The sequence below is a fragment of the Triturus cristatus genome, chromosome 2_1 (genome assembly GCF_964204655.1).
Source record: "Triturus cristatus chromosome 2_1, aTriCri1.1, whole genome shotgun sequence".
NCBI classification, from domain to species: Eukaryota; Metazoa; Chordata; class Amphibia; order Caudata; family Salamandridae; genus Triturus; species Triturus cristatus.
The window spans coordinates 779,707,662-779,851,840 of NC_140581.1; the positions used below are offsets into that span (position 1 = coordinate 779,707,662).

At 44.5% G+C, this 144,179-nt stretch overlaps 1 protein-coding gene across 1 annotated transcript; it reads right to left on the reverse strand.

The window, feature by feature from the left end:
• Positions 1-19,350: 19,350 nt before the first annotated feature.
• Positions 19,351-107,464, reverse strand: LOC146865868 (adenosine 5'-monophosphoramidase HINT1-like). The gene is made up of 3 exons (XM_085640778.1): positions 107,354-107,464; positions 87,970-88,074; positions 19,351-19,764 (listed from the first exon to the last, which is right to left on the reverse strand). The coding sequence occupies exons 1-3, from the start codon at positions 107,462-107,464 to the stop codon at positions 19,600-19,602; spliced, it is 381 nt and encodes a 126-aa protein (XP_085496904.1). The 3' UTR covers positions 19,351-19,599.
• Between the last annotated feature and the right edge of the window lie 36,715 nt (positions 107,465-144,179).

The window sequence follows — 144,179 nt, forward strand, 5'->3', positions numbered from 1 at the left end:
GGGCCAAGACGGGTGTCGCTACACTAATGCAGGGCTGATCCCCCCCCCCTTGCTTCATTGGCTCTCCGTTTCACTAACCCAAGGGCCGTTCTGACAACATGTCCCGATACTGAAGGATTCACTTTCTTGGCCTCAGATGATATCGCCTTCCTCCAGGAGCCGCGTGGTCCGGAAAGAGCTCCTCAGCGTCGTTCGATTCCACAGCATGGCCTTTCTCTGTGGTCAGAATCTCTCGTTGATCGGTCAATACAGCAGGCTCCACCAATCCGGGCGGTACTTTGCGGCAGTGCAGGGAATGGATCCAATTCTTTCTGTTGGAAACTCGCACAGCCGTCCTCGTTGCCAGTAAGACTTGCTCAGGGCCAACCCACCTCGGCTCCAGGCTGTTCGTCCTGTCAAAGATTTTCAGCATGACATAGCCTCCAGGCCGGAGACTATGTCCTTCGCCGGTGGACCGATCAGGGAGCGCCTCCTGGACCTGTTGATGAATGGAAACCAAGTTATCCGTTAACTGTGCCAGATAATCATTCATCATTACACAAGGTACATCATACACAGTCTCAGGTTTTGGTGGACCCCAAATATTCATTGGACGTCCAAAGACAATCTCGTACGGTGTAAGACCGATTCGAGAGTGCGGTACCGACCTAATTGACAACAACGCCAGCGGTAAAGCATCTGGCCAAGTCAAAGACGTCGAAGCTTGAATTTTAGCGATCTTGAGCTTCAGTGTACCATTATATTTCTCGACTAGTCCTGCAGATTGAGGGTGGAATACTGCGTGGAACTTCTGGGTGATGCCTAGACCCTTCAAAACATACTTTATAACATCCGCTATAAAGTGGGGTCCGTTATCACTCCACAGAAGTCTACAAACGCCATATCGAGGGAAGAACTCCTTCAACAGCATCTTAGCGGTAGTCATTGCAGTATTGTCCTTCGTAGGGTATGCCTCAACCCATTTGCTAAAGGCACACACCACTACTAGAACATACTTCAAATTGTTACAACGCTCAAGCTGGATGTAATCCATCTGCAAAACCTCAAAGGGTGCAGTAGGTGTTACAAACCCTCCTGCTGGGGTTCGAGTACCCTTTCCTGGGTTGTACCTCAGGCAAATCATACAGGTCTGCACCACCCTCTTTGCCGTGCTAGCAATCTCTGGATGCTCCCAGACTTTGGTAAGCAATTTTACAATTGCGGAAGCTCCAACATGTGCTAGCCCATGTGCCATCTGAACCATAGGTTGTACAAAAGCCGTGGGTAATTTCCATCTATCCATCTGCTTATTTCTCCAGCAGCCCTCATCATCCAATTCTCCCTCACTGGACCATTGCTCCCGTTCTTTGTTAGAAGCGGTCCTCTGTATTTCTCGCACTTCTTCCTTCGCATCATGCCATCTTTCTACTTGCGACTTCACTACATACATGGCAGTAGCACCGGGCTGCATCGCAGTCTCCCGCGCCACCCGGTCTGCTAACGCATTCCCTTCTCCAACTTTATCGACTACTTTCCTATGGGCGCTACATTTAACGATGGCAATTTTCTTCGGATATGTCAATGCAGTTAAAAGATTATGAACTAACTCCCCATGCATTATTTGTACTCCATGTGACGTTAAGAACCCTCTTTCCTTCCAGAGCAGGCCGAAATCGTGCGCTACTCCGAAGGCATAGCGGCTATCTGTATAAACATTCACACACAATCCTGTACTGAGCTCACATGCTCGTGTTAATGCTATCAGTTTCGCTGCTTGAGCTGATTTCTGTGGTATGCGTGCTGTCTCCACTATTGTTTGCAATGTGGTAATCGCATACGCTGCTGAAGTCGTACCATCTGGTAGCTTCAGGCATGACCCGTCCACCCACAGTTCTCCATCTACATCTGAAAAGGGCGTATCCTGGAGATCAATACGACCCTTTGTTTGTTCCTCGGTCACAAGGATACAATCATGTGCTTTTCGTGCCTCAGACCGAGTCTCGGGGTATGGCAACAATGTGGCAGGATTTAACGTCACGCACCTCTTTAACGTAATATGAGGAGCCAAAAGCGTCAGCTCATATCCCGTTAAACGGGCACTGGTCAAATGCTGCGTTTTTGTCTGATTAAGCAGGGCATCAACAGCATGGGGGACTAATACCAACAGCTTATGAGATAACACAATTCCCTCGCTTTGGCGTATTGACACAGCTGTTGCCGCAACCGAGCGAAAACAACCAGGCAATGCTCGGGCAACAGGATCAAGTACAGCCGAAAAATATGCACAAGGGCGCTGCTTGTCGCCGTGCATCTGCACTAAAACTGATAATGCACGTCCATCTTTCTCATGCACATACAGCGAAAAAGGCTTGGTATAATCAGGAGTCCCTAACACTGGTGCTGAACAGAGGGCCTGTCGCAGTTTCTGAAAGGCAGTGTCACACTCATTCGTCCAAGGAAGCGGGATAGGTGTGTCTTTTGTCAAAAGGGCTAACAATGGCTTGGCTATGTGCGAAAACCCTAATATCCACTGCCTACAAAAAGAAACAAGACCCAAAAATGCGCGCACGTCCTTCTGCGTGGACGGCGTCGGCGTGTCTAGAATTACTTGGACACGATCTGGTGTGAGTGCACGTCCCTCCTTAGACAAAAGGTGACCCAGATAAGTCACCTTTGGTCTACAGAATTGCAACTTTTTCCGAGAGACTTTGTGATTGTGGGATGCCAAAAAGGAAAGCAAAGACAACGTACTCGTTTCACACAACTCCGGAGTGTCGGCCGCCAGCAAGATATCATCGACATATTGAATGAGGGCGACACCCTCGGGCAGAACAAAGGAGTCCAATTGTCTTTTCAAGGCTTAACTGTAAATGCTAGGGCTTTCTGTGTAGCCCTGAGGGATTCTACAAAATCGGTAAGACCTATTATTTAGAGTGAAACCAAAAAGGTATCGACTATCGGGATGAATGGGAATTGAAAAGAAGGCATTTTTCAAATCAATAACTGAAAACGTGGTCGCCGTAGGCGGGACCAAAGTAAGCAACATCGTGATATCAGAAACCACTGGGTACTGAGGTATCACGATCTTGTTTACTTCTCTCAAATCAATGATAAACCGATAGACTTTGGCATCCGTATCCTTTTTCAGAATGGGTAGAATCGGGCTATTACAAACGTTATAGGGAACTTCTTCCACTACTCCCACCTTAATCAAATCCTGCACAATCTGTATAAGAGCCTCTTCCCCCTCCTGCGAAATACGATACTGTGGAAGGCGTGGTAACACCGCCCCTTCCTGGACACTAATGTGAACAGGCGGAATCACCATCTGTCCCACATCAGTATCCGAGGTGGCCCATAGAGCACGAGGGAGGGTAGCTAACACAGCATCTTCTGTAACCACACACATCCGTTCAGACAGGGGGTAATTGTCATTCAATATCACCCGCACTCCAGCAGGGGAACAGCGGATCGTAGCTCTGAAGTGCTTCAGCATATCAAGGCCCATAATATTGTCCGGCGTGTTCGGGGCAAGCAAAAACGGACAGGGTGCAGAAAAGGAATCAACCTGAAATGTGAGGGGCTGCGAAAGAGGGCTTCGGGAGAGTGTACCATCAAACCCTACCGATGTAACCATTAAGCCAGATGGGGGAGCCCTCGGAACCAATTGTTTAGACAGCGCACTACGAGTCGCTCCTGTATCCACTAGGAACTGATCAGTAGAACCCAAAACCTCAGCTGATACGTAAGGACCCTTCTGATCAACCGGCACCTCAACTGATTCTAACCCCCATCCAACGCATTCCTATGCATGCTGAGAATCATGGTACCCAGAACGGTCAATCCCCGACACTTGATACTGGTTTTGTCGATCGAAAACATTAGACCTATCTCGTTGCTGCCCGGCAGGGTCAAAACGAGCGTGATCATTAGAATTCCCTCTAAAATTCGAGAAACCCCCTCTACCTCTCGGGCCACCCTGATTGTGTCCCTGACGCGAAGCATGCAACGCTGGGCAATCTCTGGCCCAGTGTCCCGATTGCTTACAATACGCACATTGATTCCTATTCAGATCAGATCGGCCCGAGGGAGGACCATAAAATCCTCCCCTACCTCTATTTACACCCCGTCGGGGCGGACCATATACTTGTGCTAACATCACCTTTGTTTTTAAATCCTTCGATTTCTTCTCCTCCTGCCCCTTCGCTTCTTGCTCCTGGCGCTCATAGTACTGAGCTATAGTCAGGAGGGCTGTCGGGGTCGCAGTGGACCAAGAACTTTCACTCGCTTTTAGGCGGGCTGCAATCGCCGGTAATAAATTCGCCACATATTTATCAGCAAAAAGGTGCCGACCCGTATCATCCGTAAGGGACTGACCACTAAAATCATGAAACGTCTCCTCAAAGCGCGTAAAGAAATCTGCAACTGATTCATCGACTTTCTGCTTGCACGAGGCTAGCATATTCCAGTCAATCTTTTTAGGGGGAATGATTGTCTTCAACTTAGTCAGAATAGCAGCAGGGATATCTAAGATAATCTGAGGTGGTTTCTGCGCGGGCTTTCTCTCCCTATCCCCATCCTCAAGCTCAGACCATCGAGCCTTAAAAGTGGCAGCATCGTCCACCTTCCGCACAGATCGCCACATATCTGGTGGTAGAATAAGCCCAAAGAACAAATCTATATCTGCTAGGGTCATAATACAAGAATTCAGGGCCTCCTCGACTTCTTCGTAAAAGGCCGCTGGATTCTTGCGGGGATCAGGCAATGCATTCTTTAATGCCATGACGTCAGCCCTGTGCCAGAGAGTATAAACCCAATTATACACAAAATATCCCTTAGCATCGGCGGAGGTAATATCCGAGCTAGTCCCCGTTCCTTTAGGAGGAACATACAAAGGCGCCGCCTCGCGCATTGGTTTAGCATGCACTAGATCGCTCTTATCTGATTGAGAGGTGGATGAATGGCCGCCTCCGGTACGCGAGTCCGACCGCTTTTCCTCCTCAAGTTGTTGGCGCGCTTTCTCTTTAAGATCTTTCGCCGCATCCCGCAACGCAAACAGTCGCCGAACCGCCTCAGGCGCCTTAGAGGGAGAGAAAACACCATTACGCAATGCTTTAGCATCTAATACCACATCGTCAGGTTCAAAGACACTGGAATATTTCCGAAAGGCAGCAATCACTTCATCAGAAAAGTGTCCCAAGAAATACAACCTTTCTCTATCCTGCCACGACTCCCAAGAATCCAACAACTCAGCAAGGGATAACTTGCCCTTACATGCACGATAGGAAAACTGCCGAAGCTCACCCATTCGCTCAGCCGATAACATGGACCGCGTGTCTACCTTACTCGAACCCGATCCAGAATCTTGTGGCTTCGGGGCAGACGCGCCGACATAAGGAGGCGGAGAACGATCTAATAAATAAAAATCATCGTCATGATTATTAAGGACAGGATAGAGTGGCTGACGAACAGCATATTGACCCGAGACTTGTAACCTGCGTTCTTTCTCTTGCTTCTCCGTCTGTTCTCTTTCCTCCCGACGCTTTGCTTCCTGCGCTCTCACATGATCATTCTTTCGTTGCTCTTTATCAAACAGCGCTTTCTCACGTTTCTCTCGCTCACGCACTTCCTTCACCCATAATCGCACACATTCAAACATGTCTTGACGAGCACGCCGTTTACACATACACTGTTCCACATACTCAATCTTACGTATATCAAACGACCCATACAACGGCCACCGTAACTCAGGATCCTGTTTGGTATATTTCCTCCATACTGTGCTGTACATTATGGAGGAAAGACCATGCTTCACATACATATCCCTATTAGGAGTCCCCTCTGGGGGAGCTGGAGCAGATTCCTCGAGGTTTAACCGGTTTCCAAAACAGCAGCACCACTTACGGAGTGCGCTAAAAGCAGGCATGCTCAAAAATAATGCAAAATATGCAGTATTATCAAAAAAAATGGCACTTATACGTTGTGCTGTTCAAAGTTACACAGTTCCGGAGAAATATCTCCACATTACCTGCCTATATGTGTTGCAACGCATATATTCTCACAATAATCAATACAAGATATGACCGGTCATCCCAAATCAAACTCAAATAGCCAACCCAGGCTTCAAAAAAACTCGGAGCAAGTACCGTACAACGGTTCTTACCAATCAAGAGTCCAGATTCCAACTGCCAAGCTCCAAAATTCGCCCAAACGGCTGTCACGGCAGGACCGACAGAAGAGGTCTCAGTCGAGGACCGGCGCCACCCAGATGGTCAGGTCGGAAGGGAAGGAAGAAAAACCTCGGGATGCCAGGACTAAAATGCCTCTGGCAGTGATCACATCCCCGGCCAAATTCCTCACCTTCGTCGCGACCAATCCTTCGAGCATCCGAGTCGCCGATGAGCCCCACGTGACGGGCGCCAATTGATGAATACAGGCCCCAGCTAGGCCCGCAGGACACAAGGGTTCGCTCTCCTGTAAAGGAATCTATAAGGAAGTTGGCACGGAAACTGCAAAGTACAAAGACAGAGTTTATTAACCCCTAAGGGTGGTCCTACAATCCATACAATACCCTTCAGTATTGCATAGAGTAGCACACAGAACTTTCGTACATGGTCCCCTTTTATACACAACAGTGGGGCTCATAAGTGGGAGGATACAACATGAGGCGAAGAATGTTACCTTTTATGGACATTTTCAATACAAGATCAATATGTGGGCGGAGCTGACATACTCCTTAAGCCCGCGAAAACATGGTCAAGCAAGGACTAACTGATAACAGATGTGGTCAAGTCTGGGCATGCGCCAGGCGGACAAAGGAACTATTTATAGACTGTTACTAGGCAGATTACAAGAGCAACTAACACGAAGATAGGACTCTCCTCGTGTTGCGCACGTGGAGACATGACAATACAAAATGGAGTCCGAACTTCAGTCAACATAACGAAAGAGACATGTGTAAGGCAGGAGAATTCATGTCTTTAGTAAATGCTTAATCACATCGTAGTTGCAATTTACAACACGGTGGCCTCCCCGAAAGAGGTGGCCATACCGGCCCGCCTTCGCTTCGTCCAGCTCAAGATACTCCATAGGGTCTACGTCACGGGGCCAAGGCTATTGCGTATGGGCTATGCTGTGGACGGGCTGTGTAAGCGTGGGTGTGGTTCTCTGGGGACCTTTCTTCATATTTTGTGGGACTGCCCGGAGGTGGAGCGATTCTGGCGTGGTGTGCATGAGGTCCTGCGGGTGGTTACGCGTGTGTCGCTGCTGCCTGAAGCGAGGAGATGCCTTCTGAATGTGTGGGAACCAACCGACTACTCGGCGCCACAGACGTGGTGGGTGACTCTGGGATATATGGTGGCCAAACGCGACATTGCCCAGCTGTGGGGTTCCCAGAGGTCGCCGACCGTCTCGGCCTGGAAGGACAACATGGACTGGTGCATGTTTCGGGAAAAGGTGGTGTATGTTGCGAGAGGTAAGCCTGGGAAATGGGTGAAAGTATGGGGCCCCTGGAACGCCTACCGCGGGGGAATCTGTACCCCGCCGTTATTGCCCGATCCGTCTCCGGCCCCGTCCCCTTAGCCGGTTTATCGCCCCGGTACCGGGCACTGAGTCCACCTAGTCCCTGTCCTGACCTTTTCCCCCCCTTGATACTCCTATGGATTGGTAGGGTCCCCCTTCCAGGGGAGCACATGTTGCTGTTTCCGATTGTGGGTTGCCTTGTGGATTTGTTTCCTGTTGTTATTTATATCAAAAAGAAACCGTTATATGGGGTCCGGATGGTGTGGCTATCAACACTGCTAACTCCTGTGCATTTCCCTTTGCCGCAGCATGCGCGCTATTGTTTGTACCATATGCTCCTTCTGTCTGCTAGCGGCCGGCCTGAAGGTTGTAGGCCCATCTTTGTATATTTTTTTAATTTTGTAATAAACGGTTTCAACAAAAAAAAAAAAAAGAAAGGGTTTTCCTTGCGACATATTGCCCTCCATACTCCACCAAGAGAGATCCGCTGCAGTGTCTCTGGAGATCCTGACCATCTCCCTGAGATCTCTGTTGTGCTGAAACCACTTTCTGCAGACGCACCACTGGAGATCCCTCATGTACCAGCCTGCATGATTGACCAACAGTATGCAGGAAGCGAACAGACCGAGCAGGCGTAATACCTTCAGGACTGGAACAACTGCTTCATCGTGTAACAAAGGAATCATCTCCTGAATGTTGAGAATCCTCCGTATCCGGAGGGAAAGCTCGACACACAGTAGTGTTCAGTACTGCCCCTATGAACAGGTTGCCCTGTGAGAGCACCAGGTGAGATTTGGGTACATTTATCGAGAAACCCAAGTCAAACAACAGTCGTGCTGTTACTTGCAGATGATGCAGCAGCATCTCTGGCGACTTTGTTTTGAGCAGCCAGTCGTCCAAATAGGGAAAAACAGGAATCCCCAACTTTATGAGATGAGCTGTCACCCCTGCCATCACCTTTGTGAAAACTCGTGGTGCAGAAGTGAGACCGAACGGGAGGACGGCACACTGGTAGTGTTAAGACCCTACCATAAACCGGAGATACTTCCAATGCGACTTCAGGATGGGAATGTGAAAATACGCATCCTGTAAGTCGATCTACACCATCCAGTCTTCTTGCTGCAGCGCCAGAAGAACCTGAGCTAGGGTCAACATCTTGAATTTCTCCTGCCTGAGGTAAAAATTCAAGACCTTGAGGTCTAGGATCGGCCTAAATCTGCCATCCTTCTTGGGAATCAGGAAATACCGGGAGTAGTATCCCTGACCCCATTCCTGTTCGGAAACCACCTCTAACGCACCTTTCTGATGAAAAACATGAACCACTTGCTGTAGAAACAGCAAATGGTCCTCCGAGCAACAGCCCTGGCGAGGAGGGTATGGAGGAGAAAACTCCTGGAAGGGAATGGCGTACCCATTTTCCACAAGATTTAAAACCCAAAGGTTTGATGTGATAGATTTCCCATCTTGTACAAAATGGGACACCCGACCCCCTACAGGACCAGCATGCTCCAAGATGGGGGATCTAGAGCTGCTTTCCTGTGGTACCAGCGGTGGGAACAGGGGAGGTAGAAGAGGAGGAGGAGAGTTTCAGAGGTGCACCCCGCAAACTACCTCTGCCCTTCCCACTGTACGACTTGTCAAGACTTGCACAGAGGGTTCTGCTGCTGCTGTTGTTGAGGTTGCTGATGGCCCCGAAAGGAAGCCACCTTACCAAAACCACGGTACCTCCTATAACCAAAGCCCCTAGATTGGGACTGAAGACCCAAGGACTTTGCAGTGGCTCTACTGTCTTTGAACCTTTGCAGTGCAGAATCCGCTTTTTCACCAAAAAGCTTGGGTCCATCTGCTAGGAGATCAAGAAGAGTAGCCTGCACATCTGGAGAGAACCCCGAAGACCTGAGCCAGTAATGCCTCCTGGTAACAATAGAAGAAAACATCACCCTGGCCACCGAATCCGAAGTGTCCAGGTGAGACTGAATAACTTGACGGACTGCAACCCGCGTATCCGCCAAAACCTTTAAAAAGGAACCACGATCATTGTCCGGCAACTTGAGAGCCAACTGTTTGGCAGAGTCCATTAACGCATGTATATATCTCCTCAACAAACATGTTGCATTGGTAGACTTCAATACCATACTTGACGAAGAAAAAACCTTCTTGGCAGATTGCTCCAATTTCTTAGAGTCTTTGTATCCAGGAGTTTGAGGGAAAGACCCAGCCGACTGTTTAGAACAGGAAGGCTGCACTACCAAACTTTCCGGCGGGGATGGGAAGAAAGAAAGGCAGGATTGTTCGGAGCAGTCCTGTACCTCCTTGCTACAGTCCATGAAAGAGCAGGAGCCAATAAGGACTTCTGCCACACCTCCAGAATTAGCTCTGTCAAATCCTCATTAAAAGGCAAAAGAGGCTCAACCACAGAAGATGGAGAATGTAAAACCTCTGTGAGAATATTTGGCCTGAAGTCAGCTGTGGGTAACTGAAGGTCTAAAAGTTCAGCCGCTTTCCTGATGACAGCATGGTATGGTGCAACATCTGTTATACCAGAAGTACTCCCCAACAGCAACTCAAAATGAGATTGCGAGTTGTGTTTGAACAGACCTAGAGTTCCCAGACGTTGAGGTCCCTAAATGAAGACAGGATAAAACACCACTAATCAGTGGGGAAGGAGGCAACTCCTTTTGTTTTATATTCCCTCACACACCCTAGTGGTGTCATGCTTCATCATTGGGACACCTCGACGCCTACAAGTCGAGGTGGGCTCGACCATATCTCAGGGAGCTCTTAAGAAGATGTTTTTGGCCAGGGGGATAAAGATTAAAAACCCTCAGCAGTTCCCAGTATCCCTTTTATTCTTGGAACTGTCAGGGGTGATAATAAAATAAAGTTTAAGGGTCAATTGGGATATTATGGTCCTAAGACCCTATAGCCAACATGTTTCAGTCCTGCCAAGCCCCATGAAGGGTGCTGGACTTTCTTCAGGGCGGAAAAAATGCCCCCTGGATTGGGTAAGGCAGAAGATCCCCCAGCACTATCCGGGATAAGGGCAACTAACGCTCCTTATCAATTCACGTAGACTGATTAGTCTTGTATGTCACTCCATCTAGGTAGAGAAACAAGGAGACAAGAAAGAAAAAGAGAAACCACATATATTTATATATGGAGATCCAGGAATGTTCATGGTGCAACATCCTCAGAAGGGAAGGCCTTTGACGATGAAATCTCCCACTCAGGGGAAGTGTCTAGACCACTTGCCTCTCGAAGACCCTTAAACTCATCAACAGAGTCATTGATCTAACCTTCTTCAGCCTCATCCTGCTGATATTCTTCCTCCTCCAGCAGTCTTTGGGCTTCCCTCCATGACCCCAACTTTGGAAGTGGCGGCAGCGGTGCCAAACTTGGCACCGGAGACAGAGGTGCCGGCGATACAGGCGCCGGCATCAAGGGAAGACCTTCTGAAGTGGGCAACGGCGCCGATCAAAGCCGAGAGGAAGAAGGACCACCAGATGGGACCGGAGATTAAGAAACCGTCGCCGAAAACCTCAGAGATGGAAAGTTCCAGGAAGGGCCCAATGGCATAAAGGGCACGAAGGGTGCCTGGGCATATTGATGAGGGATGCCCAAATTGAAAGCAAGCAGACCCACGGGTCCCGACGGCGCACCGGTAGGGTAGGCTGCCCTGACAAACATGCCATACATCGATTAAGAATGCGAAGGATCCAACCCAGGCCCCGGAAAGGGTGGATAAGGAGCCGAGTCTGAATCCACTCAAGGCTGAAACGAAGGTTGAGGCTCTGGCGCCGGGGACGTCGGATCCCGAGCATGCGAGGGCACAGGAGAAGACTCTCTGGGCTCCAGAGAATCTCTTGGCACCGGAGATATCCTTGGCGCCGGAGAGCCCCTCGGCGTCAGTGAGTGAGTCGGAGTCACTTGAGGAAAAGGAGAAGGAGAGGGCAAGATGACATCTTTAGAGCGACATTGCGGAGCCGGAGAAGGCGACCTCGAAGCTCTACCCTTCAAAGAGTGGTGTCGAGAACCATGCCTTCTCTTCGACAAATTCGATTTTGACCTCTTCCGAACCCTCTTCTCCTATCTTGCTTTTGCCATAAAAAGCTTAGCCTCATGCTCCTTCAAAGCCTTCGGATTCATCTTCCGACAACTGGAACAGCCTCCGATGTCATGGTCTGACGAGAGAAACCAGAGAGTCATCATGGGGATCAGTGATGGACATATGTCCCCCACACTCTCTACAAGGCTTAAATCCAGACTTCTTTAAAGTAGCCATCACACTGCTACTCCAAGAGTGAATAAGAGAGAAAGTAATAACGAAACCAATTGGAGTGTCCCAGAAAAAACGTTACGCGTCGACTGCCAGAAAAAAGGGAACTGACGTCAGCACGCCGACGCGGTCTTCTTATGGCTCCGGTGACGTCATATGGAGTCTCAAGTGGAGCCGTGCCATTGTGACATTCTCGTCGACGTGGGAGAGCTAGAAAAAAGTTTCCATGGAATGCTGGCGCAGGGGTAATTCAAAAGGTGAGGAATCCACAGGCAGATGTATCCATCAGAAATAAATGTAACTTACCTCCGTGTGTGAGCAGCATGCTTGCTATTTGGGAAAACAATATTGGCATACAACACAAAAAATTATTAATTATTCTCACCGAGCCCCGCAACCTCAATGCCCAGCAGGTCCTGTTCCCTGTCAAGTATATCGGCCCTCCGGGGCACCAGCACTTGTTAGGTGGGCCGGATTCCAGAGCTGCGGCACACAGGCTGGAAAACCCTCTCCCATCGCTGCTGATGCTTCTGGAGGCCATACCCACTGCCAGGCCTTCCAACTGCTGCTACAGAAGTTTCCATCGGTAAATCAGGTGGGCAGACCAAGGGTTTATCAGGCCCAAAGCCTTCATGGAATTTATAAAGTTAACTCTGTTACCATCCTCCTCACTTTAGTGTCTAGATCTCCATACTTCAGCCACACAAATCCAGGCAATACCCTTCAACTGTCTGGGGAAGCTATTTTCATCCTCCATCTTGTACCATGGCAACCCAGGGACATCCAAACTAGAAACCATTGGTTTCAGTACACAGTCATATCCACATACACAGTCTTACTACTGCACATGTGCTACATTTGCACATGTACTCGACATGCTACATTTTCACATGTACTCGACATACATGGAATATGTCAATGCAAGGTTCTGGACATTCACGTAACAGTGGAACTTAATGTCACTAACTGAGGAAAGGTCTGGTCAAACTATCAGAGCTTGGTATACTGCCACTATGTCCAATACTGAGGACAGTGACAGTAGTCCTATGTTCATTATGAGGACGCATTTGGTGCACTCCTCCAGGTCATAGGACAAGTCCTGGCCCTACCATGGGATAGAACTAAGCTTCTGCACATTCGAGAAATGTTTGGCGAGTTTAAAATATAGTGTATTCTACACTTCAATGTGAAAAGAAATACACAACAAAATGGAGTCCCTTCTTAAATTTCACTTATGGGATGGTTTTTCTCTCATCCTGTTATTCACAGGGAAATAGCTGCAACAGCCTTTATGTAAACAAAACACCACCACTAGTCACTCATTTAATAAATACGAGCAATCTGCAAAATATCGTACATGGAGAAATTCAGCCATTTCAGTCATATTAGTGTGGCAATACTCATACATGGTCAAGAAATAGTTATGATTTAAAATAAACTCATTGCCATCGCTCCTACTTCGCATCCTTCTAGCCTGGTGCATAGCATGTGAATCTGGAATAAGGGGAATGTTGCAACATTGTTGGTACTTACCTGATGCTGTAACCATAATATAGACCCACGCAGCCTCTTGGTGAGGCTCACGGATAGTATCCAAATAATATTCTAGACTTACACCCACGTAATTCACAGCCATAGAAATGACCTAAATGCATGCAAATCCAACGGGGCTTTAGTTGTCGTGTTACAGTCACACTGTTGTTATAATCTAAAACCAAAAGGCGTAGTTTTAAAGTAAAAAAGTAATTGAACTTTTTGACTTTAGTCACTAGATGGCGGCATCTGCACAGAATGTTTGATCTTGAAGCTCACAACCACTGCTAGATATGAGTGGCATACTTTTATGGCCTACAATCGTGTTTTTGCTCATCTGCTGACAATTGTGGGTATTATGAACACCTAAATTAATATCTCAAGAACAATGATAGATGTTCGCCTTCTACGTTACTATAAAACAGTATGAAAATCTTTGTAATGGTTTTGACCAGAACTTTAAACTTCACAGAAGAGAATGTGTTTGCAACATGAAGAAAATCTTTTTACCACTTGGAAAAAGAAATCTACACAATGAATCTAAAAACAATAATTGTACCTAATAAATGTGGGGTGGGCTATTATAAATAGAAAGACATACTCTTTAAAATCACACCATCCTTGATAGCTATTGAGCATGTTCTGTTGTTATTTTAATAAAATAATGACTATTGTACAAAATATGCAAGAATTTCGCATGATTTTTGGAAACATATTTAAATCACTTTCATGATATATTGCGTACATTTAACATAAGCTGGAGCACGACAAAGAAGTATTCTTTAATCTTCACAATTTAACAAATTGAGTATCTAAGGGGAGGGTATTACCTCGGTTCTTCGTAATGTGACCCTCGAATAGTACATAATGGCAAGACAGTTTAAGTTGAACGAGTCCTCAATGGAAAGTTAATGGGAACCTGGGGAGTGCTCGCAAAAGGGATGGAGCGCAAAATGGAAAGAAAAAAAACAGACTTAAAGATCACAAGCAAAGAAGCGGCGCAGGACTACAGTGAAAAGCAAGCATTGACAAGCCAACGGGTCTTGCCTACAGAAAGTTCCTTCTTCACTGAATAGGTAGGAGAAGATGCTTTTGTATGTAGGGGAGGGGTATTGTGGACAGGCGAGCAGTAATTGCAAGAGTGAAAAGATGAGGGAGATAAAGCACTCATGGAGTGATTGAGAGTCTAACCTCACAAATCAGAGGTACTTTCATATATAAGCCAGCCCTAGTGACTTTGCCAGTGCTTGTGTACCTTAAATACTTGTACGTTTGCTATTACAAATTATTGACCATAAGAACCAGAAAGCAAAGAACAGCAGGATGAGGTGTGCTTTTCACATATGAGATCACAAAGCACATGCTATAAGGAGCTTTCTGTCACGCGCTCAGTCAGACGCCCCATAAGCACAAGTATGCTGTACTTCAACTACTGCTAATGATACAGCCCACCATATGGTGACTCTGACTCTACCAGTGGCGGCTGGCATCTATTGGGAGTGGGGCGCGCGCAAAATAAAATAAAAATAATAAAAACTTATCTGAATGTGAAGTCCTCCTCTCCGGTCTTTACTCACCAATGACACTGGAAGCAGCAACTCTCTTGACCAATCATAGTGCTGCTCTCTTTCAGCAGGAGAGCAGTGCCTTGATTGGAGAAAGTGGCCTCGCTCGGCGTTCTACATCGCTCTGGGAGCTTTGGCTTGCTCTCGGCCAGCTGTCTTGAGACAGCTGGGTTAGAGCTGTTTAAAGTGTGCATGTTTAGCTGGCCGTTACAAGACAGCTGGCCAAAAAGACATGCGCACTGTAAACAGTGGACAGCCAGCTCACCCAACTCCCTGCTGAGTGACATGCTGTCACTCAGCAGCTGCCCCACCCCCGTCCTGATGCTCTGTTCGAGACGGGAAAGAAAAATCGAATGGTAATACATTTTCTGCGGGTACCCCTCAGTTTGGAGAATGGCTCAGAAATTGTACCATTGATTTTGAGATGTGCAACACGAGTCTTATAGAGTAACATAATAAGGCTCTGACAGCCATTGGGAATTCCCAGCTTAGTTAATGTGGCATAGAGGAACAACCATTTAAGGGAGTCAACCGCTTTTTCAGCGTCCAGCAAGGCGACCGCAGCAGGAATAGTGGTGGAGATCTGATTGATTACCGCAAAAAGCGTACAGAGGTTAATTGAGGTGAAATGATGAGGGACAAACCTCCATTGCATTGGAGATATTACATGGTCCATTAATAGGGAAAGGCATTTGGCTATGACTTTGCCCAAGATTTTAGAGTCATTTAGCAGCGGTAAGGGTCTGTAGCAGGTGCATAGTTGGGGAGATTTGTGGGGCTTATGTAGCAGAATAATGACGTCTTCGTGCAGTTTGGGGGGGTTGTATCTTTGAGATATCGGCTCTTTTCTCAGCAGGACGTTACTCTCTTCTGAAGGTAGGTTCTGTACTTTCTCCCGATCTCTTCTCACATCTGGAGAATGTCGCGCTTCACCTAAATACTAAATAAGTCTGTAAGTGTCCACATTATATAACTGCTGCTTCGACAACAATTTCTGTGCTGTAGGATGAATCCGCTCAAGTAAAAAGTATTCTCACGACTAAAGAGGAAGCATAGTTCCATCCTGTTTCAATGACATTTAACTACATATGTATAATTTTCTTGCCGACAAAAGCATTATCGCAGTCTGTCAACTGCTCAACACTACCAGTGACAATATCATTAAACCCTGTGGAGGCCACTAGGCAGTAGAAAGTTCGGGGGCCCGCTCACAAATTATCTATCAGTCGTTCTTGTGTCATTGAAGTTCGATGACAATTTTTCCGTAGGGCCTGGAATTGGCAGGAACTTGTGGCACACTAACTCACAGAAAGTTTAGTTTCTAGAGGCTTATCTTGCGCGCGAGCGCGCTCTAGTGGGATAGCTTTGTACTAAATTATGTGCATATCGGCCACTAGATTACCATCTCTACTGTACATTACGCATACGTAGTTTGCTCTGGATTATTTTTACAAACTGACAGCTGCCAGAAGATGAGCTTTTAAGAGACATAACCGTTATGTGAATCTGATGTCTCTGGTTTATGTACTGTAAATTGTTAATGGGTACGTTAGATTAATACAGTATTTTCTCTATAGAGTCTTTAACGTAAATTTTTTGTTTCTTTGAGTTGATTCATTTTTTCTATCTTTAGAAAACAGTTTCAGAAAGATTGTAATTTTCTTTCAAGATCAAATCGATATTATTTTGATCCGTTTTTGCGGGGCCCCTAAAAGGAGTGGGGCCCATAGGCCGATGCCTACTTTGCCTATTTGGTAATCAGGAACTGAACAATACTCACATGGCAAAACTGTCACCTCCTTGGTACTTGCTACTTCTCTTAATACAGCAAAGACTAACTTTAGCAAAGTGGCTGCATCCGGACAACACACAGTGTGCAGCGTTTTCAGTAAATTGTGATCAGTTTGGCTAAAAACAAAACGAATTATTTGTTGCTGAACTCTACTAGTTATATGCAAGTGCAGCAAAACAAAGATTTCATGGTATACGCTGCAACCGCAACACTGCATATTTTCAGTGGTTTTGGGTATATTGCATGAATGATAATTGGCTCTATTGTAATTTATATGTCAATAACTGGAAGAGTAGTTTGGGCTTCTTTTTCGCCATCTAACTAGACTGTGTATTGGACCATCAAACTATGTGTTCCTGTGTTTAAATTGGTGATACTGAAATGAACCACCTACCTTGTGAACATTATCACCAGGCTACCACACTCCTCCCCAAGACCACTATCACCTCACCAAATGAGCTGCATTCCAAGGCATTAAACCTACTGCATAGCATTATAGAAACACTAACCAACCAATGACTCCAACAACTGTAGAACGAGGGAGGTAAGTATTTGTGAAATGAATTAGAGTACTTTTCTATTCTGTGACTGGTGTTGGTTTGTGCAAATTCTTGAGGCCATTTTCAATGTCAATATTTGTAGATTGCTGTGCATGCTTTCTGGCCCCTCTAAGTCACTGCCCACTTCCTTGTGAAAAGTGTCAATCTACTGGTATAAGTGCCTTGTGGGATATGTTAATGGGGCAATGCCTGTGATAGTTCTCAAGTCCAACTCACATCCAGCCCCCTTACACCCCGCACATTTGTACAAAGGGAATGTAGAGCATGAGACTATTACGTGGCTGAACTGCACCTCCATAGTGCAAGAAGTGGCTCACAGTAGACTGCACGTGTTCTGCAGGGCTCCTGAGTCTACTCCTCGCCACCACATTGGAAAGCAGTAAGCGTCCAGCCTTTAGCACTGGGCTGCTACTGATGGTGGGCCGGGCATGTAGTACTAGGAACAGGGCTTTATGTGGGATGGAAAAACTGGGGAGTCTCTCAAAGCGGCGTGGACAATGTTATTAAGGGCATGGCTTTAAGACATGCAATCTAACAATCTGTGCCTAGCATAGTGTGCCGCCCGACTGGTATTTTGCTGCTTCTGTCATTGCATCCAGATATATAATACAAGTAACTTTACACCTACAACAAGCCACGACTAATGGCTATGTCAATGGCTGCTAGTTGTGTAAGATAATCAAGCAACAACTATAGACTGGTTGTATATACTATTGAAAATGCATCCATTCTGAAATGATAAGTCTCTTTGAAGTTGCATCAAATAAATTGAAGGGTGGAACTGCTGCAGAGTTAAGATTTGTTTTCACCATGATGGTGAGGGCAAAAATGAAGAGCCCGATAGGGACCCATCTCGGCACTTGCCTTTTATAACTGCCAGTGCTGAGCACCGGCAGGACCCGGCCCAATTAAAGCCCTGACTAGGAACCTACATTTATGAAGAGCATAGGCTTTTCAAACATACCCATTGGTCTTCTCTGCTATCCCCAAAATTTCCCTAATTAAGCTGCATACAAGCTTGTGACAAAGAGTCAGAACTCTCTGTGTCTGAAGACAATTCCTTTACATTCCTTTAAAGACTTGTGTTATCCTGTGTATACCATGTTTAGAACACACCCCTGTAGCACGGCCAAATACAATCACATTTTTGCAAAATGTATTACCACACTTTGGCCAATCCCAATATGTACTGCCCACCCTTCCCATTTTGTTTTGGTAATAGGTTGATTAAGTTAGGTCTCTATGTAGCCATAGCAGTTGATTTTGCTTTCCAAATACTTTTCTACGGAAACTTTTGTAATCCATTGTTCTAATTTTCAACAAACATATTTACAGTGACATCAGCCACATATATGTTTTACCCATTTGCATGTGGTGCACTGGGTCTCTCAGTAGCGAGTAAATATGCCTCATATGTATTATGAAGAGCATGTGGGGACAGGCCTTTCCTCAGTCTGGCAGTGAAATTTAAATTTTAGCATCCAGACTGACAAGGCACCTGTCATCTGAAGACACTGTAAACATTGATGTGGAAAACATGTAATCAGCTGTATAGCGTATTTACTAAGGACTCTCTGACTCATTTGGAATTTAGATGCTACTGATATAAAAGATATTCGTAGGTACTGCACTAGAAAATTCATAATGCATAAAGACAAGCGTTGAGTAAAATTTAACTTCACTTTGTGCTGAAATTTTGCAAAGTTTTCAATGGTTTGTAGACTTTCCAAATATCACATGGAGAACAATTTTGGAAAAAGTTTTAAGAAGACTTTTTCTGAAAAAAACCTTTTGGTAAGAGAATTCTGAATAAAAGTGGGGCTTTTGCAAGTATTTTTATCCCAAAAGCCTACTGTTTAATCATACCGACCTTCATGCAGGTTGTGTAGTTTAAAAGAAAAGCAGAGTAAACATTTTAAACTTAACACAAACATTACTCTTTACAAGGCCAGTACTGAAAAAGGCTGGTAAATCACCATTTATACAGGTCCACACGGCGTACCTCCATTTATCATAGGCCACACGTGTGTAGTGAAAACATCTGGAAATTCCGATGGAGAAAACGATTTAAAATAACAGAAAGTTATGGACATTTTTCTTTCTCAAAAAGAGGGAGAAAATACTACTGGTCTTCAAATTTGTTTTTATTTAACATGTCAATCATTTCAGGTTAGATTTAAGAACCCCTGAGATATGAAGTAAGTTATCAAGTGAAAAGACATTGTTAAGTAATCTAAGTAAGGGTCAAAAAATCCTTGTTAGCATTTTAGGTGTATCTGTAGTTTTATTCCTGTAGCGAAACATAAATCACTTAACATGAAGCAAACTTTAGACTCTCAATTAGAGCTTTCAGGCATTGATAAGACACTCTTTTTAGCCTGGAGGCCAGCCCATCTGACGGCCACCAAGAAGATGGATATGAAGGTGATATACGGACTGTCCGCCATTAGGACCTTCATTCAACACCAGTCGGAAGCCATTGGTTACTCTCAATTTAGCAGCACATTTTGCAGCAACAATCATTAAATGTCCAAGAAGCTGAAAGGACAGAAGGGAGAAAAATGTTACAATTTTGCTTTTTCATATAAAGAAAACATATGCAGGTTGATTTGTTTGCTTATATTGATGCAAATGGACACAATCTATCAACACAAAAAGAAATTAAAGAATATTGAAAATTACTGAATTTGTATAAAAATCTATTCCTATAACTGTAGTTCAACACTAAATTTGTGAGTTTTAAAAAATTCAATGCAAAATGGCCCTAGATTATTTATAGGAAGGAACACAATAGATAAACATGTAAAGCACGAAAAAAGTGAGACAAGAACAGATCAATTATAGACATTCAAGGTTATAAATACAAACTAATATAAAAAGTCAACAACAATGGCCTCGTGAACGTGGCTGCAATATGTCTTGAGAGCAAGTCCCCACGAAGAAAACAATGCCATTTTAGCAGAGCTAATGATGAATTAGAGCCGAAACAAACCTGTAGCAAACTAAAAAAAAAAATGGGACATGGGTGGAGGGGGAGGGGCGGTGACTTAATGGACCCAGGGCCGGAGACCAAAGCTTCAGTGGTGTATATATACATGAGTACTGAGAATTACTTACAATGGTAGTCAGGATAGAAGTGTTACCACAAATTCTGTTGACCACCTGCCATACCACATAAGTAGCAACCTACCTTTAAGAAACTAGGAAGAGTTGATGGAAGATCTAAAAAGTATGGTCTAATGAGTGGATGGGAAAAATATAGGCAGCCAAGGAGTTATCTTTAGGGTACACTTCCAAATAACGGGAAAATCATGCACGTTCCAGACTGGGTTAAAGACTGGGGCTGGGACTTAGAAGGGACTGAAAAATCTTGCTTGTCAACTACATAACAGAGGAAAACCTGATCACCCGATATTTGACAGACTGAAAATTATTCTAAACAAGATCCTAAAACCAAAGCCTTAATACACCAAAGACGAATCTGTTCACAAAAAGGGCTATATCAAAGTATGCACGAATGACAGCTAAAAGAAAACAACAGCATGGCTACTGAAAACAAAAAATAATTAAAAGGAAGCTTGGCTGTGTGCCCTATCAAGGTCACAGTCAATAAACATGCATAGCAGAACTGTCTCTTCCATGAAAAATAGAGATCAGAAGAGAAGCAACGGGAAGCTATATAAAAACACCAATAGCAGAGTTTGGAAGAGAAGCAGTGGAATAGCTTGATAAAAAGCAAGTCCTTTACTAAATCTCCCGCCCCAAAACACTTATCAGATAGCCAAATTAAACAAAATTTCAAATCAACGCCCACACTGAGCATTGTTGGATAATATAAGAATCAGATTAAACAAGAGAAATTCTGGACAAAATGAGATCAATTAGAAAAAAACAGTGGTTCACTTAGTCTTAGGCCAATACGTCTCAAGCGTGTTTAAAAACACCTAGGGTCTTAGGGAATTTTTTTGAAGACCAAATAAAACGTAATACACAAAAAGCAAGTATAAAAGCAGGACACTGGTTAACGTTGAAATGCAATTGATATATTCATTGTTTGGTATTGAAACATTTGTCTGTGTATATCATGATCTAGTGCTTACAGATAAGTGAATGAAACGTGCAGTGGTAAGTTTAAAACATGCCGCAATTCAAAACAACAAGATGCTAGACTTTTAAGGATATTTTTAATTAATAAAGAGGGAGTCAAGTTGATCTGTGGTCAACGGTGTTTCGATCTCATAAAATTGAGATCATCATCAGGACAAGGTGTGTGAGCACCTAGTATCTACAAGGTAAAAAAAACAACAACAACAGAGTCAAGAGCTGGGGGACCTGAGGAAACCTGCATAATTCTTAATTATTCATCTTTTAACACTTGCCTAATGAGTAGATTATGCTGCATACAATTGCTTTGTACTGTTATGTTTCATATAGGTACCCTAATATAGGCCCGGGTAATATCTTACCCTTTCACCTACATCACCTCCCCTACACCACACAGTAACAGGCCTTTTAGGATTGAACCTTTACCTAGTTCTAGTCCTGGGTGCAAGAGGAGGGTTTCCTTGAACAATAGCATTCTATGACTTCATCTTTTAGACTGACATACTATGAATGAACATTCATAAGGGTTCTTGGAAACCAGGCAGGGGCTAAATCCACCTGCATAATATCTACGTACAAGGTTCATCCCATACGTCATCCTCATACCCAACAAGGGCTAATACAAGACACAAGGGACAAAGGAACCCTAGATACTTTTCTGTATAAATACAGCACCTCTTGCTAGTATTAGTTAGAGGGAACCAAAACTTCCAGGCCAACACATTGACCCGAGACGCTGAGGCTCCTGCATGCAGACGCTCCAGCTGACAGAGGTCTAACCATCCCTTGCGGGGTGTCCAACTCGAGACCAGGATGGGGTCCCACACTCTCTTGCTTCAGGTAATGGGGGTAGACTAAACCTAGAAGGATTCTTGGCTTCACACCTACTCACATGCTAGGTACACTTAGGTACATCTAAATAGGCATCGTAGGAGTATATGTGCACTTTCTTTTATAATGCATTTTATATCCATGTATGTGTTCATGACTATTGCAAAATTATATTCGCTGTTCTGCCGATCATATATCTCTGTTACTGTCTAACGGTTGTCGCAGCACATATATTTTACACTAGAAGAACAACTGTGCAATAAATACTTATCGTAACACGCCCAACTGTTTCTTCTGTGTAACTCTCTGAGATGAAGTAAGTGAGGACAAGTGATGACCGAAAGGTAGTACATTGTTTCCACGATCCTAAGGGATCAGAGTTGTCATGTTCTAAGGTTGCCAGAAACTATTCCATGATAAGAGGAGATTATAGTGGCACTGTGAGCTAGCTAATGCAAACAGGCTAACATACGCGGTGGGGGTGCTCAGAGTTAGTTTGCCACCAATCCTACAGTTTATGTTATCCAAACACACAGGTCCTGTATGGGTAGTATAGGAACCACACTACATGGCGCAACCAACATTGGTTGGGTACTTATTCAACAGTAGAATATGAGTAGTTCAGTTGTGCTATTCTCAGAGACCCTTCTCCCAAACACCAGAGACGTCTGGAGTGAGTAGGCACAAACTCCACCACAGCTGAGAAGGCATATTATCCTATTTATTGGCTGCTGGTTAATCAAGCTTGACAGTACGCAGTGTTCCTAAACAATTGTGCATAAAACCTTATCTTAGTTCCCTTGGAAAAAACTTCTTCATTTCAAAATGACTAAGACATGAGGTGACGTAGCGGTAGAGCTGCACCTATCAAACAGAGAAGAAGATGCGAACGCAATTCTAATTGCACCTAAATACAGACGTACAACCACCCTAAAACTATTAGAAAGTGGCTTACAAGTTAGGGGTGGCGTAGTAGCTTTTGTGATTGAGGCACATGATTTAAACAAAACAGAGGTATTCTACTAGTGGGTTACATTCCCAGCAGCAGATGCATAAACACAGACATTTCACTCGTACCCAGAGGGAGATGCACTAGATGAATATTATCAGTTTGAGGACATAGAGATTCCACTCACTTACCAGGAACACCAATACTGGTTTAAAGGCGCCATAACCCACTTAAAAGGAGGAGTAAGGCTTGGTCCGTTAGGAAGACCAGGGGCAACATGGCCAATATTAGCAGCCTACACACCTCATCCTGACATTGAAACAATGCCAAATCCAGACTTACTCACTCAACACAAAGAATTAATTAAAATCCACAGAAACATGGCACAATTCGTCATGAGGACTTTCGCAGTCCAACCAGCAGCAGTTGCAACAAATGGAACCCAATTTCAGGGTACAGCAACTAAAATCACTCCACAAACATTACACGCAGAGATGGGCAAAATGTCCACAAAACGTGAACAAATGCCATTCTGGGTTGTTCAGAAAATAACACAGCTTGAGGAAGTATTCCCGAATACTACCCTGTATGAAAAACACAGAATGTTAATGTTAGACCTGTCAGCCCTTTGGGTGGTCCCTCCTCATCATTATTTATTTTGTCCCACTTTTGCCTCAAACCCTGTTAGTATTTTTTCCTTTTTGGGAACCACCAGACTTTTTCGTATTGATGCAGATTCAGGGAGCCATTTTATCTACCCCTGGAACTTCTGTCTGAGGGCCTGGAGCACAAAATGGTGGCCACCTGTGACATCATCAGAACCCACTGGAACCTACTAGAACCTTCTGCAACATTCTGGAGCCCTGTGACAGTTGGAGGCGGTTTAGAATGTTGGGAAGCTAAGACAGAGAGTTGGCAGTTGGAGCTGGCAGTTGGCACCTGACTGGTGAGGAGTGAGCAGCAGAAACCTGAAGGAGGAAGGAGTGAGGCAGCAGGGGTGGAAACTTGTGCCTGGAGTGGGGTCCATAAACCCACCCTTGATACTAGTCCCTACTGACTGAGCCCAGCCTGGAGCCCTGTGTGGGAAGAAGCAAGAAAAACCATCTTAAGGACCTGGACAGCAGGAACAGGCCTTAGAATCCAAGAACAGCAAGATCCTGACCTGGATACTGGTTTCCCTGGAGTCCGACGTCGAGTAGCCTGGAGACCTGGAGCCCGAGGTGGAGAAGCGGCGCTGACTGGAAAAGCAGACGTCGTACCCGGAGCCACCAGAGGTCGAGAGAGGGCGCCGACGGAGGTCGTAGAAGTACCAGAGGTCGAGGAGGAAGTCACCCGAGGTCGAGTGAGCGGCGTCGACGGGGGAGTGAAGTCCGCCCTCCGGAGTCGCCAGAGACCGGGGTGAAGCGTGCCGGAGGTCGGGAGTGGAGATCGCACTCCGGAGTCGCCGGAACCTGAGGAGAGGAGCACCGGAGGTCGGGAGTGAGGTCGCACTCCGGAGTCGCCGGAACCTGAGGAGAGGAGCATCGGAGGTCGGGAGTGGGGATCGCACTCCGGAGCCGCCGGAAGTCGACATCGAGCCAAGGCCGGCCGACGTCATCGAACCTGAGGTCGCCATCGGACCAGAGCCGCCCGAAGTCGACATCGAGCCAAGACTGCCCGACGTCATCGAATCAGAGGTCGAGATCGAGCCGAGGCCGCCAACATCGAACCGGAACCGCCTACCGGCGTCGTCAAGAACTGACATTGCGCCGAGGCCGCCGACATCGAACCGGAACCGCCTCACGGCGTCGACACGACTCCAGCGGCGTCGGAGCTTCAGAAAAAGGGCAGTAAGTGGAATAGAGGGCGCCTAAGGCCCTGTGGAATCCTGAGAGACTACCCTAGGGGCTAGAGAGGTGCTGGAACCAGCTTGATTGTGCCAGGGGTGAGCTGAGACTAATTCAGAGGGGTTGTGTAGAGTGAGAGAGCCAGGTCTCTAGAATTCCCCCCCTTGATCTACCTCAGTTTAGGCCTCAGCCTTGTCCAAGCCAGGGAGTAGACACCCTCAAGCCATCCACCTAACCACAAGCTGTGACTGGGCCAAATCAGCCCATAGAAATCTAAATGTGATCTGATTCTATAAGTGTCACTGTCAGCTTTTAATTATTTATTGAGATCACTGTATTTATTGTATTTAACCTATTTATTGCTTCACTGTATTTATTGTTCCACAGTATTTATTGTCGCACAATATTTATTGGCTTGCAGTATTTATTGCCTCATAATATTTAATTGCCTGTATGTAATGCACTTATATTTATGCCTTAATTATTTATGATCTCCCCTATTTATTGAATCATTAAGACAGTATATATTTGACGAACCCTTCCACAGAAAAAGCCTTGTATATGGTGATTGTGTTATTATTTATTTAATCAGTAACTAAGAGAAAAAGAAGATAAACAGAGATATTTTCATAATTTTTACGGTGTAGAGTCGTTTTTGGAACGGATGCACGCATGGTTATTGTATGGGTATGACGTATGCTTAGCACGGTGCCTGATTCCTGACCACTCGAGCCAAGCTACCACTGTGTATGTCTGGAGAGACCCCGTTACCACCACCCTTTCCGGTGTGGGAGTGGAGTATTTTCCAACATAATTGGTGTTCAGTGGTGGGATTGAGCTGTGCCTACGTATACTCAACAATAACTGTGGGTAGTCCATAGGCCTACACCGGGAGTTTTCTCAAAGCGGCCTTCCTAATTGTGAGTTTTTGTTTTTCCAAATTTACTCTGGTGGTGGGAGGAGGTATTATATAAGGTACGCCCCTGCATAGTTACTGCAAATAACTGTCCTCTGACCTGAGTGGGCAAGATGGAGTTTGTACTGGAGAATTTAGAAACGTACACTGTGGCCCAACTCAGGGAGTTTTGTCAGCGGGAGGGGGTGTATTGTCCCCCAGGAGCAAAGAAGGGTGCACTCCAAACCAGCTTAAGGGCTTGGGGGGAGGCACGACGGGAAAGCAAGGCTGAGGAGGAGGACAGGGATAGAGAGCCCGACAGTGAGGGAGCTGGTTTGTACCAACCTGAGGTGGGGAACCTGTCAGCGGGGCCCAGGACACTTTCCAGGAAGGGCAGCAGTGCCTCTAGCGGTGGCTTGTCTGAAGTGGAGTTAATAGACCGGAGGGAGAAAAGACAGCTCACATGGGACTTAACAAGGCTGGAGAAGGAGAAGGAGGAACAGAGGATGGCTCATGAGATAAGGCTGAAAGAGATAGATCTTCAGATCCTGAGAATCGGGGCACACCCTGTACCTAACGGTGGCAGCGAAGAACGAGAGTACACCAGGGAACCCAAACCCTACCTGCCAAAGTACATAGTAGCTAGCTATGGGGTGGGTGACGATATCGCCAAGTGGCTAGCGGCCTATGAGGTCTCGTTAAGGGCCCATGGGGTTCCAGAGAAGTACTGGGGAGGGGGATTGTACAAGTACATGCCTCCAGCTGGTAGGGATGCATTATTGGCCCTCGAGGAGGATGAGCAGACCCACTACCCAACCATGAAACTGGCGCTCATAAGAAAGTTTGGACTAACACCCGAAAAGTACAGACAGAAGTTCAGGGGTAGTCACAAACTGGGCACACAGAATTGGGTGGACTTCCTGGACTATGCAAAGAAGGCACTAGAGGGTTGGATTCAGGGCAGTGAAGTGAGGAACTACGAGGGGTTGTTTGATCTAGTACTGAAGGAACACCTGCTCGAAAAATGTTTCCCTGAACTGCGTCAACACCTGGTGGATAGCAAGCTGACCAGTCCCCGTAAGCTTGCTGAGGAGGCGGACATTTGGGCTAGTACCCGGGTGTCCACAAGGGGGACTGGAGGGGATACTCAAAAGGCCGGACAGGGCGCCCCCCGGAAGAAAGAGGGAGGGGAAAAGAAAAAGGAGTTCTCCAAAGGCCCCCAAAAAACCTTCCAAGGGAAGGGAACAGGATTCACCCCTAGGGCTAACCCACCCAGAAACCCTAATCCTGGCCAGAGTCAGCAGCCAAGGGTTGTCCATTGCTACGAGTGCGGTGGCGTTGGACACTATAAAGGAGATCCGAAGTGCCTGAAACGACCACCCCCTCCCACTGGAGGAAAGGCCCCCGGAGTAGCTAGTGTAGTGCTCGGGGAGGAGATGCCTTTAATTAAGGGAAGGGAGTGGGCGGGTGTCACTTTAGTGTCCCTGGGAGAACGGGAGATGGTTCCTAAGATCCAGGTGCCCGCAAATACCGTAAAGTATGGGCAGTGGGTCACCATCAACGGCCAAAGAGGGGAGGCTCTGAGAGACACAGGAGCCAGTATGACTATGGTACATAGTCAACTGGTGTCTCCAGAGCAGGTAATTCCAGATGTACTCCACCCAGCCGCGATGGCTGACGGCAGAACAGGCCACTATCCAGTGGCCGAGGTTCCCTTTGAATGGGGGGGGGTTGCAGGTTCACTTCGAGTTGCCGTAAGCCCTGCCGTGCCAGTCGATTGTCTACTGGGGAATGACATGGAGCACAATGCTTGGAAGGAGGTGGAATACCGGACTCATACTGAGATGCTGGGTACACCTGACTGGGCCTGTGTGAGCACAAGGTCCGCGACTACCCGGAGAGGGAGTTCGTTTCGGCTGGAGCCTGGAACAAAGGCCCAGCCAGCTGCCAGTCAAGGGAAGAACCATGGACAGGAGGAGCCTGCCTCGGCGTCCACACCCCGTAGGACGGATAGGCCACCGGAGGTGGTGGACCAGGAGGCTGCGGTGGGGGATGTTACCGAACTGGAGGACCTACCCATCCCGGCCGAGTGGCACGTGGAGGGAGGCCCGTCCAGGGAGGAATTCTGCCAGGGCCAGAGGGAGTGCCCTACCCTTGAGGGGCTGAGGCGACAGGCCGCAGCCCAGGCAGCAGGGAACGTTGAAGGGAACTACAGTGTTTACTGGGAGGATGGCCTCCTCTACAGTGAACCCAAGGCACCCCTACATGGATCGTCACGAGCCTTGGTAGTCCCTCAACGTTATCGAGCCTTCCTACTGGAGTTGGCTCACGAGAATCCCAAGTTGTTGAGGTGGTCTATCTCCCTACAGGGAATGGACTTTCAGGTGGAACATCGGCCTGGAGTGGACCACGCCAATGCAGACGGTCTCTCAAGGTATTTCCGCCTTAGTGATGAGAACTCCCAAGGGGTTGGGTAGCTCTCCCCACTTTCAGCTGGGGGGGACGCGTGTTAGACCTGTCAGCCCTTTGGGTGGTCCCTCCTCATCATTATTTATTTTGTCCCACTTTTGCCTCAAACCCTGTTAGTATTTTTTCCTTTTTGGGAACCACCAGACTTTTTCGTATTGATGCAGATTCAGGGAGCCATTTTATCTACCCCTGGAACTTCTGTCTGAGGGCCTGGAGCACAAAATGGTGGCCACCTGTGACATCATCAGAACCCACTGGAACCTACTAGAACCGTCTGCAACATTCTGGAGCCCTGTGACAGTTGGAGGCGGTTTAGAATGTTGGGAAGCTAAGACAGAGAGTTGGCAGTTGGAGCTGGCAGTTGGCACCTGACTGGTGAGGAGTGAGCAGCAGAAACCTGAAGGAGGAAGGAGTGAGGCAGCAGGGGTGGAAACTTGTGCCTGGAGTGGGGTCCATAAACCCACCCTTGATACTAGTCCCTACTGACTGAGCCCAGCCTGGAGCCCTGTGTGGGAAGAAGCAAGAAAAACCATCTTAAGGACCTGGACAGCAGGAACAGGCCTTAGAATCCAAGAACAGCAAGATCCTGACCTGGATACTGGTTTCCCTGGAGTCCGACGTCGAGTAGCCTGGAGACCTGGAGCCCGAGGTGGAGAAGCGGCGCTGACTGGAAAAGCAGACGTCGTACCCGGAGCCGCCAGAGGTCGAGAGAGGGCGCCGACGGAGGTCGTAGAAGTACCAGAGGTCGAGGAGGAAGTCACCCGAGGTCGAGTGAGCGGCGTCGACGGGGGAGTGAAGTCCGCCCTCCGGAGTCGCCGGAGACCGGGGTGAAGCGTGCCGGAGGTCGGGAGTGGAGATCGCACTCTGGAGTCGCCGGAACCTGAGGAGAGGAGCACCGGAGGTCGGGAGTGAGGTCGCACTCCGGAGTCGCCGGAACCTGAGGAGAGGAGCATCGGAGGTCGGGAGTGGGGATCGCACTCCGGAGCCGCCGGAAGTCGACATCGAGCCAAGGCCGGCCGACATCATCGAACCTGAGGTCGCCATCGGACCGGAGCCGCCCGAAGTCGACATCGAGCCAAGACTGCCCGACGTCATCGAATCGGAGGTCGAGATCGAGCCGAGGCCGCTGACATCGAACCGGAACCGCCTACCGGCGTCGTCAAGAACTGACATTGCGCCGAGGCCGCCGACATCGAACCGGAACCGCCTCACGGCGTCGACACGACTCCAGCGGCATCGGAGCTTCAGAAAAAGGGCAGTAAGTGGAATAGAGGGCGCCTAAGGCCTTGTGGAATCCTGAGAGACTACCCTAGGGGCTAGAGAGGTGCTGGAACCAGCTTGATTGTGCCAGGGGTGAGCTGAGACTAATTCAGAGGGGTTGTGTAGAGTGAGAGAGCCAGGTCTCTAGAATTCCCCCCCTTGATCTACCTCAGTTTAGGCCTCAGCCTTGTCCAAGCCAGGGAGTAGACACCCTCAAGCCATCCACCTAACCACAAGCTGTGACTGGGCCAAATCAGCCCATAGAAATCTAAATGTGATCTGATTCTATAAGTGTCACTGTCAGCTTTTAATTATTTATTGAGAGCACTGTATTTATTGTATTTAACCTATTTATTGCTTCACTGTATTTATTGTTCCACAGTATTTATTGTCGCACAATATTTATTGGCTTGCAGTATTTATTGCCTCATAATATTTAATTGCCTGTATGTAATGCACTTATATTTATGCCTTAATTATATATGATCTCCCCTATTTATTGAATCATTAAGACAGTATATATTTGACGTACCCTTCCACAGAAAAAGCCTTGTATATGGTGATTGTGTTATTATTTATTTAATCAGTAACTAAGAGAAAAAGAAGATAAACAGAGATATTTTCATAATTTTTACGGTGTAGATTCGTTTTTGGAACGGATGCACGCATGGTTATTGTATGGGTATGACGTATGCTTAGCACGGTGCCTGATTCCTGACCACTCGAGCCAAGCTACCACTGTGTATGTCTGGAGAGACCCCGTTACCACCACCCTTTCCGGTGTGGGAGTGGAGTATTTTCCAACAGTTAACAATCTGCATGCCCATGGGGTTAACACCACAGTTAGAGGATTGTACCACTTGGGGTATAGTCTTTGCTGCCCTATATACCAGAACGTATGGTATTCCGTCATTAGCAGTGATACCAGATGTATTGAGGCAAATACAGAACAAGTACGGAGCGGAGCCTGCTCTGAACTTAGGGATGAAGTTGCTAGGTAACTGTGCCCTGGTATCAGCCATAATACTAGCTAATATTAAAGGGGAAGCAGCGTCAGTGACAATCCGCCAACGCCTAAGGGAGTTCAATCTGTTAGAACAACCACACGAACTAACCAAAAAAATTGAAAATGCATATGCAGAATTAGGCAGAGACAGTTTGGGTGGGAAAGCTTTAAAACCACAACTGATGGGCAGTCCTGAAAAGGACACTTCTACGCAGATAATAAAAAACAACGTTTTACAGAAAACAGATCTCAATCCCGAGGTAGATTTCCTCCACAGGAGCACTCTGAAAAGAGGTACAATTTTAGAAATAGGAATAATATCAGGAAACCTGACCGGTATTAGGATACTGATACACATTCCTCTCCTTCCTTTCAGGGCTCGATGAAAAACTCAGAGAGAGAACACAAAGAAGAGCGTACTAAGTCCAGAGACAAGCAACACGCTCAAGACTATACTTCCAAAAAAGAAGAAAAGCCAAAATCAAAACCTCAGTTTAAAAAGCAGACATGCCCAGAATTCTGAGGACACAACTTCTGAATGGGAAATGGGCTCAGACGATGCTTGACAGTGTGGCAGAGGTAACAATAGCTCGCCAGAACCTGAAGGAATTTCTGGTGACAGCAGACTTGAATGATTACATCACAGTGGAAACACCAGATAAAAGGGTGAGCGTCCCACATAAGTTACATGAAATAACACTCCGGATGGAGGGGGACAAGCCCAGAAAAATAAAAAGGTCTCTTTTGGAAGAACCTATCATCTGGTTATGACATCCTGTTAGCTGAACAAGATTTGCCGCAAGCATTTGTTATGGAGTGTTCTAGGGGAGAAGATATCATTTTTCCATCTCTCTCCAACCTCATTCCCATTCATCTTAAAACACATATGCACGGGAGTGGGCAGTAGCCCTGGCTCCAGCATTATACAAAAATCATGCCGGATGGGATGAGAATTCAACCCACCACGTGATTCCGTTAAAAGTTTCACCAAATGCTCAGAGGCAATATCCTATACAGCAAGAAGCTAAAAAACAGGTCAGGGAGACCTTAGATCAACTTCGATACCAAGGGGTCATTGAAATATGCACCTCACCAATGAACAATCCTTTGTTTCCCGTATCAAAACCGTACCACACATATCATCTAGTTTTAGATTACAGACTCTTGCACTAAGACATCCGCTGTCCAAAACACACACAGTGCCGCATTAATGAATAACATTGTGCGGAAAAAATACAAAACAACACTTGATATCTCAAATGGATTTTTCTGCCAAAATATAGCATCTGAAAGCAGGTATATGACCGCGTTCTCAGCGTTCGGGTCCCAGTGACAATTTTGTTGTCTCCCCCAGGGGTATAAGTACAGCCTTGGGATATTTTCAGCAATGGTTACTCAGAGAATTTGATGAAGAGGCATTGTCCTATGTGGATAATATTTATCTGACAGACGATGACTTAGAGAGGCACTTGACCAGGGTGAGTACCATTATTATGGGATTTGCCTCTGAGGGCTATAAATTTAACTTAAAAAAAATCAAAAATAGCGCTCCTCAGTGTCCTATTTTTGGGAAATTAGCTGTCAAGTGAAGGGAAAAGTCTGGCAGCAAATGTTTTAGAAAAGTGTGTGCTGCACCAACCTCCAAAAACATTTAAAAATCTACAATCAGTACTGGGATTCCTACATTTTGACAGAACATACATTTTGGATTACGCAGAAAGAGTAAAACCTTTCTACGATTTAATAAAACCTCACTTCTCAGTTAGACATAGGACACCGGAACATACAAACATCCTACGTTCACTACCAGAAGACATGATAGCTTCCAAACACTTCCAAACACGCGTAAATGTACGCCATTTGGTGATCCGTGTTATAGCAGGTCAATGCGGGTACACATACTTAACCTTTAACGTAGGCGAAACAGTACCAATTGCATATAGATCACACCTGTTCACAAATGCGGAGATGCGTTTCACTTCAACAGAGAAAACCCTGACAGCAGTTCACACCGCTGTAGCAAGAGAAAGAGCACTGGCTCAGGAGAAACGCATAATTGTCGTAACCCTGGTACCAGCTTTAGAAGCTGTTACAAAGGCTAGCATTGCAAATGCTATAGCCTTACATCCGAGATGGATACAATGGGCTAATTCTCATACTGCAACGGACGTTGAATAAAGATTAGTCTAAAAACACAAGCATTCCTGCAATACGAACAAGAATATCCTCCACCAAATGAAATCTTGCCTCTCGATCAGTATGAATATATCATTTACACTGACGGATCTGCTCAACCGGCCATAGGAAGTAAGCAACAATACAGCACAGCATGTGCTATCATTAAAGGACGCATGCAGGATGGAAAGTTCCATCCTAGTTGCACCAAAATGCAATCCCAAGGAGACTGCATGGCAGAGTTAAAAGCATTAATACTGGCACTTGTAAATACGAATCACAAATTCCCCACACTAATTGTGTGTTATTCCTTTTACTGCATACAGTGATACAAAGAATATATATATCACTGGGAACAAAACGGGTTCAAGGATGTAAAAGGTGGCACAACTAAGCATAAAATGTTATGGGAACAGGTAGTAGAGTTGAAAAACGAACTACCAAGGGCTCACGTGATACACAAACCGAGTCATCAGCGTGATGGCGTTCACGTTGAAGGGAATTCATTGGCTGATGAAGCCGCGAAGGGGGCTGTACGCACGGCTTCTGTAGCTGCAATCCCTCGTTCAAAAACAAGGATAGACGGTGAGATAATGGGTGCTGTCATTGCTTCACGCAAAGGCACCACAGCAGTACAAAAGAAATTTCCATTCAAATACTCCTACAAGTTAGATGCAAGCAACATTCCATATGCTCAGATTCCTGGAATGGGGGATAGAGTAATACCAAATATGGATCGCAGACAAGGTTTGATACAGCGACTATTTCTTTATTGAAGCAGCGCTCTTGGTGGCCAGGTCTAACAAAACAAACAAAAGACTATGTCTTGATTTGTAACATCTGTCAGCAGATGAAAGGTTCCACCGTAGCATGCCCGGCACAGACACCATTATTAAAATCAGACAAACCTATTGCATGTGTGTATCTGGACCACTGCGGCCCCTTACAATCTGATGGGGGTTACAAATATATCTTGGTGGCGGTGGATTAATGCTGCAGATTCCTATGGGTTTGGCCTCCGCGTTCGGCTGACGCTTGAACTGTTATAAAAGATTTGCGAGTCTTTATGGAGACATACGCAGTTGGCACGTTACATTCGGACCGTGGCACGGTGTTTAGCTCTCGGCTTACAAAGAGACCATGGAAAGTATGCGCGTGGCATTGCGGTACTCCTCTCCATACCCTCCTGAGGGAAATTCAGTTGTGGAGAGGAAGAACCGGGACCTAAAGCAGTCTTTAACAGCTAGGGTATTAGGCAAGGGCGGTAGTTTGGTCAATCACTTATATGGGGTTCAGAGAGCCCTCAACAACCAGCCAAGAAGTTCTCTAGGGGGTGTCACTCCTTATGAGGTCCTATTTGGGACAAGAATGTGGGTACCTGATCTTGATTGTGAAGGGGCAGTGGCGGATGAAAAACCATTTAATATCCATGATCGTTTGGCTGTTTTACAGGAATTAAATGTTAATGTTAGTTAAATTTGTAAAGCGCTGCTGCTACCCGAAGGTGTCCTGGTGCTAAGGTGAAGACCTACCGGAGATGCAGTGATTTGTGTATTTCAAGACCTAATTTGAGAACAGCCAAGTTTTTAAAGCCTTCCTAAAGACCATCAAATTGGTCATGCGTCTCATATGTACTGGAAGTGTGTCCCAAGCCTTGGCTGCGTTAGAGATGAAACTTCTGCAAATTAATCCAGGACACAACAAAGTAACGTCCACACAAACAGACCGCCACTGGGGAAGTCAAGGCAGTCACGGCAAGACCTGTCTGGATCCCAAAAGTCGGGGATCTGGTCAGAGGGAAAATAGCAGACAAAAAAGAATTTGAACCATCATACAGAAAGCCTGTACCAGTCCTAGCACTTCAAGGAACAAGAACTGTGCTTTTGCCGCCTCTTGCCGGGAAAAAGGAGAAAAGATTTGTCTCAATCGACTTAATCAAACCACACTATGTTGCCAATACTAAGCAGTAGGCCTCGTGGACTCCAAAGTAGCAAACGCCCTCCCGTAGCTACAATCCAAGACGTTCAAACTGAGCGACTCATCACGTTTGAAGAGCCGCCTGTACGGAATGAAGAACTAAGCAGCAATGCTATGGAACTCATTCCCCTTCAACAAAACATTAATCTTCAAAATGAAGCTCATAATAACCAGGTTGCAATTAGACCAAATATAGACGTCTACGTCAACATGCCTCGACGAGAGCAAAATACAATTTCAACAAATCCCGATGCAATTCCAACATATGATCAAACTGCTTCTGGTTACTTCATGAACTTTGATACATTTTCCTTGACGCCAGCCCAACAAACACGCAAGCAACAAATCTTCACTTTCTTAAAAAGACATACCTCGTATCGCCTTGGGTAGAACTCTGGGTAATTACTGGGATACTGTTCTTTATTTTCTGGCTAGGCTTAGTAATAAACTTTAGCATGCTTATTAATGGACGATTCCTCCAGCAAAGCTCTACAGCCCAAAAGGTCAACTTGATTCTGAGGCCACATCAGTCATCACATCGTGAACAAAGAGACTTGTCGTCAGTGAATGTTACAGCAGTTCCTGTACCGGATGGTAAGTTTGGGACAAGATTTTTTGTGACATATTCGGCCCGACCGAACTTTAAAAAATTTCTCATGTATTTAAAGTTTTATTAAGTGATATGATTACCTCCAGTACATTTTCTGATGATTGGGACACTGAAAATGTTAATAACAAGTTGTATGATTTAGAGCAAACTGTCCAAAACAAAAATGGAGAGAAAGGGATTCTCGCAATGGAAAACCATTGGAGGGGGTACTCCTGGTCACCTTATGAATACAATACCAAACAAAGCAAAGGAGTACTCCCAATAGACAGAAAACTGTCTTTGGGTATGGGAACGCAGAGCAAAGGAAAGAGATTATCTTTCTTAAGAAGACCCCTCACTCACCAACCTGGTTGGTGACATGCTTCATCATCGGGGTCCCACCTGGACAGCCGAATGCCATCCAGGTGTGCTGTGACACCTGACTACAGTGGAGCTGGTTTTTGTGTGAAGGTGAATAGAAAATTTAGGTTAAAAATTGGCCAGATTGAACCCAATTCAAATGATTTATTCTAGGGCAATTTGGACAATGTTAAAAAATGATATGGATACCGTGATAGGTTAAATTGACCTATAGTATCTTCTAATGAGTAAAAAGTGAAAAAAGGTCTACATGTTTCAACCATCCGTTGTTATTACCGGGTTTTCGTCAGGACCAGTGAACGTGACCCGGGCGTGTACACTCGCTAAGGTGTACCCTGCCCTTGGTCACTTAGAACCTAACCATCTACTTACGGTTAGGACTCACTTCTTTCAAATCGTCGAAAGGGAAAAAATCTGTGAAAATAAACACATAAACACAGAACAGACATATAATACATGTAATCATCATTCATTGTAGGATCAATTGCTCATTGTGGTTCCCCAATGAAGTTGTGAGCGTGAGACGATCATTCAACACTCAGTGGACCTCCTTGTTTGAGGGGTAGTGGACTCACACGATCTAACGCATCTAATTTTGGCGATCAGGAGTCACACACACAAAATACATCCCCACTCTTCATAATCAATTTGAGTGGGCGTCAGTATACTCTTGTCAAGAGTTAACATGTACCAGTGCACCAGTGTAACCGTAAGGCATTACGGGAAATATCCCGAAGTCCCTGGTTATAACAAACCCACATGCATCCAGATTTAGTGGTGGGTAATCACACAATCTCACTCAATACGGTGAGCGTGCCGCTTAAACGAAATCAGAATCCAAATCTCTAGCGAAATAGGGTTCGCAAATTCTGTACCAAAACAAAAGGTCAAGTATGAGGAGGAGAACAGAAACTGGGCGCTTACTGAAAACGCAGTATTTGCGTGCCTCATGAGAGTCGGGGTCGTACGATTTGTTACCTTCAAGATCTAGGTTGAAAAAAGTTGATATAGAATTAAGATAACCACATAGATATGAACATGAGTAGAGCACAAAGAAAAGGGGATTTCCCGTATATAGCCAAAGTACTCACTCAGAGGAGCAAATCAGTCCGTGGTGTACCTAGTAGCAAGACCGGCGTATCTCCCTGTAGAGTACGGGAGCCTGGGCAGCAGCGTCTTAGATACGCTGATGCTTCCGGGTCACGTGAGTATGAGGCGTGACATGGCGGTCACGTGACCAATGTGGGCACGTAATCAGCCGCTAGTGAAAACACGATACGTGTCTTAAGTGATAAAGTTAGATGGGAAAAAAAGGTTGCGTATAAGGAGTTATTGGTGCCTAGTGATGGTATTCATTATGGGCCAGCGGTGATGCAGTGAAATGAAGGGGGCAGTAGTATTAAATCCCTATGAATGGAATCGGTTTCTTTGAAGGTTGTTAACCTTCCCGATATAATACAAACGCGCTTAGTGTGGATTGTAGTAATCATCATTAACGAAAGTGAAGATAATTAGCAATCCAAATACAATGTAAGCGTGCTTGGTGCGAAGTGTGGTAGTCAATGATTAATTCAGTTAATAGTACTTTGATAACATAATCGTTATCATCAGCCTTTTTTCGCCTCTTAATTAGAAAAGAATAATGTGTTAAGGTTGTCATTAAAATAATGTGTCTCAATCTAGGAGAGTTTAATGACCTATGTACGAGATAACACTGTTAGGGGTCATTGAATACATGTATTAAACAACATGTCCCTGGAATTGAAAGAGTGAGGGATCTCATCAACAGACATCCGATCAACATTACTCAATGAATATCACACACATGTTCCCACTGGGTGTTTAGACCAATAGTGTATCTCTTTCTTAGGCGTCCTTCTCATTAAATGAAAAGAAAGACTTTAAGTACCAAAGTATCACAGTAAAGGGAGATATTATTTCGGCAATACAGAGTTCCAAGGAATATTCTCGTTAGGCCATTGATGTGGGTTGATAGCCTATACACCCACCTCTGTTCCTTTTCAAAAAGTCTTTGTTGCACATTGAAACCGGATTTAATTTGCTCAATTATAGTCCATTGTATATCATTGGTAGTATGTTTTTTTTCAAGGAAATGCTCAGTAAGCTTTGCCGTGACCCTTTTGCACCTGATGGTACTGGGGTGCTCACATATTCTCTTTTGGATCTTTCTGGTTGTCATTCCCACATATTGGAGATTACAAGGGCACTTGATAAGGTAGACCACGTTGGTACTGTTGCAATTTGTGTGGGTTCTTTGGGTCCATGTCTTTCCTTGTTCCAATGATAATGTCTTTGTGTTATTGGTCAAGTGGCAAACGCTACAATTGCCACAAGGATAGTGGCCTACAATATCCGGTAATCCCCAAGCATTTAGTATTGTAGATGGATTGGCCTTCCCTATTTCTTTAGGGCGGGTGTTGACCAAAGAGTCTTTTAGGGCTTTTCCCAATGTAGATTGCCAGTATTGATAATTGACCAATGTTTATTGATGGACTTCGTCATCAGATTAGATGCTGTGTTATATGACGTCACACAGGTGAGAGGTATTTCATTTCCCGGAAGATTTTTGTCCTCCAGTAGGGCTTCTCTTGGCTGATTCCATGCTTGCTTTTGACATTTGTGAAGGATTTGTTCAGGGTTGCCTCTATCAGTTAGTTTAGTAGTCAGATAGGATAGAAATAGGGATGGCTTGGCTGCGGTAATCAGTGATTTTGCTACAGTTTCTAAGCAATCACAAATATTGGCCATAAGGTAAGTTCTCCCTCAAGGGTCTGGGATGAAAGCTCTCAAATCTTAGGAGATTGTTCTTCGCACTCGGTTTATGATGGGTTTTGGTTTCTAGCAGGCCATTCTCTTTGGTGATTACCACATCAAGGAAGATCATCGTTTAAGGGTCCACACAAATTGCAACAGTACCAACGTTGTCTACCTGATCAAGTGCCCTTGTAATCTCCAATATGTGGGAATGACAACCAGAAAGATCAAACAGAGAATATGTGAGCACCGCAGTACCATCAGGTGCAAAAGGGTCACGACAAAGCTTACTAAGCATTTCCTTGAAAAAAACATACTACCAATGATATACGATGGACTATAATTGAGCAAATTAAATCCGGTTTCAGTGTGCAACACAGACTTTTTGAAAAGGAACAAAGGTGGGTGTATAGGCTATCAACCCACATCAATGGCCTTAACGAGAATATTCCTTGGAACTCTGTATTGCCGAAATAATATCTCACTTTACTGTGATACTTTGGTACTTAAAGTCTTTCTTTTCATTTAATGAGAAGGATGCCTAAGAAAGAGATACACTATTGGTCTAAACACCCAGTGGGAACATGTGTGTGATATTCATTGAGTAATGTTGATGGAATGTCTGTTGAGGAGATCCCTCACTCTTTCAATTCCAGGGACATGTTGTTTAATACATGTATTCAATGACCCCTAACAGTGTTATCTCGTACATAGGTCATAAAACTCTCCTAGATTGAGACACATTATTTTTTTTATTTTTTTTATTTTATATTTTTTATTGATTACACCATTGCACAGTTAGCACATATCTTCGCACAGTCTCCATTAATAAATTTAAATTCTCATAAACCAATACATATCATAGCGTTTCAAAAACATCCTGCATATATCAATACATTGTTACAACTCTGATAACTCAAATTCATCTCAACTTTCCTAATATTATCCTCTCAGGCCCAGGCCCTCTCTCCATTTTATGATGGGGTCCCATATCCTTACCCCCAGTTTTCTCCCTGTTTTGCCTTTCCGAGCATATATATTTTTTTCCAAATTGTATGTAGATAACAGGTTAGCGAGCCAACTTTGGATTCCTGGGGGATTTTTATCCAGCCATGCCCTGGCTATACAAAGTCTAAAAACTGCCATTGCGACAAAAATAAACTCTTTCTGGACAATGTTAGTATCTGTGACTATCCCTAACAATATTTCGGGAGGATTTAACCTAATCTGAATGTTCAGGGAGACATACAAGAACTTTTCTATATCTTTTAACACTGTAGCGATTTGCGGACAAACCGCAAATATATGAATTAGGTCTGCATCAGGGGAACTACATCTTGGGCAAGTAATCCCTGCCGTACCCCCCCATTTTGCTATCTTTACTGGGGTGTAATATAACGAGTAGAGGGTTTTATACTGCTGTGATTGCAATGGCGCTGAGCAGAGGAGTGTGCGCCCTAAATCCAGTGACTCTTTAAACCAACTAGCCTCACCTCTCAGCTTAAATGCCCACTTTTCACTAAACTTCTCCATATCATCTGGTTTCCCTGCTGTCAGGTTTGCATAAAAACTCCTAATAGAGCAATCCCCCCCCAATCTTATTTTCTCCAGTATTTCTACCTTGCCAAACCCGATACTCCCTCCCTGCTTATTCCCCAGAAAGCTTCTTAGCTGCAAAAATTTTAAAAAAGTCCTTCCTATCTAAGCCAAACCTGTTCACTAAATCCGTAAATTGAAACACCTCCTCCGTATTCCTCAAGTCCCCCATCTGTACTACCCCCTTCTCCATCCAGCCCGCCAAAGTGTTATCCCAAAAAATCTGCCTTGGTAGGGAGACATTTTTATACAACCTCGTATATCTGTGATAGCGGCCCAAACCTATTTTTTTCCTCACTGCATTCCATATCTTAACTGCGGCTTGGACCGTCTTAAACCTAGTTCTTTTGTAATACACAAAATCAATACATTTAAGAAAAGAATTCTCCGCTTCTGGTCCCAACACGATAGAGTATATCCTAGATGAATCCTTTAGCGTTGTATCGTCCAGACCACCCCCACCTAGCAGCCCACGCATATATTGCAGTGCAGATGCCCAGTAATACAGTCTGAAATCTGGGGCTCCCCAACCTCCTCTCTCTCTAGGCAGAGACATAAAACGATATGCCCTGCGAGTCTTACCATGGGCCCAAATAAATCTATTTAGAATATTGTCGAGATCTTTAAACCATTTTACCTCAAACCATAATGGTATTGTCCTATAGAAATACAAGAACTTTGGTAATATTAACATTTTTATAACATTGGTACAGCCCACAAGAGACAAATGCAAATTATTCATACGTTCCAAATCTGCCTTAAATTTTACCATCAAGGGCGCCAGGTTCTTCTGTACTAGTAAGTCTAAATCCGCCGTGATTGCAACCCCCAGATACGTCGCTGAATCGGTGACTCTGTGATCGTTGATCACAGTATATTGATTAGATATTATTTGCGTTTTGGAGCTATTTAGGCTATACCCCGATGTTTGTCCAAATCTTTGGGCTTCAGTTTCGATTTCACCTATGGCCGTACTGGGGTTGGGTGTCAGTATGGCCACGTCGTCAGCATAAGCTAGGGACTTTATCTCACATCCATTCAGCCTTATTGGAGGAATCATTACGTTACCCTCTATTTTCCTTATTAGTGGATCCAGATAAAGAGCAAATAGTAATGGGGAAGATGGACAGCCCTGTCTAGTCCCTCTCCCAATGTTAACTGCTGCGGATTTACCCCTATTGACTCTAATCCTTGCTGTCGGGTTCTTATATAGAGTCTGCATTGCAGTTATAAAACTATCCCCCAGTCCGTTCCACTTTAGTGTATGCCATAGGTATTCCCAAGAGACCCTATCGAACGCCTTCTCGGCGTCCAAGAAGAGCGCCGCTATAGGGTCTCCCAGGACTCCAGCCACATCAAATGCTGTAATCACCTGCCTAACGTGTTGTGTAGTACTTTTGCCTGGAATGAACCCATGTTGAGTATGGCTTACTAATCCCTCTATTACCTCTGCGAGTCTTGTTGCTAGCATCTTGGAGTAGATCTTAGTGTCTGCGTTCATCAGTGTAATAGGCCTGTATGACCCTGGGAGTATCGGATTTTTCCCTTTTTTTAAAATAACAATAATATCCGCTTCCCCCCATGTTTCTGGGATCTTGACCCCCCTTCTGCGCTTCAATCATGACATTAAACATGTCCAATCCCATGGCCTGGTAAAACACTTTGTAAAACTCCACTGGAAGCTGGTCTGGGCCGGCTGCTTTACCTGCTGGTAGCCTAGTTAATGCCGTGAAGAATTCCTCGAGACTAAAGGGGGAGTCCAGCCTATCCTTTTCTTCCGTAGATATACCCGGAGGGGTGATAGCGCTAAGATAATTTTGAACCTCGCTCATAGATCCTCCCCCGCCCCTGGTATATAGCTCTTCATAAAACTGCCTGAACGCTTCTCTTACTTCAGTCTTTTCAATAACCCTAATTCCATTCTGATCCATAATCTCTACAATATCTGATGCTGCTAGCCTCTGTCTAGTGTGTACTGCTATGAAGTGGCCTACCTTCTCGCTTAGTTCGTAAGCCGCTTCCTTTTTTGTTAAATAATTCTCTACTGCTTTTTTTGAGATGCATTCTGTCGCCTCAACCCTAAGGGCCACTATTTTCAGTAGGAGATCGTCTACTGGTGCCTTATCACTTATAACCCGGGCCAGTTCCTCCTCTGTCTTCAACAGCTTTTGATAAACATCCTTAATTTTAAGTCTTGCCTTTTTCTGGGATGAAAACACATAGCTCATCGTCTCACCCCTGACCCCGGCCTTAAAGGCATCCCACACTACTCCCGGGGGGGCCGTACCTTTATTAATTTCCCAGTAGGACCTGATCCACTCAATCATGCGGGCCCTATATCCATCATCCTTCAATAGGGCTCTATCAAAAGTCCATTGCATATCTTTCCGCCCTGTCTGACCCATTCTAATAGTTAAAATCAAAGGGCTATGATCTGAAACGATACGAGGTTGTTTTTCTATTTGAGCCTCTGCCAACAGGGGAATTGAAATCAAAAAGTAGTCCAGTCTAACAAGAACCTTATGGGGGGCCGAATAAAAAGTACTACCATCCATACCGGGGTTCAACTTAATCCATGGATCCACCAAGGAATTATTTGCCACCATATCTGACAATGCCCTATGTGATCTCCTTTTCCTCCCTGCATAGGTCTTCCGAGGCTGGACAAATGAGCTAGTGGGGTCGTGAATATTAAAATCCCCGCAGCATATAATTGGTTCGGGCCATAATGCCAACTCGGTATCTAAAAATTTAAATAATTCGGGGTCGTCCTCTGTTGATCCATATACTGAAACTATGGTACATTTTTCACCCTTTAGATTTATTTCCACTATTACCCACCTTCCCCATTGATCTTCCCTTTTCCTTATCACCTCCACATCGGAGGATCTTCCTAGTACAGCCACCCCTCTGTGTTTCGTCCCTTGCTTCGTGTTTGCTAATACAGCAAACCCTAGGTGATCCAGGAGATATCCCTTAGAAGCCTCGACGTGTGTTTCTTGGAGGCAAACCAGGTCCAGCTTAAATGTCCTAAGTAATTCTGCCACCCTAAGTCTTTTACCCGAGTCGTTGAGCCAACAGATGTTGATAGTAGCAATCCTACAAGACATTAAAATACATCATAAACTTTATCCAACTCTGCATACCTTACTTGCACTATCCCTTTACTGTGAGGATGTATCTGATACATTTCGCTTGTCTTCTTCTTTCTGTCTAATGCGCATTGTATACTATGAACTCCCTGTGCGACAAACTGTGCTCTCCTGTGCTGCTTCTTAAAACCTACCCCACCTTTTTTTCCCTTTTTACCCCTCTTTCCTCCCCCTAACCCCCCTAACCCCGAGACACATTATTTTAATGACAACCCTAACACATTATTCTTTTCTAATTAAGAGGCGAAAAATGGCTGATGATAACGATTATGTTATCAAAGTACTGAATTAATCATTGACTACCACACTTTGCACCAAGCTCGCTTACATTGTATTTGGATTGCTAATTATCTTCACTCTCGTTAATGATGATTACTACAATCCACACTAAGCGCGTTTGTATTATATCGGGAAGGTTAACAACCTCTACTCCCTTCAAAGAAACCGATTCCATTGATAGGTATTTAATACTACTGCCCCCTTCATTTCACTGTATCACCGCTGGCCCATAATGAATACCATCACTAGGCACCAATAACTCCTTATACGCAACCTTTTTTTCCCATCTAGCTTTATCACTTAAGACACGTATCGTGTTTTCACTAGCGGCTGATTACGTGCCCACGTTGGTCACGTGACCGCCATGTCACGCCTCATACTTACATGACCTAGAAGCATCAGCGTATCTAAGACGCTGCTGCCCAGGCTTCCGTACTCTACAGGGAGATACAGCCGGTCTTACTACTAGGTACACCACGGACTGATTTGCTCCTCTGAGTGAGTACTTTGGCTATATACGGGAAATCCCCTTTTCTTTGTGCTCTACTCATGTTCATATCTATGTGGTTATCTTAATTCTCTATCAACTTTTTTCAACCTAGATCTTGAAGGTAACAAATCGTACGACCCCGACTCTCATGAGGCACGCAAATACCGCGTTTTCAGTAAGCGCCCCGTTTCTGTTCTCCTCCTCATACTTGACCTTTTGTTTTGGTACACAATTTGCGAACCCTATTTCGCTAGCGATTTGGAGTCTGATTTCGTTTAAGCGGCACGCTCACCGTATTGAGTGAGATTGTGTGATTACCCACCACTAAATCTGGATGCATGTGGGTTTGTTATAACCAAGGACTTCGGGATATTTCCCGTTATGCCTTACGGTTACACTGGTGCACTGGTACACTTTTACTCTTGACAAGAGTATACTGACGCCCACTCAAATTGATTATGAAGAGTGAGTATGTATTTTGTGTGTGTGACTCCTGATCGCCAAAATTAGATGCGTTAGATCGTGTGAGTCCACTACCCCTCAAACAAGGAGGTTCACTGAGTGCTGAATGATCGTCTCACGCTCACAACTTCATTGGGGAACCACAATGAGCAATTGATCCTACAATGAATGATGATTACATGTATTATATGTCTGTTCTGTGTTTATGTGTTTATTTTCACAGATTTTTTCCCTTTCGACGATTTGAAAGAAGGGAGACCTAACCATGAGTAGATGGTTAGGTTCTAAGTGACCATGGGCAGGGTACACCTTAGCGAGTGTACACCCCCGGGTCACGTTCACTGATCCTGATGAAAACCCGGTAATAACAACGGATTGTTGAAACATGTAGACCTTTTTTTCACTTTTTACTCATTAGAAGATACTATAGGTCAATTTAACCTATCACGGTATCCATATCATTGTTTAACATTGTCCAAATTGTCCTAGAATAAATCATTTGGATTGGGTTCAATCTGGCCAATTTTTAACCTAAATTTTCTATTCACCTTCACACAAAAACCAGCTCCACTGTAGTCAGGTGTCGCAGCATACCTGGATGGCATTCGGCTGTCCAGGTGGGACCCCGATGATGAAGCATGTCACCAACCAGGTTGGTGAGTGAGGGGTCTTCTTAAGAAAGATAATCTCTTTCCTTTGCTCTGCGTTCCAATACCCCAAAGACAGTTTTCTGTCTATTGGGAGTACTCCTTTTCTTTGTTTGGTATTAGAGCAAACTGCTGCATTTCCAAATCCTGAAATGTTAGAAGGTACTTCAGACTATGACACATTGTACTGTTACCAACCTTATGGTCATCATTTCTTACACAAATCTATAACACCTAGAAATGTTTTTGAGTACCACCAGTGGCAACATTGCCCAACACCACCACTGTATGCAAGTATTGTTTCCTCCAACAAGTACAGTCAGGGAGGTGCCGTTATGGCCTTTGTTGAATGTTTCTTTTATACAGTTTGATACCTTGAGCAGACTGAGAGCCATGCTTTTACAGCAGACCATGCCCTTAACCTCCGCTCAAGAGACCTTTGATCTTCAAATCACAAGGACCTCGACCGAGATACAGGCACTTATACATACAAACTACCCCTTTTATTTCGTAGAAATGGTGGGTCGTATCTTTAACATGTCTGATGTAAGTAGTATTGTACACCTATTTAAGACCATAAGCGCCTTGCAGACAATCCTCGGAGTTATTCCACATTTTATACACTCCGTATTTGGAAGCATTTTTGGAGGGCTACCTCTAATCCTGCTCTCAATAGCTGGAATCCTGATTGTCATTTACCTGCTACGTAATGGACGGCCCAATTACCAATGAAATGGCAAAAGCGTTCCTGGAGCGGAAATACCGGGAACAAATGGTACAGTATCTGGGCACACCTCACCTAAGGGAACTGAGCGCCTCTTGGTTCCTATCGTTAAGACCAGTCTAGATGGACTGCATCTTACCTGTTCTTCGATGCCTGTTTTGCGGTGAAGAATTTTTGTTGGATATCTATCTGACACTAGCATCGCAAACTCCTGTGGACTTGAACACCAGGCTGGAACCCTTGAGGTCTCATGCTCGGCAATGTCCCCAGCGTATAACTATTCTGATGGCTGCATTCCTTGAGAACCCGCAGGGGCCTTTTACAACTGGGTTGCGCATTAGCTCTACCACTAGCATCACAAGCACCGTGGCATAGACTACAGCACCAGCTGCCTCTACACCAGCTATTGGCAGTGCCGAATATCCTCTGTGCTCCATTGACGTACTTTGCGAGGTGTAACAAGGTCCGTCCCCTGTGGCAGCAAGCAACGACAATGTTGCGTCTCCCAGCCAGGAAACTTAATCTATAATTGGCTCATCGTGTGCTGGGAAAGAATTCGGATTTTCCTTTTCGTTCCAAACTGGGGAGAGGAGTTGGCCTAATGGCTAGGGCGGTTGACCTTGAATCTGGGGAACCGGGTTCGAGTCTCGGCAATGACGCTAAACATCCTGTGATTCTGGGCAAATCACTTAATCTCCCTGTGCCTAACAAAAATGAATGTTTCCTCATGTAACGTAACTGATGCTATGTAAAGCGCTCTGATACCAGATACCTTCGGGTCAAGTTTGCGCTATATAAAACTCCATAAAAAATAAAGAAATAAAACTATACTAAAATTGGAACTCTTCCTAAAATTTGACACATTCGCTAGAAAAGCATGCCTTCTAAATGCTTCTAGGGGTTTGAATTATATAAACAAACTCGACTAGTACTTTGGCATTATGAACAATTCAAAAACTAAATTTCAGGAAACTTTTCCCCTCTTAGACTATTTCTAAACTGGATTTTAAAGTTTAAAAATGTTTTCACGTTGCTCACTGATTATTTTAGCGTTGCTACCTAGTACAAATTATTGGTTCTCTAGCATTTTATTATCGTTAACTATTTGGAAGAGGAGTGGGTGTTATGTTTTATATAGGTACCCTAATATAGGCCCGGGTAACATCTTACCCTTTGACCTACATCACCTCCCCTACACTACACAGTAACATGCCTTTTAAGATTGAACCTTTACTTTGTTCTAGTCCTGGGTGCATAAGGAGGGTTTCCCTAGCATTTTAGGACTTCATCTTTTAGACTGACACACTATGAATGAATATTCATAAGGGTTCATGGAAACCAGGCAGGGGCTAAATCCACATGCATAATATCTACATACAAGGTTCATCTCATACATCATCCTCATACCCAACAAGGGCTAATACAAGACACAAGGGACAAAGGAACCCTAGATACTTTTCTGTATAAATACAGCACCTCTTGCTAGTATTAGTTAGAGGGAACCGAGACTTCCAGGCCAACACACTGACCAGAGATGTTGAGGCTCCTGCATGCACACGATCCAGCTGACAGAGGTCTAACCATCCCTTGCGGGGTGACCAACTCGAGACCAGGACGGGGTACCACACTCTCTTGCTTCAGGTAATGGGGTTAGACTAAACCTAGAGGGATTCTTGGCTTCACACCTACTCACATGCTAGGTATACTTAGGTACATCTAAATAGGCATCGTAGAAGTATACGCGCACTTTCTTTTATAATGCATTTTATATCCATGTATGTGTCCATGACTATTGCAAAATGGTAGAACTGTACTATCTTTTTATATTCACTGTACTGCTGATCATATATCTCTGCTACTGTCTAACGGTTGTCGCAGCAAATATATTTTACCTTAGAAGAACAACTGTGCAATAAATACTTATTGTAACACGCCCGACTGTTTCTTCTGTGTAACTCTCTGAGACGAAGTAAGTGAGCACAAGTGACTGAGCGAAAGGTAGTACATAGTTTCCATGATACTGAGGGATCAGGGTTGTCATGTTCTAAGGTTGCCAGAAACTATTCTTTCCCCGATAAGAGGAGATTCTAACGGGACTGTGAGCTAGCTAATGTAAACAGGCTAACATACGCAGTGGGGGTGCTCAGAGTTAGTCTGCCACTAATCCTACTGTTTATGTTATCCGAACACGCAGGTCCTGTATGGGTAATATAGGAACTACACTACAGTACTTAGTATTTAGAAGAAAGAAGAAGGTGGGACAAAGGCTTGACCCTGCGTGACAGAAAAAGAAGACCCGGAGAGGTGGGCATCCTGCCAGAAAAAGCCAAGGAGCTTAGCTTCAAGGAGCTGTAAGGTAAAGACTCAAATCATATACCTTGAAGGAACTCCACGAAAAGAACTGTAATTCCCTATGTAATTTGGAAGGGAGTCGGAGTCTGATTTACCAAGCCTTGAAGTGTGATGAGAAAAGAAGATATAAGATGTTACATCCTACTACTGGAGTTGACTGTGGTGCTCCGAGACACAAGGAAAAAAACTCACTTATTGTGTATTTGGGGGGCACCGAATCTATCAAGGAATCCGGAACGAAAGGGGATAGGCACGGGACACCTATTCCATGGACGCTTCTGGTGAAAGGAGCCAGGAGTAAACCAGTGAAAGGAACTCCTGGTCATTATATAACACCAGAGAGGGAGAATGGAGGGGCTTATGAATCACTTACTTGATGAGCCACATTTGTCTTCAAACGAGTGAACCGGGACGCCGAGCAGGAGCTTTGTGTCTCTGGTCGATCCACGTTGGTTGTCTAATGAGGAAGTATGGAATTAATTACGATAGTCCGCATCTGTGGTTGCTGCCAGGAGGGCTAGCGAGCTGTAGACCTATGGTTAAAGGAACCGGGAGTCACCCACTACAGTAAAAGGATCTCCTGGTCATAGCATAACACAAGAGAGTGAGCTAGGAATCACTTACTTGATGAGCAAAGTGAGCAACATCAATTTGCAGCCGAGTGAATCAGGACGCCAAGTGGGAGCTCTGGTGTCACAGGTCAAAGTGTGCTAATTGCCGAATGCAGAAGTGTGGAAATAAATACAAATGTGCATGACTGTCTAATCCAGGAAAACACTAGAGCTCAACCTGGAAGGATCAATGCTTGTGTGCGGATGTAAGTTATCGACAGCACGATCATGGTCACGTGTCCCCAAAGAGAACAACAGAAGGATAAAGTGTGAACGCATAACTACATATTGATATGTGGCTCCTTCATAAATGGTTGAGGCTTGTGTGTGGGAGGGGAGAGGTGACTGGCGATGCCTCAAGGAAAATGAAGTTACCTAGGGAATGGTTTAAATTCAAGAAATTACTGTTGTTATTGTTAAAAACACCCTTAATGGTTAATGAGGGGTAGAGGGTGACCCTTTCTTACATAGAGAAACCATAGAGAAAGACATATATGAGGGAGACGTTAACTTATATCAACATTAATACGACTATTACAGACCTTTGAGTCAATCTTATTCAGATAAGTAAGAGGTTTAACAGTTGGTCAAGGTTGGTATACAGATCCTGGAATAATTAACGCAAATTGATGAGAACACAGCGAGACACAACATGAACTGAGACATGGAACATATAACATATATCATGTACATGAGGAGAACCCTGTAGGATATTACAAGTTGTAAAATGCAGTTAAGATTTCCATATACATGATTCAAGTTTTATTGTAAAATAACATGGGGAAGGCAAGAGGTATCATAAAATCACATTCCATTCTTCTTATGTGGTCAACCCATTAGTAGTCGACTGGCATTTGAAGATCTATTTGCAATCTAGCCTGTTAAATGGCATTTGGTTGTTTCCACCTCTTGGTTGTGATCTTAGGACATCAATAACCTGACATGTAAAGTCCTTTCCTGAGTATCCCTCGCTCAATAAATGTTCGACCAATGGGGCTGTAATGACCTTACATCGGATCCTGCTTTTTTGTTTTGAAATCCTTGTCTTTCCTTTCTGCATCATTTGTCCTATATATGCTAGATTGCATGGGCAACATATACAGTAGGTGACAATGTATGAATTGCAATTTGAGAAGAAACCAAGGTTTTGCTTAATATTGCCATTTTTAAGCATTTTAGTATTAGTGGTTGAGGTGCAAGCCAAACAATTACCACATTTGTAGTGTCCTAGAACTGGAGGAAGTCCTAGAAGAGATGGATCATATTATTAGTGTGTTTGGGCTTACGTGCACTCACCAGCTGATCTTTAATGTTGCAACCCCTATTAAAAGACAATAATGGTAGTTCCAGTGAAACATTTGATGTAGATAAGACGTTCCAATGTTTTTTAATACTTTTAGTCAGTTTGTTACTGATTGGGCAAACTGTAGTTACGCAAGTGATCCTTGACATAGGTGTTCTATTTTTTGGTTGCAGAATGATATTCCTTCCAGAGTACCATGTCCGCGTGAACGCTTCACCAAGCGTCTGGGGCACCAACCTTTGTCTTTTTTTTAGCGCACTTCTGCCTCATTAAATTTGAATTTGTAATTACGTCGAGTGTGTAAGAATTGGCCATACGGAAGGCCGTCTCTTAGAGCTCTTGGGATGGGAGCTAGTGTACTGTGTTTCTCCCTGTAGGTTTTCGGAAAAGTGTGGTGTATAATTGGCCATCCATTGTTTTGACTGCAACGCCCAGGTAGTCAATTTGTGTGTTCCTGTAGTGATATGTAAATATCAGGTCTGGTAGGCAGTTGTTGACCCAGTTACAGAAAGTAGAGAGTTCAGTACTGTCTACTGGCCATATCAAAAAGTCGTCATCGATTATATCTCTTCCACATACGGACTTTGTCATAAAACAGGTTTCTGTCATTCAAAATATATGATGTTTCCTTATTATTCACAGAAAGTATGGCAAAATGTGGGGTGAAAACTGCACCAATGGAAGTACCTTTGCATTGTCTATAGAACTTGCCTTCAAATAGAAAATAGTTCTTCGTGAGAACTAGTTCTATAAGGGAGATTATAAAGTCCACTGGGACCTGGTGAGGTGTAGGTCTTGAGTTGAGATGGCCCTTTATCACTTCAATCCCCCTTTCCTGAGGTGTATTGGTATATAGAGACTTTATATCCAATGTTACCTGGAGTTCTGAAGTGTGGTCAAAGGGCTCTATTTCAATGAGGTTAATGAAATGTGTTGTGTCCTTTACGTAGGTAGAAGTTGTACATACATGGTCTTTGAAAAAAAAATCAATATACCTACCCAGGGGTTTCAAAATAGAACCACACCCTGCTAATATGGGTCTGCCAGATGGGATCCTAGATGTTTGTGAATTTTAGACAGAGTGTATAGAACAGAGTATGAGGATTCTTGTTATTCAAAAAGAGGTATTCATTATGACTAATTGATCCCTCTTCTTCTGCTTCTTTTGTGATCAACTGAATCAGGTTTTTTATCTCAGGTAAAGGGTTTTGGGCAAGTAGCTCATAGTGTTGCTGAGTTGGCGGAGAATCTAATTATCATAGGAAGTTTTGTCTCTGATGACTATACCGCCACCCTTGTCACAAGGTTTTATTATTATGTCATAACAGTCAATGGTGGTACATGCACACCGTTTTTCAAAAGATAGGGGTAAAATTCAATTGCTTGTAAGGTTTGCCTGCAGGTCGGTATTGCTCTCTGGTCCTTGAGCATCCTGATATGACTAGTATAGCGTCCCCTCAGGGGAGACGTCCCCTCAGTGCAAAGTCTCAGCTCCAAGCTGGTGGAGTAATCCCAATTTCAAAATATTTTAAGTCAAGGTGAAATTGTAGAATGTATTTTATTCTTCATAAATCCTTTTTCATTTTCCAATTGTAAACTGTATTCTTTGTTTACATGACCAAGGTGTTATACCATGGGTTGACTTGAAATTGTGGTACCAATTGGTCAATCCCAATGCATTTCAGGCACTATGGGCCCTTCATCAGGAGTTAATTCACAATCTGTGTAAATTAAGCACGAAAATATAGCTAGGTTACCATCACTGGATTTTATCAAATATGTTTGTTAATACATATTGGAGAAATTGAGGAAAGTCCCAAACATGCTTATGCCATGTGATTTAATGGGAACACAAGGGGTGTGCAAAAAAAGGTAATCAAAAGTTCTCCCGTGTCCATATACACCAGAAAAAACTAAAATAACCACGAAAAAAACCAAAGGGACAATTTGCATGCTCTTTTAGCTATATGATGTGCCCCCTCGGTGCAACTGGAGGCCAAACATTTCCAATCCTGACATTTAAACCGTCTGAGGGCATAAAGCTTGTGAAATATGCATGTTAAAACATGCTCATGCATACTCTGTGAATGTTTTGGTACAGAAAGTCTACAGACCGGAATAACCTTCTACATTTCAATAGCTTTCATCAGACATCATTGAAATTACATTTACCATTCTCCCAACTACTATGTGTCAAAAAAATAACATCAGACCCAGAGAAATTACCTGATAACATACAGACCATGATAAGAGGATTCAAGGAGAGGAATTATCCACATGAAATATTAAGAGAAGCAGAACAACAGGGGACACAAATATCCAGTGAACAACTCTTAACACCAGCTACCAAACCCAATAAAGGAGAATGCATGGTCATGGTATCCAAATTGTCCACCTCAAGTATAACATTTAAGAAATTAATTTTGAAACATTGGCCTATGCTCCGTACTGAATCTGATTTCAACAGAATATTCAATCAGCAACTGCTATTTGCATATGAAAGGAGCAAAACCATTAAGGATATGATTTCCACTTCAAAACCATCAATAGAACTAAAACACCAGAAGGGAACCATCCCTTGCCCAAATTGCAATAACTGCAATAATGTCATTCCAGGAAACTATATAACTCATCCCAGAAGAGGCCAAGTCATCAAGCGACGCACAACAGCAATATGTGACAGCATGAACATTAACTATATGCTCAAGTGCCCGTGCAGACTTGCCTACATAGGCAAGACAGAACGAAAAATTAAAGTGAGAATAAATGAACATAAAAGCAACATACACATCTTCAATCAAAAATCATGTGTAGCCACACACTTTCAGACACATCATCACAATGTGAGTCAACTACGCTACTTGGTGTTGGAATCTGTAGAGGGCATGAACATAACCAAAGCTCTTCTACAAAGAGAAATCTATTGGATTAAACTTTTGGACACCATTCATCTGAATGGACTGAACGACCGGATGGAGTATAGTTGCTTTTTATAATCTTTTTTCCACTGTACCCTCACAACACTGGAGACGTTCATGCTTATTCAACGGAACCGCTAGTGGCCAGGATTTACAATATGGCCAGAGCAAATTCAAGTCCCCCTTAACTTTTTTATCTTTTACATATTCACACTCTTGTCTTGTGTAACTTTTTTACATCCAGTCTGACTATATTTCATAATTGTCCAGCATTCCTTTAGGAGTTCACCACCCACCACTAAACATTTAACCTTCCCAGGCTGGTTTGAGGAAAGAAATGGATAATCAGTAATTCTTCTTTATTATCCATCTTCCAACTATTAATTTTACCACATAGGGCCCTTATAGACACCTTCACACAGGCACAAGTATATACCCTATATCTCACTTCCTGACTACCAAGGTCATTTCCTTCCTTCTGGTCATTTCCTTTCATTTACTCAGAAAGTCTGTATTCATCCATTTACAATGTACACGTATGCATTGTAATATGTTCTTAATTGTCTGAATCCATCCACTTACATAGTGTATATTTTCGATTTGTGCTAGAAAGTCAACACTTGCTTAATTCTAATGCTAATGACACATTATAAGATGGCGCCCTCTCTTTTTCACCCACATCTTGCGCTAGTCCACTTTTCATCTCAATCACAACGAATACGTCTTGACTGGTGCATTTCTTAAAATCAGGGTGTCTCTCCGAGCACATTGTCTAAATCACAGCGCCTTTCAAACACATCGTTCCACTTGGATCTGGGGGGAAATATAGATGACCCTTCACAAGGTACACACTAACCGCATGATGACCATTCTGGTAGTTATTTCGTTCATACTGCTGTCGCTTTTTGTCAGTAAGCATGTTTTTTCCTTTTTCCTTTGGCACACACGAGTCACATTGCGCCAGAGTATCACTAAAGAACATAACCCGCACTATATAAAGGTTCAGGCAACCCATATGGGTCTGCAGAAAGATATACCACACATCATAGAGCAGCACTAACTTGCACTCACAAAAATACATTCACAGAGAATGATTGAGCATGTTTGAGCATGCATATTTCACAAGCCTTTATGCCCTCAGGCGGTTTAAATGTCAGGATTGGAAACGTTTGGCCTCCAATTGCACCGAGGGGGCACATCATATAGCTAAAACAGCATGTAAATTGTCACTTCGGTTTCTTTCCTGGTTATTTTATTAATTTTAGTTATTTTAGTTTTTATTATTATGTCATCATTTGATTTAAGATCCCATAGGGTCTTTTTTTCTTCCTGGCTAATATTGTAGGGTGTGAAATTATATCTGCCCCTCCGGTTTTCAAAGTCTTTGAAAAGCAGCCGTTCAAAAGTCAAAATCTCTGGAGGCATTAAGATGGTGGGTGGTTGAAAGGAAGATTTGGGACGAAGTTCTGTCACATCCATATTAGGGATACCCTCTTTGTTCAGAAAGAAAAATCTAAGTCAAATTTCTGAAAAATTTAAGAATTTCAGTACGCAATGTAAACCAGTCTGGTTTCGCAGTGATGACAAAGGAAAGTCCTCTACTAAGGAGGGAGACTTCAGCAGAGGATAGCACATGCTTGCATAGGTTAAACATGGGAATTTCATTTGTAGCATTCATGTAGGGCATGGTTTGAAGGTCTAATATCGGGGTCCAATGAAGTAAAGAAGAGGAGAAAACGGATCCAGTTCTTTAGCATGACTGCATACAATAGAGCACATTTGGTGTAGGTTACTTGTTCTTGGCAATGGGCGACCCCTTCCCCATTACTTATGCAAGACTTCGAGAGATACCAGGGCAAGTAGGAAAAGTCACAACATGTGTGGGAATAATTTCCACACATTTTGCGACTTTTGGATCTTCAAACACCAGTCAACTACTAATGGGTCAAACACACAAGAAGAATGGAATGTTTTTCTATGATACCTCTTGCCTTCCTCATGTTACTCTATAATAAGACTTGAACCATGTACATGGCATTCGTAACTGCATTTTACAACTTTTAGTAACCTACAGGGTTCTCCTTGTGTACATGATATGTTATATGTTCCATGTTTCAATTCATGTTGTGTTCCACAGCAATTGCGTCAATTTGTGTTAATTATTTCAGGATCTGTATCCCATCTTTGACCAACTTTTACTTGTATGAATAAGATTGACTGAAAGGTCTGTAATAATTAGTCATATTAATGTTGATATAAGTTAACGTCTCATCTATGTTTTTCTATATGTAAGAAAGGGTTGCCCTCTGCCCCTCCTTAACCATAAAGGGTGTTTTTAATAATAACAACGGTCATCTCTTGAATTGAAGCCATGTCCTATGTAAGGATAAATTATTTATTTACCTGTAATCCTAGTTCTCTTCCAGGGGTATACTCATCAAAGTCATAAGCACTGAATAGTCCCACCCATGTGCAGGGACCCCGGAGCATTAACAAAAAAGACTATATATACACACATGTGTATAACTATGCAGCCCAAAACCCATAACTAGGCTCAAATATGCCAATATTACATTGTATTTTTCATTTTAAATAAATCATATAAAATAACATTTCCATGACATAGAAAAATGTTCTCCGAACTTGTTTGAACATCAAAGAAAAAGGCAAGGTGATAGCAGGCAGATCAGCCTAGAAGGCTGCAGATAGAACACTCATTAGAGAAAAGCTGGCACTGTGCCTTTAAGACCTACAGGACCTCCAGCTCCCATCATGCCCCACAGGTGACAGTTAGGCCAGATCTTTTTAACAGCATATTACATTGTATAAAGAGCATGAGGAAAAAACATCCTGTTATAGTCATAGTATTCATCAGGGGAGGTGGTAGCGTTGCTTATGACTTTGATGAGTATACCCCTGGAAGATAACTAAGATTAGAGGTAAGTAACTTATCCTTCTTTTCCAGGGGATACTCATCAATAGTCTTAAGCACTGAATAGAGTAGCAAGCCCATCCCTTGAACCCTGTGGACGAATACCTGCATATTATCATATTCTGAACAATTTGTTATGCAAATACAGTTCTAAAGGATGCTTGTCTAAACTGAGCATCCGTCTGAGTATCAGAATCTAAGCAGTAATGGCGGGCAAAGGTATGGACTGAGCGCCATGTAGCTGCTTTGCATATCTCCTGAATAGGTATATTTCTAAGCAGAGCCATAGTAGCGGTTTTACCCCTCGTCGAATGAGCCCTTGGCTTGCCAGGGAGCTGCTTGTGAGCTACCTGATAAGATAAAGTGATACAAGATACTATCCATTTAGCGATGGACCTTTTAGAAGAGGGAAACCCAGTGTGCATTGGACCCTAGTTATCAAAAAGACGGTCTGACTTTCTTATATCCTTTGTTCTGTCCTGATAGAATTTAGCACCCTTTTTAGATCAAGTGAATGTAACGACCTCTCAGGAGGCGTGGTAGGATTTGGAAAAAAATGTGGGAAGGGTGATCGACCAATTGATATGAAAGTCTGAGATCACCTTAGGTAGGAAGCTTGGGTGAGTTCTCAGAACCACTCTGTTAGCGTGGAAAATGAGATAAGGCTCTGTAGAACATAAGGCCTGAATCTCGCTCACCCTGTGAGCAGAGGTAATTGCCAAGAGAAAGGCAGCCTTCCAAGAGAGGTGCTGCAGAGAGGCTTTGTGAATCGGTTCAAAGGGGGGGGGGGGGGCATTAATTGAGAGAGGGCAACATTCAGCTCCCAGGCAGGGGAATGCAATCAAATTGGTTTGTAGACCTTTCTTAGCCCTTCCAGGAAGTATTTAACAATTGGCATTAGAAAAAAAGAAGCCTGAGTTGGAGACTTTCTATAAGCCAGATGTACTCTGATAGAAGAGAATTGTAAACATGCTTTAGCCAAGTACAAAAGATATGGTAGAATAACCTGTTCTTGGCCCAGGATAGGGTTAGGTCCATTAGCTGTGCACCACTGATAAAAACGCTTCCATTTGAAAGCATAAGACTTTGTCGTCGAAGGCCTTCTCGCTTCCTTTAAGATCTACAGACAGTCCTGCGAGAGGCCTAAGTGTCCATATTGGAGGAGCTCAGGAGCCATGTTGTCAATCTCAGTGACGAGACGTTGGGATGAAAAACCTTCCCTCCTGACTTGGTTAACATATCCGGATGACATGGCAGCCTCCTGTGCGGCGTCTTGGACAGGTGTAACAGGTCTGGCTACCACCACTGCCGAGGCCAATCTGGTGCAATCAGGATCATCTCCGTCATGGATCTGTATAGTTTGTTGATCACCAGTGGTAGGAGAGGGACTGGTGGAAAGTAATTTCTCTGACCAGTCGATCAAAAGTGCATTCCCTCTGGAGCCTGGCTGAGGGTACCTGGATGCGAAGGCGTGGCATTTTGTGTTTGAGCAGTGAGAGCGCCTGGGAGGTGAATCGCTGTGATGGACATGTTCCTCGCCAGTAGCCATTTCCAAATCGATTGAGCCTCCAGAGACAGGGGTCTGGATCTGGTCCCTCCCTGTTTGTTCAGGTAATACATTGTTGTGGCATTGTCCGTCTGAACCAATAGGGAACGTGACTCTATGGAGGGAAAGAACGCTTTGAGAGCCAGATGTACCGCTCTCAGTTCTAACATGTTGATGTGGTAGGTTTTTTCCTTTTCTGACCACATCCCCTGCACCTAAAGAGATCCCATGTGAGTACCCCAGCCCTGAAGGGATACATCCGTGACAAGAGTTTGTTTGGAGAGTTCCTGGTGGAAGGGAACTCCTTTCAGGAGATGAGAACGTTGCATCCACCATCTTATTGAGATTTGGACTTCGTGAGGAAGAGTTATCCTGTCCTCCCAGCAGTTGGAAACTTGGGACCATTGGTCCTCTAGAGCTTTCTGTAACAGTCTCATTTATAACCTGGCATTTGGAACAATGAATATTCATGACGCCATCGATCCCAGCAGAGAGGATACCTGTCTGTCCGTGGGACAAGTTGTTCACGGGAGAGTATGACCTTTGTGTAGTATTGATAATAGTCTCTCCTCCGAAGGACATGCTCCTGTGTTTGCAGCATCTAGTGTGGTGCCGAAGTAGTGTATCCTCTGAGTTGGTTTGAGGAGAGATTTCTTGAAGTTGACGCACAGGCACAAGTGCTGTAACAGTTGTATGCAGTATCCCAGATGTTCCTGCAGGAGACTGGGAGAAGCACTCTTGAGTAACCAGTCATCTAGATATGGCTAGATGAAGATCTTCTGCCTTTGCAGGAAGGCCGCCACTACAGCCATGCATTTTGAATAGGTGCGAGGAGCAGACTTGAGACCGAAAGGCAAGACTTTGAGCGGGAAGTGGTCTGACTCTATCCTGAATCATAGAAACTTCTGGTGTTTATCAGAAATTGGGATGTGAAAATAAGCATCCTGAAGGTCTATGGAGCACATCCAATCCCCTTGATGAATGTGTGAAATAATTTGGTGTAATGCCAACATTCTGAATCTCTCTTTGAGGACAAATTTGTTTAAGAGCCTGAGATCAAGTATAGGCCTTAACTCCTTGTTTGGCCTTTCTTTGGAACCAAGAAGTAACAGGAATCGATCCCCTGCCGATGTTGTTGCCAGGGAACCTTTTAGATGGCTTGTTTTTGTAACAGGATGTAGACCTCCTTTTGCAGCAAATCTAGCCGATTCACTAGGGTTTTCCAAGGAGGCACAGATGGTGACAGGGACTTGAATCTGATTGAGTACTCATTCCGCACAATATTGAGTACCCGGTTGTCTTGCGTTATCTTGATCCACTCATCCAGGTGAAGACTTATACTTCCCCCACCGGAGTGGGTAACAGAGTTGGGGGAAGCAAGGACTCATTGTTTAGGCTATTGTTTTGCTGCAGGGGTTGTTTGCCTAGAGCCCCCTCTTCCTCTAACGGGCCATTGCTGGTGGTAATGCGATCTTGCATGGTAGTGCTGCAATGACCAATGAGGGGTTTGAACCCTCTGCTGGTATTTGATCATAAGGTCGGTAACGACGTCGGAAGTCTTTCCTTTTCTCCAAACCAACAGCCTTCAAGGTGTCCAATTTGGATTTCATCCTTGACATCAATCAATCAATCAATCAAGACATTTATATCGCGCACTACTCACCCGGAGGGGTCTCAAGGCGCTTGGGGAGGGGGGTCTGCTACTGCTCGAACAGCCATGTCTTGAGCTGTTTCCTGAAAGCGAGGTGGTCCTGGGTCAGCCGAAGGTGGATGGGCAGAGAGTTCAATGTCTTGGCCGCCAGGTAGGAGAAGGATCTTCCTCCGGAGGTGGCTCTCTGGATGCGAGGGACGGCCGCGAGGGCGAGGCGTGCGGATCGTAGCTGGCGGGTGGGCGTGTAGAAGGTGAGGCGGTCGTTGAGGTATCTTGGGCCCAGGTCGTGGAGAGATTTGTGTGCGTGGGTGAGGAGTCTGAACGTGATCCTCTTGTTGACAGGGAGCCAGTGCAGGTCTCTCAGGTGGCTCGAGATGTGGCTGCGTCGGGGGACGTCTAGGATGAGTCGGGCGGAGGCGTTCTGGATGCGCTGAAGTCGTTTCTGAAGCTTGGCTGTCGTTCCGGCGTAGAGGGTGTTCCCGTAGTCTAGTCTGCTGGTGACGAGGGCCTGGGTGACCGTCTTCCTGGTCTCGTTCGGGATCCATCGGAAGATCTTGTGGAGCATGCGGAGGGTATGGAAGCAGGATGAGGAGACGGCGTTGACTTGTCTGGTCATCGATAGGGAGGAGTCCAGGATGAAGCCCAGGTTGCATGCATGGTCCGTTGGTTTTGGTGCGGTGCCTAGGGCTGGGGGCCACCAGGAGTCGTCCCATGCAGAGGGTGATGGTCCAAGGATGAGGACTTCTGTCTTGTCCGCATCTCATCATCCGCATGAGAGCCAAAGAGGGAGGTACCATTGAAGGGAAGATTGAGAATCCTGTGTTGTGCCTCTGGTTTCAAGCTTATGAGTCTCAGCCAGGAGGATCGCCTAGCGCAGATACCATGAGAATAAAATGAGCCGCAAGGTCTGAGGCATCTGCTACAGCACTGATAACCTGATTCGCCACAAGCCCTCCTTCATGCAGGATCTCCTGAAAACCCTGCCGATCTTCTTTCAGTAACTTCTCTGTAAACCTTGAGAGAGAATCCCATAGGGAACGGTCATATCGACCAAGCAGTGCAAAGCGCTGGCCACTGTCATGTAGGCGGCAGAGGTGTTGCACATTCTCTTACCAATGGAGTCCATGGCTTTGCTGTCTTTGTTGGGGGGAAAAGCAGATAAGGAGGCCCCGTGTGTGTTTTCCTGGCTACCTACACAGTGACAGAGTCCGGTGGAGGATCAGACCTCAGAAAAAGGATTCTTGTTCTGGGGCTCTGTATTTTTTCACTATCCGTGATGGTGCTGGCCCCACTGATGGCAGCGTTAGAAAAGTATGGAGAGCCGGTTCTAGTAGCCCAGGAACCAAAGGGAGCAGAGGTCTAGAGGAGGACCGATGATGAAGGGTCTCAAATATGGCCGATGTTGAAGAACAGAGGCAGGCATCTCAATGGTCAGCTTTGTAGCCCCTCTACACAGCACCTCGTTAAAGGTAACAATATCATCCACTGGTGATACTCTGACTGGTGGAGTAGATGACAGAGTGGGAGAATAATCAGTCTTTGAAGATTTGAAGTCAGAGGACCATGAAAGAGACCTGCGTTTTCGATCTCTAGGCGTACGGTGCTGAGATCTAGACATAGAGCGACTAAGAGGAGACCTTGATCTATGTCTCCTCGAAGCTGTGGACCTTTGAGGTGTGGCTGGTACTACTTACCTATCTGGAGAATGAGAAGGCAAATATATTTGAGAATATTCTGAGCCAGGAGTAATTTTTCTCATCTTCCAGTGCTTTATGCTCTCCAACCATCTCAGAGAAAGGTTAGTTGGAGGCGATTGGTGTTCTGGTGCCAAGGAGCCTTTCGGCGTGATCTGAACAATGGTTAATTCCGGGGAGGATGAAGTACTCCTCGACGTCATATCCTTAGATGTTAGAATTTCCCTCGACGTCGAAGGGTCTCTCGTCGTCGGCACTGGTGACCAATCTATCATCTGCCTCTTATCAGGTGGAGACATGCGGGCAGATGTAGGTCTCCAAGTCGACCTCCTCGACGTCAACCTTCTCGACGGTAACTTCCTCGACGTCGAAGGTGACCTTCGTCTCTTCGTCAAAGTGGGCCGTCTCTCCTGAGCTATTCTCGACAGCAACCTTCTCGACGGCGATGATCGAGTTTACCCTGCCATCGGCGATGAAGCAATAGATCCACTGTGAACAAGGCCTACCGACATCGGAGGCTTCGGCGTCTGATTCGGCATCGATCTTTGAGGTGCCATTGACATCGGTGGTGTCCTCGACGACGGCACCGAGGTCTTCGATGGCGACCGCCCCTGTCGGCGATGAGTCTTTGACATGAAACATCTGCCCTCGCCGGCGAACCTGACTTGGACCGTATACAAGAGGGGGTCGACGTCGGCCGATGGGAGGCTGGCATGTCTAGATTTAAACGTTGCCATAGCTGGAGCTGTCTTCTTCAACGGCGATAGGGTCATCGACTGCGTCACCGGAGACTTAGAGACTGAAGGAGAGCACAGTGGTATTATCGATGTTGATCTTTCCCTCGACTGTGATATCGATCAATGCCTTCTTTTTTCTCCCCTTTTCTTGTGCTCTGATCTTCTTTTGAGAGTAGGGCTCTTTAGAGGGATGTTCCAGGCCACATGGCATGCAGCTTGATCTTCTCCCTTTCACGAAGGGTTCTTCTGGGAAACTGCTGACAGTTGTAGCACTTGTGAAGTCTGTGTGAAGATGGTAGGCACACAATACAGACCGAGTGAGGATCTGACTTAGCCATTTTCTTCCCACAGGAAGGGCGCTTATTAAATAAGACTTGCATTTCTGACAGGAAAAAAAAAAGATGAAAAGTCAGAAAAAATTATGGAAATAGTACTACAAGTACCAAAAACATTGAGTGAAGACAAAAACTCTCACTTGAAAATACCAATTAATGATAAAAAAAACTCCAACTGTCAAGCTCATTGCTTCAGGATCCTCACAGAAGGAGCCAGAAAAAAGAACTGGACCTAACTGTCACCTTTGGGCATGATGGGAGTCTGAAGGTTCTGGAGGTCTTAATGGCACGGAGCCAGTTTTTCTCTAATGAGTGTTCTATATGCAGCCTTCTAGGCTAATCTGCCTGCTATCATCTTGCCTTTTTCTTTTAAAATAAAGGCGATGTTCAAACAGGTTGGGAGTACATTTCTCTATGTCATGGAAATGTTATTGTATATGATTTATTTTAAATGAAAAATACAATGTAATATTGGCATATTTGAGTCTAATTGTGTATTTTGGGCTGCATAGTTATATACATGTGTGTATATATATATTTTTTTTGCTCCGGGGTCCCTGCACGTGGGCGAGACTATTCAGTGCTTATGACTATTGATGAGTATCCGCTGGAAGAGAACTTCATATTGCCTGAGGCATCACTATTTACCTCTCTCCTCCCATACCTCAGGCTCAACCATTTAGGAAGGAGACATGCATCCATACGTGGGTATGCTTTCACACTTTATTCCTTCTGTTGTTCCCTTTGGGGACACGTGAACATGATCGCCCTGTTTATCACTTTTGTCCACACGCATGCATTGATCCTTCCAGGTCGCGCTCCAGGTTTTTCCTGTATTCGACAACTATGCTCATGCAGACCATCACATTTATTTCCACACTTCGGCAATCAGCGCACTTTGACCTGCAACACCTGAGCTCTTGCTCGGTGTCCTGATTTTCTTGGCTGAAAATCGATATTGCTCACTTTGTTTATCAAGTAAGTGATTCCTAGCTCTCTGGTATTATAATAAGGCCAGGAGTTCCTTTTACTTTAGTGGTTGTCTCCCAGTTCCTTCAACCATAGGTCTCCGGCTCACTAGCCCGCCTGCCAGCGACCACGAATGCCGGCTATCGTAATTAATTTCATACTTCAACATTAGACAACCAATGCGGATCGACCAGAGACACTGCAGCTCCTGCCCGCCGTCCTGATTCACTCGTTTGAAGACTGATGTCACTCATAACGCTCATCAAGTAAGTGATTCATAAGCCCCTCCATTCTCACTTTCTGGTGTTCTATAACGACCAGGAGATCCTTTCACTCTAGTGGTTTACTCCTGGCTCCTTTCACTGCAGGTCTCTGGCTGGCAAGCCCGCCCAGCACGGTCCTTGGAATGAGAGTACCGTGTCTATCCCCTTTCATTCCGGATTCCTTGGTAGATTTGGCGCCCCCAACAGCACAATAAGTGAGTTTTTCCCCTTGTGTCTCAGAACACCACGTTGAACTCCAGTAGTAGGATGTAACACCTTATATCTTCATTTCTCAGCACACTGCAAAGCTTGGTAAATCAGACTTCGACTCCCTTCCAATTTACATTGGGTATTTACAGTTCCCTTCGTGGAATTCCATTAAGGTATATGATTTGAGTCTTTACCTTTCAGTTCCTTGGAACTGAGCTCCTTGACTTTTTCCGGCAGGACGTCCACCTCTTCTCATATTCCTTTTCTGTCACGCAGGTCAAGCCTTTGTTCCTCGTTCTTCCTTCTAAATACTAAGTACAAAGCAATTGTATGTACCATAATTTACCAACTAGGCAAGTGTTAAACGAAATATAATCAATTATGCAGGTTCCATCGGGTTCCCCATTTCTTGACCCTGTTGTTGTTAGGTCTCGCCTGAGCCAGCGCTTTAGCGCTGCTCTCGCGAGAGCTTTTGTATACGGGGGTTTTGGAAGTGCAAACTAGTGCTTTCAGGCCGCCAACTAAAGTGCATGTGCGCCGGGCGCGCGCACCATTTGGCAGCCTGCCTGTACATTTCGCGGCCGCTTTGATGTTCTCAGTGAGCCGCGCGGCCACTGAGAACATCAAAGCGGCTTCACAATAGCTGCCATGCATAAGTTTTATAACAAGCATTTGCAATAGGTCTTGCATTTGCGAGATTTTTAGCTATTGGCATAGTAAATTGCAATGCCTTTTATTTATGTGCTTAAAACCTGAAATAATAAAAGGCATAGTCATTTACAATACCAGTAGGTCAAAGTTTCAAAAATGCGAGACCTATTGCATTGCAAATGCTTGTTTTTATCTTGTAGATACTAGGTGCTCACACACCTTTTGCTCATGATGATCTCAATTTTAGAAGATGGAAATGCCACTGACTGCTTCTTTATTATATAACAAAAATGCTTAAAGGAGTCTAGCATCTTATTGTTTTGAATTGCTGCATGCTTTAAGTGTTCTCACTTACCACTGCATGTTTCCTTCACTTATTTGTGAGCACTAGATCATGATATACACAGAAAAATGTTTCAATAACAATGAATAAATCAATTGCATTACAACGTTAAGTAGTGTCTTGCTTTTGTGTATTACATATTGTTTGGTATTAAAAAAATTCCCTAAGATCCTTGGTGTTTTAAACACTCTTGAAACCTATTGACCTAAGTGAACCACTGTTTTTTTCTAACAAATTAGTTCCCCGGGTTCTCGAAAATTGTGGGGTCCCGTTGTTTCATAATATATACAATGAGATCTAAGACACAAGTCCAAGAACCGTCGAAATAAAGTCAAGAAATTCCCAAACAACCTAACAGCCTTCTCAAAAGCAAGCAATGCACACAATAAAACAGCTATCACAAGTCTGACATGTGATACAAACACAAATTGGCCTCACTATGGTATATCGGACATAATTTGTTGTACGCCTTGACTTGTAACCAATGATAAAAACTATTCTAGAATGTGATGGAAAAGGTAAAGAAAGAAACAAGACCTCAATCTACCCGTATCCCTGTCATAAGAAGACATGATACTTTTAGTAGAGATTTGAACTCATCAACATTGAGAACAGGAAAGATTTGCGAATGGTGCCAAAAGTAAATAATAGGAAAGCAGCGGGACTGCAGGGTAGCTGTTCACTGAAAGCATTAAAGAAAATTCAGGTGGTTGAAAACACCACAAGTTTGAAAAATAGAAAATTCTCCCAATGCACGCCAATCAAGAATGTTTAAAATCTATGTCTTAGAAACCAAAGGGGCTGTATTTGAAGATCACTTGACCTACCCCAAGACAAGCCTGGATAAAGTAACCTAGCTTAGAGGAAGCCATAACATTTAGACTTTTGTTTCTAAGAAATAAAGTAAGCAGTATAGAAACCTACCCAAGGACATCCACTTGCAACAAAAGACAAGAAAGGAAACCTTCTGAACAACGTGTGTGTCAGAGTCAGGATGTTATTGGCTTAAGCAATCAATCTCCAGCTTTTATGAAGTACTGTAAGCATAAAAAGGCAGCTAGCTGATTAGCTAAATGAAGAGAAAATCAACCTCAGTGCCTTCATAAAATGGAAAAACTTGATCTGTATTTTCTAAAACCACTGGTAAGGCATTTAATTGCAAGCTGGCAAATGTTTAGAAGGCTTGACCACAAGTCTTCACTCTGATGATTCTTGGTGGAATACACAGATTTTCTATAATGATATTACATTTTTAAGGGGAACAACCTTTACAACGCGACTTTTACAACGCACTACACTTACAACACAATTTTTACAACGCAACATCCACTACAACGCATTCCATTACATCGCATGACACTACAACGCATTTTTAAAAACTACCTTTACAACGCATTCCATTACATCGCATACTACCTTTACAACGCATACCATTACAACGCATAATATTACATTGCATTTAAGGTAAGTATTGGATAGTATAGGGGTAAAACCCCTACACTATCCAACACTTACCCTACTGTTGCACCCCCTGGAGTTAGAATACTAATTTTTACCCCTACACTATCCAACACTTACCCTACTGTTGCACCCCCTGGAGTTAGAATAGTAATTTTTACCCCTATACTATCCAACACTTACCCTACTGTTGCACCCCCTGGAGTTAGAATAGTAATTTTTACCCCTATACTATCCAACACTTACCCTACTGTTGCACCCCCTGGAGTTAGAATAGTAATTTTTACCCCTATACTATCCAACACTTACCCTACTGTTGCACCCCCTGGAGTGAGAATAGTAATTTTTACTCCTATACTATCCAACACTTACCTTAAATGCAATGTAATATTATGCGTTGTAATGGTATGCGTTGTAAAGGTAGTATGCGATGTAATGGAATGCGTTGTAAAGGTAGTTTTTAAAAATGCGTTGTAGTGTCATGCGATGTAATGGAATGCGTTGTAGTGGATGTTGCGTTGTAAAAATTGCGTTGTAAGTGCATGCGTTGTAAAAGTATGCGTTGTAACATCATACATCCCATTTTTAAGCAGTTGGTAAGGCAAAGGACACACTTTCATGTATGATTAACCCTCAATAAAAAGAAATGTATGCATTAACATCATGGACTGTAAACAGAATTCTGGCAGCTACAGGGGAAGCCAGCACAGCTGCTGGAGCACTAGGAGGATGTGTGCTCCTCTGCACTTGCTTGTAACCTCCCTTGCTGCAGAGTTTTGTAACACTTGTGTTTTCTGTGGGCATTTTTGATTCACCAATACTGAAGGTGTCATATTAGAGCGTCTATTGAAGTATCAACAGTACGGGATGCCCTGAATAAATTATATTAACAACTGTGATATGAATGGGGATAAGAGTAGTATATGTGCTCGAGTTCAGACAGACGCCTAACCTTATCAACCAGAATGTAGTTTAAAAAAAGAATTAAATAAAATCTTTCAAATGGTTTGTTGCCACATTTTCCAACATTTGCAAGAGCAGAGTTATGTTTGAAATAGGGTGATCGCTTTTTAGTTCCAAAGATGGCCTTTTAGCAGCAAAGTGGCACGTCTGTCAGTGTACTAGGAATCTAACCTGATTTTCAGATATATAGCGTCACTATCTCATGTTCTTCCTTCAATGCTTTAGGTAGACACAAGATACCCGGGGAAAAAGATAGGATTAAGAGCATTTGTTGGAAATTGAGGTGTCTGGGTGACAGAGTATACACCCTGTCCAAGCAGGAGCCACAATCCTAGTGAGGGTAAGTCAGATTCACAACCTAAATTAACTTGTGCTCACCCTCTGGTAGTTTGGCACAGAGCAGTCAGACCTAACTTAAGAGGCAATGTGTAAAGTACTTGTGCACACTTTAATTTCATTAGCACAGTGAAAACACCACAAAACGATTTCCACACCACTTAAAAAAAATAGAGGATATTTATCTGATTAAACCAAGACCAAAACAACAACAAAAAATAAGTCGAACTTGAGATATTCATTTTTAAAGATTAAATATGAAAACTGTGCATAGATGTCACTAGTGGTCAAAAGGTTACTTGAGGTTGTGAGGGACCATTGCAAATCTAAATTTCAGGCTGACTGCGATGGAGGGCAGGCTGGTCTAAAGAACCAATGCAGGGCCTGCTAGATAAGTACCTTGTATGGAGGAATGCTCCGACGTTTGAATTTTCCCAGAAGTCGGGTAAATGCATCGGAGATGAGCCTTGCAGACGATGTTGAAGATTAGGTGCTGCGTCGTTGTCAAGCTTCGCAGTCGGGACCTGCATCGTCATCGATTCGCCAATGCGTCGGCGTCAAGGACCGATGCCTCCCTTTTTCTCACGCAGTCGGGTCAATGCATTGGTTTTTGCAGAAAAACAGCTGCAGAACCCACTTCTGAGGCCCTGGACTGGAGGGGGCACCTCAGACAAGGGTTGAACTCACAGATGGCAGAGTCCAACAGCACCAGCAGAGTTGCAAGAAGTCTTCATTATCCGAGACTTCAGAAAACGGGAGGCAAGCCAGCAAGCCCTTGAGAATCTTGGGTTCAAAAATGTAGAGAGAAGATCCAGTTCCCCTCACTCCCAGGTACAAAGAAACATGCCAACACAGCAGAGCGAGTGGCAACATGGTAGTCCTTCCTGTAGCACAGCAATCAGCAGGCCAAGACAGCAATACAGGTAGCAAAGTGGCAGTCCCTCCTACAGCACAGCAGCTCTTCTTCCAGGTAGAATGTCCTCGGTTCCAGCAGAGTGCTTATTTGGTGATGTCAGGAGTCCAGTACTTATACCCTGATGTGCCTTGAAAGTGGGGGAGACACCAGAGTAATTTGAAGATCACAAGGTCCCTGCCTTTCCTGGCTCCACTCAGTACAGGGTGGGGGTATACAGCTCTTTGTGTGGTAACAGGCACAGCCCTATTCAGGTGCAAGTGTTAGTCTTGTGACAGGTCATAAGGAAGCAAATGCCACACCACTTCTCCCTTTGTGTGACTGTCTAGAGTAGATGCACAAATCCCAGCTGTCATCCAACCCAGATGTATATTCAGAGACAGGCAGAGGCACAGAATGTTTAAAGTCAGAAAATGCCACCTTTCTAAAAGTGATTTGATTTGATTTTTTTATTGACTGTACAATTAATTAAAATCATTACAGTAAAAAAACATAAGAACGAGCAGATAAAAGAATGGTCACAGTAAAAATGTAGAAACCACAGATTAAAACTTTTGTTCATGTACTATATCCCCTTCCCGCGGCTCCCGCTCGAACTGCCAGCACGGTGGTCATTGTCATGAGTCCTTGCACGAAGTTTCTAAGACACTTGCGTAAACCTTGGTGTTTTTCTACTTCGGCAGTCTGTGGGTCTGCAATCTGTGGGTCATTCTCCTTGGCCCTTCCATTTGGAGCCATTTATATGGTACGGCCTCTGTAGGACGGGTGAGTATGGTCAGGGCTCTGCACTTGTTAGGGGGTGACTGCTTCATCCCCCTTGTTATACCAAGCTGGACATCCTGGTTTGATTGTTTTCGTTTGCAGCTTTTAGTGCCATTCTGATCAGATAAGTAAATTTCCCCAGTCTCGCCAAGGCCATCGTGGTTGTTTTAGAAAAGCACAAGGCTGATGCTTCTGTACATATCTTGGTTCCCTTGGTGATACAAACTGGGCGAAGAAGTCATGGTGATCGTTCCTAAGGGTGGGGCAGCAGCACAGGAGATGTAACCAGGATTCCCTCCTGTAGGAGCACAGTCTGCAATTTGTGATTTCCCCCTTGCGAACCCATGCAGGGTTAAAGTCGGTGATTCCTAGTGTGCATAGTCTCATGGAGAGAATTTTGGTTCGGACTTGTGGTGTCAAGGCCTCGGCTAGGTAGGGTTGTGCCTTGCCTACCATGTGGGAACTGTATAGCGGGGCTAGGCGGGGACTGGAATGGAGAGATTTAAGATCCAGATCAAATGAGGTTTCGCAGACTTGTCTGTCTATGGCTTTTTTCCAGGCATTTAGTGGAATTTCCGTCAGTGGTATGCTCTTTTCCTCGATCTTTAAAGTCTTGAGCCCTTTGCAGAGACTCGTGTGCCATACGTTATGTTATATTAATTACATTTATACAGCGCATGAATACCCTCAGGTGTCTTGGCGCTTCCAGTGGTACATACTGTGCTAAGGGCTACTGCTGCTAAAATAGCCAGGTATTCAGTTGTTTTCTGAACTCAAGAAGGGAGGGAATGTTACTGAGATATAGTGGAAGGGAGTTCCATTCCTTGATGGTATAGTAGCTGAAACGCCTCCCCCCCCCCCCATTCATCTTTTTAATCCTGACCACCGGCCTCAGATTGGCATTAGCTGAACGCAAAGGTCTATTTGGGGAATACAATCTAAAAAGGTCCTCTAGAAATTGTGACCCTTCTTTGTGCAGTGCCTTATGGGCAATGCAGAGTGCCTTAAACTTTATCCGCTGACCGACTGGCAGCCAGTGAAGGTCTCACATTGCTGATCTGACAGACTGATATTTAGGTATGTCTAGAATCACCCTTGCAGCAGCATTTTGTACTGCCTGTAACTTTCTGAGGAGGGTAGATTGCACATTGATGTATAGTCCATTACAGTAGTCAAGTTTGGACACGACTAAGGAAGTTACAACCAACTTTCTGGAGGATTTTGGAATAAAAGGAAGAATTTTTCTTATAGTCATAATCGTGAAGAACGAAGAGGACACAACCTTGGAGACTTGAGCTTTAATGCTAAGTTTTTCGTCTATGATAACCCCAATGTTTTTAGCTTTATCCACAGGGGTGGGGGGGGGCAAGATTATCTGGCCAACAAGCTGGGGACCAAGGTGGAAAGAGGTTTCCACCTTGAGTTTCCACTGAGCTTGGCCCCTCAAAGATGACTCTCAGTTGATTTCTTAAGGAATTTGTTGGGGCCCTTATAATCCTTAAGTATAGTTTTATGACCCGCCCATTGGCACATCCGGTCTGGCCTTACAAGGCCTAACTCCATTCTTAACCTTGACGTCCTTGCCAACCTTTGGATAGAGAAAACTGATTTATATGCTTTGGCTTGGGTTGCGATAAGTAAGGCATCCTGCGACCCCGTAAAAGCCTGGTGGCCATAACTAATGGCTGGCAGCTATTTTGCCTTTAGGTCAGTTAGTATTGGGCCGGCAGTGGTGCTTATCAGGTGTAAGCACAATTGCTTTAACAAGAATGTCACCTTATTGGCCTTAGAAGACTGCTGTTTCATGTGAATATTTGTCTTGGCCCGTTCTGTGAGCCAAACCTCTAGATAGTTGTATGCTGCCACTGTGCTGATTTGCAGATCTCCCATTAGCCACTGCGCTTTCTTTTTCAGGTGGTAGTTCCTGAAAATGATGACCTTTGTTTTCCCCTGGTTGACTATAAGATTGTTATCTTTATTGAATTGGTTCAGTGCGTTTAGGGCTCTCTGTAGGCTCACCCTCGTGTGGTCCATTATAGCAGTGTAATCGGCATATTGAAGCACCGGCAGCCTCATGTTGCCTAATCTCGGTGCTACTAGGCTGGTCAGGGCTTTCCCCCAAATCCGCCATATACAGGTTAAAAAGGATGGGGGCCAATACACATCCTTGTTTCAGCCCATTATTATTTTGGGGTACACTATGCCGGAGCTGGTTTTGACCCGCACACAGGTGCCTTCGTATAGTGATCTGATTGCCTTTAGTAGGTATGGCGGAATGCCCCAATTTTCTAATTTCCGCCATAACCTATTTCGTACCAATTTGTCGAAGGCTGTGCTGTAGTCAATGAAGCAGCAAAAGAGTGGTGCATTTTTCTTTTTTGCTGCTTCAGTTGCTAGGTGCGCTAACGCCAGTATGTTGTCCATTGTCAATGACTGTGGTCTGAAGCCGGTATGGTAGTAGGGAATGATGCTTTTTTCTTCAGCCCAGGTCTCCAGGTCCTTCAATATGAGGTGGGCATAAGCCTTGGCTTCAAGATCAAGCAGAGCAATGAGCCTATAGTTTGATGGCTTTATTCGATCCCCTTTTTTAAAAATTGGGACTAGTATGGAGCCCCTCCAAGAATCAGGGTTTTTTGCTGTCATTAGAGCATGATTATAAAGAGGAATGAGGACGGTTGTCCAGAGATCAGGGGCATTTTTAAAAACCGGTGCGGGTATCCCGTTTAGCCCAGGGGCCCCATCGTTCTTCCTGTTCTTAAGTATCTTGATGACCATTTGAGGGTTTATTTCGGCTGACGGTTTGCAACGCATCTCTGCCTGGACTCCCTGACCCTCAGGTGGGTTTTGGGGGCTAGAGGTTGTTTCATCAATCATCGCGCTGGGTTGGTGGAAATGGTCCACCCCGCAGTTAGACTCTTCTGTGTTGCCTGTGTTTACATTGGCAATTGAATATGCTTTACGTGGACCAGCCAGTCTTGCTCTGCCACTCCGTTTTCTCTTTGAACTCCTCTGCTACTTAGCCAGTTTATGTGTCTCCGTAATCCTGCTGAATTCTTCTGTTTAAGCAGGGAGGGAGAACACTTTGATCCATTCCCTCTCTGTGTGGGCTTTTTTGTGTTCCCACCATTTCTTTCTTAGGGCTGCCCTCAATGATGCGATCGAGGTCCCATCCGTTTGTGTGCCCCCCCTTTTCTTTATTGCAAGTGCCTTACGCAAGAGGCATTTGCTGTCGCGTATATCCTTAGTTGGGCGGATGCTTCCAGCTGTTGGTTGCTTTTTGGACCTTGAGCGTTGTGGCTGGGGATGGCCCAAACTCGCTTGTATCTCTTCAACAGTGGTCTCCCAGTTTTTTATCGGTGAAGACGACATTGCTGGGATCTCATCCTGTTTTAGATCCAGCCAGTTTTGAAGCTTCACGCCCGTCTCGTCTGTCCATCTGATTCTCCTAAGGAGGCTATGATTTTCATTCCCTCTGGACACTCCAATGGCTTGGAACTTTCTAAAAGTGGCATTTTCAGGCATACAATATAAAGTCAGACTTCACTATAAGTTGTGATTTTAAATTGGAAGTCCAGAGATACCAAACTCCAAATTTCTATCTGCTCCCACTTGGAAATTACACTTAAAGGATGTTAAAGACAATGCCAATGTTAACCTATGGGAGAGATGGGCCTAGCAGTAGTGAAACACAAATGTAGTACTTTTTCACTACCAGGATGAGTAAAACTCAAAAGTACATATCCTACCTTTTAAATACACTGCACCTTGCCGATAGGGCTGCCTAGGGTTTACCTTAGGGGTCACCTATTTGTAATAAAGGGTAGGTTTTGGCTTGGCAAGACAGTTAACTTGCCAGGTCAAAATGGCAGTTAACTACACACATAGGCTCTGCAGTGGCAGGCCAGAGTCACGTTTAAAGGCTACCGAAGTAGGTGGCACAATCAGTGCTGCAGGGCCACTAATAGCATTTAATTTACAAGCCCTGGGCACATATAGTGCACTTTACTAGGGACTTAAAAGTAAATTAAATATGACAATTGTGGATAAGCCAATGTTACCATGTTCTGAGTACAGAGCAAATGCACTTCAGCTCTAGTTAGCAGTGTTAAACTGCCCAGAATCATAAAGCCAAAAAAAAAAGAAACTCAACAAAAAGGGGAGGAGGAACGCAAAATGATTGGGGCGACCCTGTAGAAAGGGCCATTTCCAACAGCATAAATTAGGGACTATGTATCGTCGAGCATATCTTTGCAAAAGCAAATGTTCTGACATCTGATGCAACAATTGCACCTTCATTGTCACACTCTTATCTTTAGCTCAGAAATTGATGATCACTTTGATAAAATTAAGTAGGATGTAATCTCTCTCACTCTTCAATTTGTTCCTTTGTAGAATTAGCTGTATTATCAATCGTGTCAAACAAATAGTCTTTAAGCTTACTTAATATCTTTGTAATATTGTTTACCAGCCTCCTATGAGCCATCTTTCAATCACTCTCCTCCCTTTACTCCTGAGTACTAACCACAACCAGGCACTGGAGTTACTTAGTAGATATTCTCAAGATTTGAGGATGGAGCTAAATTATACCACTCGACAATTTGATTGAAATCATCAGTTAGCAATTTCCTGACAACCTTCTTTAGATTATTCTAAGTCAGGATTTCACCATTTCTAAACACTGTTTTTTGCATTTCATCAAGCTGGCTTTTCTTGGGTTTGTCCTTCACCATAGGAAATAACATACTGTTATTTAACCAGTACACTTGTTTTTATGTAACCAATATCAATAGCCATGGGTTAGGATCCAGTCTAGAGAATGCCCCTTCGATGTTTGGGGGGTAACATCATTTGTTCAAATTCAAAATTAGAAAATGTCAGTCTAAGGTCATCTCACACCAAGTGCTATGAAACCAGATAGTGAAGTCACAGAGAAAAATAATTTTAGATGTGGTTACACGAGCAGTAGCCAGATATATAAACACCTAGCTAAACAATAACCAGTAAATTCCAATTTTCAGAATGGCCAAAGTCAATTCATGTCAGTAACTGACTATATTTATATTCCACTGAACACTTGGGACCAGTTTCAAGTCAAGGACATAATGCTGAGATCGTAAAATAATCACAATTCTCTTTCTTACCTAGAAGTGATTATTCAGATGCAGGATGATTACAAAAGTCAGGTTGGCAAAAAAGAAACCTCCGAGGGCACAAATTCATACAAGAAGGGCTAAACGTCTGCTTAATACAAAGCAGATACAGACAAGCGCCTCACTCTTGGCAATCACTGCAGCGCCTACTGTGGGAGCAGCAGCCGCACATCTGATTTGGAACCTGTGCTTCGCACTCGTAACAGACGCATCGCCACAGTTATGTGGAGAAAATCAACGCATCTCATCCACTGCATGGCTCTACACCGATGCATCACTTTGGCTACATCTTGCTTCTTTGTCGATGACGACACATCCTGTATCAATCAAGGTACATTGGCTCAGCGGGCCAAGTGGTTCCCTGTATCTGGCCTGCGCTCCATTGTAGTCTGCCTGAACTTTTGACTTTGCTAAAGTCCAGCACATCCAGAAAATCCATTTTAGATCTTTTTGCTTCTAAGCGCTATTTTACATTTATTCTTTAAAAATTCCTATCTCGACTTCTACTTGTTGGATTTTTGTAGTTTTAGTCTTCTTTTATTCATAAAATAATTCTTTATTTTTCTAACCTCGTGTGGAGTCTTTTTGTGGTGTTTTCACTGTGTTACTGTTTAAAGTGTTGGACAAAACTTTACACATTGCCTCTTTAGTCAAGCCTCACTGCTCTGTGCCAAGCTACCAGAGGGTGAGCACAGAATACTTTAGAGTGTGTTGTGACTTACCCTAACTTGGGTTGTGGTTGCTGCTTGGATAGGGTGCATACCTCTGCCAACCAGACACCCCATTTCTAACAATGAAGAACATAGGAACAGGTTACAACTTCAGGCTGGCATGGTAAACCTAAGAAAAAGGCACTGGTGGCAAGCCAGGTAACTGATAATTGTGGGGTCTATGACAAGGATCACATATATAAGAGGCACAAAAGACAAAAAAGGCAGAAGTAAGGCTGTTGAACTAAAGCAAAAAAGAACTTGCGCCAGGTTAGTAATAACAAATGGTGTCTGAAATGAACCAATGGATCTCAAAAGAAAAGGACTGAAATCCAAGGCAACATTTTAAGGCTAAAATATTTTTCTAGAGAGAGTAAGTAAAAGGAAATTTCCGGTGGTCAGAAGCAGAGACAGGTCTATGATCTTGAATGAAGAGAGGTGCTGGGAATCCATGTAAGAACCGCCCAAGAAGTGAAGAGCAACATCAGGAGAAAAGCAGGCACACTGTGTAATGATTCATACAAAAATCTACACAATCAGTCTATACGATCATGAGACAGGATAGAACCTGGACCCATGCCAGGTCCAGAATGAATAGTCTGGCCAACATGTAATGGAGAAAAGCTATGCATGGAAGTTTAGAGGATTAACTAGCAACACTTTCGAATTTGACTTAAGCCACGCCCCTGCAACGCGCGCATTCAGACTCTGATTTACCTCCTGAGGCGGAAAGCCGGGAGCAACGCTACTTTGTTTTTATCTTCACTGGCATTTTACTTTAATCCTTTGGGCACTCACCCCCTTGTTTGTTATTCCCTCGTGCGCTCTGTTCCTACCTGCTCTGCTGTTTCAGGTGCCGTAGCGGGCCACGGGGGAGTATCGCTACCATCGCGGGGAAGCCCTGGGTGACGCTGCTCACGCTCGGCCACGCCCACTTTAGAATTTGACTTAATCCGCGCCCCTGCAACGTGCGCATTCAGACTCTGATTTACCTCCTGAGGCGGAAAGCCGGGAGCAACGCTACTTTGTTTTTAACTTCACTGGCATTTTACTTTAATCCTTTGGGCACTCACCCCCTTGTTTGTTATTCCCTCGTGCGCTCTGTTCCTACCTGCTCTGCTGTTTCAGGTGCCGTAGCGGGCCACGGGGAGGATCGCTACCATCGCGGGGAAGCCCTGGGTGACGCTGCTCACGCTCGGCCACGCCCACTTTAGAATTTGACTTAATCCGCGCCCCTGCAACGTGCGCATTCAGACTCTGATTTACCTCCTGAGGCGGAAAGCCGGGAGCAACGCTACTTTGTTTTTAACTTCACTGGCATTTTACTTTAATCCTTTGGGCACTCACCCCCTTGTTTGTTATTCCCTCGTGCGCTCTGTTCCTACCTGCTCTGCTGTTTCAGGTGCCGTAGCGGGCCACGGGGAGGATCGCTACCATCGCGGGGAAGCCCTGGGTGACGCTGCTCACGTTCGGCCACACCCACTCTTATTAGCATAAAAGGATGTCCCACTCCCGGCCGCGCGCAGCGGACACGCGCAGCGGGCGCGCCGCCGGCTCGCCAAAGGCGCGCCACAGGCAAGGCCGTATGCGCCCGTCCGCGACAGGCCGGGACCTGGGGACCCTCATCATGCCAAAATTTTCACATATTCTACTGCACAATTGTTTGCCCTCCAGGCTGCTTGGCCTATCAGTAACCCTTTTGCGGTTCATCTCAATTGCCTTGAGATTTTTCAGCCAGATCACACCAATCTGCCGATTCATTTGCTGAGACCCCAAATATCAGCGCCGCCTCTTGTACACTTGCACCTGCCGCCCCAACCCTGTGCAACCCCCCCCCCTGTAGACATTTCCTATCTCCTTAATACCCATTCTGCGGTTAAACACCAAGTGGAACTTTTTGATTTCCTAGATACTGCTAAGCCTGATGTTTTATTTTTGACTGAAACCTGGTTTACCCCTGACTCCCTACCAGACGTATTTGCAGCTCTTCCCACCCCGTATTACGTACTTCGCGCTGACCGTCCGGTGGGGAAGATCGGTGGTGGAGTGGCGATGATAGTCCGCTCCAACCTTCAGTTCTAACTTCTTCTCCATCCCCCTATCGCTGCAGTTGACTGTTTAGTTGTGCGCTCTATCAACTTAGCGATTCCTCTTACTTGTGTGCTTCTCTATCGTCGCCCCCAAGCAATGCCTTACTTTATTCCGGCCATACAGGACTTACTGGCCACCCTTGTTGTCAACAACTCCGCAGTTCTCCTATTAGGAGATTTAAATTTCTGGCCAGGTGATCCCCGCGAGGACCCCATGTCCAGAGATTTTAGCGACACCCTCCACAGTATGAACTTTTTATCTCATATTTCTACCTCTACCCACATACACGGCCACATCTTGGACCAAGTCTGGCCCGTTAACCAGCCAATTTCCACCCCCTTGGTGTCTCCGTGTGTATGGTCTGATCATTTTTTGATCTCTTTTCTCCTCGACATGCGAGTGACTACTAATCCTTCCCTTCCCAAAAATGTTCTTGCCCGAAATTGGAATCATGTGGATCTTCCTGCTCTTTGCCACTCCTTGGCGTCTTCTCTCCCTGATCTAGCTGATACTTCCCTTAACTCTCAGGTGACCACTCTTCATCGCTGGCTACTTACTACCTGTGATCAAGTTGCCCCTCTTAAACGAGTTAGAACTTGTCGCTCTCACAAGGCCAACAGATGGTTCACCACAGAGCTTAAAATTCAGAAACTTGCGCTCAGGCAGGCTGAGCGCCGCTGGAGACATAAGTATTGTCCGGATTTGAAGACCCACTACCTGGCTCTTCTGCGGGACTACAAAAAAGCCATACTTTTGGCCAGGTCAGATTATTTCTCCCGAAAAATCCATCTAGCGGCCAACAAATCCAAAGAGATCTATATGATCGTGCACGAGCTTGCAGCCTCTGATAGAGTTACTTCCAAGCCTATCCCTTCTCAGTCCCTTTGTAATGACCTCAATGACTATTTCATTGAAAAGATCGCTAAGATTAAACGTCACATTCCCCAACCTCCTCCTTCCTTCTCTGTGCCTTCTCTCCTGCCCACCCCTTTCACTTTTGATCACTTTCTGTTGATTTCCAAGGAGACCTTTTTCACTCTGTTGCGGAGAGTCAAGTCAGGCTCTCCCTCTGACCTCTGCCCAGTCCATATTCTGAGGGAGATCTTTTCCAGCTGCCTGGAACCTCCTATTACTCTGCTCAATGCTTCTATTTCTCAGGGAATAGTTCCTGATTTTTTTAAAGCGGCTATAGTCATCCCCATCCTTAAAAAAGTGGGTGCTGATCCTACCCTTCTTTCAAACTTCAGACCTATTTCCCTACTCTCCTTTCTGAGCAAGATTTTGGAGAGCTATCTCACTTCCTGTCTTTCTACTTTAATTGAAAAAAACCATCTCCTTGCCGCCAACCAGGCTGGCTTCCGCCCGGCTCACTCTACGGAGTCCATTGTCCTCTCCGTGGTGGATGAGCTTAGGAGGAGCGCTGACATCAATTCTCCTCAGGCCCTGGTCCTTCTCGACCTGTCTGCCGCCTTCGACACGGTTGATCATTCTACTCTTCTTCACCGTGTTGAGGGTGCCGGCGTCCGGGGCTCAGCCCTGGCTTGGCTTACCTCCTTTCTTACGGACCGCACCCAGGCCGTTAGACTGCAGGGCTTCTCTGCTTCCATCTGCCCAGTTTCGTGCGGGGTGCCGCAAGGCTCGTCTCTTTCCCCTCTTCTCTTTAATCTCTACATATACCCTCTGATTATTGCTTTGCAGGACATGGAGGTCACGGTGTTTAATTGTGCCGATGACCTTCAGTTCATTTTCAATCTCTCTTCCACTCCTGATTCTATTCTTAAGTTCAGTTCCACTATGACGTTCATCCATAATTGGATGAATTTAAACCAGCTCAAACTTAACCCAGACGGAGTTGGTGCTCATTGGTGGACCTTCCAACCCCTGGACCCCCGCTTTTTAGCCCACTACTCTTGGTCCTCCTCTCCTCCCCTTCCCTCCACATCTGTCAAAACCCTGGGTATTAAGATCTGTCAAGACCTTTCCATGCGCGCTCAGATTAGCTCTGTGGTCTCATCCTGCTTCCTATCCCTCAGAATCATTCGCAAAATTTCCCGTTTTTTTTCAGTGGAAGCCCTCAAACTTATCATCCTAGCTATGATTTTATCCCGTCTGGATTATGGCAACGCCATGTATGTTGGTATCCCTGCGTACGAACGTCGCCGCTTGCAGCTTATTCAAAACCAGGCTGCCCGTCTTATTTACGGGCTTCTGAAATTTCAGCACACTACCCCCCTCTTAAAGACCCTTCATTGGCTTCCCATCCTGGAACGTTCCTTATTCAATATGGGATGCCTGATCTTTATGTCACTAGCTAGTATAGCCCCTGACTTCATTAGATCAAAGATCAGCGCCTATGTCCCGGGCAGACACCTCCGCTCTCCTACCCAGCTTCTTCTTAGCGTTCCTCGCTATCGCAGGAAAAAACTTGGCGGCTTAAGATTTTCAATTCTCGCCCCCCTGTTTTGGAACGCACTCCCTTTTGCCATTAGATCTACCTCTATCTATATGGACTTTCGCAAAGCTCTCAAAACTCACTTATTCTACATGGCTTACCCGTTGTAGCTGCTTCCCGCCTTGCCCGAGATAGTCTTTGTTCTTCAGCGCCAGGAAACCGCTTGGTAACAGAGCGCTTTACAAAACTCTTCAACTTCAACTTCAACACTTTTAGTCACACTGTATAATTTAAAAGTTCAAAGCAAAAAGAACAATAAAGTGAAGCAGGGCTACCTCATAGTTCCAGCTCTCTTCAACCAGCATAAAATATGAAGAGCTTTCTAACAACTCTAGAACTAACAATACATTGGTGCAGTTTTACTGAACCTGGAGGCTAGTGATAAGGAGCAAAACTGTCTTAATCTGAGAATCTCCCCTACATAGAGGTGACAATAAAGAACCAGGTACTCTCACTGGAAGGAAGCAGTTTGATGAATACCATAAAGATAACAGTGTCAAAGGCTAAACCGGAGGAATAAGGAATATTGTGCTTGTGCATCAAGTACAATACACAGACAACGTCTACTGCGACCAAATACTGTATGCCAAGGTTGTCGCAATGATGCGATATGGAGCGGAACTTTGGATACTTAGCCACATAACACTACAATTGGAGGTGATACGACTACTGTTGACTACGTTAGCTGCCCCTCTTGCTATGTGCACTACATTTTTTCTTTCATTTTCTTAGAGGTGTGATTTGTAATCTTTATGTATAGCACCTCCCTTGTTTTTGAAAAAATTATTATTTTGAAAATGACAACTATGCAATAATGAATGTTAGACCTGACAGCCTTAGGGTGATCTTCCTCCATCTTTTTGCCTGCCTTTTTTCTGACCTCGTTTTTGCTGGCTTTAGGACTCTGTGCACTTTATCACTTATAATCAGTGCTAAAGTGCTTGTGCTCTCCCCCTAAACATGGGAACATTGGTTTAACCCAAATTGGCATATTTAATTTACTTATAAGTCCCTAGTAGAGTGCACTACATGTGCCCAGGGGCTGTAAATTAAATGCTTCTAGTGGGCCTGTAGCACTCATCATGCCACCCACCTAAGCAGCCCTCTAACCATGGCTCAGGCCTGCCATTGCAGGGCCTGTAAGTGCAATTTTACACTGTCACATCATGCTGGAAAGATAAACCTCTTTTCGGGCCTAAATCTTCCCTTTTTATTAATAGAAGTCACCCCTAAGGTAGGCCCTGTATGACCCAAGGGCATGGTGTAATGTATTCAAAAGGCAGGACATGTACTTTTAAGTTTTACATATCTTCCTTGTGAAAATCTCCTCATTTAATTTTTCACTACTGTAAGGCCTATCTTTCCCATAGGATAACATTGGGATTAATTTAAGTGTAATTCCCAATTGTGAAGAGACAGACCTTTCATGTTTGGTGTCACTGGACACACAATTTAAAATCACAAATTGGGTTAGTTGGAATTTAAATTACAGTTTAGCAAATGTCACTTTTAGAAAATTGGTATTTACTCACTTTAGTCATTTGATGCCTGCAGCCTGTCTCTGTTCAGTTTGGGTTTGGTGACAGTTGGGCTTTGTGTATTCCCTCTAGACAGCCACACACAAAGGGAGGTAAGGTGTGTCTTGATGGGCCTTCCTAGGAGATGGGAGGGAAGAGCTGGGCTAAGCCTCACACTTAGACCTGAATAGGCTGTGTCATGTCCAGACACAAAGGGCTGCATACCCCCTTGTAATGAGTCTGGAGCAAGGGCAGGAAGGGTGAACCTCTGTGCTCTTCAAAGCTTTCTTTGAAGTCTTCCCCACTTCAAAAGCACAACTGGGTATAAGTACTGGACCTCTGACACTTAACTTCAGTACACTTATGGACCTGTGACTACTCTGCCAGGAAGAAGAACTGCTGTTCTGCTGAAAGGAATGCCACTTTGCTGGACTGCTGTTTTACTGGACTTCTGCCTTGCTGTGCTCTTGCTGTGCTGTCCTGCTGCCTGCTGTTCTCCTGCCGGGGCGAGTAGGACTGGACCTGCATCACTTGAACCCACAGAGACTCCAAGGGCCTGCCTCCTGTTCTAAGTCTCAGGGATATCAAAGACATCATCCATCTGTATCTAGACTCCACAAGCTGTGAGTGTGCCCTGCCAAGTGCTGCTACCCAGGCCTGGACCCTTGGAAGTGAGGCCTAAGGTGCGTCTACATCCAGAACCCATGCATCCTCATCGGAACCGGTGCAACTTCACCTTTGCATGAGTCAGAACCAGCGCATCCTCGTTCGGAATCTATGAATCACCTACTGCGCGAGCAGTAGCCATGCATCGCATTCCGAACCAGCACCTCGCACTTGCAACAGGCGTATCGCCGCAGTTGTATGGAGACAATCGCTCCGGCTGCACTTTGCATCTTCATCAATGACAAAGTATCCTGATCAGGGTACTTTGATTCAGTGGGCCCAAGTGGGTCTGTATCCAGTCCGTGCGCTAATACAGTCTGTCTGAACTTTTGAATTTGCCCCGGTCCAGCGCGATGAGATAACCCATTTCAGCGCTAATTGCTTATAAGCACTATTTTGCATAAATTCTTTTAAAAATCCTTTCTCAAATTCTACTTGTTGGATTTCTGTTGTTTTTGTCTTGTTTTATTTATAAAATTACTCTTTGTTTTTCTAACCTGGACTGAAGTCTTTCTGTTGTGTTTTCACTGTGTTACTATATGAAGTGTTGCACAAATACTTTATACGTTGCCCCTTTAGTTAAGCATGACTGCTCTGTGCCTAGCTACCAGATGGTGAGCACAGGATAATTTAGACTGTGTTGTGACTTATCCTGACTAGGGTTGTGGTTCCTGCCTGGATAGGGTGCATACCTCTGCCAACCAGAAACCCAATTTCTAACAATGAAGAACACAGGAACATGGTACAAATTCAGGATGGAAAGGTCAACATAAGGAAACGGTACTGGTGGCAAGGCAATTAACTGATGAATGTGAAATCTATGGCAGGGATCAGTTGTTGAACATACATATCCTCTTAGCTGTTGCGTCAGGGTGGATTCAGGTATGAGGCATAATGCCACACTATTTCTATGAACTTGTAACATAGGAAGTTTGATGTAAGAGTGGCAAACATCGATCTATGTAATCGTTTGTTTTTTCTTCAAGCAAAGCCCAAAGTGGGAAGATGCCCTTCAAAATTCGCTTCTGCCCCTTATTAATTTGGTTTTCTAAATAATATTTTTCAGAAGGACGATATCAAAAATTCACTGACAGGGTAGACTAAATATCGTTAAAGGATGAGTTATAATAAAATGAGACCAGAATAAACTTATTGAAACTAAGCAACCATTAACAAAGCAATAGGTTTGGCTTTAAGACAGTGCACGCACACAGACATTCGGTATTCATATTCACATTGACATAGATCACACATACTGGTAAATAAACAGAACAGCAAATAAATACACCATCCACATTCATGATATACTTAGACACCCTCAAATTTAAAAAAATGGCATATAGGTATTTATGCACATAGACCTACAGGCATCAATGCATATAGACAACTGGACATGCAGCCAATCGCACCAACACTAAGAGAGGCACAAGCACAGTGACAGAACACAAGCATGTTTACACAGAATGTAGTTGGCGTCACTTACATGCAGTGCTGAATTTGAGCCGGGCCACCGGCCCTCATTCCTTAGGACAGGCACTTATATTTTCAGCATCAGACATTTACCAAGTGCAAGAGAGGGGAAAGACAGTGGGAGAGAAAGACGGAAAACCCCTCAAAAATGGAGAAAGTAAGAACCTGCAAGAGTGAGATAAAAGGTCAAGGAATGTCGGGCAGTTGATTAAAGGGGGACGAGGTGGAATCAAGAGGTCCCAGGCTTCGTATTGGGCACGGACATTTAAACACTGGCCGTGGGCTTCGGAGCAGAGCGTTGGCCACTAGCCCTCATACTTTTACACATTAATCACTGTAACATTTAGCTGTTCAGCAGAGTTAACCCACTCAATTAGAGCCCTCTCCTTGGGTAATGCAACATTTCAATGCCCATGCCCATCCAGTACTCACATAATAAAGTAATTTAAAAAGAAAACCTTGAAGCCAACAAGTTCATCTAAGCACACACTACAATTAAGACGTGGTATATGGTAAAATGAAAGATTCCCTGATGTACAATATCATGGTTGTTCAAAATCATGATACATTCCTGAAGAGTAGGTGCAGATCTGATGCACACATGTGAGCCTGCAGAGATGTTCATTACTGAGCAAGTGTCATACAATGGGGGGCTCAGCAGGAGAAGCTCTATTTGTGCATGAAGTGGACTTTTTAGAACCGCACAACACAATAGGTGGTCCTTCAGGCTTCTCAAAGAAAGTTTACCTCTCAACAGGAGTGGTAGAAATGGAGTGAATTCAAATTTTAAAATACCTTAAAAAGATTTACTGCAGTTACGCACCGAAAAAACATGGGTAAAGCTTGAGAATGTGTATGCATATGTTCATGAGTTCATCCGTTTGGAGTAGATGTCTTTAGATTTTTTTATCTGCCTCTATAAGACACGAGTACTGCGAAAGTAAAAGTTAAGTACAAGAACATTTATTTATTGTATTTGGGAGTTTTGTAAAACAATACTAACCACTCTCTGGTGGCTTCATAAGTGCTTTGGCATTTGGGTAAATACAGAAATGGCCTTGTAGTCTACCAAGCAGGGTGGCGCATAACGAGGATGCTCACAATCAATATGTTGCAAATGATGACAAAGCTTTAAAGTCCTCCTGAGCACCACCTGTCTTTTCAGATAGTTTAGTTATTGATCGTGAAGTATTTCATATATATGAGACCAGATGTTTTGAAGATAGCTGTTTCTTTTATTGGGAGCTATTGTAGGACTTTTAAGGCCAGAGTAATGTGGGCATGTTGTTTTAGAAATAACAACTGAAAGGATGCACAGTTTTTAACTCTCTTAAACTTTGAGAGTGAAGCATTGTGGAGGCTTGTGTATAAACTGTGGCAGTAATCCTGGTCTTAAATCACAATTGCTTCAATTAACATTTTCTGAGAACAACGGGACAAACATAGAACACCTTTTAGTAAACTTCGATGATGGGATGCAGTTTGAGACCGTGATTGGGGGATAAACGATACAACATCAAACATTACTTCTATGTTCTGGGCTTTATCCACTGGGTTTAGGGACAAGTCCAACTCTCCAGGTCAAGATAAAGGGAACAGGTAGGGCTGACAGGGACATAGAGCAGGATTTAAGATGTATCACTATTGAGGCAAAGCCAGTCATATTGCATCCGATGATGAACTTGTATGAAGCAATGAGAGATGTTTTAGAGCTTGCCATGTTCATCAAGCTTGAGGTAAAACTGTGTGTCCTTGTCGTATATGCCACATCCCACCGTGTAGGAGTCTAGAACAACAAAAAAGGGGGCATTGAAACACTGAATAGTGTTGATGACATGACAGAGCCCTGAAGAACATCACATTTTATGATGGCTGTTCCTGAGAGGAAAGGCCAAGGTTTGACTTGATGGGAACAGATCTGTAAGAATAACACAAGCCTTGAGGAAGTAGTTCCTCTGAAGTGGGCTGCCAAAAACAATCTTCCTATTTGCATAGGAACGTCAAGAGTGTAGAAGGTAGAAGAGAGGCCCACCAGTATTAATGCACAGAAGTGGACTTGGTTGAAGGAGTGGAGTAGGTACTCCCTGATATTTAATAGAGTGGTCTCTGTGTCCCAATGAGGTCTCATACCTGTTAAAGAGATACTCAAGAGGCTATTTGTCTTCAGGTGGGAAACTATCTGGCAGGTAACAACTGTTTCCTGTACCCAAGTCATATAAGGTAGGCCAGGAATGATGCTTTAGGTGGAAATAACTGGATCAGCAGTGGGGTTCTGTTATAAATAGAGGTCTCTAGTTGGCAGAGGTTTGCACCCTGTCCAGGGACCCTTATGCTAGTCAGGGTAAGGGAGTCACACAACTAAGATACGCCCTCTTGGTAGCTTGGCACGAGCTGTCAGGCTTATATCTGGGTCAATGTGTAAAGCATTTGTACCAACACACACAGTAACACAGTGAAAACACTACAAATGGACACCACACAATTTTAGAACAATAACCAATATTTATCAGAATCAAGTAAGACCAAAACAACAAAAACCCAACATACATAAGGAGAGATATCACTTTTAAAAGGTTCGAAACTGTTAAGTTCATAGAAATCTATGGATGTGTCACTTTTAGCACAAAGCACCTGCGTCAAAATCAGGTGCCAGAAAAGCAAAGCGATGAGTCGGTTCCTTACACCCACAGGAGGTGATGCATTGGTTCCTTACCGCTATAGGAGGAATTGCGTTGGTTCCTTACTGCAGTTTAGGGGAGGTGATGCGTTGGTTCCTTACTGTCAGGAGAGGTGATGCTTCGATATCTGGACATGCGGCCTCTGTTCCTTACTGTGGGGCGACCTCGATGAAGAACTCGGTGCCCAGGGACGATGCGTCGAAGATCCAGACAAGCTGTGTTGATGCGGTGGAACAGGCGCTGCATCGATTTCACAGCCGCAAAGCAGGTGATGCATTGATTTCTTCAACCGTACAGCGGGGCCTGCGCCAAAGTCTGCGTGCACCACAGACGTCAGTGAAGCAGTGCTCGGGACTTGGGTTGTGGTGATCTTTCAGCTGTACAGCAGGCACGGCATCATTTCTTCAGCTGCACAGTGGAAATGTGTTGGTGTTTCAACTGCACGGCAGTGCACCACCAGAAAAACGGGCGCTGAGAGTCGATCGTGGATTTTCTTGGTTTTTAGCAGCCAAGTCACCTCCAAGGGCCCAGGACTGGAATTGGCACCACTTGGCAGTTCATAAATTCCAACAGAGGAGTTCAGGGGCTACAGCTGAAGACTTTGATGCCCTAAAACTTCTTAACAGGAGGCAAGCACACAGAAGCCCCTGGAGAACCATGGAAGCAGGATACTGAAAGCAAAGTCCAATCCTTTCACTGCCCTAGAGAGTAGCAGCAAGAAGCAGGCCATCACAGTACAGCAACTAGCAGAGTGCCAGTCCCTCCTACAGCATCCAGCTCTTCTTCTTGGCAGAATTTCCTTTAGTCCAGAAGTGTCTGATTCAAGAGCGTCAGCGGCCCAATACTTATACCCTTTTCTGCCTTTGAAGTACCCAAGCTTCAAAGGAAGGTCTTTGTAGTGCAGAAGACCCTGCCTTTCCCTGACCTGGCTCCAGACACACTACAGGGGAGTGGAAACAGCTTTGTGTGAGGACAGGTACAACCCTATTCAGGTGTCGGTGACAAATCGTCCCATCACTCTAGCTCAGGAAGGCCCATCAGCCTGGTGATGGGCCATCAGGGTATACAGGGCACGCCTCAGCATTCTTTGTGTGAGTGTCTACAGTGAATGCATAAATAGTTCAACTGTCAACCAAACCCAGACATGGATTCCATAGGCAGGCAGAGGCACAGAATGGTAAAGCAAGAAAATGCCTACTTTCAAAAATTAGTATTTTCAAACCGGCAATTTAAAAACCAACTTCACCACAAGGTGTACTTTTAAATAGTGAGTTCAGTGACCCCAAACTCCAAATCACTATCTGTTCCCAATTGGAAGTTACACTTGTAAGATGTTACAAGGCAGCTCCAATGATAACCTATGAGAGAGATAGTCCTTGCAATAGTGAAAAACAAAATAAGCAATATTCCACTATCAGGACATGTAAAATACACCAGTACTTGCCCTACCTTTCACATACACTGCACCCTGCCCATGGGGCTACCTTGGGGCTACCTTAGGTGTGCTTACATGTAGTAAAAAGGGAAGGTTAGGGCCTGGCAAGTGGTTGCACTTTTGCACCACAACCTCCGACAGGAAAAGAACAATTAACTCACATAAGTCGGACCCATTACCTGCCACACTGACCCGCAATGAAACTCAGTAGTTCAACATTTACTGATCCTGTTATAAACCTCTATTTAGGTCTGAAGCAAAATGGCACTTGCTCCATTCATGGCTAACTTGCTGTATTCAATGCTTGCTATAAGGTACTTTGGTTCAATCACCTCCTTCAGCCACTAGCTTCTTTGATTCACGAACCTCCAGGAAAATGGCTTGAGGCATGGTCAATCACATCTCAGATCAGCCGCAGGAGTATTATAGTCTTACATTTTTCTATCTGATAATTAGATGAATCTTTCTGTCTCTAGTGGAATGCATGAGATCTGATTTAAATGGAGTGTATGGAAATAAAATGCCTGCAAGAGGTGCAGGAACAAAGCAGGAGTAGGTGGGAGGAAGCAATACAGGGGGAATAAAATAAAAATAAGGGCAGGTGGGGGAAGAGGAGCAATAAGCATACAAGGGTGAGAACAATACGCACTGCAGGAACAGGGGAACAGGGGAGAAACATGAGAGAGAAAGGAAAGAAGTAGTACACTGGAGAGAGCAAAAAAAACACATGCACTCTAATGTAGTGTTAAAAGAAAAAAGTAGTTCCACATATGTGAGAAGAGGAAGGATACAGAAAGGATACAAGCCATTCAATCAAATAAATACTAAAATAACTATGCTCCAGGGAAGGGATAAACTGAAGAATAACAAGCAAGCAAATTAAGACAATAAAGTCAACAAATGTTAAGCAATGGGTGGGCTCTAAAGCCACTGTAAGTTTATCATAAGCCCACAATGGATCTTTTGCAACCAGACAGCTTACGCTGACCAAAGCAAGACCTAAAAACAGACAGATGCACATGCTCATGCCTTCCACTTACGCCTTCGTCTTCAGGTGTTGCCTCAGCCAGCCTGCTGATGGGTTTCTTCGGAACGACCAGAAAGTGTACCGGGGCTTTTGGCGCGATATCATAGAAGGCGATGCACTTAAAAGGAAATTAATCAATCAGTTATAAAACAAACTGACGGGAGACTGCAGGCATACGCACAACCTAAAGGTGAATTAAAAATATCCTGTTTCACAAAGACAAAAAGGTGGGTGCAGCAAAGTTTTAGGTTGAACTACAAACTCTGGCTAGTCAAAGTATACTTACAATGAGAAACGTTAAATTATAATGTAAATCTATTTTAAATCAATTTCTGTACACAAAGATATCAGTAACCTTTTATATTACAAAACAAGATCTCTCAAATACTTGTCATAGATTCTGCATTCCATGTCCATAGCAAACATGAAGAAAATAAATAACTGCAAGGGGAGGTTTTAGTATAACAGGAAACAATGCCATCAATGTACAAGCCCGATCCTTACTAACTGCAGTTAGCTTGCAGGTAACAAGAGTAAACATCAAACACAGCCATCAATTTACAACTGTAGGTGTCATGGTGTTAGCACACTACAGAGGCACCGATTTTCAGCCTTCATAGGAAAGTTGTTGAGGCATTGCAGTTTTCACAACAAAACCTCATGGGTCATATAATCTGGCAACAACATCATGTGTAATGTGCAGCAAGGAGAATCTGGGCTGGAAGAACTTAGTGCAGTGGAGTACTGCCCCTACATGCACGAAAATAGGGTAAGGCGGGATAGTTGGAATCATGATGCAGTGTGAGGTGTGCCTCAAAACAGACCCCTACACAGGTAGGGTACTGCAGCCAGGTAACAAAACAAGCGCACCAAGGCAGGAGGTGGTAAGGTTACAGTGCCAATAATGTAGCCAATCGGGTCACAATGGCAGGTGAGGGGCACCCCAAGAAAGAGAGATGGCGGGAGTTACTGACAGGCCAAAACATCTCATTGAAGACACTGGGGTTGTCTGCAAGCAATTTGGTAAATGTGCTGTATTTGCCCCTACACTTCCTGACTTATGGCGAGTGGTGCTCTATTCAGAAGCCGCACTGACTGATTCCTGAAAAGAAATTAGGAGTATTCAATTTGTGCTCAAGTCAATTATTTTCAGATAGCGGGGCAGTGGGTGCACCAAAGCACTTAGGGGCATATGTATGAAAGCAAAAATTATTCGGAAACGCTGCGAATCGCAAAAAACAGCGTTTGCGACTGATTTTTCGCAATTTCATATGTATGACACACATTCCTAGTGAAAACTAAGAAATCGATAAAATTAGCGATTTTTTAGGCTGCGAAACATGGAATTTGCGATTTTCCCTGCGATTTTTTAAATTGCGATTTCTTAACATTGTGAAAATCGCAAAAAGGATATCGCAAAATAAGAATTCGCTAACACATGTATGAAAAAGTCGCTAATTGCGATTTCACGAAATTCGCAAGTTAAGAAATCGCTATTAACACCAATTGCATGCAGGTGGTAAACTGGTGCAAGGTACTTAAACCACCCCACAATGCAACAGACCCAACCACAATGGCAGCATTGTTCGTGATAGCCAGGAGGCTGTGTATTCGGGCTCTTGCACAGAGGAGAATGAGACAGGAACGTATATTCAGGCTGCGCATCACTCTGTTCCAGCACACTGAAGAGGACATCTATGACAAGTACAGACTGCACCCACAGACCATAATGGACCCAATTGAGGAGCTGAAACCCTACTTGGAACACCCTACACGCAGGACACAAACAATTCCCACAAATGTGCAGGTCCTGTGCTCCCTGCACCTCCTGGCGTCAGGGAGTTTTCAACGGGTAATAGCGGAGGTTGATGGGGTGTCACAGAGTGCACTTTCGTGCTTTTTCCATGCCTTTCTAGATGCAATGCTACAGAGGCTCTCACATCACATATACTTCCCCACCACCCAACAGACATTACAGCAAACAAAACTGGACTTCTACCAGATTGCACGTTTCCCCCACGTCATTGGCTGCATCGATGGGACCCATGTGGCCATCACACCCCCATCAGCAACTGAATATGTCTACAGAAATCGGAAATGCTATAATTCCCTCAATATACAGATTGTGTGCAACGCAAAGTATATCATCACTGACATTGTGCCCAAATACCCATACAGTACACATGACTCCTTCATCTTCAGACACAGTGGAATACACAGACGTCTGAGTGCTGGAGAGTTTGGGGAGGGATACCTGCTAGGTAAATACATGGCACACATCAATACATCCACTACATCACTTGAGGGGGGGGGACATTGACTTACCTATTGTATCTATCCCTGTAGGTGACAGTGCCTATGCAGTGCGGGACTTCATCCTGACCCCATATCTGGATCCTGCAAATGCAAGTGAGAGGAGCTACAACAGGGCACACAGATCTACACGCTGCGTCATTGAGCGTACGTTTGGAATCCTGAAGAGCCGCTTCAGGTGCCTGCATAAAAGTGGAGGCGCACTGCAATACAGCCCTGAGACCTGCTGTAAAATCGTGGCAAGCTGTGCAATGCTACATAACATGGCAATGAGAAAAGGCACCACAATTGATGTGGCCGATACAGACACATCGGATGATGAGCGCCCTGCTCCCCCTGCCAGACCTGCATCAGGAGCTGGGGCAGCTGCTGGACGCCAGAGACGGACTGAGATCACACAAAACTACTTCTAGGTGAGTAACGATGAAATTAGACAAAAAAGCTTGATAATGTGTGCAGTGTTTATTCACACTTCACAATAATGAAATTTGTAGCTGTACCCAGCACATTGTAGGTTCTCTATCATGAGCGTGTTGCTTGTAATGGGCAATTTGGGATTTTATGGCACGACACGGAGGCCAACATTATGCAAATTCTCCTTTATTGCCACAGCTCAGCAGTAACATTGAAGAGAATATAGAACTTCAGTAACATTCCAATAAAGTATAAAGTCTGTGAACATGCAGTCATCTCCCTTCTTTGTTGCTGCTGCTCACAGAGATAAGTACCCTAATTTCATTCGCTAATACTTTCATGTATTTACGGAAATTTTTTGATTCTTTATGTAATTGATGCTTGTACCATTTCATGCCTCGCATGACTGGGTACTATTGACCCTATCATGTGTTTATTCTCTCTCATCGGATCTCTCTTATGAACTCTCCATGTTTGTGACCTTTCTGTGTCAATGAATGTTTCAAAACCTTATTAATTGTTATCATTATGATTTCCTTTAATTTTCTTGCCGCACTAATTTCGCATTATGAGCCTTTCTCTTGCTTCCCCTTATGAGCGTTTTGAAATGTCGACGCGAACGCTAAGCGTTGCCTAGCAACGCTTTGATTGACAATCGGGCCCCCTTTTTCCTGCGTATACCCGCGTCTTTCATCCCCAGCCCTGTCTTGCCTTCTCTTCCCGGTGCCATTGTGGGTGCTTGCCCGGCTCCTACAACACGCCGGTAGTGCCTTTCCTCCACCGCGATGCCGCCTTTCACTCGCGCATCGCGAGGAGGGAAAAATTAGAGAAATGCTCGTTAGAAACAACCACGCACGTAAGAAACGTGCGTGGTTGTCATCGTTTCACAGAAGCAACACTTGGCAGTTACTTCTACACGCATCGATCGAGTGCAACTGTCGACACGATTTTTCCTTAGCGACCTAGGTTACAATTGCAAGTTTAACCTCTTCCATGCGGCGCCGATTCCCGCTCAGCGCTGACCGTTTCTTGCGCGGGCGTGGTCATGACGGAACGGTTCCGTCATGAGCACAGCTCAACCGACGCTCATGACGGAACCGTTCCGTCATGAGCACCGAAAAGGTTAACCCTTTCCTCAACCCTATTTAAAAAAAAAAAAAAAGGGGGTTTCTCTCAACCTTAATTCCCTTCTTTAACAACAAAAAAAAAAGAGAGAAGAAACAAGATAAAATTACCTACCTATTTTACCAGATCATTTACATTTATATTTTTCCCAACAATGTCTCTCAATCCAGAGTCTAATATTGAAAGTAAACTTGAGTCTATGGTCTCTAAGGCCATAGATAAGGCAATGAATTGTTTCAATGAACTAATAAATAAAAAATTTGAAATGCTATCAAAAGCATGGCCCACTACTACTACAACACATCCTATGGGCACAAAAGAAAGAAAAGAAAGGGCCGTTAAGACCCCAAAGAAGAGAGCTGCACCACGACTTGCAGAAAAAGGTGGTTAAAAAAAGCAAAAAAACGACTAAAGCAGCTCACTCACGCTTTTCAGACGGTGACCAGATGGATGCCTCGGGCATCACAATAGGGCATATATCAGGCCCAGAAGCACCTATACATATTGATAGTGATGATGTGGCAGAAATAGATCTTTCATGCTCCTCAACCTTCGATACAGACTCAGAAGAGATGGGAGATTAACTTGTGGATAATATTGCAGAGGCAGATTAGGCCTCAGACCCAAAAATGGGTATTACCGATCCCTTCGGAGACTATATGTTCGACCCTCTCTTAATTAGACATCCCCTTTCGCCAGAATGGCAACCCTCCCAACACGTGGCAAACTACATTAGTTCTTGGCTTAGAAGGGAGATTCCCAAAGAGGTGAGATCCAGACTGAGGTCTGAATGCCCCTGCCCATCTCTCCTGGACAAAATTGCAATGACACCTGAACTTGACCGTAAGGTCGTTGCCTTCATCGCCAAAGGTGCCAAAGACCCAAGAAAGGGGATAGATAAGAGTCTTAAATCTTGCCAAGACCGACTCCTCGACACTGTTGGACCCCTAACAATTATTTTTGACCTAGCAGAAAGTGCATATATCGATGGAACCCCCATTGACCCTAAGGAACTGCGCGATTGGGTCCAACGCGCCTCCTCGGAAATGCCAATACCGACATTTCAAATGAACACAGAAAAGGCGTTCTCCTTAAGATCGACCCTAAACTTATCGAACTGGCAAATAAGGAAGGAGGAGCATCCTCTCAAGGACTCCTCTTTGGGGAAGATTTTATTACAGATATGGCTAAGTATGTTGGCGCATTTGCATAATCTTGGACTCCGTGTCCTTAATAAAATCCAGATTTCTGCCCAGCAGGCTGTGAAAAATCTAAATTTTGCATCTGCTTTACCCATGGTGAGTATATCATATCTATCTCCCACATCCAAACTAGCCATGCCCAGGCCCATACTGTCCAATACATGGCATGAATTTCGTTTCTTGGCCAGGTTGTGTTATGTATCTCAGGAGCATACCCTAAATCTACTGGTAAAGATCCCCATACTCTATGCCACAAGGACTTAGTTCAATGTGCTATGTATGGGGAAGGCAAATATGGCTTGCTGCAGACCTACACTGTGCCCTATTTCATGAGGAAGAAGTGCTTTCTAGTAGAGAAAACAGTCTTTGTTCTCAGGGACGCAGTGGTGACTGGAAAACCCACCTTTTATGCTTAGAATGTCACACTCAAGAATCTGTACTAATGACACGATGTATGTCTGAAAAACATTTATTGCCATAACCTGCTACTTGGTACATGCACTGTGACCACAAGTCATATAAAGCATATTGCTATTATCAGGGTTACTATTAATGCAAATACAACAAGCATCATGTTTTTCAGAAAAATGTTTCCTAACTCTTACACCCAACTCTTATGATTTTGAGAGCATGAACATAAACTAAGTTTGGCCTAGGGGGAGAATGCTGTAACTGTCGCAGTGCATGCCTGAACACAGTGTGCCTCTGTGTTACCAGACACTCAGCTGGATGAGCAGTATAAGGAGGAGGGAGCTCACTGTCAGCGGAGCTCAGCTGAACTCGGCTTTGGCTCCATGTGCATAACCTCGATCAAAAAGGGCAGCAACCAGAAGTCTGGACTCCAACTTCTTTCTGGACAGCTCGGGTGCCAAGGCATCTCTAACCTGAATGGTCAAATCTTTGTTTTTATATAACAAACTGATCACTGCTTAATCTAGCTGATTATGAGCTAGTCAAAAACATGGTGGAAAACTCCAGACGCAACCAGTGTTCATAATATGCATCACCTCTTGAGCACATACCATCTCTATATCTTGGTGTATTTACCAGGGTAAGCAATAGTTTAACCTGTGAGAAATTGATTGTATGCGCTACTTTCAGTTGAGGAATTGGGCCCTAGAACACGGAGGCAGCAACTAAACACTTAACAGGTTGGGAGAAACTTTGTTACCTTCGTGATGCCAATAATTCTTATTTCAAATAGTTACACAGTTCTTGCAGACGTGGACCTAGATCCGATTGGGCGTACATGAAAAAGCGGCAATGTATTTTAGGATTATGTGTGTGTTTTAATGGCAAATACTATGGGCAAATATCTCTTTCTTGTGCAAGAGTGTGCAGAATAGGCAATAAATGGATAATTAGGTAGCAAATTATTACACTAAAGATAAAACAAATATATAGAAAACTGGATGGCTGGTATTGGAGGGGATGTGGGCAAGAAGGGGCTGTGCTGCATGTCTGGCAGGCTTGTCCAAGGTTGAAAATCTCCTGGAAAGGTATTCTCAGTCACATGAAGTGGGTGGTGGGTTACCCAAGACTATTAGACCCAGCAACCATCATAACTGGACTCAGACCTACTGGCATTACAAATGTATCTAAGAAGGAAACAGGGACTATCCACCTTGCTCTCAAATGGTGGTACCTAGGACATGCAAAAATAATGTGGCTAATAGACACGGCTGCAAGAGAGCAGCCAGGACAGAGCTGGGATGTGGAAGAGGGCTGGCACCAGGAGGCAGTAAAAGTGTTCACAGGAAGGGAACCAAATCTAAATTGCATGTAAAGTTTCCATTCCTGAGAATTTGTAATAGCCTCCAAATATTGCTCAAAGGCACCTTCCAGTTTAAACTCCATAAAATCAAGTGTCAAGCGACCCCAGGATGGATGGGAAATAGAGGACTGCGCCACCCAGTCCCAATAGTATTTTTTAATCTGTGCTTTACTAGGAAGAAATTCTGGAGTATCAATGTCCCATATACCCTCCATCCCTAGAGTGGACAACAGAGACTTCACCTTGATTAGCCAGCCAATTTTCTTATGACGGTCCAGCGCATAGACCTCATCCAGATCAACAGCATATGGGTGTAACTCAGGGGTGTTTTTTAAACGTAGCCAAAAGAGCAGAGGGTGTAACTGTGCTTTTTGTACAATTGAAAATCGGCCCATATCTAATCCCAACGGATGCAGGGGAGTATTTTGTGGGAGAGAACAAAGTGATCTCAGGAAGTTTTTTTTGGTCACAAGAAGCACATACAGTTTTTTGAACCCCCAGAGTTCTGCCCCATAAAGAGCTGCTCCCACTGTTTTGTGATTGTAAATGCAAAGGGGGCTTACTCAATGAGATTTTGTGCTCTTTGATCAGAGCCCCTGAAATGCGCCTAAGCTGGAGATTCCGCCTCATGAGATAATCCTTCCAGGACAGGTCGTCAAGAGAGAGTGACACCCAGATAATCGAGGATGCTCACTCTCTCAAGTGGTTTCCCATCTAGGAACAACTTCCCCTTGAAAGAACTGTGAGGATTTAGCATTGAGAGTTTGGTCTTTGTGATAATAATCTCAAGGCCTCTCAGTGCATAGAAAGACTTGTTTTAAAAGGGATTGCAGGCCACTAGGGGTCTTGGAAACTAGCAGAGTGTCATCTGCAAAGAGTGAAGTTGTCACCTTGCCCCCTCGGTGCATCGGCTGGACTCTCAGCAAGATACTGAACAGCACTGTTGATGAAGAGTGAGAAAAGAGTGGGGGCCATTAAGCACCCCTATCGGACCCATCTGTGCACCCCAATCGGGTCAGACAATTGTCCTTGGTTACCCCAGCGAACTCTTGCATATTTGTTCTTGTGTAGGCAAACAGTCAATGCTAAAATTTCTGAAGGGATGCCCATTTCCTTCAAGTCACACCAAAGTTTGTGTCTGGGAATGAGGTTGAATGCAGACCGTAGATCAATAAAAGCTGCGTAGAAGCTGCCCTGACAGATGGTCACAGTCTTCCAAGCTAATAATAGGAAGTGGAAGACCTGATCGACAGTGCTCACTTTCTGTCTAAATTCCTGCTTGAAAGGGGGACAGAATATTGTTGTCACCTATCCAGATGTGGATGTTCATAAGAAGTGCTTGGGCAAAGACCTTTGGAGCACTGTCAATCAGGCTAATGGGTCTGTAATTCGAGGGCAGTGAGCGATCAGCTCCTGTCCATGAGGACGGAATTGGGGTGTAAGGGGCTATTCCATTAACCAAAGCCAGAATATACAACAACCAGTTATCGATCTTACTAAGAAATACATCGCCAGGAATGGCGTCCGGCCCAGGGGCTTTGGATCTATCAATTGCATTGATACTGATTATAATTTTGGCTGGAGTGAAAAACCCATCAATCTGGGGACAATTATAATCGTCTATTGGGACTTCATTAGCGTGGTCAGGCTCTCTGGTTTAAAGTGACAAGAAATAAAGATGCCACGCCTTGACAGCAATATTATTATCTGGTGGCTGGGATCTATTTCCATCTCTACTTGTTACTAGGAGCCAGAACGTTGTGTATCGTTTTGGCGCGAGCATCACTGATCAGCGATCAACGCTCTATTTCCCAATCCTGTTTAGCCCTGAGAATCGCTTTCTTGTAGGTTCTCCTAATTTCCCTCACTGCGATCACATTGTTTGATCAAATTGCAGTAGCCAATTTGGATCTAAGGTTCCTGCACTCTTGTGTGAACGAAGCAAACTGAGGTTTTGAGCTTTTAGTGCCTCCGTGTGCATCGTTGTATTTTAAAGTAAGAGGCCAACAAGTTAAATAAATTGGTATGACAGTCGGCAGTCTTAGTCAGATCACCCAGGGGTTCTAGCAGACTAAGTATCTGTCTAATGCTAGCCTCCAAGTTGGTGTTAATTAAGTCTAACTTCTCCGGGTCCATTGCTACACGTGCCCATTTAAGACGTCTATTATCGTTGGTGGGGCAAACCACCACCCTGGTGGCAAGAGTAGTATTTGAAGAATTTAAGCGTCTGACTCGGGGAGAAATTAAAGTAAGTTCAAGGGGGTTGTGATCGCAACCATGTCAATTACTTTGGGCCATAATCTCAGGTCCAGCAAAATATTATTAATATGGCTCTTATTGGTGGTCTGGTTAAAAGTGTTTGCTCCTGACTTATAAGAGTTGGTTTGTCCATTTGTAGCCCTCAAACCAAATTCGAGGGTTAGTGCATTAAGTTGCAGTGCCATTTGGTACCATTTTTTGATTGGAGTAACGTCCAAAGGGGGAATAGGCCAAAACTCCTGCTCCTCCCCACTTCCATATAATTCCTCCTGCCCAAGTGGTTTGAAGGTGACATTGAAGTCACCTGAGACTATTAATGAAAGTGAACGGGTATCTCTAGCGCCTAGAAGATTCTCCAAACTTCTGAAGAGTGGATGATGTGGTTCCTGCTTTGGTCCCTCTGGCTACACATTGAAAAGACCCCCCCCAACCCATCCTCCACTCTTATCTGAACCGCTAGTATGTCTGGGCAGTTGGTCTTAAGCTCTTTAACAGTGTAATTAAGGTCGATTTTAATTAAAATCAGTAAGCCCCCAGCTGGACAGCCGAACTTGTTAATGATCGCAGGGCGATGGAATGTGATGTGCCCAGGGACGAAGGTAGGGGATGGGGACCATGTTTCTTGTAGGATACAGATGTTGTGCTTTTCTACATATTGGGTCCAGTGGGCAAGGTTGACTTTTGACCTCACCCTAGCCACATTCCATAAGAGTAAGGTGAGTGTTATTGAATGATCTCTATCTCTTATGGGTACAGGATTTTCACCTTCTCCCTGATCCCTGGCATGAGATCCAGTCCGGTGTCCCAAAGGACAGCCCTCTCACTGTGGCGACTGGATGCGGTCGAGTGCCATTCACTGGTCACAGGGCGAGGGATAAAGGCTGGGGTGGAGTTGGGACATCAAATTTGATGGTCTCATAAGGATGAGTATTTAAGATAGAAGGATGTAATATCGATCCTGGTGAGGAAGTTTGGTGTGCAAGTCAATCATTTATAGTATGGTACAGTGCTCTGCCGCTGTACCAGGCTATGGGTGGTTGGCAACAGTGGGTGCATTAGTGGGCGATATTTCAACTGTACCCCATTATAAGTTGAAGGATTAAACCTATCTTTCAGTGCAATTAAGTTGTGGGCCAGGTTCGCATTGCCAAAGAGCAGCTCTATGCAATCTGTCTGGGAAATAACTCCATTTATCCTTTTAGCCCCATAAATATCCTCTCTGATTACAGAACGACACCCACTCAACATGACGTATCCAATGTATGCATTTATTGATTAGGGAGTCTTCGTTTTCGTGACTCGTAGGTGACAACAACCTGGGGTCGTTAGTCATATAAATGCTCTTGGTAGGCCCTTGTGGTTTGTCTCGACGGAAACGTTCATCGGCTGGGGGGAAGGAGTGGAGGGCCGCTAGCTGGTAACAAGCCTGATGTAAAACAACGGACAGTATTAGCATTAAATGTAATGTTCCTAAGCATAGGGACAGAGGATTTCTTATGAGTTAGGTTTACAGCCAATCCTGGAGTAGAAACGGTTGGGCTGTCGCAGATAGTAGTACAGGTCAGGGATTTAACGGGAGGCTGCTTAATTGGTTGGATTTCAGGAACACCTTTGTTTATTAGTGGTTTGATTTACTCCGTTAGCTCATGAACTGCCTTTTTAGAGAGTCTACCTCAGATCTCAGATCAACTATAATCTTCAGGGTATCGTGACCCTTCAGGACCTGGTCATTAGTGGCAAGCTATCTTGAAGATGGTGCTGGGGTGCCTAGAGGCCCTGAGTCGACTTCCAAATTCCTATGTCCCATCGTCTATGATGTGAGACTCACCTAACCCAACTACCACAAGGGGCTCATACATATGCTGGAGTGAGAGAAACCTATTGGAATGGGTAAGATCAGTAGCTAAACTTGTAGCAGCTGTAACATTTTTTAAAACCCTAACGGGAGTTCGGGAGGACTTGTCACCTCCTCTTCCTCTTCAGTGACAGTAGTTGGAATTTTGGACACTAATGTGTGGTTGGAGGAACAGCTTTTTACGCTATGTGTTTTAGGCTTCCTGAATGTCGATGGGATGCATTTTGACTGACAGGACTTTGAGCTACTAGAGCGATTAAGTGAACAAGGGGTCGTGGGTAAGTCGCTTGATGGTGCTAAAATATCTTCCCACTCAACAAGGAGATCGACTATGCAATCAAGGACACAATTACCTACTACCGACTTGCGAACTTTATTGGTTTTGTTAGGTTTTGGTTGAACCCCCACTCCGTCTTCACTTTCAAAGTCCCTGGATTTCCGTTTCCCTATGGTGATTTGTGGGACCTTGACTATAGTAGATCTAAAGCACTGCTAAACTCACTCCCCTGAAACCTTGCCAAAGATTAATAACTGTCATACCCAACATACAGCCTTGAGGTGACACCTGTGATGCCCAACAGCAACTGTTAGGACTGGTAGTCATTTGTATATCACTGCTCCTACTTGGTAGAATGTAAACCATATAAGGCTTCCAACATAAAACAAAGACATGGGACAGCAAGCAGGTACTAATCAACCCAAAGAAGCCGGAGGGCCAGGACCAAATATCCAACTGGGTGTGGCAACCAGTGAGGGCCAAAAGCAAAGTCAGAGTCAAGATAAATTATAAACTCACGGTTTGAATGCCATGCCCACGGATCAAAGGGGGTGGCCCATCCCTACCTCTTCCTGGCAAGAACAGACCCGCCCATGGCCTGGGCTTTGCGTGGGCGCGGCCCGCGTGCGTCCCGGACAGCGGTGCTCCTGTGCTGGCAATAAGTGCCTCCTGGCATGAAAACAATGACGCAGCTGCGGCCGTTCCCTGGGCTGCCTGGGGGCTGGAGTCCTCGCCCGGCTGCTGCTGTGGAGAGTCCCGCGCAGCAGAGCTGCTGTGCTGGCAATAAGCGCCTCCTGGCATGAAAATGATCATGCGGCTGTTTCCTGGGCTGCCTGGAGGCTGGAGTCCCAGCCAGGCTGCTGCTGTGTGGAGTCCCGCACAGCAGGACTCCTGTGCTGGCAATAAGCGCCTCCTGGCGCGAAAACGATGACGCGGCTGCGGAAGTTCTCTGGGCTGCCTGGGGGCTGGAGCCCTCGCCCGGCTGCTGCTGTGTGGAGTCTAACGAGATCTAGCACAACTTATTCATCTATACATGAGATATTGAAGGGTTCATTTTGAATCTCATCATTTGCATGTGTGAAATTGTGCGCCGAACGTGATAAGACAAAAAGTGGTGCTTTATAGTTGTTTTTAGTGTAACTGTTCTGAAATCTTCAGATTATGATCTTCATATATGTACTAATGTAAACCATTTGAAGCAATATTAATATTTTATGGTTTGAAATAATTTTACACGTTGGTACTTGCAGTAATGTGCCATAGTTGTACGTGACTTTTTTAATTCAATAAATAACATATTCTGAGGGTTTATAATTTTAAATTACTCTAGAATATTGATTTTCTGTTACGCAATGTATATTTTCAATACGTTATATTCTGCATATTTTAATACAACTTCATCGTAGGTCTACATTTTCATATTCTGCTTTGTTTTACACTTGTGGGAAGTTCCTCTAAACTTTCAATGTGAAACGAAAATGTATCTTACGAGACGAGTTCTCACTCGCTTACCAGGGTTAGCTGCAACAAAAGTTGTTACTTTGAGAATATCTCCTGTGGGAAACTGTCCTGTTACATTCACTTATGTACCTCTTGCTAAAGGATCATTGTTTGGAGGTTTAGATATACCGGATGATCTGAAAAATTACGTGATCTGCACCACCTCTTCTTATATTTCTTCCTTTATGCCATATGTCAATCATCCTACATGAACTGACCAATGGACTGTGTGGTTTGACAAGATAAGGTGACCAAGGAGGTGTCACCACCGGAACTAGAGGATTATAATATACATTGATTTGAAGGAGACCGTGCTTGCACTCTCTCTGATTTTTCCTGATCCTAACCAGACCTGATCACAGAGACTGCCTTTTGGGAATCTTTGCGGACTGTATGTTCTTTCTCCTGGACTGACGCATATGCTGTGTGCACCATTAGGTGGATTCTTTCCTTGATGGTACACTGCCCATGAGCTGTCATGGCTCATGTTCTTGCTGAACTTTCCAAGCTCCCCTTTCACCTATGGCAAGCTTAGATTAATTAGATTGTCCAGCAATCTTTAAATATTAAATACTTATTAATTGTGCACATTACAACTTTTTTCAATATCTGATAAAATATACTTTTAACTAGACAAGAGTCTGTCTCTATCATGACTCAGGGGTGTGGAATTTAATAAAATATCTACTTGTCTATGGGGCAGGTTGCTTCATAAATCTACTTGTCCTGTTACAAAATCCACTTGTCCCTTTGGTGCGATGTAGAGCGGCGACAAATTATGGCAGCAATCTCATTATATGAGAGCTCTAATATAGCATCTCTGATTATACCAGGGCTCATACAATAGTAGTGTTGGAATACTTGCAATCCCCTTATGATGCCACATATCCACAGATCTACATACTGGGGCTGAGTAGTGGTAAGCAATAGTTCCCGGGTTAGAATGCCCTTTTGAGTCTGTGAAAACTTACTAACTTGCATGTTTTAAGGGTTTTCAACAACTCTTCTCTAATTTTTTCCCATACGGAAAAGTTTTGGAAATTTACTCCTGACAATGGCAGACGTAAACCTTCTTCCAGAGTTGGTAAAAAGTGGTTGGAGGGAAGGTGAACTTGCAAGCACACAGATTTTCGCATTAACAAATCTACACATGCATATCTGCTCCTGCTAAAATGCAGTTCACAAATATTTTCTCGGAGTACTATTTCTTGTCCTACTTCTGTAAGTTCATGGGAATTTACGAAAGCCGTATAGCTGCACTTAATGCAAGGACATATGCCATGGGTGCACTTTTGAGACTTTCTTTAATAATTGGGCCTCTAATTTGGTGTGGCGTTGACCATGATCTTTAGTGTTTATTAAAATTCTGTCTCTCTTTGTCTGTCTCTTGCTTTACTGTGAGTGACAGCATTCTGCTCTTTCACAAGGAGCTTATCGGCACACAAACTAGTTTTGTTCAGTGCCAGTAACTACTGTGGCAGTGTGTGCTTTTTGAGACCAAAAACAACTTTTTGCTTTTGACAATGTTTGTTATAATGGTGAGGGCTGGGCACCTCTCACACCAATAAGGTTTTACAAAAACCATGCCAAAACAAGTCACACATTGACAAACTAAAATGCTGACCACCAATTTCAGACCTACTGGCTTTGCCAGTGATTGTTTATTTTTGTTTCCCATAATCTTATTAAAACTGGTTACACTGATTTTTCATTATGAATATTTTTTGAGAAATACTAGCATGCATCAACACGTTACTAAATGATGCTGCAAATAAATGATACCTGAAATCTTACAGTAGTTTAGCTAAATGTTTTTTTCCTGCTTTCATTTTTCAAGACAGATTTGCATATGGCCAGGTCTAAACTGGGGTGGCATGGTGATCAAAACAATGATGGCTTTAACCCAGATCTCTTGACTGGGGGAGAATGTTTTGATTTGTTCTGTATTCCGTCCATCAATTTTGTGTCTTTTGCTTTCATTTTTTTTTGAACATTTTATTTTGAAAGCAAAGAATCATCAATCTTGCTTTTAAGCTTCTGCAAATATTTGCATCAAATCAGAGAGCATTCTTGGAGTATTATACATAGCCTGAAATGGCTAAACTTTGAAAACGTGTGTACACATTTTTATACTGGAACCACTGTCAGTAGTGCAGTCAGAGCTTACAACATTTACTTAGAGCGCTCACCCTAATAATAAAGTCCTTCAATTAATGAACCATAAATACAGGTTTAAACAGCAGTAACATATACATAAAAATATTACCTTAACTGCAGACAGTGCCCTTCCCTGATTGGGGACAGTTATGACCGTCACCCACGGGCTCACACCCAGCAGACTTGACTACGGCAACGCCCTATGCGCCAGAATCAACAGAACTCTTCTACACAAACTCCAAACCATCCAGAACGCCACAGCCAGACTCGTCCTTGGAACACCGCGTCACGAACACATGACCCAACACCTACGAGACCTCCACTGGCTCCCCGTCGAGAATAGGGTCACCTTCAAACTCCTCACCCATGCCTACAAATTCCTCAACAACATCGGAACCGAATACCTCAATGAGAGTCTCCTTCCATGTACCCAAGAGAAACCTCCGCCCTGGCAAAGGTCCACCGCATCCACAGAAACAGAGCAGGCAGGAGAGCTCCCTGTGAACATCAGAAGCTCCCCGACCCTGCACAAAATCAGGAAAGACCACAAGACCTGGCTCTTCGACTAATTCGGAGCTGCCCCCCACACCTCCACGCCTTGAGAACCTCACGGGTGAGTAGCGTGCTTTATAAACCCCTGAATGATTGATTGATTGATTGATTGATTGATTGATTGATTGATTGATTGATTGATTGATCCATAATTTGGTACTGCAAACGGAGAGCCAAAGGGTTTGTGCTGCAGGGGGTTGGGCCTACTTGTCCCAAGGGCAAAATACACATGATAACTTGTTGCTCTTGACCCCAAACAATATGTGCTGGGTATCAGGCTATAGGAGTTTGACATCCCTGATGACTTGTCTTCTTAAGTTGATTGTGCATTCCAATTTATCCATTAAATGACAGGTAAAAATCAATGTAGAGAGAGCTCTAATCATCAGATATTAATTTTATTGTTTTGTATTGCTTTAACAGAACTTCTGGGTTGTTTCATTTTAGTCCAGTTAAATTTCTTTAGAAGATTCGGACTAGCAGTAATAATTATTTACATGTATAGCTTGGTATTGAGAGTCATATACATCTAATTATCATTGTGTGAGTCGGATATCTAATTCCTGATCCTTGTTGGATATTCGGGTGCTAGGTCTCCTATATCCGACCCCTCAGATGCACAATACAAGATCCATCCGAGGATCAAGTATGTGTCAGAATATTAAATAAATGATAAGAGTAATTGTTGGAAAGTGGATTATTAGTAGTGGTAAATATATATCTACCACTGGCAATAAGGCCACTAAAAGCAGTCTGTGTCTCAGAAAAGGTCACCGAAAAGTATCCCCATGCGCAACCCTTGGTAGCGTGACTGTGAGCAGGCAGGCTTAACTTCAGAGACAGGTATGGAAAGCATTTAAAAATACCAATTAAGTAACTAATTAAGACTCAACACAGAATAAAAATTCAACACCAATTTATGAAAATAGGAAATATTTTTATCTTTAAAATGACCCCAAAAAAAAAAAAACAATGTAGGGAACCAATGATATCAATTTTAAAGATTAAACACTTTCTAGTGCTTAGAAACCAATAGTGCCACTTCTGGACATTTGGTCGGCTCTGACCGGGACAAAGCCAAAGTTTGAGGTCAACCGTGATGGAGCCCTGGAAGGATACACTGAGTGGAAGGCCCAGGTCAAGATTTTACCTTCACACTTAGAAACTTTTCTGGAGGATTTCTCCCCAGATGTCGTGCAGCCTCCTCCAGCTGGCCAGATTCGGTGAGGATTCACTGGATTGCCTTTTTCTGAGGGTCCAGTCCTGTCACCCTCTTAAGCTTATTCACAGAAGTTCACCAAACTTTCCCAAACTTCTGGAATTTCATTTTAAAGTTCCTCTTGAGGGACCACAGTGTACAAAACACAATCCAAGAGTCTGGAATCTCGAAGATGGTCCTTTAAACGTTGCGCCCACAATTCCCAAAATGCACCTGGACAACACCCTAAAAAGTCCACTGGATGAAATCCAGTCAGGGGACTCTTGGTGGAGTTGATGCAAGTGAGCTCTGTTAACCTGTAGCTTGCAGGGAGTCCACTTTTTATTTATTTTGAAGCAAGGTACATCCAAATGGCTGTAGTTCTAGATTGTGCAGCAGCCACAGTCAGCCAGAGTGTGGGGCCTGGTTGGTGCAAATCAAACTTCCAGCATGGACCCTTCTTCTTCTCCTTTTTCAAGCAGCAGATCTGAGAGGCTCTGCCCCTCTCAGATACAGTGTTCTCTGGGGTCAATCGGAAGGGCACTCCTGTCCAATGAGGTCCAGGGCAACAACCTAGAGAATGGCCATTTCCTCCAAAGTGTGCCACAATGGTCTCCCAGAAAGCACTATTCTTCCAAAATTCAATATGGCTGACATCTTAAAAGAGAGGCAAGAGCCAGCATTACCAACCTCCAGGATGACTCATCTCCATAGTCTCCCTCCCCCTAGCATCTGCACATTCCTTCCTTAAGCCTGCCATCTGGCTGGGTTCAGACGGGATGAGTGTAAATGGACCTGGCTTCTTCTGCCTGTCCCCTCCTTCCTTGGAAGCTCATGGTATATGACCCCTCCCCTTTGCTCTGGCATTCTTGTGTAGCAGAACACTCTCCTTCCAGATGGTTTGTCACCCCGGGTGCCACTTACCACTTCATCAAAGCAGCCTGGATAATCCACTTAACTTCGACAAATCAGGGCAGACGACTGGAAGGCTGAATTTTGGCTTACAGACAAGAAGGACTTGCAACTTCTTTTCTTTACATTATAGGATAAATTAAACAACAGCATATTGTTGGATTTATCAATACCATTCTCCTAAGTTCCTGAATTATATTTTCGGTTGTCCCTTGCCATAATTATTAATTCATAAACTATTGCAATATAAACCTATTTGGATTGGGATCTATAAGGAGGAAAATGAAATGTCTGATTTCTACAGCACCAGAGCCTATAAAACTGCTTTTATAAGGACCCTGCTTATAACTACATAAACCCCCACCCATGGGACACCTAGGGGAGACTTTGGGTGTCTCGAATAAACAAAAATAATGTACATCCTCACTCCACAGTGCTCCCGGTACAAAAGTCGATTTTGAGAAGCACTTTACTACAATGAGGGAAGTGAAATGTGGAATTTCTCTATCCTCAAGCCATATACAACCTCAATTATAAGGGTCCTCCTAATAAGAACCTGACCCTCCACCACTGGGACACCAAGGTGAAACCCTGGGGGTACTTAATATGGCAAACTATTGTAGTTTATCAATTTTGAAGTGCCCCAAACACCAAAGTCGAGTTTGGGCACAATTTTCATTTTAAAAGCAGTCCTGCAACACAGGGCTGCCTTTAAACCGACCTAAGCATCTCAGCAGTGCACACATGCAAGTGCTGAAAGGGCTGCTGGCCTCTAAATTGACATACCCTATTATATACCAGAGACTTAAAGGTAGTTTTAATCCCCCTGCCCTATTATGAAATAGGACCTTATAGGGGAGGTCATGCCAATCATAGGGGTACCCTAACCCATAGGGTACCGTAGTGTATGTAGGTGTTTCCACTGTATTCTAGTTGTGTTTTCACCATAGCACTGGTCCTGGGCCTACCTAGCAGCGCTCAGGTCACTCTCAAAGTCAGAAAACCAGCATCTAGGGGTTCAAATAGGGGGGAAAAAGTGGGGGGCTCCGCAAACAGGTCCTGATTTTCAACAGTAATAGAAACAAAAGCTAAGAAAACGGCGAAGTCTACCGCTGTAACACAGTCAAGGGGCTGATTATTGCTACATTCTCTTCAACCCACTGTATATACATTGAACAAAGTACTGTTCCATCTATACCATCTGTTGCTGTCAATATAAAAACAGGATGTTTACAGATTCCATTCAGTTACAATCTATTCCAATGCCTGTACAGACGTGCTGTTTTGGATTCAGCTATGAGAAAATAAAATCTGCTGAGCACTGCAGGTGAAGCAGCATGGCTCAATCATACTCTTAAAGAAGGTGCCACCATACTGGAGACAATTGTATAGCTTTCGTACTCAAAAAGCAACCCTCAGCGTAAGACGATTGGTATTGCCCAAGAGTTATGTATCCAATAAAAAAAAATACAAAATATACAAGTTCCCGAGAAGTACAATTCCAGTCTCTATATATGACAGTCATAATTGACAGCACAGCTTCATAAATGGACCTAAATCCCAGTATGGAACTGCATAAACCCCTGGTGCTCCCATTCAAGGAATCAACTGCAAAAAGCTTTTTGGATCACTGCCGTGGACGGTCACGTCGGTCAGTGGGACAATTTAATGTGGCCGAGGCACAAAGGCCAGTCTCTACCTGTCCCACAACAGTTCAAATGGCCTCGAAGCGGGCGTACCCTCCGGCCTCAGTACTGCCTACCCATACACAAACCTGCACTACTGTGAAATTGACCACGCAGGGTGCGTGGTTTCCACATCCACCGGTATTTGCACCCCGCGGAACCCTGTCTCCTCACCCGACTGTCATCGTATATGATCCTGGCCGGAAGCTCCTTGCGGATAATTTTGCCGAAGACTGTATCGCCCCCAGGCTGGGCGGCCTCCTCGTTAGCATCCTCATCAGACATCTCTGTCACCAACCGTCATCACGCGCACTTCCCTTCCCCGCACACTTTCTCGCCTGGTCTCTGTGATGTCAGTCCACGGCCGTCGAACTCCGTCGTCAACACAGAAATGGCCATTTTGACTGACTGGGGTAATTTCTTTTGTCTGTTAAAGAACACTTTGCGGCGCCTTATGCGTGTGGTATTATGCACGTCTTTTGGAGAGAAACTGAAACGGAAAAAACAAAGAGAAATGCAAGCAGTCCTGTGTATATAATTGACAAGTCTCCTTGGCCAAATGATTTTTAAGTGGTCACTGATGCGGTCCTAGTTAGCCGTCGTTAAACCGATGATGAGCCCTAAAGCCACAATATGCCATTGAAACGTTTGACCCCGTACCACTTGTATTACTCCGAGATGGGCTTCTCGTTACCTAACAGCGCACTATCAGTAGGTGCCGTATTTTCTTACCCTCGATCTAGTGTTTAGAGATTCTGTCTATGACTACACAGCGGGGGAGAGGGCGTGGCCTTGGACAAGAGCCGAAGACGTTTGGAGCAGAAGGACGGTAGGACGAAGGTGATCACCAAGGAGGGGACTTCTAACTGTCATTCCTCTGTTCCACCACCTATATTCACATTCCAGAACCCACAGGTATCCTAGATACCACATCTCCCTTCTTTAACAATATTTAAATGTTGCTACAACCAATAACAGTCTACTAACAAATTACAACAAAATGACATTTGTAATGACGACACTTTCCATACCAGCCTATGCATGCAACTGTGATATGCATAACCTTACAAGATACCCATGAATAAATAATGAACTGAACTCAGTAGTATAACTATACATTGACTATGCATACATACAACCCCCACTCCTTTTCCCCAACAAATATGAGTCACAAGTCCTGCTAAATATTATTAATAACTCACAAAGATGTAAGTTTCAGCACATTACAAAAATCATTACACTTAATGGTTAGTACCACTGACCTACCTGTGCAGGTAGACTTGCCCACACAAGTGGGTTTGGTACAATTTGTGTTCAAAACTTGAACTATCTCACCCCTTCCCATAAATGCACCATTATAATTCAGATCCACTTGGATTAGCTGAACACTCCTCTCCACAACCATTCATAAGACCCAGGACAGTTCACATTACTCTTGTTCTGACTCCAACTCGGGACATTGTTGCACCTTGACATCCTTCCAAAGTGCTATACGTTCCCATCACTTAACCATGCTGATCTAGAATACACTTCTTTTACTGGCAAGGGTTCAGAAAATATGCTATTCCCTTTCCCCACCTTGCAACCCATTTTTACCTTTACCCAATCACCGGGTTCCAGGTGCACTTCCTTTACCCCATGTTTCTTGTTATAATATTCCTGCATTTTCAATAGATTCCTTTTTACAACAGCAGGAGACCACCTACTGCACAACTTCACATTCATCCAGGCTCTGTTATCTTTACTGAAAGGTTCTCTTCTTCTTAGGATTCTGAAAGGGATATATCCAGTCACAAGTGTTATTCTATATGCCCAAACAGTTTTTTCCAACTCTTTCTCCCAATCCTTGCCAGCACTGATAGCTATTGCAGACTCCCCATTAGCATTTAGCACCCTGTTGAAGCGCTCCATAATTCCGTTGCCAGCAGGAAGGTTATTAGTCGTGTGCTTTTCATTAATTCCATTCCTAGCTTAAACATTCACCGCCATGAATTGTGGTCCATTATCACTCAAGATAGATTTTGGTATGCCTTCCCTTAAAAATACTTTTTCTAAGAATGATATTATGGTGCTGGCATCAATATTCTCCAACACCTCATATTCAGGCCATTTGGAATAGTTATAAATGACGGCAATTACATACTTGGAAACTCCCCACGCATCCAGAATGGGTCCTAGTATATCTATATTAAGATCTTCCCAAGGACTTTCTGGGCATCTCCTGTGCGCGAGAGGAGGAACATGTGGATTGATTTTTATCTGAATTAGCACACCACTGACAATTCCTTGCTAACTTCTCTGCATCCATATTAATCCCTGCCCACCAATACATTGAATTTACCTTTTTCTTGAATTTAACAACACCCAGGTGTCCTTCATGACTAATTTCTAAAATGTTCTGTCTTAAGTTCCTCGGAGGCAAAACCCTTTTTAGAATTTTTTTTTTAGGTGAAATGCCAACCTTCCCATCTCGTGTCCTAAGTAAGATCCAGACCTTAAAGCAAACCTACATTTATTTAACTCTGCAGTGAGTCCTTTGTTAGCCAAATTCTTAATATAAGCTCCAATCTGGAGTATGTTCTTGTCTATCTTGGCCCATCACCAGTATGTCATCTTGGAAATATGTCACTCATTCGATGCCTCTGAACAACATATGCATAAAGCACTGAAAGACAGCAGCAGCTGATGCTAAGCCAAACGGCATGCATATAAACCTATAGCAACTGAAAGAAGAGACAAATTATGTTAATTTTCTGCTGGACGAGTGTAGCATCACCTGGTGAAAGGCCGAGGTCAGGACTATGGTGGAGAACCATTTAAAGTCCTTAGACTGCGAAAGATGCTCATCAATTCTGAGAAAAGGGAAAACTATCCACAACGATACTCTTATTCATGACTCTTAAATCAATGCACAACCTGATCTTGCCATTTGGTTTGCATGCTTCTTCCACTGGAGCTAACCAATCTGCACTCTCCACCAGTTCAATTATACCCTTGTTCTCCAAATTGCCCAGATGCTCCATGACACTGTCCCTAACGCTCAAAGGTATATCTCTGACCTTGTGCCTAACTGGCACAACCCCCACCTTCATTGCGATCCTATGAATAAATCCACTCAATTTCCCCACCTGGCCTGAAAATATACTGGGAAACCTCTTAACTAGCTCCTTTTTCATGGTGACTACAGGTTCCCCCCAAAACATCAATTGGTCAATGTCATTGGGATTGAGTGGGTTACCTAAGTTCCCTTGGTCGATCCACCCCAATACTGAGGGGCCCTTTTCAGCCATGTATAACTTCCCTTGAGCCTCTCTTCCTTTACATTTGAATGCAACTTGTTTGTACCCTACCTTAGGGATTTTCTCACTTGTGAAAGTGACCGAATGCACATACATGGGGTTCAATTCTTCCCCTAGAATTTTAGCAAACCGATCACTGAATAATGCCGTAAGGAGACCCTAAGTCCACCACTATTTGTAAATCAATTCCCCCAATGGTCATATTGCAAAAAGTATTTTTCCTTGTAGCATTCATTATATCTCACACAGCATCTTCAATGCTTAAGATTCCGTCAACACTCTGTGACTCACCTGCTCTCAAATGCTCCTCGTCATCTTCCTCATTCTCCATTACATACTTGATTGAATTCCTCTTGCCTTTCTTTTTCCTGTACACCTTAGCAAAGTGTCAGAGAATTCCATAAAATGAACACCTATACGTAATGGCTGGGCAATTCTTATCCCTAGCTATGTGACCCCTATTTCCGCACCTGACGCACACAGGACGTCTATCATCCAATGCATTCTTCTCACTCATTTTATAGCTTTGTACTTTTCCTCCTCGTTTGTCACTTTTTGTCTCAAATTCCTGTACACTTGAGACTTTGCATACAGCTTCACATCCTCACCCGCTCTTGAGCACGGCGTATGCACACCTTTTTGATAATTCACCCTTCTTAACCATTGCTATAATTTCACTTAAAGGTGCTTCTCCACACAGCCACAACTTTTCCTGGATGAAACTATTATTAGAATGCATGATTATTTGGTCTCTTATCAGGTCATCATGTAATGTTCCAAATTTACATGTTATGGGCAACTTTTTTAGTGCAGCCACATAGTCTTCCACCGTGTCCGATTCAGATTGTTTCCTCTGAAAATAATTGAAGCTATGACTGCACACACCATGAGTTGGTAATAGGCATCTAAATCCTCAAGAGGTTCTTTAAATACATTTTTGCTTCCAGTAGGTGTTGTCTTTTTTTCTCCATTTCGGTATACACTCTTTGACCTCTAGACCAAGGTTGTGTATTAGTATTCTTTTTTGTCCTTATGGAAGACAAATCTTCATCATTCTCTTCTTCAATAGCTGATATATAAGTTAGAAAGTAGTCTTTCCAATCCAACCACTTCATCTGAGGTTCTCCTGGAAGAAATGATACTGGAGGAGTCAACCCACTGTTTTGCGTACTCATGACGTATTAATTAATACTGTACTTCCTCCTTGGAGAAACTACAATGCCAAAAATACCTAAATACGGTATTATCATATATATAAATATAGAGATGCGCTAACTGGGACCTGTAATAAATATCAAATGTAGTATCAGCAAATCAAGAAATTATTAGGCAATATATCACCCTTACAAGTAAGTAAACCCGCATGAAGACATAGGCTAAACTGTTTTATCCAAACGTATAGGCTAAACTGTTTTTTTTCCTTTAACAGTTGCAAAAAGAAATGATTAAAGAAATAATTCCTTGCCTTCTGGTGTACGTATCACCGATAAACATGTGGGATGACACTAATATCTTGTTTGGTGTGTGCATCACGATACACACTGTGTTATTAAAGTACTTCATTTGGTGTGCACATCACCTGTGCACTCATTCCCAATAACCATTACTGTGAGTACCAGCAAGATATTGACAAAGCTGGTGTGTGTATCATCAACACACACAATGATCCCAAACTGCTTCTAAGATGGTGGCACGTCACATCGCGTTACAGCATAGTAGTGTTGTAAATTACTGAAGCTGGTGTGTGTATCACCGATACACATAGAAAACCTGCTTCCAATATGGCGGCATGTCAGGTTGCTGCGTGTGTGATTGTACCCAATGCCCAGCTATCTCCTCACTGGCTGCGCATGTGCAATACTACTTCTCGAGCTTGACTTCACCCGCGTGATTTTGCCATGCTATATGGGGTTCACGCTGGCCACGCAATGCAGTGGTAACAGCACTGCAATACCCTACTGCGGCTCATGCTGGCTACATGGAGAAGCAATAACAGCTCATGCTTGCAACTAAATGTCCCCTGCATCAGCCAAGAGTGCCTGAACGTCACCGTACTTCGTACGGCAGCGTTCCTCTTTAGGTTTCCTCCTTCCTTACAATGTACCGGACATCCAGTTCCTACCAGTCTGCTCTGTTCACCTGTTCCCCAAACCATGTCCCGAGAACTGCTGGACACAGAGGAACTCTTGATCCCAGCTCGTCGCCAACTTGTAGAAAGGATCACGTTTTGTGGAAGGTAAGTAAAGTGGTTTAATTGGGAACAGGTAGGAAGCATCTACACACTGCGGAGGTGATTTCCAACTGTCACTCCTCTGTTACACCACTCATATCCATATCCCAGAAGCCACAGGTATCCTTGATACCACACCAATGACCTGTTGCCACTCCCAGAACCCAGCCACACCTAAAATCACTTGTTTACTACTTCTTTGCTCCTATGCATATCAGGTCTGGGCTGCGTTTTTAGTAGACAATTATCCCCACGTCGTCTAACAGTCATTAAACAGGAGGTGATCGCTCCTCTGACATGAGAAAGAACATGAAGTTCAAAAAAACTGCTTCAGTCACCTCTAGCCATATAAGGCTGGCATCCCCAGTTGTACTTTCAGTGTCTATTTGCTTATATCAATCCAGCAGTTTTAGACATTCAGATCTTTTATTTGTAAAATGTGGTTCCAAAAACTAGAGTCCGAAGCCTTCTGATGTTTGTATAAGCAGGTCGATTTGTGATACCATTGTGGACGATTTCCACAATTGAACAAAAAGTGTACATTAATTTTAGTTCTCGCTGAATTGTAATCATATGTTTGTATTGACATGGAGGTATTGCAATTGATACAAAATCATTATGATGTAGTTTAGTGTCTTAAACTAAACGAGACCTCCGGCCTCAAACGATCTTGGTAAAATTTCAACCCTATCATGAAGTTAATTCTGTGTTTATATTTCTCACTGACACCACATGTAGCAAAATGTGACTGCTTGTTTTGTATAACATATTCTCAAAGAACTCACTGGAGGAATCCTTTTGCTACTTTTCAAGGCTATGCCTGCTAGCACACTGGTTTCCCTCATTCACAATTGTTTCCTGTTGTGTATATAACTAATTTGTTCTGACAACTCCGGATGACGTTAGATCAGAAGGGGTGAATCACTATTTATGTAGTGGGTGAGGGCTAAAATGGCAGGCTTATGTGACGGGTTAGACGTATAAAATGTGATTTGCTGTAATAATGCTCACTCTATGCTGACTTTGCAGTTTCCGTGATTGCCTACGCTGTCTATATAAAACCTTGAATTTGGGGGTAAGACAGATCTTTTGGGGTTGCTTTGGGAATGTTGCCTGATTTTCGTTTTGATTTGCTGCAACTTTGAGGCTTAGTCTATTTACCTGATTTCTGCCCATTTTATAACTGAGATTATTTATGAAAATTGAATTTCTATACTTTTATTAATTCAATGCTGCATTTGCATTTTTATTTTCTGTATTGCAAAATAAATCTTTAAAAAACCTTCATGGTTTTTACTAATTTCTGATCTTGAACTCCCTTTTTGAGTCAGTCCTTCCTTACTGATTGTATTTTGGAATGCTGTTTCAAATCTCGTCTCTAGAGATACATTACCGTTAACACCATTCCAAACCCCTTCGAATCAGGTGCACCACAATGATGCAGCTAATCTAAGCAATAGCACACTCACATTTTTGTGTCAGAAATGGGATAATGAGATAAGATATCTCTTTTGAGTTAACTTTTGTCTCTGATCTGCATTTTGTCGATACTCTCAGGATTTTGTAATTTGGATTATTTGCTGTGTTCCAGAGCTGTTTCTGAGCAAAAGGATGGTGACTATTAGTACGGTGCAATGAATGCTGAGTAATTTGTCAAGTTGCTGATTCATCATGGGCTTGTAGCTTGAGAATGCTAATTTGTGTTGAATATCGAACTATACTACATGTGAGGTTTTTGGCAATGGTTTTTAATTTTGGGTTCATTAGGTGGTTTAATTATTGTGATTTTTATGTTTTTCTCATGTTTGTGAGATGGAGAATTGGTCATTGTCATTGTGGTTGTCATTAATTAACTGAATTACATATGCATTGAAGAAGCTGTTGAATTTTATGCTCATTGTTGGTGAATGTAATCAGATTTGTCATAGCACAAGATCTTGAGATATAATCTTGAACTTGTCTGCAGAATGGTGGGCTTAATGAGGCACCACATACACACACTGAGTTATTCCTCTTGATTTAATGTGTTACGGAGAATCTTCAAACTTTAGACGGAATATATTTAACTTAGATTGATGTTTGTTTATTCTTTGGTGCACAGGAGTAAACATGCCACTCAGCAGTGGACTACCGCCTGGACGGGAATCTGTTTTACTGTGAATCTTGTGAATAATAAGTGCAGTGGAGGTACTGGTTCAATTTCTATCAAATGTAGGATTGTTTTAATCTATCTTTAGCTTCCTACTCTTATTTAGGTTGAGTAGACAAGATTACATTTGTTGTTTGTTGTTTGTGTGTGTGTGTGTGTGTAGGGGTAAATGGCATTGTGTTGGTTTCTATTCACAGAACACCTAAAACTCACCTCGCCCCTCTCAGATCTTGCTCAACAAGGCTGCCCGTCTTATTACAGACTGCAAACAAATCACATCACGCCTGCCCTCAAGTCCCTTAACTGGCTCTCCATCAAAGGAAGATGCATCTACAAGACTGCATGCATCACCCACAAAACACTTCACTCTCAATCCCCTGACTACCTAAACAATAAACTCACTAGAGCAGGAAGTACCAGGCCGTTGAGAAGCTCCAATGTTCTTCTTCTTGTTCCCCCGCTTCTAAAAAAGAAATCCACCCAGACTCGCTCCTTCTCAGGAAATGGCCCAGCATCTGGAAGCCCTACCGAGAGACCTTCGTTGTAACCCTTCTTACCCTGGCTTCAAAAGAGACTTGAAACACCATCTCCTTAATAAATACTGGAGCCTATGAATCTTTCTGAACCTGATCTCTTTTGGCTCCTGTGTTTCAGATCATCCCTTTGCTGACCTGCTGGCCTTGTTCCCCCTTTGCTCTCATTGTTTCCACTAGCCTTGCTCTTCATGGTCCCTCAGTTATTTTCTGTTCTAACCGTGTTTCTGTAAATTTCTGTACAGTGTTCTGTTATTGTTGGCTCCAGCAATGCCTGCACTTTTTATCCCCTAAATTTGTTAATTTGTTTTGACCTAATTTCTGTAACTACAAATGTTACTTTGTATATTTAATTGTGTATCCCTCTGTCTCACTCCCTTATTTTTAACTGTATGTAGCCTTTGATCCCTAGATTTTTTGCCTGGATCCATATTTGTTTTTGGGTGTCTCACGTCCCTTATTGTATTTTGTTTGTATCCATTTGCTCCATGGATATGTGCCTTGCTCTTGCTTCTGTAAAGCGCTCTGATACCTCTGGGTCTAGTCAGCGCTATATAAAACCTTTTCAATAAATAAATAAATAATAAACGTTTCTCTGCATTTGGCTGACTGACGCTGAGAGCTGTGTTGGGATTAGTGAGATGTTATCACGAGCCATGTTGTCATTGGTTGGTTGCTGCTGCTGCTGTAAGTTATCCTGTAATTGGTCGAGCTTTGCATTAGCTACCCTTGGATTGGTTTGATTGTTCATCTGTTAGTTTATGATTCCTTGGGATTATTTTGAGTGAATATAATGGGTGCTGTATTAAAAAGCCTAAGGTTCCTAGTGTTTCTGTTATGGATGGTGAGAAGATTTCTCCTAAACCTTATCCTGCATTTTAAATGTTGACAGATGTTGGGCTTTTTACGTGTGTTTGGTTAAGACACCAGCATGCCTTCACTTCTAGCGACAAGGACATGCAATTTCCTTTAGAGGGTTCTTTTAATACCAGTGAGTTTGATTTCTTGAGACATGCTATATATGAGAAAAAGCCACAACCTAGACCTACTTAATTTGAAGCGTCAACAAATGGGATTAAGTGACCTTAGAGAAGGAGAAAAAGAAAATCAAGAAGCAGTACAGGAATACAGTGGGTACACAGTTAGAATCCATGTGATGTATTCAGAAAAATGAGTAGAGAAACAAAACATTTCAAGGTGTCAAGGTATTTCCTGCAATAGTTAATGAATCCAACAACAAAAAAAATGATGATTCTAAAACCAAACATCAAAAAAGAGAAATAGAAATTGATTCAGATAGGGAGGATAATTTCTTAAATGATCTCTTAGATGCTAGACCTCCTCTGTGCACAAACATAGAGACCACCATACCTGATATGGGTGCTGGTGCACCAAGCATGAGTGCACAGGATATAACAGCACTCTTTACTCCAAGTGCTCTGCCTGGGGGTGCATTACCAGCTTTACCTTGTCCTAGTGGAATTGTAACTGTTGTGGATACAGTGGTCTCTGTTGATAAAGTTGTAGCCACTATACCACCTGAGAAGAGAGAAATTAATATTGCTAATATAGACATTGAATTTAGGGAGATTTTGCAGGGTACAACTGACACAAAAAGATCACTTGAAATTAATTATTGCACAGATAAAAACAATTCAGAAAGGTGGTAACGATCAGATGGAAAATTAAGATACAGATTATGTGCTGCTTGTAAGTTCTGGTGTGAGTATAAATTAAAATGTTGATATGCAAGGTGTCGGTACAAGCCCAAGGTAGGGCTAGAAGGTTTGTGAACAATTCTGGAATAAATGAAAATGTCAGTTTGTCAAAGAAGAGCGCTGCTTGCCATTTGTGTGGGGAATTGGCTCCTGGAAGCCCAAGTGTAGACAGAACCCAGATCAAATTCAAAAATATTTTGCTTCCCAGATGCAGAAGAATGCAAACCAGATGCAGACACAGTTACGGTCTCAGCCCAACAGACTCATATACAAAATGTTCAAAATCATTCCATATGAATATACCTGTAGCTCCAGTGTTGCAAAAAAACATGGGAAACAAAATAACATACAATTCGGGGTTTCAATAGAATCCATTGATTCTGAGCAATCATTTTTCCCCAGTATTATCTGGATGCAACAAATTCGCAATGACGGTGCCTGAGGGGGAGGAGTATTGCATGCTTGGTTTAGTCCTGGAGGTAAACCCGAGTGGCGCATGCATAGAAGGTGAGGTGAATGACCGTTTGTTAGACCTGTCAGCCCTTTGGGTGGTCCCTCCTCATCATTATTTATTTTGTCTCACTTTTGCCTCAAACCCTGTTATAATTTTTCCTTTTTGGGAACCACCACACTTGTTAGTGTTGATGCAGGGTCAGGGAGCCATTTTCCCTACCCCTGGAACTTCTGTCTGAGGGCCTGTGACACAAAATGGTGGCCATCCATTGTCACCTGTGACATAACCAGAACCCACTGGAGGTTTCTAGAACCTTCTGTAACATTCTAGAATCCTGTGACAGTGGGAGGCAGTTTAGAATGTTGGGAGGCCATCTCAGAGTGGCAGTTGGCATCTGACTGGAGAGGGAAGAGGACTGAGATAGAAGGAGGTCGGAGTAAGGCAGCAGGGGTGGAAACCAGTGCTTGGAGTGGGGTCCAGAAACCCACCCTTGATGCTAGTCCCTACTGACCAAGCCCAGCCTAAAGCCCTGTGTGGGACCAAGACCAGAAGAACCATCTTAAGGACCTGAATATTTGGAGCAGGCCTTAAAGAGGAAGAACAGCAAGCTCCTGACCTGTTTAGCAGTGTCCTCCTGAAGTCCTGACGTCGAGAAGCCTGGAGACCTGGGGCCTGAGGTAGAGAAGCGGCGCTGACAGAAAACAGACGTCGTACCCGGAGCCGTCGGAGGTCGAGTGAGAGCGCCGACGGAGGTCGTGGAGAGGCACCAGAGGTCGAGTAGGGAGTCACCGGAGGTCGAGTGAGGGCGCCGACGGAGGTCGTGGAGAGGCGCCAGAGGTCGAGTCGGGAGTCACCCGAGGTGAGGCGTCGACGGGGGAGTTAAGTCCGTCCACCGGAGTCGCCAGAAACTGAGGTGAAGCACGCCGGAGGTCGGGAGTGGAGATCGCACTCCGGAGACACCCGGAAGCGGGGAGACCGTGTCCCTGCGACGCCGGAAGGCGACATCGAATCGAGACCGCCCAGCGACATCGAGTCGAGACCGCCCAGCAACATCGAGTCGAGACCGCCCAGCGACATCGAGTCGAGACCGCCCAGCGACATCGAGTCGAGACCGCCCAGCGACATCGAGTCGAGACCGCCCAGCGACATCGAGTCGAGGCCACCCAGCGACATCGATCCGGAGCCGCCACACGGCGTCGACACGGCGCCGAGCGGAGCCGATCGTTGAAGAAGGGACAGTAAGTGGTAGAAGGGGCATCTAAGGCCCTGTTGAGCCCTAAAAGACCATTCTAGGGGCTAGAGGGGTGTTAGAACCAGCCTGGGAGTGCCAGGGGTGAACTGAGACTGGTGCAGTGACATCTGTGAAGGGCTGTGTAGTTTGGTGGGCCAGTTCTTTAGGTTACCCTTGTTCTGCCTTAGCTTAAGCCCCAGCCTTGACCAATCTAGGTGGGACACCCCCATGCCATCCAAATGACCATAAGCTGTGTATGGGCAAAGTAAGACCAAGTGACCTCATGAAAATGACCTGATCTGTAATTGTCATTGATTGTTTTACCTTATTTATTGAAGGTGCTTTATTTATTGTCTTCCACTAATTTATTCCTGCACTGTATTTATTGTCTGACTGTATTTATTTGCCGTCTGTATTTATTGCACATCTATTTATTCCTTGCTTAATGATGTCCTGAACCTATTTGTGGAAATTCAGAAGTAGTATTGTTTATTTGACCTGCTCTTTTGAAGGAAAATCCTATGGTATTGTAGTTATGTTATGAAATCTGCAACTAAGAGAAAATAAGATAAAGACATATATATTTTCATCTTGTCTTCCATAATTTTTACGGTGTAGTGTCGTGTTTGGAACGGATGAACGCATGGTTATTGTGAGGGTGTGAGGTACGCTTAACACGGTGCCTGACCCCCAACCGCTCGAGCCAAGCTACCACTGTGCTGGGAACCTGGTGACTGCTAACCCGGTTGCCCGGTTTCCAACATAAAATTGGTGTTCAGTGGTGGGATAGAGCTGTGCTTGCGTCTACTCGACAATAACTTTGGGTAGTCCATAGGCCTACACCGGGAGTTTTCTCCAAGCGGACTTCCTAATTTTGAGTTTTGTTTTTTCCAAATCTACTTCTGGTGGTGGGAGGAGGTATTACAAAAGCTACCCCCCTGCATAGCTTCTGTAAGCAACTGTCTTCTATCCTGAGTGGGCAAAATGGAGTTTGTGTTGGAGGATGTGGAAACTTACACTGTGGCCCAACTCAGAGAGTTTTGTCAGCGGGAGGGGGTGTTTTGTCCCCAAGGTGCAAAGAAGGGTGAGCTCCAGACCAGCTTGAGGGCTTGGGGGGAGGCACGACCAGAAAGTAAGGTTGAGAAGGAGGACAGGGATGGAGAGACTGTCAGCGAGGGGGCTGGTTTGTACCAACCTGAGGTGGGGAACCTATTAGCGGGGCCCGGAACACTTTCAAGGAAGGGCAGCAGTGTCTCTAGTGGCGGCTTATCAGAAGCAGTATTAACTGACCGGAGGGAGAAAAGACAGCTCACATGGGAGTTGGCGAAGCTGGAGAAAGAAAAGGAGGAACGGAGGATGGCTCACGAGTTGAGGCTCAGGGAGATAGATCTCCAGATCCTACGGATCGGGGCACACACTGTTCCTAATGGTGGCAGCGAAGAGAGAGAAATCACCAGGGAACCCAAACCCTACCTGCCAAAAGACATAGTAGCCTGCTATAGTGCGGGAGATTATATCACCAAGTGGCTAGCGGCCTATGAGGTCTCTTTAAGAGCCCATGGGGTTCCAGAGAAATATTGGGGAGGGGGATTGTATAAATACATGCCTCCAGCTGGCAGGGATACATTATTGGCCCTGGAGCAGGATGAGCAGACCCACTACCCCACCATGAAAGTGGCGCTCGTGAGGAAGTTTGGACTAACACCCGAGAAGTATAGACAGAAGTTCCGGGGTAGCCACAAACTGGGCACACAGAATTGGGTGGATTTCCTGGACTATGCAAAGAAGGCATTAGAGGGTTGGATACAGGGCAGCGAGGTGAGGGACTACGAGGGGTTGTTTGATTTGATGTTGAAGGAACACCTGCTCGAAAAATGTTTCCCTGACCTTCGTCAACACCTGGTGGATAGCAAGCTGACCAATCCCCGGAAGCTTGATGAGGAGGCGGACATTTGGGCTAGTACCCGGGTGTCCGAAAGGGGGACTGGAGGGGACTCTCAAAAGACCGGACAGGGCGCCCCCCAGAAGAAAGAGGGAGGGGAAAAGAAAATGGAGTTCTCTAAAGGCCCCCAAAATAGTTTCCAAGGGAAGGGAACAGGATTCACCCCTAGGGCTAACCCACCCAGAAACCCTAATCCTGGCCAGAGTCAGCAGCCAAGGGTTGTCCATTGCTTCGAGTGCGGTGGTGTCGGACACTATAAGGGAGATGTGAAGTGCCCGAAAAGACCACCCCCTCCCATCGGAGGAAAGGCCCCCGGAGTAGCTAGTGTAGTGCTCGGGGAGGAGATGCCTTTAGATAAGGGAAGGGAGTGGGCGGGTGTCACTTTAGTGTCCCTGGGAGAACGGGAGATGGTTCCTAAGATCCAGGTGCCCGCAAATACCACAAAGTATGGGCAGTGGGTCACCATCAACGGCCAAAGAGGGGAAGCTCTGAGAGACACAGGAGCCAGTATGACTATGGTACGTAGCCAACTGGTGTCTCCAGAGCAGGCGATTCCCGATGTACTCCACCCTGCCGCGATGGCTGACGGCAGAATGGGCCACTATCCGGTGGCCGAGGTTCCATTTGAATGGGAAGGGGTTGCAGGTTTGCTTCGAGTTGCCGTAAGCCCTGCCGTGCCAGTCGATTGTCTGCTGGGGAATGACATGGAGCATAATGCTTGGAAGGAGGTGGAATACCGGACTCATGCGGAGATGCTGGGTACACCTGACTGGGCCTGTGTCAGCACAGGGTCTGCGACTACCCGGAGAGGGAGTTCGTTTAGGCTGGAGCCTGGAACAAAGGCACAGCCGGCTGCCGACCAAGGGAAGAACCGAGGGCAGGAGGAGCCTGCCTCGGCATCCGTGCCCCGTGTGACGGATAGGCCACCGGAGGTGGTGGACCAGGAGTCCGCGGAGGGGGATGTTACCGAACTGGAGAACCTACCCATCCCGGCCGAGTTGCACGTGGAGGGAGGGCCGACCAGGGAGGAATTCTGCAAGGGCCAGAAGGAGTGTCCTACCCTTGAGGGACTGAGGCGACAGGCCGAAGCCCAGGCAGCAGGGAACGTTGAGGGGAACTACCACATTTACTGGGAGGATGGCCTCCTCTACAGTGAACCCAAGGCACCCATGCACGGATCGTCACGGGCCTTGGTTGTCCCTCAACGTTATCGAGCCTTTCTCCTGGAATTGGCTCATGAGATCCCCTTGGCAGGACACCTGGGGCAAGACAAAACCTTTGCCCGGCTTGTCCCACACTTTTATTGGCCTCAAATGAAAGTGTCGTCCGACACCTACTGCCGGACGTGCTTGTCTTGTCAAGCCAGGGGAAAAACAGGGGTGAAGCTGAAAGCTCCCCTGGAACCACTTCCTGTCGTTAGCACCCCCTTTGAAAGGGTGGGCATCGACATTGTGGGTCCGTTAGATCCGCCTACTACAGCTGGTCACAGGTTTATCCTGGTTCTGGTGGATCATGCCACACGGTACCCAGAGGCTATACCTCTGAGGACCATTACTGCACCTGTTGTGGCTAGGGCCCTGATGGGAATCTTTACCCGAGTGGGTTTTCCCAAGGAAGTTGTGTCTGACAGGGGGACCAACTTCATGTCAGCATACATGCGGGCCATGTGGAAGGAGTGTGGAGTGACCTACCGGTTCACCACCCCTTACCATCCCCAGACCAATGGTCTGGTGGAGAGGTTCAATAAAACCTTGAAAGGCATGATCAGAAGTCTGCCTGAAGGCCTGCGGAGGAAATGGGACGTCTTCCTACCCTGTCTATTGTTTTCTTACAGGGAAGTGCCCCAGAAGGGAGTGGGCTTCAGCCCCTTCGAGCTTTTGTATGGGCACCCTGTACGTGGACCTCTCGGCCTGATGAGAGACGGATGGGAAAGAACTCCCAGAAAGCTTCCCCAGGACGTGGTGAGCTACATGCTGGCCTTCCGGAGCCAAATGGCTAAGTTGTGGAAGCAAGCTTCTGACAACTTGGAAGCCAGCCAAGCAGTGATGAAGGCGTGGTATGACCACAATGCTCATCCGGTGGAGTTGGAGCCTGGCCAGAAGGTGTGGGTGATCGAACCAGGAGAGCTTAGCGCCCTCCAGGATCGCTGGTCAGGACCCTTTGAGGTGTTGGGGAAGAAGGGTAAGGCTACCTACCTGGTGGATCTGAAGACCCCTCGCCAGCCCCTACGGGTGCTGCATGCCAACCGCCTCAAACCCCACCATGAGAGGCCCGAAGTCATATTGCTGATGGTGACTGACGGAGCAGAGGACGTGGAAAGCGAGCCTCTCCCCAACTTATTTGCGTCTCAAGAGAAGGATGGGTTGGTGGAGGGAGTGATTCTCTCCCCGTCCCTAACTCCTGAACAGCGGGAGGACTGCCGCCAGGTCCTGGGGCAGTACTCTTCGTTGTTCTCCCTTGTTCCGGGTAGGACTCACCTGTGCGTCCATGATGTGGACACAGGAGACAGCCCACCTGTGAAGTCAAAGATCTACCGGATGACAGACAAGGTGAAGGCCAGCATTCACAGTGAAGTCACTAAGATGCTGGAGCTAGGAGTGATTGAACCTTCCAGCAGCCCCTGGTCCAGTCCGGTGGTATTAGTACCAAAAGCTGTACCAACGGGTGCCCAACCGGAACTGAGGTTCTGTGTGGACTACCGGGGACTGAACTCAGTAACCAAGACTGATGCTCATCCGATTCCGAGGGCGGATGAACTGATTGACCGGCTGGGAGCTGCCCAATATCTGAGTACCTTTGACCTTACTTCCGGGTACTGGCAGATCTCTCTGACTGATGGAGCTAAGGAAAGGTCAGCCTTCTCCACGCCCAAGGGCCACTACCAGTTCTGCGTGATGCCCTTTGGGCTCAAGAACGCACCTGCCACGTTTCAGCGTCTGGTGAACCAGATCCTCACTGGAATGGAGAGTTTCTCCGCTGCTTATCTGGACGACATTGCCGTCTTCAGTAACAGCTGGGAGGATCACTTGCGTCACCTGCAAACTGTTCTCCAGGCCCTGAAGCAAGCTGGTTTAACGATTAAGGCCAGTAAATGCCAGATCGGGCAGGGGTCGGTAGTGTACCTTGGACACTTGGTGGGTAGGGGAGCGGTGCAACCCCTCCAGGCGAAAATCGAGGCCATCATGGCCTGGGAACCCCCCAAGACTCAGACTGAGGTCCGAGCTTTTCTGGGCCTCACCGGATATTACCGCCGCTTCGTGAAGGGGTATGGTACCATTGTGGCCCCCCTCACGGAGCTTACGTCCAAGAAGCAACCTCGACGGGTAGTCTGGATGGCGGCTTGTCAGCAGGCCTTTGTGAAACTGAAGCAAGCCATGTGCGAGGCCCCGGTCTTAAGGGCCCCAGACTTTTCCAAGGAGTTCATTGTCCAGACGGATGCATCGGAACATGGCATTGGGGCAGTGTTATCGCAACTCAATGAAGAGGGTCTGGATCAACCCGTGGTCTTCCTATCCCGGAGACTACTTCCCAGGGAACAGAAGTGGAGTGCAATAGAGCATAAAGCCTTTGCAGTGGTATGGGCTCTGAAGAAGTTGCGGCCATACCTGTTTGGCTCGCACTTCCTAGTTCAGACCGACCACAGACCCCTTCGGTGGCTGATGCAGATGAAGGGGGAGAATCCCAAGTTGCTAAGGTGGTCTATCTCCCTACAGGGAATGGACTTTCAGGTGGAACATCGGCCTGGAGTGGACCACGCCAATGCAGACGGTCTCTCAAGGTATTTCCGCCTTAGTGATGAGAACTCCCAAGGGGTTGGGTAGCTCTCCCCACTTTCAGCTGGGGGGGGACGCGTGTTAGACCTGTCAGCCCTTTGGGTGGTCCCTCCTCATCATTATTTATTTTGTCTCACTTTTGCCTCAAACCCTGTTATAATTTTTCCTTTTTGGGAACCACCAGACTTGTTAGTGTTGATGCAGGGTCAGGGAGCCATTTTCCCTACCCCTGGAACTTCTGTCTGAGGGCCTGTGACACAAAATGGTGGCCATCCATTGTCACCTGTGACATACCCAGAACCCACTGGAGGTTTCTAGAACCTTCTGTAACATTCTAGAATCCTGTGACAGTGGGAGGCAGTTTAGAATGTTGGGAGGCCATCTCAGAGTGGCAGTTGGCATCTGACTGGAGAGGGGAGAGGACTGAGATAGAAGGAGGTCGGAGTAAGGCAGCAGGGGTGGAAACCAGTGCTTGGAGTGGGGTCCAGAAACCCACCCTTGATGCTAGTCCCTACTGACCAAGCCCAGCCTAAAGCCCTGTGTGGGACCAAGACCAGAAGAACCATCTTAAGGACCTGAATATTTGGAGCAGGCCTTAAAGAGGAAGAACAGCAAGCTCCTGACCTGTTTAGCAGTGTCCTCCTGAAGTCCTGACGTCGAGAAGCCTGGAGACCTGGGGCCTGAGGTAGAGAAGCGGCGCTGACAGAAAACAGACGTCGTACCCGGAGCCGTCGGAGGTCGAGTGAGGGCGCCGACGGAGGTCGTGGAGAGGCACCGGAGGTCGAGTAGGGAGTCACCGGAGGTCGAGTGAGGGCGCCGACGGAGGTCGTGGAGAGGCGCCGGAGGTCGAGTCGGGAGTCACCCGAGGTCGAGGTGAGGCGTCGACGGGGGAGTGAAGTCCGTCCACCGGAGTCGCCAGAAACTGAGGTGAAGCACGCCGGAGGTCGGGAGTGGAGATCGCACTCCGGAGACACCCGGAAGCGGGGAGACCGTGTCCCTGCGACGCCGGAAGGCGACTTCGAATCGAGACCGCCCAGCGACATCGAGTCGAGACCGCCCAGCAACATCGAGTCGAGACCGCCCAGCGACATCGAGTCGAGACCGCCCAGCGACATCGAGTCGAGACCGCCCAGCGACATCGAGTCGAGACCGCCCAGCGACATCGAGTCGAGGCCACCCAGCGACATCGATCCGGAGCCGCCACACGGCGTCGACACGGCGCCGAGCGGAGCCGATCGTTGAAGAAGGGACAGTAAGTGGTAGAAGGGGCATCTAAGGCCCTGTTGAGCCCTAAAAGACCATTCTAGGGGCTAGAGGGGTGTTAGAACCAGCCTTGGAGTGCCAGGGGTGAACTGAGACTGGTGCAGTGACATCTGTGAAGGGCTGTGTAGTTTGGTGGGCCAGTTCTTTAGGTTACCCTTGTTCTGCCTTAGCTTAAGCCCCAGCCTTGACCAATCTAGGTGGGACACCCCCATGCCATCCAAATGACCATAAGCTGTGTATGGGCAAAGTAAGACCAAGTGACCTCATGAAAATGACCTGATCTGTAATTGTCATTGATTGTTTTACCTTATTTATTGAAGGTGCTTTATTTATTGTCTTCCACTAATTTATTCCTGCACTGTATTTATTGTCTGACTGTATTTATTTGCCGTCTGTATTTATTGCACATCTATTTATTCCTTGCTTAATGATGTCCTGAACCTATTTGTGGAAATTCAGAAGTAGTATTGTTTATTTGACCTGCTCTTTTGAAGGAAAATCCTATGGTATTGTATTTATGTTATGAAATCTGCAACTAAGAGAAAATAAGATAAAGACATATATATTTTCATCTTGTCTTCCATAATTTTTACGGTGTAGTGTCGTTTTTGGAACGGATGAACGCATGGTTATTGTGAGGGTGTGACGTACGCTTAACACGGTGCCTGACCCCCAACCGCTCGAGCCAAGCTACCACTGTGCTGGGAACCTGGTGACTGCTAACCCGGTTGCCCGGTTTCCAACACCGTTCCATATAATATGGAATATAAATGTTAATCGATACTGGTGCTACCTGGTCCACTGTTCATTCAATGGGAAAATAAGTCTAAGTTGTAGGTATAAGCAATAAACAAATTACTAATCAAGTTTTAACAAATGTCCCAGTTAAAATAGGATCTATGGATAATGACCATCAATTCATATTGTGTAATTAGAGGCTTGCTAATTTACTGTAAACGGACTTGCTGTGCAAGATGAATTGCCTGATTTATTGCACACCCAAGATGAAGATTCACTGTTTAAAATAAAATCACAAGAGTCGCAAGTTCATTGGTTCCCATTTCTTACAAAAAATGATGTACCTCTTCATTAAGACACACCGTAAAATAATGGGTATGGGATTTCACATGTAAAGAAATATGATTAATAAAAAGTGCAGTACCAGTTAAAATTCAGATCAAACCAGATGCACTTTATCAGAGAACTCAACAATTCAAGCTTCCACCAGGAGCAGAAGAGGAAATGAAGCCTGTCATAGAAAATATGTGAGAGGAGGCTATTTTACGAGAGATGCTTGGTAGTCCATGCTACTCCCACATGATGGGCATTAAGAAACTGAGTGGATATGGGAGGGTAGTTCAAGATCTTAGGCAAATAGATGTCCCATGTTTTTCAGTGGAACTGAATCCTGCTGTCATCTTGTTCCAAACTCCTGTGGATGCAGAATGGTATACAGTCATTGTCTTATGCCAATCATTCTTTTTTATTTTCTTCATGAGGATAGCCAATATCTTTTCTCATTTCGATTTCTCAATAAAGTACTCAATGTTGTTGAATCCCGCAACGGTATACAGAGAGCCCTTCAATCCTAGTAAGATTCTAAAGAAAGATTTGGAAAATGTGCAACTGCCCTAAAACTCAATGCTCGTGCAATATATTGAATACCTTCTGGTGGCATCGAAATTGCAAGTTGTATACAATTGTGCTTGTGAACCATCTTCATAATGGTCATAAAAGATTTCACTTTCAAAGATGTAGTACTGTAAGAAATAAGTGACCTGACTTGGCCACCACATTGAAAAAGAAGCAAGGAAAGTGTCCAAAGCACACGTTTCTGCAATCCTGAAAATGAATCCTCCAACTACCCAGAAAGATATTCTTGGAAATGGTTTGCTACTGTTGTCAGTGGATTGCAAACATTGTCCTCATTGCAAAGCCCTTGCTGAGGCTTACTCCCAGCGATGTTGAAGATCCTGTGCAATTTGATGGTGAATGCATGAAAACATTCCTACAGCTTGGAGACAATGTTTGTAGCGCTCCCACTCTACAAATCCCTAATTATGATAACCATTATTTACTTTACTGTCCAAGAAAAAGAAGGGTATGCTCTCATTCTTAAGTCAAAAGCCTGGTGAGGTAAATCAGCTTGCTGCCAACTTCTTTGCTACATTAGACCCAGTAGCCTGGTATTCTGTAGCTGCTGTTTGCCTGGCAATTGAACAAAGTGAAGGAAACTTTATGGGCCATACACTTATTAGTCCCGCATTCAGTTGAGATTTTGCTGACTCATGCTCTTACTTAGCATCTGACAAACAGCCGCCTTAGAAAGTATGAACAAACAATAAAGTCAGCTGAGGATATTTCAATAAGAAGATGCATTACCTTAAATCTGCATTACCTTAAATCTGGCAATGCTGATACTGATTCTTAAAAAATACAAAGATGGTGAAGATCCTGATCGTGATTGTATCAATGTTAAAGAGTTGTGCGCCAAACCAAGAGAAGACATTAAAGATTTTCCCCTTGACATGCCTGATCAGATCTTTTTTGTGGATGGTTCGTGCCTGAGATACATTCAAGGAATACTGAGAGCAGCTTATGCCGTCTGTTCCATTTCTGAAATTGATGATGCATCATAATATCTCAGCACAAGTAGCAGATCTAATGGCTCTGACAAGAGCATGTTGTTTAGCCAAGAAAATTAAGCGTGGAAATTTATACAAACAGTCAAAATTGGATTTGGAGTGGTGCACAACTTTGGGCAATTGTGGTCACAAAGCAGCTTAATGACATCCTCTGATACACCTATTCAGAATGGAAAATACCTTTTCAAATCTGTTAGAAACCACACAGCAATCTAGAGAGATATTGGTTGTAAAATGTATTTTTCATAAGTCAGCTGATGATAAGGTCACCATATTAGTGAAATACTCTGCTCTTGAGAATGTAACTATTAAATTGAATGAACAAGAACAAGAATCAGAACAATGTGAAGCTGATATGTTGATGACACAGCTAATGGGAATTGTTTTTGTTGAATCCAGTAAGTCAACATTAAATGAACTTAGAAAATTACAGGTGATGGTACCAGAGAATGAAAAGAAAAGGTGGAAACAACAGGTTGTAAGAGGGATTACAATGCTCTTTGGGTGACTCCAGATCATCAGTATGTTTTTCCACATTAAATGCTGTAGGGCATGGCCAGATTACTACACAAGCAAACTCATGTAGGAAGAGACCATATGGCCAGGATCTTTAAAAACTACTGATAGAATACAAAGTTCAGAAGTGTAGGAGAAAATTTATATTCAAGGGCATTACTTGTCAGAGAATTAACCAAGGTAAACACACATTAGTATCCATGAGTCACATAGGCAATTATGAAGGACCATTTACTAGACTTCATGCAGACTTCACAGATATACCTGTCTTTAATGGGCTTAGATATATTCTCCCGATCATCTGTTTGTTTTCTAAATGCGTTCAGGCCTATCCAACTAGGAAAACCACAGTACGACTGTAGTTAAACTCCTGTTGAGGAACATATTACCAAGGTTTGAATTTCCTATTTTTGAGACAGATCGAGGAACTCACTTTTAAAATGAGGTCCTACATTTCCTGTGTACATCCTTAAAAATTAAGCAAACGTTCCACTGCAGTTACCGGCCAGAAGCATCAGGTATTGTTGAGGAAAATGGCACTATTTAGTCCAAGCTTGCCAAAATGGGTGGCTCAACAACCTCAGAATGTTCTCTTGAACATTAGAAGCACTCCAAACAAAAAGACTGGTCGCTCTCCTCATGAAATTCCCATGGGCAGGGCTATGCATATCCTGTACATTCCTTCAGCAGGACTTGTATCAATAACTGGTAACATCATATAGGATTACTTGAAAGGTTTGGCTGATGTGATCAAATCTTTCTCATCAGGTTAATTTGACAACACCATCAACAAAAGAAGAACATTGCCACACACAGCAAACAGGGACTGTGTCCTGGTGAAGAAACATGTTAGCAAGAATTGCTTGGAGCCATTGTGGAAGCATCATATCAAGTGTGCTGGAATTCCACAGTGTATCCATGCCTCTCCCATGAAGAGAGTGCAGACTGCAGATGAAGAAGTGGTGATAAGAACCACTGATTCACAGTGTCAAACTTCAATTTGCTGCGTAGATCCAGAGGGGGGAGAAGATGATGATGATCCTGGTAAAGATTCTAGTCTTTAATTTACAGGTGGACAAATTGAAAATTAAGAATAAACGTTGCAAAGTTATGATCAACTAGAAGAAATAGAGAATGGTGGTCCAGTTTGAGAGAAAGTCAAGCTGAAAAACTGAGTCTCAAGAGCCCTCAGGCAAGCAATTCACAGAAAGCCAAGTTGCTGACATTGATGATAGCACATGTTTATGTGTGAGTGGAGAAGAGTCAGTAGTAGTCACAAGTGAAGAAGCAGAAGTTGGAAAATACACATTAAGGGGACAAGTGGCCTGTATCTGTGAGCAGCAACAAAATAAATTTCAATGGATGACTCAGAGACCAGAATCTATCAGAAATCTATCCTGTATCTAAAAGACCAACGAGAAAAAGAGTGCCAAATTGAAAGTATTCTTGGCTTGAGTGGATCTAGCATCAGTGTCTACAGATGAAGAGTCAGACGTGTAAGTTATTGATTTAACAAGTTGCTGTCTGTTCTTCTTTGAAGACAAATCAGAAGAAGAAGAACCACCTTGTACTTTTGCTAAGTCCTGATTAATTTTTAATTGACATTTTGAACTTTACAAGAATTGATTGATTTTGTTTTGTACCCTAGATATCCAGAGAAAGATTTCTGAATTAACTGAAGAAAAGTTTGATTCCTGATTTTGTTCCTCTTGAACTTTTGTACCTTTATTTTTTTTCCTCCATAGAAGAAGGCATACAGCAGATGCACTAAAATTAGGGAATAAATTGAAGCTGAAGGGAAATTTAGAAATGCAAATGTGCATCCAAGACTGAGAATGGAGCATAGACAAAAGAGAGAGTTGAGTATGGTGCATCAGGAACCTCAAAATTAAGCCAGTAGAGTGTGTTTGAGAGAGAGAATGTGAAAGGAGCTATTTGGTTGATAATGCATTTTTGGTTGGTCAAAAGGAAATCTTTAGAGGACTTTATTATGTGTGTTGAAAGACTGCCTATTTTACCCTGCCTCATAATTGAGTGGGTACCTGTTATGTTGCTTTGGTATTCCCTCGGGTTTACAATGTGAATTGGATGAGTGATGTTGTTAACTTGAAAAGAGTGAAGCATGGATTTCCACAACTTATGTTAGATCCGTTGGGTGCTATAATACCGTCTATTGATGTGGCCCATGAATGATGTGAAAATTAGAAGACTATAGATGTTTGTAGTTTGCATTGCTTTCACTACTACAGAAACACTAAGATTAACTAGGAGTTATTGGCGATTATACATTATGCAGGACCTCCTTGCGCTAGATATCCTTATTGCTAAGGAAAGAGGGGTCTCTCAGGTTTATTAGAGTACAAGAGTGGTATGCCTTCATCCTGATAACAGTAGGCTTATTATTGATTATATATACAATGTTATTAAAATCTCTGATGAAGCAAAAGCCTTTGAGGAATATGTAGTAAACGGGTGGTTTAGTGAGATTAGAAAGGGTTTTAGGAAGGTTGGTGAATGGTTTGATAAATTGGTGGGGAGGCATGTTGCGTGCCATAATAACCACTATAATTATTGTGTTAATTTGTGCAACTGTTCTGTTCATTTGCTTAATATCTCTGAACTAGTTTTCTCAAAGGTGGAGCTAAATTACGGGTGTAAAAAGAAGTTTTTAACAGCATCTAAGAGGAAATATGATCAAATGAAGTTGGAAGATGCCAAAGCACGAGTTTATGACCAATTTAAGATGTTAGAAGAATCAAGACGCAAGAAACATTAAGTGATGAATACTGTATTGTAAATAGTGTGGAGTTTAGGGATGATATATATAATCATTAGAAGAATGATTTTGTGCATGTTTTCCACAATTCAGCTAAACATGTGCATTAATATCAGTTTTTTCACAATTTAATTCATATCTGTGTATTAACATGGAGCTATTGCAGTTGAAACACAATCATCATGAGGAGTAGAGTTTGTTTCCAGGCTTAAACTAAACTAGGCCTCAGTTATGACTCAACACCATCTTTCTTAAAATGGCTGCCGAATCATAATGTGAATTTTGTGTTTAGATTTCTCACTTGACACCAAATGCAGCAAGATTTGCACTGTTTATTTTGTATGACATGGTAGAACTCACTGGAAAAAGACTTATGCTACTTTCCAAGGCTCTTCCGGCTAGCACACTGAATTGCATTCATTCACAATTATTTTCTGTAGTTTAACTAGTTTTTTTTATACCTCCGGATGACAGGAGGTCAGAAGAGGCTAATCTATATTCACAAAGTTGGTTAGTGCTAAGATGGTCGTGTTATGTGATGTTTTAGATCATGAAATGTGACTTGCTGTAATAATGTTCACATCATGCTTACTTTGCAGTTTCCATGATTTCTGTTGGTCCTGGCCCTTTTTGCAGGGTTATCCCCAATCTTATTGTCTTCTTCCTCCTATTTTTCTGGCCTTCTTTGTGTTGGCTTTAGGACTCAGGGCACTTTCCCACTGCTTATCAGTGCTAAAGTGCATACACTCTCTCTTCTAAAACATGGTATTATTGATTTCTCCATGATTGGCATATTTAATTTATTAGTAAGTCCCTAGTACAGTGCACTTTGTGTGCCCAGGGCCTGTAAATCAAATGCTACTAGTGATCCAGAAGCACTGGCTGAGCCACCAACATAAATAGCCCTTCAAACATGTCTCATCCTGGCAAGTTCACCCACTTTGCTCTCTACATCCTGATTTCTAAAGCTTCTCCAAAGGCTTGAGTTGAGCTTGCCTCCTGTTGGAAGTCTCAGGGCCATCAAAGACTTCATAGAACATGGGCTCCTCTGATGAGAGGCCTCCTTGCCAAGAGGTGCCAAATCCAGTTTTAGTGCTACAAGAAGAAACCAATGTCACGTAACTTTAGAACCGGTACCTGTCTGCAAATTTGACACAGTTCCGTTGCCTGCATCAAAGCCGTGGTGCCTGCTCAGCACAATGACCGTGACTCCCAATGCAGGTTCCAACGCAGTGCCTCCGTGGAACCGCCACTGCTGGAGTCCCTAGCACCGGGCCACCGACCTGCGTGATGCACCGCTCTGACTCTGATGCTGCAGCTGTGGCCCATTGGTACGACCTTGATGCCGCGAAACCGAAGCCTCGCAGCTTAACCTCTGTCTTTATCATCGACATCGCACAAAAGTAAGGAACCGGGGTCCTCTCGGTACTCGCGGCTTCCCCTCCCTTGCACCCCGCAACACGCCTGAGCATAAGCTATTCCATGACTCTGCATAACAGCCAGGAACTGACACCTCACTTGCTTCAGTGACGCCTCGCCTCCTTTGTGCAATGCACTGTCCTTGAGTGCTGATGGGCCAGTGACCTGCATATCAGTAAGGAACCGAGTGGCACTTGCCTCCCCAACACCTCACCTCCCCTGCGTCTTGCATGTTCTTTGATTTCTGGTGCTTATATGGTACTTTACCGGGGTCTGTTTTACTCCCGAAGCCGGCCCTCACTCCACCAAGGTCAGACTGACTCTGTGGAGTCATTGATGTCAATTGTGACCAGATGGCCCTGTTGGAGCTATCGTTTTCTAAAAGCAATACATGATGTAGTCTTTGAAATTCAAATCTTGACTTGTGTATGCTGGATTTTTGTCATTTTGTTTTGTTTTATAAATACTGGCTTCTTCCAAGGGAGTGAGCACAGGTTATTCTTAGTGTGTACCGTACTCACCCTGACTAGAGTGAGGGTCCCTACTTAAACAGGGTGCAAACCTCTGCCATCTAGAGACTCTATTTATAACATTGGTGTTCAGAGATGAGGGTAGGACCTGTATTAGTTCATTACATACAGTGATTGGTGTACACTACTTCCATATCTCAGACCCCAACGTACCAGCATAGTATTTTCTCCTTTTTCTCTCAATTACTCATTTTTCTAAACTTATTCCTGCGTCATCTTCATCAACTTGGAGCTGTTTTAGGTGGCTGCACCTGTGAGGCCTTGTCAGAGTGGAAATTAACTACTGGCACCTATCAATCTACACTATGAAGGAGCTGAAGTATTTCTGCAAGGAGAGGGGCTGTCTGTGCAGAGGAGATCCACAGGACAGGATCGTCAGGCAGTCCTCTATGCTTATGATGAAATACACTGGCTAGCAGCATCAACAGATGACTCTGGGGAGGACTCTGAGGGGTAGGACCCCTCTGGAAGTCTAAAGGATGTACAGGCTTGGAGCCTCCTGGAGAATCCCAAACCAGAATTCCAAGAGGGCATTGGCCCTGAGAAAGAAGTAGAAGAACAGAGAAATGCAGGAGTCCCCTACTGGTTCCTATGCCAGGAGCAGTGTCTCCTCCTAAACCCTGTCCCCTGAGGGAAGGACCTGTGGCTGCAGCTGGCTCCCCAGCTGCAGATGAGAGAGGAGCTGAGGCTAACCAAGCCCTGGCAAAGGAGAAGAAAATGCTTTTAGCTAAAGCGCTGAGATTGAGAGAGCTGGATTTGAAAGCCAAGAGGGCTGAGTCCAACACAGATGGTAGCAGTGAACATACCATGTCCAGTACTGAAGGAAAGGTTCACATACCCAGAGACTTGGTTCCTGCCTTCAAAGAGGGGGATGACATACACCAGGGGGTTTAGGCATATGAGGTAGCTCCAGGAGTACACAGTGTCCCTGAGGGGGATTGGGAACTGGCACGGGCCATCATATTCTTAGTGATGAGAGGAACAATCTACTGGCCTTAGAAGGGAGTGACAAGGAGAGGAGTACCCCCATGGGGGAAGCCCTGGTAATGAAGTATTGAGTCACCCCAGAAGAGTGTGGGTTGAGTTTCAGGGACTTTCAGATACTGTCTCTCCAGTCTTGGGGGAATGATGTGGGGTACTGTTTCAAGACACAGGATGGTTGGGTGAAGGGTAGTATGGTTAGCACAGTTGGGGGGGGGGGCTGTACAATGTGGTTTCTGGAGACCATATGTTCACTGTTTCCCAGAGCTAAGCCAACATGGAGTGTAAGTTCTCTGACCCCAGGAAACTTGCAAAGGAGGCAGAGCTCTGGGTGAGTGGCAGAGTGACTGGAAGGGCTTTTGGAGTGATCCTAAGTGGCTCAGGTTCACCCCAACCGAGGGTGGGGAAGGTTCACAGTAGACCAGGCAGGTCCAAGGGTCCCCTATACCCAGTCCTAGAGCCTGGATAATTCTCAGAGGGAACACCAGCAGAAGAGTCTAGTCTGTACCAGAAGACCATCTACTGAGGGGGGCCCCATAATGTCAAGAGAACTTGAGGGGTGGCGGCTGCCATCAGGCGTCTCACCAGTTCTGGAGTCTAGCAGTACCACTTTGCTGAAGAGGGTGCAGTAGTCCAGCTGGAGAGGTAGGAGTGGGAGAGAGTCCCCAGTGTGAGAACCTGTGGTCTCTCTGCATTCAGAGCACCCCAGGAATGACCCTAGTGACACCACTTCTGGCCTAGTAGGATTCCTTGCTTTGCCAGATGGTCAGGGGTCGGGAGACCAGTGCCAGGCAGACTCTTGCACAACACTTACATTATGTGTTTCCCTTGGAGGATCGTACTCCTCTGGAAACCCTGGCTTGCAGGGCACATGTTTCAGCCTTGGGGTACAGACCCTGAGTTGAAGGACCAGTCTCAGGATACCACCCCTGAGCTGGTGGGAGGGTGAATGGCCAAAATGTGTCAGTAACCTTGGGCCACCGCCCCCCACTCTGAGGAACCACAGAGGTTAGAGCGCCCTGGATGACAGAGCGCCCTGGATGACTTGACGCCTGGCTTTTGTCATTGACCGCTGTCAGTGGCCATAGTTTGTTGCTGACCTTGTAGACAGAGTTACCCTTGAGTTGTGAACAGAAGTCAAATCCAAGGGGTAGAATGGGCCACATCACTGCGTTGCCGTGGTGGTACTGTCTGTGTACTGGGATACATCTGTGAGCAAAGTAAGGTTAGGTGCTGCACAGATGGGTTCCACAGGTGAGGAGAAGGATTCCCCATGGGTTAACTTAGTTGACACTGAGAGTATAGACAGAGGGATCCAACTAAGTTCCGAGAGGCATAGAACTGAAACTTGCCCCTGCAATATTAGGCCAGGGTCCATGTTCTATCGTCCTAAGCAGGGAAGCCCATCAAGTTATTAATTAGTCTACTCTGGCTTTAGGCTGGCAGGGATTGTGTTGGGCCTGACGCTTTATGCAGGGTTATCCCTAAGCTTTGCGCCTTCTTCCTCCTATTTTTGTGGCCTTCTTTTTGTTGACTTTAGGACTCTGGGCTCTTTACCACTGCTAATCAGTGCTAAAGTGAATATGCTCTCTCCTCTAAAACATGGTATGCAGGGGCGGTTTCTTGATTAGGGCGGCAGGGCTCTGCCCTGTTTAATTTTTGCCTCGATTGCTATTTCTTATTTGTTGAATGAATGTTTAATGCATGTTTATCATGCATTAAAGATTTGTTCAAAAAATAAAAAATAGCAATTGCACCTGTGACAGGCAAAACCAGGAACTTTCATTAGTGCCGGGGGTCGCAGGATTTTTAGAGCTGACCTGATTTCAACCCTGGCTCCCGGTGGCTTACAACATTGTAAAGCACCTCCCTCTGGTGACGCACTGCAGCCTCGCTGATTGCAAGGAGCCTGGGCGCTTTAAGCATACGCCCTGGGTTTTCAAGGCTGCTTGTCAATCAGCGAGGGTGCACTGTTTATTTTTACTGTCCCACCCGTTTGCTAACTCGTCACAGGATGGGATGGGAACAAACCTCCATGGCCCCACCCCATCCTGCGAAAATCTGGCAAAGGTCTGAGGCGCTTCAACCGCAGGCAGTTTGTATCCGGTGTGCTACCGGCGAGCAAATCCTTTTTTTTACCCTCACCATCTGACTTTCCTCTTCCCGCCTTTTAGCGGGCATTCAAATTGGAAGTAGTTGTTCATTTTGCTTTAAACACTGAACAATTACTGTGGGTTGTGAAGTATTTATGTGGGCACTAAAAATGTATTTCTGGCTGTTGGCGTCGTGCCTGGCACTCAGCTCACTTCGATGGATAATTTTCTTCATAGCAATACAGTTACCATACAAAATAGAAAGTGCTTTGAAGCGAATGGAAAAACGACATTCTCTGCAGTTTATGTGTTGACTGCATATCATTTTGATGACGCATAATATTAAACTGGCCTATGGATTTCCGTTATATTCTCCGTGCTGGAGTGCACAGCAAATCAAACTTGTGTAGATTTCATCCGAATAATGCTGCAATTAATTTTGTTACCGGGGTTTTTCTCAAAGGCCATATAACTATTTATAGATGCAGGAATTAAATATGTAACTTATTGTTAATTAAACAGATTGCATGACTTTCTGGCTACACTATGCATAAGGCACTTGCTGAGGTGAAAATGTATTCATGCAGAAAAAGCAAAAACACACTGGCTTCACCAAATGGCAGCCGAGGGTCCCAAAGAAATATCAACATATGTTGGTCACAGTCAATTAAAAGCTCATCGCTGACATAGATGTATGTGGTGAGCTGCAGATCACGGTTCAGATCTGGCTAGGCTGACTCAGCATTTCATCCTTCCAGTGTCAGCACAAGCATGATTCAACTCGGTAATAATAGCGCTTGCTATTTATAGACGTTTAGAAAAGATGCTTGTGCAGTGTATAGCACTGTATGAAAGAAAAGTATTCTATAACAACATAACAGTACTACCAACGGTAGTAAATAACATATGGATTAGAGTATCAGCTAAATGTATCATATTTTTGTTAAAAAAATTCCATTGAAGCAAGCACGCATTAAATATAGCATTTTTTCAAGAAAAATCAAAATAGTAAAAACTCAATTTTATAAAACAAAAATGGTGCTTCAAATTCTTTTATTGCAACATTGAAGAAACTGAGAATGGAGGCGGAATGAAAGGAATGTAGTGTATTTTAATTGGCTAGATTAAAATTCAGACCAAACATAAAACCACATTAATCAATTCTTCACTTGAATTTCTTGTGTATCTTCCAAACAGGCAGTGCTCCACGGCTTTTTTATTAGGTTTGTGCAATACAGATACTACATATTGCATTCAAATGCACCATTTGCCAACTCATTTTTCAAAATGTTCTAAGTTTTCCCCCCGAACCCTCCTTAGGTCGTTCAGGCTCGCTCGCTACGCTCGTTCACCGGGGTGTGCTCCACAACAAATTTTAAGCCCTATCACTTTCAAATGTCACCAGCCGCCACTGATGGTATGATTGTGCCACCCACATGAGTAGCCCTTCAGACCTGACTCAGGCCTGCCACTGTAGAGACTGTGTGTGCCGTTTTAAACTACCATCTCGACCTGGCAATTTCACCTACTTGCGAGGCCCTAGCCTTCCCTTTTATTATATATAAGTCACCCCTGAACTAGACCCTATGTAGCCCCATGGGCAGGGTGCAGTGTATTTAAAAGGTGGGACATGTACTGTAGTGTTTTTACATGACCTGGTAGTGAAAAAACTGCAACATTTGTTTTACAGTCCAGCAAGACCAGTATTTCCAATTGATTAGCATTGGAGCTGCCCTGTAACATCTTCCAATTTGAAGCAGAAAATTGGAGTTTGGTGTCCCTGGACTTACAAGTTAAAAACACATCTTTCTTTCAGTAAAGTTGGTTTTTAAATTGCAGGTCTGAAAATGCCACTTTTAGAAAGTTGGCATTGTCTTACTTAACCATTCTGTGCCTCTGCCTGTCCCTAGAATACATGTCTTGGTTGGACAACTGTTAGGCTTTGTGAATTTAATCTGGACAGTCACAATGGGGGCTGATGTGTGCCATTTATATCCTGATGGCCCATCACTAGGCTGACGAGCCTTCCTAAGCTAGAGTGGTGGGAGGAGCTGACACTTGCACCTGAATCTGGCAGTGCCTGTCCCCACACAAAGAGCTGCATACCCCGCTGTCGTGTGACAAGACCAGGGCCAGGAAGTGCAGGGTCTTGTGCACTACAAAGACCTTTCTTTGAAGTCTCCATACTTCAAAGGCTAACATGGGTGTAAGTACAGGACCTCTGACACCAGAAAACGTCTGACCTTAAGACATTCTGCCAGAAAGGAGTGCTGTTGTGCTGGCAGGAGGGACTGCCACTTTGATGTTTGTTTTGCTGTGTTGGCCTGCTGCTTCTGTCCTGGGAGTAAGAGGACTGGACTTTGATCTCTATATCCTGCTTTCTAAAGTTTTTCCAAAGGCTTGAGTTGAGCTTGCCTCCTGTTGGAAGTCTCATGGCCATCAAAGACTTCACCGGTAGAACCTGGGATCCACTGCTGAGAGTCCTACTTGCCAATTGGTGCCAAATCCAGTTCCTGGGCCCTGGGAAGTGAGTTTCAGTGCTACAAGAAGAAACTGACATCAAGAGACTTTGGAACCGGTGCCTATCTACAACTTTGATGCCATGCCGCTGCCTGCACAGAAGCTGTGGTCCATGCTCTATGCAATGACCGTGACTTAGAATGCAGGCTACGATGCCGCCACAGTTTTTCTGAAGAACCGCTACTGCGGTAGTCCTGAGCACTGCGCCACTGACGTCTGTGATGTATCGCTCTGACTCTGATGCTCAACTGTGGCCCAGTGGTTCAACCTTGATGCCGCAAAACCGAACCCTCGCGGCTTGACCTCCTACTTCATCATCATAGCCATCGCACAGCAGTAAGGAACTGAGGGTCATCTCAGCACCTGCCGCATCACCTACCCTGCACCCTGCAACATCCCTGGGCATAAGCGACTCCATAACTCTGCACTGCTGCTAGGAACTGATGCCTCACTCACTTCAGTGATGCCTCACCTCGCACAAGCTTGCGGCAATCACGCTATGTGACTGAGATGGGGGCTCTGGATACGAGGAGGGTCTGCAAAATTCTTTTTTCCCTTCCATTTTCATTCATACCTCTCAAAAACGCTGCTTGTATTTAATTGGCCATGGGTAACGGTGGGCTTTGGGCTAGTGCACACTGCGTATTCATTATCCCTACCTATTTTAATCTGCATTTAATAGGGTCACATTGACCAAAGGGGTATTACTGAAAACGGGCCAAAAGTTCCAGAATATAAAAAGGGAAGACATTTATAGTGAATCAAGATCATCCACTCAAAGCCTTAAAGGTTTCTCTCCTTTGTTTTCTCTCCCTTGTATTGTTTTTATTTATTTTTCCTCCTCCCCGGAGACATCACGAACCAGAGTGTAAAAGTTTAGAAGACCTCAACTAGATAAAGTTCTATTAGATTTATTTTTATTATTATACATTACTTTGGCTCACATTGCTTACAATAGGTAGGACTCCCGATGTCACCTGGGTGTGATGCAGGAATCTATCCTGATTTACTCTAGACTAAGTACTGATACTTACCGCCACATTCTTTTTGCTTTTCGAGCCTCCGGGTTGCACCCCCCTGGAAGAAGACGACCTATAAGGAGGAGAACAGAAAGAATAAGTTAAAAGTAACTCTATTCTTAGTGAAAATATATGCACTGATAACTATCCTGAAATAAAATTACCCCAACATTGAGAAACACATCCAGCCGCCTTGATTCTTTTTCTGCTCACCCCTCCGATGGCCTAGGCTGCACTTGCCTCCCCGGCGCCTCACCTCCTCTACGTCTTGCTTCGTCTTTGATTTCTGATGCCTACAAGGTACTTTACCGCGGTCTGTGTGACTCCTGATGCCTGTCTCTGTAATAGTGGTATGCAGTTCCTAAGTACTAAAACTAACGGTTGTGTATGATCATTGGCTCCACAAGGTGATGTAGAGTCAAACAGATGTGGAGAAGAGTCTTCTCCTTTTCGGAAAAAGACCCTCACACAACCAGCCAGCTAGGTGTCTTGCTTCATCATCGGGTCTGCTCCTTATCGGGTCGGCGCTGCAATACCCGATCGGCACACGAAGCGGGGCCTTCCTGGCCTCCTGATGCCTGCCCTCGCTCCACCGAGGTCAGACTGACTTTGTGGAGTCGTTGACGTCAAGCTCAACCAGATAGTTCAGTTGGAGCTATTGTTTTCCAAAAGCTATACTTGATTTATTCTTTGGAAATTCACATCTTGACTTGTGTATGTTGGATTTTTGTCATTTTGATCTTGTTTAACTCAGATAAATATTGGCTATTTTTTCTAAACTGGTGTGGAGTACTTTTGTGGTGTTTTCACTGTGATACTGTGTGTATGCAAATACTTTACACCTTATCTCTGGGGATAAGCCTGACTTCTCTTGCCAAGCTGCCAAGGGGGTGACCACAGGTTATTCTTAGTGTGTACTTAACTTAACCTGACTAGAGTGAGGACTTGGACATGGTGCAAATACCTGCCGACTAGAGACCCCATTTCTAACAATTTTCAATGCTGAAAAAGGCTATATAAACCTGGAATTAGGGGGTGAGCCAGATCTTTTTGTGCCTCTCTAGAGATGCTACCCGATTTCGTTTTTTTATTGATTTGCTGCTCATTTGAGACTTAATCACTTTACCTGATTTTTGCTCATTGTTGCATTATTCCTATAACTGAGAGCCTTTATTTTAATTTAATATATGTACTTTGGTTGATTCAATGCTACATTTTAATTTTATTTTTCTATATTACACCATAAATCTTAATAATCTTTCATAGTTTTTCATAATTTGTGATCTTGAACTTCCTTTTTGAGTCAATCCTTCCTCATTGATTGTGTCTAGGGACAGATTACGTCATAGTTCATGAAGTTAGCATCGTCCTGGCATCCACAAATCAAGTTAATCACAGTCATGCAGCTTATCTAAGTGATAGCTCTCCCACACCATTAATTTGACTGTTCCTTATCAGATGTACCATTTCTAGTGAGAATATAAGGAATGTCCAGCAAGAGTGTCTCTGCATTCTGGTTAGGAGTCCAGAGGGTTAATTTGACTGAAATATTTAGGGTGTCTACTTGGGCCTCTACGCATACTTCTGTTCAGCACTATAGGATTCAATGGGTTGGATTGGATGAAAAACTGTTTGGGTGGAAGGTACTGAACTTAGTTTTGGATAAATAGTCCTTCAATAAAATCAAATGATTTGTGCCTGCAGAATTACCTGTTTTCAAGTATTACCTACTTGCGTCTTTGCATCTGAAGGCCAGTTCCAGCGTTAGTATACCTCATTTTAATGATTGGGTTAAGGATGTAGGGATCATGCCTGGTTACTTACTGGTAGTCTTCATTACCCTCAGTCCATTACGTCCTTGTTACAGTCATTATATCCTGCCTAACATCCCTGTTTTTTATCAGCCATTAAAGGCTTGAGATTTACAGGAAGGGACATTGATCAAAATAGCCCTATACGGCTAGGGGCAGGTGGGGCCACCTTTATGAAGTTCCTGTTCTTTCTCTTGTCTGAGGTGGGGATCACCTGTTTGTTGGCTAGGATGAGGATTTTATTTGATTTGATTTTAGCATTTATATAGCGCACGAATGCCCTAGGGCATCTAGGCGCTTATACTAGCAAGATCAGTGAGGTGCTGAAGGAACTGTGTAAGACCTAGTTGATTGGCGAAGAGCCAGGTTTTTAATGATTTCCTAAATGCTAACAGCGTGAGGCTGTTTTTTATGCTGGCTGGAAGTGAGTTCCATGTTTTGACCGTCCCTAGCAGAAATTTTCTTCCACCCCATCGGGTTCTCTTGATCCAGGGTGTTTGTAGGAGTTTATTGTGTGTGGAATTTAGATTTCAGGAAGGTGCATACCAGATCAGGTATTTCTTCAGAAATTTGAGACCAGCGCCATGCAGGGTCTTAAACGCTAGGCATTGGGATTTTAAACTTGATCCTCTTATCCACTGGGAGCCAGTGCAGGGTTCTGAGGCAGTGGGAGACTGGCTGGGACCTGGGGACATCCAGCAGTAGTCGAGCTGTCGCATTTTGGAGGCGCTGTAGCTTCTGCAGAAACTGTGTTTGAATACTCATGTACAGGGCATTACCATAATCTAATCTGGACAGGGCTAGGGCTGTTACCAGTGTTTTCAGGGAGTCTGCGGGATAAATGGTCAGACTATCCAGATCATTTTTAGGATGAAGAAGATAAAAGAGGAGAGTGTATTGATCTGGTTCATAAAAGTCAGTTTGTCATCGAAGATGAAACCTACATTTTTCACCTTCTGCACTGGAACAGGAAAGTCTCCCAAACTAGACTGCCACATCTAGGTGACCAGAAGTTGGTATCAGTACCCAACAGTAGGACCTCTGTTTTACCTCCATTTGGTTTTAGACAATTAGACCTCATCCATTGGTTTAGCTGAGTCATGCAGCTGTTAAAGTGATCTGCTGTTTCTTCGAGATTGCTTGACACTGAGACCACTAGCTGGGTGTCATCTGCATAAGATACCACTGAGAAGCTCTGGCGTCTGATGATTGCGGCTATCGGAGAAACATAGAGATTAAAGAGCGTAGGGCTCAGGGACAAACCCTGAGGCACCGCGCAGGGGAGTTTAAATTGTTCGGACGTGAATACTTCAGACTCTACTGATTGAACCCTGTCGGAGAGAAATGATGTCAGCAACTTAAGGGCTGAGCCTCTAATTCCCAGACCGGAGAGCCTGTTGGCTAATATTTCATGGTTCACTGTGTCAAAGGCCGCTGAAAGTTCTAACAGGATCAGGGTGCATTACCTCCAGCGTCTAGTATAACTCTTAATTCTTCTGCTGCCATTAACAGGGCTGTCTCAGTACTGTGCCCCTCCAGAAATACATATTGTGTGGGATCTAGAAGGTCCGTGGTAGGGATAAATGTCATAAGCTGTGTATTTAATATTTTTTCCAGTACCTTGGACGGGAAGGGTAGTCTGGCGATAGGTCTGTAGCTGCTGTGATTTCCTGGATCGAAATAGTTTTTTTAGGAGTGGAAGAATTCATGTAAATTTCCAAACACAAGGGAAGGTACATGAGTGAATTATCTCCTTGTAACCCATGGTTAGTTGTTCACTGATGACATCAGATACCAGGTGCAATATTTTAGGAGAACAGGGGTCAGAAGGAGCCCCTGATTTGGATGTTTTTACCATTTGGATGATCTGTTCTGTGGAAGGAGGGGAAAAGGACGTAAACAAATGAGATGGGAGAGGAGCTATGACTGATGGAAAGTTCCCAGATGTTGCACAACGGATAATGAAAATTTCCAGTAAGTAACCAGGTAATGCCACATTGGACACTATACTTTCCTTCATTATAGAATTAGACACGGTCTATTTCTGTAAAGCACTTTTCTGGGTCTGCTTGCAGTGAGGTTGAGGAGTAGGGACTTC

Coding starts and splice junctions, on each gene's coding strand:
- LOC146865868 (XM_085640778.1), bottom strand. CDS start 107,464: ATGTCTGATGAGGATGCTAACGAGGAGGCCGCCCAGCCTGGGGGCGAT. Junction 88,075..107,353: donor TCATATACGATGACAGTCGG/GTGAGGAGACAG, acceptor TTTCCTTTTAAG/TGCATCGCCTTCTATGATAT. Junction 19,765..87,969: donor CAACACCTGAAGACGAAGGC/GTAAGTGGAAGG, acceptor CTGTCCTTTCAG/CTTCTTGGACATTTAATGAT.